The 144,179-nt window shown below is 39.8% G+C and overlaps 2 protein-coding genes and 1 pseudogene across 2 annotated transcripts; 1 reads left to right on the top strand and 2 right to left on the bottom strand.

Annotated features, from left to right (window-relative positions):
* Positions 1-50,290: 50,290 nt before the first annotated feature.
* GPALPP1 (GPALPP motifs containing 1) lies at positions 50,291-86,851 on the bottom strand. The gene is made up of 9 exons (XM_035003339.1): positions 86,684-86,851; positions 75,990-76,122; positions 75,087-75,191; positions 72,838-72,946; positions 65,657-65,788; positions 65,070-65,234; positions 60,047-60,145; positions 51,658-51,876; positions 50,291-50,902 (listed from the first exon to the last, which is right to left on the bottom strand). The coding sequence occupies exons 1-8, from the start codon at positions 86,796-86,798 to the stop codon at positions 51,658-51,660; spliced, it is 1,077 nt and encodes a 358-aa protein (XP_034859230.1). The 5' UTR covers positions 86,799-86,851; the 3' UTR covers positions 50,291-50,902.
* LOC118009411 lies at positions 57,737-59,520 on the bottom strand (annotated as a pseudogene).
* Positions 86,852-86,900: 49 nt separating the features above from the next.
* Positions 86,901-134,725, top strand: NUFIP1 (nuclear FMR1 interacting protein 1). Its single transcript, XM_035003338.1, has 10 exons — positions 86,901-87,386; positions 89,284-89,366; positions 91,642-91,740; positions 92,484-92,546; positions 93,355-93,431; positions 106,603-106,695; positions 116,016-116,209; positions 125,796-125,912; positions 132,794-133,011; positions 134,430-134,725. The coding sequence occupies exons 1-10, from the start codon at positions 86,981-86,983 to the stop codon at positions 134,544-134,546; spliced, it is 1,467 nt and encodes a 488-aa protein (XP_034859229.1). The 5' UTR covers positions 86,901-86,980; the 3' UTR covers positions 134,547-134,725.
* Positions 134,726-144,179: the final 9,454 nt, after the last annotated feature.

Raw genomic sequence — 144,179 nt, 5'->3', positions numbered from 1 at the left:
GATCAGCCAGTCAAAAGTCAATGGGCTATGAAACCTTATTGAAACCAGATGTCGGTTAAATACAGAAGTGTGGGAAGAGGAGCAGCATAGAGAGGACAGACTGCCTTCATAAATGGATTAGGATGAAATGCTGGCATTCAGGGCGCCTGGGTGGCTCAGTTGGTTAAGCGACTGCCTTCGGCTCAGGTCATGATCCTGGAGTCCTGGGATCGAGTCCCGCATCGGGCTCCCTGCTCAGCAGGGGGTCTGCCTCTCTCTCTGACCCTCACCCCTCTCATGCTCTCTATCTCATTCTCTCTCAAATAAGTAAAATCTTTAAAAAAAAAAAAAAAAAAAAAGAAATGCTGGCATTCAGAGAGCAGTCCAGCACAGTTAGAACATCTCACATAAAGTATGGCTTGTTCATGGCGCCTGGGTGGCTCAGTTGGTTAAGCAACTGCCTTCAGCTCAGGTCATGATCCTGGAGTCCCGGGATCGGGTCCCGCATCGGGCTCCCTGCTCAGCTGGGGGTCTGCTTCTCCCTCTGACCCTCTTCCCTCTCGTGCTCTCTCTCATTCTCTCTCTCTCAAATAAATAAATAAAATCTTTAAAAAAAAAAAAGTATGGCTTGTTCATATTGCTTACTTTCAGAGCATCTCCTACTCATAATCCATCAACCGGCTGCCTGGAATTCACAATATGCTGACTTCCCGGGGGACACAATGAACCTCTCTATGTAATCTTTATTTATAACGTCCTCCAACCATGCTGAGGGTGAAGGTGCGGTGTTTTGCCTTCTGTTCTGCAGGTGGTGAGGAGGAGGATTCTGTGAATAAACTGCATATTTACTGGCCTGGGTCAATAACTGCTTAACAATTTCTCTGATTTATCCTGGAGATATCTGCCAATACATAAACATGAAATTGAAAACCAGAATCAACTCAAGAAATAATTTCCATCGGCAACCACGATTGTTTTTAGGAGATTAGCATTGGGGGCAATGCTAATGCTTTGCCCTCCGCATTTATTTTTCTAAGCTGTAGATGACACATGACACTCCTGTGCTCTAGAACCTTCAGTGGCTCCCTCTATTTTCAAGAGAAAATTCAAAGCTGTGGCATACAAAGCTTTTCACAATCTAACACCACCTGCTCTGCCTGCTTGTCTTCCCCCATTTGGGATCTTGATATGAATCTGCAACAGCCACAACAGGGGCCCTGCCAGTCCTCATTTAGGATGTCCATTTCAGTGCCTCCTTGTTTCTAACGATGCTTCCTCTGTCGAAACGGCCCTACCACTCTGCCTGGAAAAGGTTTCTGGATCATTCCAAATAATGAATTGGTTGGGGCTGTAGACAAAATGATTCTGCTTGGAAACCCAGATTTTGGGAGTCAGAGCCAACCTCCCTGCCCTTTGACCTGTTCATGGATGTCATTGGTCATTTGCAAGTAGATACCTGCCTAGCTCACAAGGATTCCCCTCTTTTGGGAACTGCCACCCTGATCCATAGGTCTCAGGTGTAACAGGAGATGTTAAAATGGAACAGGCAAGCTTGCTAAGTGAGTTTCTTTTAGAAGAGGGTTAGGAGGCAATTATATGGTTTCACTTATTTGTGGAACATAAGGAATAGCATGGAGGACATTAGGAAAAGGGAAAAATGAAGGGGGGAAATCGGAGGGGGAGACAAACCATGAAAGACTATGGACTCTGAGAAACAAACAGGGTTCTAGAGGGGAAGGGGCGGGGGGATGGGTTAGCCTGGTGATGGGTATTAAGGAGGGCACGTACTGCATGGAGCACTGGGTGTTAAATGAAAACAATGAATCGTGGATCACTACATCAAAAACTAATGATGTATTATGACTAACATAACATAATAAAATTAAATTAAAAAAATAAAATAAGTGCTCGCTTCGGCAGCACATATACTAAAAAAATAAAATAAAATAGGGTTAGGAGGGGCACATGGTGGCTCAGTTGGTCAAGCGTCTGCCTTCGGCTCAGGTTGTGATCCCGGGGTCCTGGGATCCAGTCCTGCATCAGGGCTCCCTGCTCAGTGGGGAGCCTGCTTCTCCCTCTTCCTCTGCTCTCTCAAATGAATAAATAAAATCTTTAAATAAAATAAAATAGGGCTAGAGGCCATAAGCCAGGAGGAATTTATGCCCCCTCGGCAACCCGTCAGCCTGGGTTTAACTCCTTCCTCACCAGGACACCTGAATCCTTAACATTCTTCACTTCAAAAGGAGCCAACCGGATTTGACAAGTTTCAACCCCTTGTTTGCGTGCTAACTCAATCAATCCCAGTTCGGCTCCTTTCATTGGGTATTTGGCAGAGAGGACTTAAATGAGAGCTGCACTCATGAACGTTTGCCTTTATAACCCTGCCCCTCTTTGTCTTCCTCAGAGTCCGGTTTCTCCCTGAATCTTCGCCTCTAGGACTGCAGTTCTAACTGCCCCAGGAAATGCCTGTTTGATTAAATTTTCAGTGACTTTTTTCTTGGTCGATACAGGAGTGGGCTTCTGGCAGCTGTATTTGTATCAGAGGATCCACAGATTTTAGAGCTAGTGCTTGACACCCTGTAAAATTCTCTTTTCTGGAAATTTTTAATTGGGGTCCAGGAAGAATTAGGTCATCCTCATTATGTGTCTGGAAGTGCACCTTATAAATTTAACAACTGTGAGGCAGCCATCTTCCCTGTGAATCTTGCAGAGGATGCGGAGGAGATAAGTCCATGGAGCGAGAAGAGGATAACAAACCCACATGGAGAAGCAGAGATGACAGATGGAGAAAGACACCTGGAAGCTTCGCTGGCCTTAATTACATTCCTGTTCTTACAGCCCATGAAATAATACTATAGCCTCATAATAAATCCTTGCCTTTCACCTTATATTCTACTCAGTTGCAGATTACAGCACCCGAGGTTCATTCGATGGTGCAAACCCCCTCCTGGTTTTGTAACCAGACCACTGCCACATCTTTAGGCTTAGGTGTATGGCTTCTAGCAGCCTGTGGATTTCCTTGCCATGTTTAGTGTCTCTGTTCTCACTATTTAGCAGTCTTTCCTCTCCATATTGCTTCATGGGCATGAATTACAGAGAAGACATTTGTAGAATCGGTATAAATAGTTCACACCTTGTTTCACTCAGTTCTAATGCCCTGGGTAGTGCAATTGTTGATGTCTTTTGGGCTGAGGTGCCTGGGGCTGGTCTTTTAGCCTCTGTGAAAGCATTTAGGAATATCACTGCATACTCTGCCCTTCTTAGACCATTTCCCATAAAACTGTTGCCGTCCATCAACCAGATTTCCTCTGCACTGGACAGATGTTCTCTCTGGAGATCTTTGTTGTCAGAGTAAATTTGATCAGGTGCTTCATGATTGGGGGAATAGAACGGCAGCTGTATCTGGGAGTATCTGTCAACACGGACTGATGTTGTAACATTTTGTTTTGGATAGCCACAGATGTCCCTAGGTTTCCCAAAAACCCTTGAAACCTGTTGTGCGATCCAAACAGGCATAGGTTGGCTCATAGTTTTTGTTTGTTTGTTTGGGGGTTTTTTTGCTTCTTTTATCAAGAGGCATGTAGCTGCTACAGCTCCCCTTGGCCACTGTGTCCAATTGTTTAGAAAAATAAGCTGTCGTTCTCTTTAAGGGCCCTAGCATTTGGGTTAACACCACTACAGCTATTCCTTGCCTTTCATGTCCATACAAATAAAACAGCTTGTCAAAAATCAGGTAATGCTAAGGCTGGAGGCTTCCTAAGTAGGGTTTTATGTTACCTAGCTTCAATTTGCAGGGTTTCAGGAAGGAAGTGGTGGGGGGCAGTGTTAGTTCTCATTGATTCCAAGTCAAGAGAACAAAAGAAAATTGGAAACCTTAGTTTGGCAAGTCACAGTCAGAAATTCAAGGAAACTAGAATTCAGGATTCAGCCCAGTTTTATAGGCAAAGAACAAATACTAAGACAATCAGACCTAGAAGCTAACATCCACAAAGACATATTATTGAAACATAATTTTTCTCTAAAATCACCCTCATTTCCACCAAGGATGGCCAAATCAATTTGTTTGTAAAACAAGTCCAGTTTTAACAGCCTTGGCCTGATTATGTACATAAACTCAGCAAGAATAGTGACTGACCGTATAGATTTTTTTTAAAGATTTTATTTATTTATTCATGAGAGACAGAGACAGAGAGAGAGAGAAGCAGGCTCCCAAGGAGCAGGGAGCCCAATGCGGGACTCGATCCCAGGACCCTAGGATCATGACCCGAGCCGAAGGCAGACGCCCAACCATCTGAGCCACCCAGGCGCCCTGACCGTATAGATTTTTAAAACTTGCTTTACTAGAACTTTTCATAAGGAATTTCTAGATTCACTAGCCTCTTGAGGCCAGAAGCTAAGCCAAATACTTGCCATCAGACTTGCCTGCACTACCTATAGAAGTGGACGAATTCCTCTTCTCGAGGTCCCCAAAATATCCTGAGGTTCCTGCACCTGCCAGGAAGTAACATTCTTTACTCACCTGGTAAGGCTGCTGGGAACTCTGTAAGCAAGGTACCAGGCCAACATTTCCAAAGGGCTCCATTGTGTCCACAAAGTCAACCTTAATTCTTTAAGTCTCTTTGGACATATCTGAGTCTATGCATGTCTTTCTCAAATATGATATTCAAGTCAAAGCCTTGGTAAATAACCAATGTTTCCAATGGTGTCCTGTTACAAGCAGAACAGATTCTTACTGAAAGAAAATACTCATTGAGAGTTTCTGAATTCTGGAGGGCTTAGGTAGGGAGAAAAGTTAAATGCTTCAATTTGTTCACAAAGGAATAGTTTATCATATTTTTGTACATCATGGATATCTTTATTTTTTTAAGATTTTATTTTTAAGTGATCTCTACACCTAACGTAGGGCTCAAACTCACAACCCCAAGATCAAGAGTCACATGACCCGCCGATGGAGCCAGACATTGGTGCCCCTATCATGGATATCTTAAGAGAAAGTTTCCTTAAAGTTGGAAAAGCAAACATTAGAGAACCAGCAATGTTTCAAACAAGAGTCACAAAAACTATAATCATCTTCCTCAGTTCATTCAGTCCCATGTTATTAATTCATGTTTGTTTGAATGCAGCTTTTCCATGAGTTCCAGAAGTTTTTATTCAGCTTAGTTTTATGATCTTAAAGGTATCAAAAACATGTTTGTCAAAAAGCCCTTTTTATGAATCTCTTTGAAGATGAAACACATTTTGTAAGAGATCAGAACAATAACTATAAATGACCAAAAAACCCCCTCAAATATGGACATAATTAAAGATCTGATGAGAGTTCATTATAATGTAGTTGACAAAGAAATTCAGTTATTTCTATGACACAGAACATTTCGATAATTACAATGTCAAGTGACAACTTGACATATTAAAACTTTGGGGATTTCGTATAATTTCCAGAACAGTTATAGCATTTACCCAAACAACATAATCTAAGAAGGTTTACCATCATTTGTTTGACAATGCTTCCCATTTAATTTACCATATAAACAAGCCTAATTAGTCAAAAAGACTTAATTTAGAATTTGTATCTTAGGAATTTTGTTATAAATCTCAGAAGGTTTTGTTTATTTATTTATTTTAAAAGATTTTACTTAGAGAGAGAGAGCAGCAGAGTCCCCACTGAGCAGGGAGCCCGATGTGGGGCTTGATGTGGGGCTCGATCCTAGGACCCCAGGATCATGACCTGAGCCAAAGGCAGACATTTAACCAACTGAGCCACCCAGGTGCCCCAATCTCAGAGGGTTTTAAAGCAGATGCCTAAATTGGATTACAGATGATTATAAAACTTAATATTTAATGATCTATTTACCCAAGTTGGCAAAAGAGATTCTCCAGGTTATACAGTTGTTAGCGAAACTTAACTCCTTTAATATTAAGAAATTTTACCTTTTTAAGTAATCAAAGACCTGATAAAGACAAAGCATGAAAATTGGTTTTTTTGGTCAGGTAAAGAAAATTTATTTTTATTTATTTTTATTATTTATTTCAGAGAGAGAGAGAGAGTGCACACATGCCTCCTGGCAGGGGTGGGGGCGAAGGTGGGTAGAGAGAAAGAGAGAGAGAGAACGGGCTCAATCCCATGACCCAGAGATAACAACCAAGCCCAAATCAAGAGTCTGATGCTTAACCGACTGAGCCACCGAGGTGCCCCTGGGCAGATAAAGAACATTTTTAAAACTTTGTTTACAATTTCTTATCAAGAGCTGACCAACAATCCAAGAAAACTTTATCTTTTTAACAGAGAAAAAGCAGATTTTCAAACTTATACCAGTGTATTTTTAAAATTCATTCATTTCAGTCTTAGTCCTGATCACACATAAAATTCTTTTTCTTTTCTTCTCTTTTTTTTAAAGATTTTATTTATTTATTTGACAGAGAGAGAGAGACAGCGAGAGAGGGAACACAAGCAGGGGGAGTGGGGGAGGGAGAAGCAGGCTTCCCGCTGAGCGGGGAGCCTGATGCGGGGCTCGATCCCAGGACCCCGGGATCATGACCTCGGCCCAAGGCAGACGCTTAAGGACTGAGCCACCCAGGCGCCCCCACACATAAAATTCTTTCCCCAAGTTTCCCCTTACAAACATTCTACAAGTTTCTTTTTCATTCAGATTTTGTTCTAAGCCTTTTCTCTCTAAATAACCAGTCTCATTTTAGGACAAAAGTACTTTCTTTTTCCCTCAACAAAATATATTCCCATTCCTTATATCTTTCTTACCAAAAACACATCTTTTCTTGCAGAGTTGCTTTCCTTATCGTTTCTAGCAGTCTCAATTACATTGATCAGAATTTTTACTTTTAGAAACCTTAGTTTCTAGTGAAACTAAGTAGTAACCAATTGTGAACTATTACACTAGAATTCTTTAGATTGGCAAATTTATGAATATATCTTGCATTTCCAGAAACATGTTTTTTTAATAGCACAACTTTCAATAAAGCATAAATCATATTTACTAACAGACCCAAGTATCCTCAGTTTCTCTACAATAAGAAGCCAAAAAGTAACCTATATTCAGTAACCAATGCTGTAGTATTTTATCTTATTTGAAAAAAAAAAAACCCCAAACTTAAATATCTGATGAATTCAACCCAATGTATCATTTAACTTGGCAAAACTTCAAAGTTTCAGGTTACCAAAGATTTTGAAAGCTACTTATAAGTTTTACTTACAAAGCTTTTTATCTATTCAAACTACTTGTTCTTTTTATTTTTTATTTTATTTTATTTTATTTTATTTTATTTTATTTTATTTTATTTTGAGTAATCTCTACACCAAGGTAGGGCTTGAACTCAAAACCCCAACATCAGGAGTCACATGCTCTACTGACTGAGCCAGCCAGGTGCCCCCCAACCTACTTGTTCTTAACAATTACCCATGAAAATTTCATGAGACGACAAAAATCAACCATCGTTTTAAGTCATTTTTGCTGACAAATTGCAACAGATACAATATGAATTCAACTAATAAATTCAGGTAGATCAAAAGTTGGTTATCAATTATATTTGATATTGATAACTCCAAAAGACATGTCTATTTTTTTTTAAAGATTTTATTTATTTATTCATGAGAGACAGAGAGAGAGAGAGAGAGAGGCAGAGGGAGAAGCAGGCTTCCCATGGAGCAGGGAGCCCGATGCGGGACTCGATCCCAGGACCCTGGGATCATGACCTGAGCGGAAGGCAGACGCTTAACCATTTGAGCCACCCAGGTGCCCAAGACATGTCTATTTTAATTTACCCAAGATTATCCCAGATCACTGAACTTGAAAAACGTTTGGGTTAGTTTTTATCTTTCTGAGTTTTAGAATGCCCATTTTTAAAAAAGATTTTATTTATTTGAGAGAGCGCACGTGCAGGGGAAGGGGGAGGGGGAAGGGGAGGGGGAAGAGGAGGGAGCAAAGGAGAAGCAGACTCCCCACTGAACCAGGAGCCTGATGCCACTAGATCCCAGGACCTCAGGATCATGACCTGAGCGGAAGGCAGAGGCTTAACCAATTGAGCCACAGAGGCACCCAGAATGCCCAATTTTTGTAAGTGCTTATCTTTTAACCAATTAAATAGAGCTCTTACCTGTTCCCAGTGTGTGCTTTCAGGGACCCAAAGAGCTGTTGTCTCCTTCATCCAGGATTGTAAGGGAAGGAGGAGGTGCACAGAGCCAAACAGCCAGGGTGGAGATCTAAACAGGAACCAACCACAAACAGACCAAACCACTGGGTAGGGCAGAGATTTCTTTCAGTCTCCCAGACCCTAAACTCGTCTGTTAGGTCACTCCTGTTTCACCAGGCTGGAGCATGCAACCCTCTGAATGGCCGGGCTTGAGTGATCTTTTGTCACCTGGGGATGTCTAGCTGCTAGACCCCAATCAAGTGTTCAGTGCTCCAGGGTGTTTACCAGAGGCCCTGTTTACCCAGAGTACCTGTCTGTTAGGCTGTCTTGCCCAGACTTTGCGAGACAACTCTAGTTTTACCTCTAAAAGCTGTGCCACAGACCTGGCCTAATTTATACCAACGGACATCCTCTGAGTAAAAATAATCTGAGTCGGCCACTGGATTTCAAGTGAGGACAGAATGGCAGGCCGGTGGTCACAAGCACCAAGAAGGGAGAGTCCCCTCCGAGGAATCTGCCCCTGGTCCTTCTAGCTCGGATGGTTTAGCCCAAGAGAATTTCTGCTGCCTGCCACTCTGACTGTTGGAAACCAGGGAACCAGAGGGCAGAACCTCAGGACAGCAGTCCCATCTGGGTCACCAAATTTGGTTTGTTTTGTTTTTGTTTGTATGTTTTAGTTTCAGAGGTAGAGTTTAGTGATTCATCAGGTGCATATAACACCCGGTGCTCATTACATCAAGTGCCTTCCTTAATGCCCATCACCTGGTTACCCCATCCCCCCACCCACCTGGGTCGCCAAATTTGTTACTGAACCAACCTGAGTTGGTGAGTCACAGAAACACCACCGGGTGAGGTGTTGCACAAAGAAAACTTTATTTGGAAGCTGTGACTCCTTATTTGCTGCAAATAAAGTTTTCTTTGTATGACACCTCACCTGGTGCCTTTTCCGTGACTCACCAAGGAGCGAACTGCTGTTGGTTTGGTTATAGTTTTAATTACTTTTCTCTTTCATCTTCAATCCTTCCACCCTCACTTACTTACCTCCAACCCCATGCTGAATAGCAGGCTATTGTGTGATTATTACACAAGTTATTTATCCATTTTCCTATGGATAGACACTTAAGTTGCTTCCCCCTTTTTTCTTTCTTTCTTTTTTCAGTATTTCTTTTTTTTTAATTTAATTTCATTATGTTACGTTAGTCACCATACATTACATCATTAGTTTTCGATGTAGTGTTCCATGATTCATTGTTTGCGTACAACACCCAGTGCCCCATGCAGTACATGCCCTCCTTAATACCCATCACGAGGCTAACCCATCCCCCCGTCCCCTCCCCTCTAGAACCCTCAGTTTGTTTCTCATAGTCCATAGTTTCTCATGGTTTGTCTCCCCCTCTGATTTCCCCCCTTCATTTTTCCCTTCCTTCTCCTAATGTCCTCCATGCTATTCCTTATGTTCCACAAATAAGTGAAACCATATGGTAATTGACTTTCTCTGCTTGACTTATTTCACTTAGCATAATCTCCTCCAGTCCCATCCATGTTGATGTAAAAGTTGGGTATTCATCCTTTCTGATGGCTGAGTAATATTCCATTGCATATATGGACCACATCTTCTTTATCCATTCGTCTATTGAAGGGCATCTCGGCTCTTTCCACAGTTTGGCTATTGCGGACATTGCTGCTATGAACATTGGGGTACATATGGCCCTTCTTTTCACTACATCTGTGTCTTTGGGGTAAACACCCAGTAGTGCAATTGTAGGGTCATAGGGTGGCTCTGTTTTTAATTTTTTGAGGAAACTCCACACTGTTCTCCAAAGTGGCTGTACCAGCTTGCATTCCCACCAACAGTATAAGAGGGTTCCCCTTTCTCCACAACCTCTCCAACATTTGTTGTTTCTTGCTTTGTCAATTTTTGCCATTCTAACTGCTATAAGGTGGTATCTCAGTGTGGTTTTGATTTGAATTTCCCGGATGGCTAATGATGATGAACATTTTTTCATGTGTCTGTTAGTCATTTGTATGTCTTCTTTTAAGAAGTGTCTGTTCATGTCTTCTCATTTTTTGACTTGATTATTTGTTTTTTGGGTGTTGAGTTTGAGAAGGTCTTTACAGATCTTGGAAATCAGTGCTTTGTCTATAGTGTCATTTGCAAATATCTTCTCCCATTCTGTGTGTTGCCTCTTTGTTTTGTTGACTGTTTCCTTTGCTGTGCAGAAGTTTTTTTCTTGATGAAGTCCCAAAAGTTCATTTTTGCTTTTGTTTCACTAGCCTTTGGAGATGTATCTTTTTTTTTTTTTTTTTTAATTTGACAGAGAGAGACACAGCGAGAGAGGGAACACAAGCAGAGGGAGTGGGAGAGGGAGAAGCAGACTTCCCACGGAGCAGGGAGCCTGATGCGGGGGCTCGATCTCAGGACCCTGGGATCATGACCTGAGCTGAAGGCAGATGCTTAACGACTGAGCCACCCAGGCGCCCCTGGGGATGTATCTTGAAAGAATTTGCTGTGGCCAATGTTGAAGAGGTTACTGCCTAAATTCTCCTCTAGGATTTTGATGGATTCCTGTCTCACATTGAGGTCTTTCATCCATTTTGAGTTTATTTTTGTGTATGGTGTTAGAGAATGGTCGAGTTTCATTCTTCTGTATATAGCTGTCCAATTTTCCCAGCACCATTTATTGAAGAGACTGTCTTTTTTCCATTGCATATTTTTTCCTGCTTTGTCAAAGATTATTTGACCATAGAGTTGAGGGTCCATATCTGGGCTCTCTATTCTATTCCATTGGTCTATATGTCTGTTTTTGTGCCAGTACCATGCTGTCTTGGTGATCACTGCTTTGTAATATAGCTTGAAATCCGGGAACATGATGCCCCCAGCTTTGTTTTTCTTTTTCAACATTTCCTTGGCAATTCGGGGTCTTTTTTATTCCATACAAATTTTAGGATTGTTTATTCCAGCACTTTGAAAAATGTCATTGGAACTTTGATCGGGATGGTGTTGAAATGAATGTTGAACCACCCTTGCATCCCAGGGATAAATCCCACTTGGTTGAGGTGGATGATCCCTTTAATATATTGTTGGATCCTATTAGCTAGGATTTTGTTGAGGATTTTGGAATCCATATTCATCAGGGATATTGATCTGAAATTCTCCTTTTTGATGGGGTCTTTGCCTGGTTTGGCCTCATAGAATGAGTCTGGAAGCTTTCCTTCTGTTTCTCTTTTTTGAAACAGCTTCAGGAGGATAGGTATTATTTCTTCTTTGAATGTTTGGTAGAATTCCCCAGGGAATCCATCAGGCCCTGGACTCTTGTTTTTTGGGAGGTTTTGATCACTGCTTCAATCTCGTTACTGGTTATTGGCCTATTCAGGTTGTCAATTTCTTCCTGTTTCAGACTTGGCAGTTTATAGGTTTCCAGGAAGGCATCCATTTCTTCCAGGTTGCTTAATTTATTGGCATATAGTTGTTGATAATAATTTCTAATAATTGTTTCTATTTCCTTGGTGTTAGTCATGATCTCTCCCCTTTCATTCATAATTTTATTAATTTGGGTCCTTTCTCTTTTCTTTTGGATAAGTCTGGCCAGCGGTTTATTGATCTTATTAATGCTTTCAAAGAATCAGCTTCTAGTTTTGTTGATCTGATATAGTGTGTTTCTGGTTTCTAATTCATTGATCTCTGCTCTAATCTTAATTATTTCTCTTCTAATGTGTGGCTTAGGCATCACTTGTTGCTTTTTTTCTAGTTCTTTAAGGTGTAAATTTAGTTGGTGAATTCGGGACTTTTCTATTTTTTTTTTTAAGATTTTATTTATTTATTTGACAGAGAGAGACACAGCGAGAGTGGGAACACAAACAGGGGGAGTGGGAAAGGGAGAAGCAGGCCCCCCACAGAGCAGGGAGCCTGATGCAGGGCTCGATCCCAGGACCCTGGATCATGAACTGAGCTGAAGGCAGCTGCCCAACGACTGAGCCACCCAGGTGCCCCCGGATTTTTCTATTTTTTTGAGTGAGGCTTGGATGGCTATGTGTTTCCCCCTTAGGATCTCCTTTGCAGTATCCCATAGGTTTTGGACTGATGTGTTTTCAGTCTCATTGGTTTCCATGAATTGTTTAAGTTCTTCTTTGATTTCTTGGTTGACCCAAATGTTATTGAGCAGAGTGGTCTTTAGCTTCCAAGTGTTTGAATTTCTTCCAAATTTTTTCTTGTGATTGAGTTCCAGTTTTAAAGCATTATGGTCTGAGAATATGCAGGGAATAATCTCAATCTTTTGGTATTGGTTGAGACCTGATTTGTGACCCAGTATGTGGTCTATTCTGGAGAAAGTTCCATGTGCGCTCAAGAAGAATGAGTATTCTGTTGTTTTAGGGTGGAATGTTCTGTATATATCTATGAGGTCCATCTGGTCCAGTGTGTCATTCAAAGCTCTTGTTTCTTTGTTGATTTTTTGCTTAGATGACCTGTCTATTGCTGAGAGTGGAGTACTGAGGTCTCCTACAATTAAAATATTGTTATCAATATGACTATTTTGGTTAGCAGTTGGCTTATGTAGATGGCTGCTCCCATGTTGGGGGCGTAGATATTTACAATTGTTAGATCTTGTTGGATAGACCCTTTAAGAATGATATAGTGTCCTTCTGTGTCTCTAACTACAGTTTTTTAGCTTAAAATCTAACTTGTCTGATATAGGAATTGCTACCCCAGCTTTCTTTTGAGGTTCGTTGGCATGGAAGATGGATCTCCATCCCTTCACTTTCAGTCTGGATGTATCTTTAGGTTCAAACTGAGTCTCTTGTAGACAGCATATGGATGGGTCCTGTCTTTTTATCCAATCTACAACCCTGTGCCGTTTTATGGGAGCGTTTAGGCTGTTCACGTTGAGAGTGATTATTATTTTTTTTTTAAAGATTTTTTTATTTATTTGAGACAGAGAGAATGAGAGAGAGAGAGCACATGAGAGGGGGGAGGGTCAGAGGCAGAAGCAGGCTCCCTGCCGAGCAGGAAGCCCGATGCGGGACTCGATCCCAGGACTCCAGGATCATGACCTGAGCCGAAGGCAGTCACTTAACCAACTGAGCCACCCAGGCGCCCCGAGAGCGATTATTGAAAGATATGAATTTATTGTCATCATGTTGCCTGTGAAGGCCTTGTTTCTATAGATTGTCTCTGTCAATTTCTGTTCTATATCACTCTTGGGGGCTTTCTCCTTTCATAGAACCCCCCTTAATATTTCTTTTTTTTTTCCCCCCTTAATATTTCTTGCAGGGCCAGCTTAGTGGTCACATATTCTTTCAGTTTCTGCCAGTCTTGGAAGCTCTGCATCACTCCATCCATTCTAAATGACAGTCTTGCCAGATAAAGTATTCTTCAGTTTTGCCAGATAAAGTATTCTTGGCTGCATGTTCTTCTCATTTAGTACTCTGAATATGTCTTGCCAGCCCTTTCTGGCTTGCCACGTCTCTGTGGATGGGTCTGACGTTATTCTGATGTTCCTCCCTCTGTACGTAAGGAATCTCTTCCCCCTAACTGCCCTTAAGATGGTTTCCTTGGTTCTAAGATTTGTGAGTTTTACTATTACATGCTGCGGTAATAATACATTGGCCTGTTTTCCTTGATCTTGGGAGGAGTCCTCTCTGCCTCTAGGACACGAATGTTTGTTTCATTCCCCAGATTAGAGAAGTTCTCAGCTATGATTTGCTCAAATATATCTTCTAGTCTAGTCTAGGCAATGTGCCTAGTAAGAAGTTGCTCCAGCTGAGGTCAAAGAGGTTTCAACCTGAGTTCTTCTCTAGGATTTTCTAGGATAGTTTTCTGTCTCACATTTAGGTCTTCCATTCATTTTGAATTTATTTTTGTGTATGGTGTAAGAAAGTGGTCCAGTTTCATTCTTCTGCATGTGGCTGTCCAGTTTTCCCAACACCATTTATTGAAGAGACTCTCTTTTTCCATTGGATATTCTTTCCTGCTTTGTTGAAGATTAGTTGACCATAGAGTTGTGGATCCAGTTCTGAGTTCTCTATTCTGTTCCATTGATCTATGTGTCTGTTTTTGTGCCAGTCCCATACTGTCTTGATGACTATAGCTTTGTAAGATAGCCTGAAGTCTAGAATTGTGGTGCTTCCAGCTTTGTTTTTTGGTTTTAAGGTTGCTTTGGTTATCTGGGGTCTCTTGTGGTTCCATACAAATTTTAGGATTGTTTGTTCTATCTCTGAAAAATGTTGGTGGCATTTTGATAGGGATTGCATTAAATGTGTAGATTGCTTTGGGTAGTATAGACATTTCTTTTAAAGATTTTATTTATTTATTTGACAGAGAGAGACACAGCAAGAGAAGGAACATGAGCGGGGGGAGTGGGAGAGGGAGAAGCAGGCTTCCCCCGGAGCAGAGAACCCGATGCAGGGCTCCATCCCAGGACCCTCGGATCAAGACCTGAGCAAAAGGCACCCCTAGACATTTTAAAAATGTTTGTTCTTCCCATCCATGGGCCTGGAATGCTTTTCCATTTCTTATGTCCTCTTCAATTTCTTTCATAAGTGTTCTATAGTTTTCACAGTACAGGTTTTTACCTCTTTAGTTAAGTGTATTCCTAGGTATCTCACTGTTTTTGATGCAATTGCTAATGGGATCATTTCCTTGATTTCTTTTTCCACTGCTTCATTATTGGTGTATAGAAATGCAACAGATTTCAGCACATTGATTTTATATCCTGCAACTTTGCTGAATTCATGTATTAGTTCTAGCAATTTTTTGGTGGAGTCTTTTGGGTTTTTTACAGAGTATCAGGGAGAGAGAATTTCTATATTAAAAAGAGACTTAAAACCTGTATCAACCAATTGCACTGATTTAAAAAAAAAGTATACACATTTTTATGGCCAAATGAGGAAATTTTAACATTGACTTGATATTTGATGATGTTAAGAACTTGTTAATTTTTAAATACCTAATAATAACGTGGTTATTTTTTTTTAAAAGAGAATTCGCTTTTAGAAACATACACTAGAACATTTTAGGTAGGGGCGCCTGGGTGGCTCAGTCTGTTAAATATCTGTCTTTGGCTCGTGTCATGATCCCAGAATCCTGGGATCAAGCCCCACATCATACTCCCCAGTCAGCAGAGAGCCTGCTTCTCCCTCTCCTTCTGCCTGCCACTCCCCCTGCTGTGCTCTCTCTCTCTGTCAAATAAATAAAATCTTAAAAAAATAAAATAAAACATTTTAGGTGAACTATGATTATGATGTCTCTGATATGCTTCAAAAGAATCAGGGGAGAGGAGGGGCACCTGGGTGGCTCAGTTGATTAAGTGTCCGACTATTGATTTTGGCTCAGGTCATGATTTTGAGGTTGTGAGATCAAGCCCCACATTGGGCTCTGCACTCAGCGGGAGTCTGCTTGAGATTCTTTCCCTCTGCTCCTTCCCATCTGTCCGCTACCTCCCCTCACTTGCACAAAACACGTGCATACTCTCTCTCTCGCTCTCAAATAAATGAATAAATCTTTAAGAGAGAGAGAGAGAGAATCAGGGTCGGGGAGTGGGTGGGAGCATAAATGAAGAAAGAATGGTTATGACTTGATAATTATTGAATCTGCATGATGAGGAGGGTCATTATACTATTCCCTATACCTCTGTATATATTTAAAATTTTCTATTATAAAAGATTTTTAAAAAATTCTTTATAATTACTGACTTGGAGGTCTAAAAACATAAGTGAGAAAAGGAAACTACAAAAACTGTTATGTAAAGATTATACTACTTACTATCATGGTCTAGTAGGGGAGATAAGCAAGTAAACATGCAATTATGATACAATGCAATTAACTTCTATAATAGAAGTATCACAGGGTAGTAGGTGTGTAGGTGAAGGTCACTCCACCTAGTCTGGAGTATCCGGGAAAGAGAAAGATTTGGAGAATAGTACTCTGCCCAGGGTTGAAATGTAATATAGCTCTGTTTGGCTCCTATGATGACAGACCCAAGTGTACCTCCAACTGCTCCTACCACCGGCCTCTGTTTTAATCATTCTCTTTATGAGCTCTGAGGTATCTGTTCATTTGAAAATACAGTCTCATCCTGTACCCTCTGCACCTTCTTGCCTTAACAGAAGGCTGTCTCTCCCTGTGGACCTTCCAGATAGAGGCCATTTATTTTCCCACACCGTGGTCCCTGTGGCTGAGGGCAGACATGACACTGACTTTCTTCTTCTGGATACCATCCCATCTCCTGCCACCTCCTGTTCCTCTTTCTCCTCTTATGTCCTCAATGTCTCATCTCCATCGGTCCCTTATTGTTCAACAATGGTCAAGTTTTTGCATCCTAGGGTGCCTGGCTGGCTCAGTCAGTAGAACATTTGACTCTTGATCTCTGGTCTTGAGTTCAAGTCCCACATTGGGTGTGGAGCCTACTTAACATAAAAAAAAAAGTCTCTGCATCCTGAAAACAGAACCAGAAGAAAAGAAGAAGAAAAAGAAAAACAAACCCTAACTCTGTGGGCCACACCCCCACTAGTAACCACATCTCTGTCTTTCCCTTCATAGCCAGACTTCTTCAAAGAATAGTCTATGCACATCTGCCCTTCCTCACCTCCCAGGCACCCATTAGGCTTTTAGCCTCACTGCTAGTTCTTCTTGAGTCAATTTTGATAGTTTCTGTGTTTCTAGGAATTTGTCCATCTCTTCTCAGTTATCTACTTTGTTGAAATATAGTTGCTCATAGTATTCGCCTACAATCCTTCATTTCTGGAGGGTGAGTAGAAAAGTCCCCTCTTTCTTTTTTTTATTTTATTTTATTTATTTTTTTAAGATTTTATTTATTTATTAGACAGAGAGAGAGAGAGCGTGCACAAGTAGGCAGAGTGGCAGGCAGAGGAAGAGGGAGAAGCAGGCTGCTCTCTGAGCAGAAAGCCTGACATGGGACTCGATCCTCGGACCCTGGGATCATGACCCGAGCCGAAGGCAGACGTTTGACCGACTGAGCCACCCAGGCACCCCAAGTTCCCTCTTTCTTCTTCTTCTTCTTCTTTTTCTTCTTCTCCTCCTCCTCTTCATTTTAAATATGTCAGTCTTTATTTTTATTTATTTATTTTAAGTAAGTTCCATGCCCAACATTGGGCTTGAACTCATGACCCCGAGATCAAAAGGCACATGCTCTACCAACTGAGCCACCCAGGTGCTCCATAATATTCCCTCTTTCATTTCTGATTCTAGTACTTTGAATCTCTTTTCTTTTCCCTTGGCCACCCTCACTAAAGATTTGTCAACTATGTTGATCTTTTCAAAGAACCAATTTTTGAGTTGATTGATTTTCTCTATTGTTTTTCTTTGCTCTATTTAATTAATTTTTGTTCTACTTCTGATTATTTCCTTTCTCTGCTTGTGTTAGGTTTAATTTGCCTTTCTTTTTCCAATGTTATAAGTGAAAGCTTAGCTTAATAAGTTTCTTAATAAGGTTTCTTCTTTCAAAAAGGCGTTTAGAGCTATTAATTTCCCTTGCAGCAAATATGTGAGCTCAAATTTGTTATCATTTTCATTCATCTCAAAGTATTTTCTAATTTCCTTGCGATTTCTTCTTACTGAAAGTAGTACTGCAATTTCTTTTTTTTTTTTTTAAAGATTTTATTTATTTATTTGAGAGAGAGAATGAGATAGAGAGAGCATGAGAGTGGGGAGGGTCAGAGGGAGAAGCAGACTCCCTGCTGAGCAGGGAGCCTGATGCGGGACTCGATCCCAGGACTCCAGGATCATGACCTGAGCCGAAGGCAGTTGCTTAATCAACTGAGCCACCCAGGCGCCCAGTAGTGCTGCAATTTCTAAATGCAATGGCCACATTAGGTGTACTCAGTGCACATTAGACACTAATTACTCCCCCTTTAAGATTCTCTCTCCTCCTAAAGTTAAACAAAAAAAAATTTAACTGCTTTTCCTCTACCTATTTATTCTTGTTCAGGTACTTCCATGGATTCCTCTTCTTCCACTAATCCATTAAATATTAATGTTCTTTGTCATTTCTCAGCAGGACAAAAATAGACCGGTATCCCCAGAATCAGGATGAAGCTGAAGATGTCCACCTTGCTTCAGTCTATTGTGCTTTCTATGGGTTTAAACAAATGTATAATGACATATATCTATCATTATAAGATACAGAGCAGAGTATTTTTTTTTCTTTTTAAAGATTTTATTTATTTATTTGAGAGAATGAGATAGAGAGAGATAATGAGAGAGGGGAGGGTCAGAGGGAGAAGCAGACTCCCTGCTGAGCAAGGAGCCCAATGCAGGACTTGATCCTGGGACTCCAGGATCATGACCTGAGCCGAAGGCAGTCGCTTAACCAACTGAGCCACCCAGGCGCCCATAGAGCAGAGTATTTTAATTCCCAGAAAAATTCTCTGTGCTCTGATGTCATCAGATGTATATTCATCACTGCCCTCACTCTCAACTCTGGCACCACTGATCTTTTTACTGTCTCCACTATTTTGCCTTTTCCAGAGTGTCATATAGTTGGGATGGTACAGTATGTAGCCTTTTCAGATTGGCTTCTTTCACTGAGTGGTATACATTTAAGGTTCCTCTATGTCTTTTCATGGCTTGATAGCTCATTTATTTTTAGTGCTGACCAGTATTCCATTATCTGGGTGGACCATAATTTATTTGTCCATTCACCTACTGAAGGACCTCTTGGTTGCTTTGCAGTCTTGGCAATATAAATAAAGTTGCTATAAACATCCATGTACAGGTTTTTGTGTGGACATAGGTTCTCAACTGCTCTGGGTAGATGCTAGGAAATGCAACTGCTGGATTTGTATGGTAAAAAATATGTTTAGTTTTATAAGAAGCCGCCAAACTGTCTTCCAAAGCGGCTGTACCATTTTGCATTTCTACCAGCAATGAATGAGAGTTCCTGTTGCTGCAAATCCTTGCCAGTGTTTGGTGTTGTCCGTGTTCCAGATTTTGGCTGTTCTACTACATGTGTACATTTCATTTACTTTTCACAATATCCCCAGATGTTATCTAATTTATGGAATATCAAGCAACTTATAAGAGGTCATGATTTAAATGTGGTTATTTAGATTTCAAAACCTGAGCTCTTTATTATGCAACAATACAGACTCTTGCAGAATCTTCCACATTATCTGCACGTACAAATAGCTTTTTTTAAAAAAGATTATTTATTTATTTATTTATTTGAGAGCGAGAGAGAGTGTGTGTGTGTGAGCGGGGGGAGAGAGAATCCCAAGCAGACTCCTAGCTTCCTAGCTGCGCTCAGAGCCTGATGCAGGGCTTGATATCACGATCCTGAGATCCGTAATATATAAGGTGAAAGCGGAAACCAAGAGCCGCTCAGATGCCCTTTATCTGCACATATAGTATCTTGACATAGAGACAGATGTAGCTCCACATGTGATTCAGTAGCATGTCTGGCATGAAAGCTTTCTTGTATTATTATTATTCCCTTTAAATGCATGTAGTAGGGCTCCTGGGTGGCTCATTCAGTTAAGCATCTGCCTTCGGCTCAGGTCATGATCCCAGGGTCCTGGGATCAAGTCCTGCACCAGGCTCCCTGCTCAGTGGGGAGTCTGCTTCTCCTTTTCCCTCTGTCCCTCCCCACTCATGCTCTCTCTCATGCTCTTTCAAATAAATAAATAAAATCTTTTTTAAAAAATAAAGTAAATAAAAGAATTTTAAAAAATAAATGCATGTAGTAGTTTTCTATTGCTGTGTAACAAATTACCACAAACTTAGCAACTTAACCTTCATTTATGAGCTTAGAGTTGTATACTTACTGTTTGCTAGAATTTCCCCTGATATGGTCCAGAAAACACTCTTCTTGAAAGACAGTTTGTGAAGTAAGGGTTCTACAATTTAAGCTGTTGGAGAAATCTCACATTCATTTCCCCTCTGAAGCACTATATTCATAGTGTTGCATAGCAAATTGTAGGCTCTGAGAAATCCTGCAGTACAGAAACCTGCTTACCTTTTTTTTTTTTTTTTAAGATTTTCTTTATTTATTGGGAGAGAGTGTGCAGAGAGAGAGCGAGAGAGCGCAGGAGCTGGGGGGAGGGGTAGAGGGAGAAGCAGACTCCCCTCTGAGCAGGGAGCCCAATGTGGGGCTTGATCGCAAGACCCCGAGAGATCAGGACCTGAGCTGGAGGTAGATGCTTAACCAACTGAGCCACCCAGGAGCCCCGAAACCTGCTTACCTTTAAATCAGTTATTTATCAAATGTATTTGACCACACAACCATTCTGTGAAGAAACATACGTTATCATCTAGGAGAACAATTTCTGGGGGGTTTACTTTAAAAAACACAGATATGGACAATTTGCTCATTTCTCCAACAAACACAGGGCGGCCACTGTGCAGTACTCTGTTGGGCACTCATAGGAAGAGGCAGGACCAGAGTTTTTTTTCTTTCTTTTTTTATTTGCACATCTTTTTATTTTTAGAAGTAATTTTCTTATATTCTTATTATACTTATTTTATATATTATAAGTATATTATATACTTATATCTTATTTTCTTATTATACTTCTTATACTAAGAAGTATTTTCTTATTATCTCTAAATGAGCATTGTTGTCAAAATTTTATAAACTGTAGACCCTAAAAAAGAATATTAAAGTCATCCTCAGTCCCAAGACATCAACATTATTAATAATGATACGTATGTCTTTGTGGACATTTTTCTATGCATATATTGATTACTAAAAATTAGGATGGCATTATATTTTTTTGAATGACTTACTTAAAGTAACATTAACTCTAACAGCATACTATATTTGTGTTTATGATTGTAGGCATATGCCATCATTTACTTAACCATTATCTTATTGAAGGAAATGGGTCTTTTTTTTTCCTTTAAGTTTTTCGGTCCTCTTTAGCTCTCTGAATTCACCCCCCACGTCCCCAGATTCCATGTTTGTAAGCCTTGGCCACTGTTCGGCTGGCCTTCGTGGGAGAGCAGAGGCCGTGGACGTGAGAGTTCTCATCCCTGGCAGGGGGCGCAGCCTCAGGAGGGCAGAGGCGCACACAGCTCCTGTGCATACAGGTCTGTGACTGCAAGGACCATAATTTCTTGACACCTTCACACTAGATGGGGAGCCAGACAGGACATAAATCGTCATCAAACATGAATAAAAACTGTGATAAGCACTATCAAGAAGTGTAGGGAACAGGAGAGAATGTCATTTAGACTGGGAGAGGGTCAGGGAAAGCTCCTTGGACACAGTGACGTTTAAGCAGAAGTCTGCAAATCGGGTAGAAGCCAATCAGGGATTGAGGAGGGAGAAGCATTCTAGGTGAGGAGGACAGCATGTGTAAATGCCTCCCAGAGTCCGCAAGATATTGGGTGGGTGGGTGGATATTGACAATATTAATTTGGGGAGAAAGATCAAGAATTTTCAGTTTTGGGGGGGCGCCTGGCTGGCTCAGTCAGTAGAGTGTGTGACTCTTGATCTCAGAGTCGTGAGTTCAAGCCCCAGGTTGGGCAAGGAGCCCACTTAAAAAAAAAATTAACAGAAAAAAAGGATCTTCAGTTTTGGATATGACTCCTTTGAGATGTTGTGACATAAAAAAAAATACGCATTTGGTGTCTGCTCCCAGTTCCTGGCACAGAGCTTCTAAAACCCTTGTAACTTCCTGAGTGATAGGGTGAGAGGTTATTATTCATAAGAAGCCCCTTTCAGCCACACCTGGTTTTATGCTAATGAGGTGGCTCTTAGAGGATGGAGGCTGGTTGCCAGAGGGTTGGCACCTTTAAATCTCCGCTTACCCCCAGAAGGAGGAGAGGGGCTGAAGATTGACTTTATCACCATGGCCAGTGAATTAATCAATCATGCCAATGTAATGAAGCCCCCATAAAAACCTAAACAACAGGATTTGGAGAGTTTCTGAGTGGGCGAATACATGGAGATGCTGAGAGGGTGGCATACCCAGAGAGGGCGCGGAAGCTCCCTCATACACTCCTCCCCATACCGTGTCCTATGCATCTCTTCCATGCGGCTGTTCCTGACTTGTATCCCTCCATAACAAACCAGTAATAGTGAGTAAAATGTTTCTGAGTTCTGGGAGCCATTCTAGCAAGTCATCAAACCAGAAAAGAGGGTCATGAGAATCCCTCTGTCAGAAATACAGGTGGCATGGGGCTCCTGGGTGGCACAGTCGATTGATCATCCAACTCTTGGTTTCGGCTCAGGTCATGATCTCAGGGTCCTGAGATGGAGCCCCGCATCAGGCTCCCTACTCAGTGGAGAGTCTGCTTCAGGATCCTCTCTCCCTCTGCCCCTCCCCCTGCTCTCTCGCGTGCACTCTCTCTCTCTCAAATAAATAAAAAAGTCTTTTTAAAACATTTCTTAGTGTGGAAAAAACCCCACGCATTTGGTGTCAGAATCCTGAGTCTAGACAAATTTTTTTTTTTCCTTTTAGATGCCCATGAGATATTTAAGGGGAGATGTAATAGATAATTGGATATGAGTTTGGAGCTAGAAAATAGATTGAGACTAAACAGCTAAATTATAATTTGGCTATATTTCAATAGAAATTTACTAAAATTACAGTAACTGGAAAAAAAAATCACTGGTGAGTATATGAGAAATTAGTCACCAAATTTTGTGCCTTTTCTAACCAGGGGGAGAATATCTGAGTGTGCCTTTAATTTAGTCTTAACAGAACAAAGCTTTAGTCTGGTGATTAACACTCTTAACGCCCCGGGAGTCCCAGCTGGCAGCCATAGTAGCTGTTTCATATCCAAGGAGGAAACGTGTTTGTGTCTGCTTAAAAATGGAGTAATTAATGATGTGGGAAGAAATTTTTCCTTTATTTGCTTCTCGGCATGACGGTTTTGTATGAAAAGGGATAGAGTGTTAGGATGGAATATGAATATTGCTAGGGAAAACACATGTGAGCTGATATGTCTGTGTTACATGAAGAATGCTCAGATGTTCAGAAGATAAGCTGCAAAGATCAAGATGGCATCTTAAAATGACTAGAGAGTTCTAAATATAAAACTCCTAGAAAATGATAACATCCACATGGAGTTTTGGACACCTCAGCACATATTTTTTTTTTTTTTAAAGATTTTATTTATTTATTTGAGAGAGAGTGTGTGAAGGACAGAGAGAGAGAAGTAGCAGGGGTAGGGGCAGAGGGAGAAGCAGACTCCCCGCTGAGCAGGGAGCCAGACTCAGGGGCTCAATCACGGGACCCTGGGATCATGACCTGAGCCGAAGGCAGATGCTTAACTGACTGAGCCACCCAGGCGCCCCTGACACCTCAACATATTAATAAGAATTGGGAAAGTAGGGTTATTGCAAGGGGGAGTGCTGGACAAGTTTTCCTGGTAACAAAGCAATGGTGGGAATTGTTTCTTCAGGAAGAGGACATGGGAATGTTGTGGACTAGCAGCATTGAAGAGAAGATGCAACTTCTTTGCCCATTGCCTTCATGCAGTTGCTTCACGTTCATCCTTGATCTCAGCTCAAATTTAAGGAAGCCTAGCCTGCTCATCTGCCATCCCCTCCCCCCCCCCACCATCCAGATGAGGCCCCTGTCCTAGGCTCTCATAGAATCCATCCTTCTTTGACAGTATGTAACACCATTGTGGTTACATCATTCACTTTGTAGAGAAGTAAAGATCCTAGTCCACAGCTTAGGTGAGCAAGAAATGTAACTTAACTTATACTTCAAGATCCCCTTCAACCATGGTGGTAGAAATGATATTTGGGGTCCCAAAGGGTTCTACAGTTATGTAGGATTAAGTTTCTATAGTTGGAGGGAGGAAGAGGAGGAAAAGAAGGTATTGGGGGATGATCACTTTGTCTTTGGTGTTATCTGTCCATGAAGTTGTCTTGTTAAGATACTTAGAGCCCAATCTGGTTCTATTTCCTTAAATACCTAGCCATTGGACAACAGAAGCCAGAGAAACCCTTGGAAAAACTTTTTGCCTTGCCATACCTCCTCTGGAGCAATAAACACAGCTTCACTATTTGAATAGGGACAAAGCAAGGAAAGGAAAGCTAGAGAGGGAAAATACTGGTTAATATAAATATATTTTTATTTTAAAGATTTTATTTATATGTCAGGGAGAGCGAGCATAAGCAGGGGGAGTGGCAGGCAGAGGGAGAAGCAGGCTCCCTGTGGGACTCAATCCCAGGACCCTGGGATCATTACCTGAGCTGAAGGCAGATGCTTAACCTCCTGAGCCACCCAGGCATCCTTTTTTTTTTTTTTTAAGAGAGTTTATTTATTTGGTTAATATTTAAAATAGTAGTTCAAACACATATTTACTCTGTCTGGGGATGTGTAGTGAAATTTATGTGGAAGAAATAATTTGCCAGTCTTTACCAGTCTAGTGTGGAAGCTTATTTGAGTCTAGCGTGGAAGCTTAAACTTCTTTAAAAGAAAAGAAAGTTTAAAAATATTCAAAGGTGGAAGCAACCCAAGTGTCCACTGATGACTAGCTAAACACAATATGGTCTGCACATATGATAAGATTTGTTCAGCCTTAAAAAGAAAGGAAATTCTGTCACTTGCTCCAACATGGATGAACCTTGACAACATTATGATAAGTGAAAGAAGCCAGTCATGAAAAGACATACTGTATGATCCACTTACATGAGTGTCGTCTAATACATAGAGACAAAAAGCAGATTGGTGGCTGCCAAGGGCTGGGGGAGAATGGGGAGTTTGTGGTTAATGGGTACAGAGTTACGGTTTTGCAAGGTGAAAAGAGTTAAGGAGATGGAAGGTGGTGATGGTTGCGCAACCATGTAGATGTACTTACTGCCACTGAACTGTACACTTAAAAATGTTTAAATCTACATTCATTGGAATATAGGCAAATTTAATAAGAAACACAACATAGTGGCTTAACTAATTTTTATGTTGTATATATTTGATCACAATAAAAATATTATCCAGGGGGTGTACCCAGCTGGCTCAGTTGGAAGAGCATGTGACTCTTGATCTTGGGGTTGTGAGTTCAAGCCCCACGTTGGGTGTAGAGATTACCTAAATGAATAAATAAAAACTTAAAAAAATATTATGCAAATATATTTTTTGCATATAATATATGCAAAATATTATGTGTAGTTAGTTGTTTAATATCTTTCTCCTCAGCTAGAAGAGAAGCTCTGTAAGAGTGGGATCTCGTCCATCTTATTCACTGCTCTATGCCCATCATTCGGCACAGTGCCTAGAATGTAGCAGTAACTCCATAAATTTGCCAAATGAATAAATAGTCCTGGGAGTGGGATTTGGGGAGCAAGGTATACCTCAGGAAAGCAATACCCCATATAATGAATTACCTAAGAATCATTGGCAGGATATTGCATAATTTGCAACTGACAATATTTAGTTGCCATAGTGCTTGGGCATTTGTGAACATATATCTTGATTAAATACAGAAAGAGAGGAAAAATAAGTATCACATTACATACCTTTAGCCACACTTTTTTTTAATTTTTAGAAGATTTTATTTATTTATTTGAGAGAGAGACAGAGCATGAGCAGGGGGAGGGGCAGAGAGAGAGGGACAAGCAGACTTCCCACTGAGCAGGGAGCCCTATGTGGGGCTCGATCCCAGGACCTTAGATTATGACCTGAGCTGAAGTCAGATCCTTAACTGGCTGAGCCACCCAGGCACTTTTAAAAAAGATTTTATTTATAGGGCGCCTGGGTGGCTCAGTTGTTAAGCGTCTGCCTTCGGCTCAGGTCGTGATCCCAGCGTCCTGGGATTGAGCCCCGCATCGGGCTCCCTGCTCAGCGAGAAACCTGCTTCTCCCTTTCCCACCTCCCCTGCTTGTGTTCCTACTCTCACTATCTCTGTCAAATAAATAAATAAAATCTTAAAGAAAAAAGATTTTATTTATTTATTTGAGAGAGAGAGAGAGAGAGAGAGAGAGAGGAGATGTTGGGGGAGGGGCAGAGGAAGAGTATAGCCACATTCTTAATCACTCAATCCCTTGCCGAAGAGGGCTTCTTCCTGTTGAGGCTTTTAATATGATGATGATTCTTAAAATAATATTTATTGTATTTTCATAGATTAGCACAAATAGCTTACATCTTAGCCTATTAGATTAGACCTAAAATAAACATGCCAACTTTTTAATTAGGGAAGATAAAAGACAGGAAGAATATAACTGGGAAGTGAGGAAAGAGAAGAACTGTAGGGAGTGGAGGGGGGAGAAGGCTGGCTCTAGGGAAGCAAGCAACTGCAACTGAAAATAATATTTATTAAAATTAAAAATTCATCTCTCTTTTGAAAGCCTAAACCTGGGAATATCCCCCAGAGACAAAGCTACTCGTTCAAGAAGATACATGTACATGGATGCCATTGTAGCATTACTTGTTGTGACAAAAAGCTGGAAACAAAGCCCATGGCTGAATAATTTATAGTACACAACACCATAAGTTATTATTCAGGCATTAAAGAGACTGAATTAAATCTAAACCAGTTGAGTTGGAGAGATTTTCATGAGGTACTGTTCAGTGAGAAGAGAAAGATGCAGAAAACATTTATAATGTGATCCCACGTCCGTAAAGCAAAGAAAGAGATAAAAAGCCTCCAAATCTCTATACCCAAGTTTGGGGGCATGGAGGAGAAAATCTGGGAGAACGCACAGTTGGTTGGTGATCCGGTTTGTGTGTGGGTTGGTGTGGGAATGTCTGGTGCCAGAGGGGAGGAAGAAGAAGACGAAAGGAAGGAGGAAACCAAGTAGAAAAGAAAAAACATGTACCAAAATAATAAAAGCATATACGATTTGCACTTATGTAAAATTATATGTGGCATAGAAGAAAATTAAGTTAAAAATTATGTAGAAAAAGCTAAATTGTTTCCTCTTCAGGTAAAGGTTCAGAGCCATTCTTCAGCTCTGAGCCTTCATCTCTGAAATGCTTGGTTAATGGCAGAAAGACAAGATGGCTCTTTGGTGATGGAGACTCAAGTTCTTTTCATTTCTTCGTCCCTGCCAAGGCGAAGGCCATTCACTATTGTATTTGCCTTCCAGCCTGTTAGAGGAAGACAAAGGAAAGGGGAGGGCATGCTCTTTCCTTCAAAAGGCTACGCTCAGAAGGTGAACTCGGTCCCATTGGCTAGGCGCTAGTCCTATGGCCACACCTAGCTGCAAGGGATGCTAGGAAATATGGTCTCTGGCTGGTTTGTGTCCCGCTAAAACTTTCATTACTCAGGAAGACAGGGAGATAAGACATTTACCCCAAACTCTCAGAACTGTTTCCTAATAAACTGTGACAAAATGGTAGAGTGAACTCTGAAAGTATAAAGAGGAATCCTGATGCATTCGGGAGGATGGGGGGCTGGGGACAGAGAATTGACTTTTTCCTGAGGCAATGATTTTGAACAGAGGTCCAAGGGAGTTAACTACTTGAAGCAAGGACGAGGGCTCTAGGAGGGAATAGTGTGCACAGAGGCCTGGAAATGGGAGGGACAAGCATGTTTGAGGAACTGAAAAGAGGTTTAATTTAAGCAAATACATAAATCAGGTCTCTTCTCAAGGGCCAGAGGCTGGCTAGTGAAATATATTCTAACGTGCACATCAGCTCTCAAAGACGCTATTTATTTTCTGTGGCTTGGAACTATCCCAGTGTGGTGCAGCTGACAGCCCAGAGAAAGCTGACATTGGTTTGGGAAAGTCGAACTATTCCTTATGTAAGACCTGAGTAAATGAGTAAAGTCTTTGTGTGTGTTGCCTTAGAAGAATTCGGCAAAGTGTGCCCTGTTTGTGTTATTTATGATTTTAAGTAACATAACAAAATAGGCCTATAATTTTCTATAATACATTGAAATGTGGTAGCTTTGAAAATCATTTGCCTTTTCACATCAAAGGAACACATTGGCAGTTGGGTAATGGATCCACCTTGCCATGTGGGAGGTGAGAGCTACAGTAATCGTTGACTCAGAAACTCATTTCCATACACAGCACATGAAAATCCATTTCATTACTTTATCGTTTCACCTCCTATTAAAGCCCTGTTAAGTGTGAGTCATAATAAACTTGAGATCCTAGAATTCGAGAGAGCCCTGTATAAAAAATTCATGAAATCTTTCTGCACTGCTTACTCTACTTTTCCTTGTTGCTACTGGGTAATTGTTTTTAGTTTTTATTTTTATTTTTTTTTTAAAGATTTTATTTATTTGACAGAGAGAGACACAGTGGGAGAGGGAACACAAGCAGGCGGAGTGGGAGAGGGAGAAGCAGGCTTCCTGCGGAGCAGGGAGCCTGATGTGGGGCTTGATCCCAGGACCCTGGGTAATTGTTTTTAGAATATTAATGTGCTTCTCTCCTTCGCTTTCCCAAGGACATAATCTTCCCCTTAGTTGGTTCTAGGCATATATCTGATTTGGAGGAGATGAAACTCTGTTATGGGAGCAAAGCAAAGAGGAAGACTGGGTAATTTCCAATTTGGGCCATTTATAGCCAGGATTTGGCAATGATGCTCTTGTCTTGAAGATGGATTTTGCATGTTAGCGTTTTTAGTGAACTCAGTAACCAGGCCCTGGTATAGTACAGGAAAGTGTGGTATCATATAGAAAAGATAGCCCTAAGGAGGGTTGCTAGATAAAATGGAGGATGCCCTGTTAAATTTGAATTTCAGATAAACAATGAAAACTTTTAAAATATAAGTATGTTCATTATTGCATGGGACATACTTACACTAAGAAATTATTTGCTGTTTATCTGAAAATCAAATTTAACTGGGCATCTTGTATTTTTATTTGCTAAGTCTGGCCTAATCCTATCCCTAATTTCCAGGACAGCCAGGCAAGTAATACTATGTAGTAGGAAAATAAGATGTGAGGGAAGTCTAGGGCATGCCAGTCAGACCGGCCATACAAGCTTTGAAGCCCTTTTCCCTATTTGAGCAGAGCCTGCCCCTACTATAGAACTAGAAAATACCAGGAGCACCTGGGTGGCTCAGTCAGTTAAGCATCTGCCTTCAATTTAGGTCATGATCCCAGGGTCCTGGGATTGAGCCCCGCGTCGGGCTCCATGCTCAGTGGGGAGCCTGCTTCTCTCTCTCTTACCTGCTCATGCTCTATCTACTCTCTCCCTCTCAAATAAATAAATAAAATCTTAAAAAAAAAAAAGAATAAAAAAAAAGTCTGGCTAGACTCTCCACTGGTGTGGCTCCTCGTCCGAATGATGAGCTTTCTTCTTCCTTCCAATCTTTGACCCAAACTGAGTCCCCTGTCTGAAAGGAATGTGCCTGAGACCCTAAGGAGATTGGGGCCCTCTCAAAGATGTACTTTTGTAATTTATTTAGGGTGGCCCCCAGGGCCTGAAGCTGCTCCTTTATCCCTTTATCTCCAGCCTGATGCAAGTTTCCTGGAAGGCTTCCCAAGCATGGGGGAGGCCATCCATATATTAATTCGAATGGGGAGAAACCTGATGTCCCGGGTGTGCAGCGAGCACACAGGAGAGCTAGGGGGTAGCAGATCTGGCCATGGAAGTTAGTCTCCTGACAAAACTTTGCTAAGGTTCCCTTGAGGGTGTGAGTCATTCGCTCTACTGTTCAGAGACCCCGTCTCCTCTTGCCTTGGGTTCAATCGGAGGCTAGTGTGTCCAGTGGGCTCAAAGGTTATCTGAGCCCTAAGCTGGAGAGTATGTCTCAACCCAGGAGAGGGATGGGGCAATCACACAGATAAAGGAATTCATGTCAGACCTTGTGGCCCCCGAGTTCACACTGGTGAGCCTGGCAAAAGGGCTGTTGTATTGCCCGCATCCCAGTGGCCCCAAGGATGGTTGCAGTCCTTTTGCTGAAAGGGGCCACTGGGGAGGTGACAACAGAGTGCTTGGTCCCAGTATGAACCATAAAAGTCACTGGTTGGCCCCTCACCTTCATTCTGACCATGGGCTCAGGGGGGCCAAGGAGGAAAGAGCCTGGTCCCCCTCAGTCTGAGTCCATTCCCTCAAGGCCTAGGAGGTCCTCCTTTTGGGGTTCTTCCTTGTAGCGGCTGGGCATTTGTTTTTCCACTGCCCTTTCTCTTTACAGTAGGCACATTGATCCCTTGCCAAGGGGGTTCTGGGCTTCCCCCCTTTCGGTGGTTGGGGTCTCCCTGTCTTTGTGTTGTCCTTTTCTTTCAGGGTGGCGGTGAGGAAACTGGCTTTCCTTTTCATCTTTTTGTTGGCTTCCCGTTCGGCTGTGACCTCCCTGTTCATGTAGACCTTATTGGCAATCTCTATCAGTTGGGTGATGTTCATCCTGGCAAAATCCTCTAGTTTCTGAAGTTTTTTTCTGATGTCTGGGGCGGCCTGAGCCATGAAGGAGGTGTTTACCATCTGTTGGTTTTCCTGTGCCTCGGGGTCAAATGGAGTGTCTATCGTGTAGGCTTCACATAGTCTTTCGTAGTAGTCCCCGGGGGACTCCCCTGGTTGTTGAGTGACTGACGATACCTTAGTCACGTTCTGGGTTTCTTAGCTCCTACGCAGACCCCCCGGAGGAGGGCCTCCTGGTACTGGTGGATGTGGGCCTGTCTCTCGGTTGTGGTGAAGTCCCATGCTGGACGCTCTTCGGGTGCAGCTATATTAGCCCAGGTAGCAGGGTTGATGACTCCTGCTGGTGTGTGCTTTTCCAGGTACTGACATGCACCTTTCATTATTCTCCTCCTTTCCTCTGTGTTAAACAGGGTGCGGAGTAACTGTTGGCAGTCTTCCCAGGTTGGCCGGTGAGTCTGGAAGAGGGATTTTATGAGGTCTACCATGGCCTGTGGTTTCTCAGAGTAGGATGGGGTGTTATGTTTTCAGTTGAGGAGGTTGGTTGTGGAGAAGGGCTGATAATACATCATGGAACGGCTGGGTTGGACCATCCCATCTTCATCACGCCTCTCGGGTTCCCACGTCTCTTGTCAGCTAGGATTTGTGGAGACGAGCTTTTGCTGATTTTCTTTAGGTCACTTGGATGAGGCGATTAAGACCCTGGCCTGTCCCTGCCTATTGCAAGCAGATCGCACCCAGGGGGGAAGGGTCTGAGCAATTTCGTACAGGAATCAATATACGGAAACTGGTCAGGGTGTTCTGGTTCTCCTGTTACGACTTGCCATACTTGATGAATCGTTGGGACATCCAATGTCCCTTCTGAAGGCCACCTGACATCAAAGGTGGGCCATTCCAGTTCACGTAGGGTTCTCAACTTTCCGGGGTTCATCCTGACTCCATAGTCTCCTGAAAACCCCTTTCCCTGAACTTTGGGGCCAGTAAGCAGTGTGGTCTCCAGGTGATGTTGAGAGATTTGGTCAAGACCTGTACAATGTCTGCCACAAATGTGGGTCCATTGTCACTATGGATTGTTAATGGCAGGCCGAACCGGGGCACGATCTCCTGCAAGAGGACTTTAGCTACTTCCTGGCTTTGCTCCGTCCTGGTCAGGAAGGCTTCAACCCACCCAGAGTATGTGCATACTATTACTAGGAGATATCTGAACCCCCTGCTCGGCTGCACATCTGTGAAGTCTACCTCTAGATCTTCAAAGGGGGTTGCTCCCATCCTCTGGACACCTGGCGGGGGCCGTGGTGCAGACTGAGCATTATTTGTAGCACATGTTATGCATTGTTCACTTGTTGCTCAGCATAGTGCTGGCAGCTGACTGATGTAGTGCTTCTTGAGAAGGGCTCTCATGCAGTTTTTCCCAGCTAAGTGAGTCGGTGGTATTCCTTGACTAGATGCCCTCCAGTTGCTGTTGGAACAAAGATGCACCCATTTGGCATCATCCACCATCCCTTTTCAGTCTGGGTGGCCCCCTCAGCCATGGCCCATTCCTTTTCCTTTTTAGTGTAACTGGGCAGAGGAACTTCTTCTGGGGCTGTTAGGGCCATGATGAGGGGAAGGGGCTCTGTCCATGTCCTCACTGGCTGCAGTCTTGGCTGCCTCATCTGCCAGATGACTTTCCCATGCTATGGGGTCATCTCCTTTCTGGTGTCCCTTACAGTGCAGGATTGCTACTTCCTTTGGAAGCCAGACGGCTCCACGGAGTCTCAGTATCTTCTCTTTGTTCTTGATAGCTTTTCCTGCTGCTGTTAGGAGACCCCTTTCCTTGTAGATGTCTCCATGTATATGTATAGTAGTGAAGACGTACTGAGAGTCGGTATAGATGTTGACTCGCTTACCTTCACCGAGTGTGAGGGCTCAGACTAAGGCATATAATTCAGCCCGTTGAGCTGACCATCCAGCTGGTAATGCCTTAGCTTCTAGAACTTCAGCGGTTGTGGTTACTACATAACCTGCTGTCCGGGCACCCTCTTGTAGGTAACTGCTGCTATCGCTGAACAGCATGAGCTCTGGATTCTTTATGGCTTGATCCCACAGATCTGGACAGCTCGTGTAGACTTCATCAGTCACCTCGGAGCAGTCATGGTCTGGTTCCCCCTCTTCCGTGGGGAGAAAGGTTAATGTCCTTACTGTTTCGAGGGTGACCCGTGGGTTTTCACAGAGGAGTCCTTGGTATTGTGCTAGCCGAGAGCTGGAAGGGATCGGTGTCCCTGTGCGTTCATGAGGGACACAACTGCATGAGGGACCTTGACGTTAAGTTCTTGCCCCAGGGTAAGTTTGTCCGCCTCCTTGATGAGTACGACTGTGGCTGCCAGGGCCCTGAGGCACGGTGGCCATCCTGCTGCCATGGGGTCCAGCTTCTTTGACCTGTAAGCAACTGGCTGTTGCCAGGGTCCAACAGTCTGGGTGAGTACCCCAAGTGCTATTTTTTCCTTTTCAGTCCAGGCAGGGGGTTCTCGATCTGGTCCCACTAAGAGATCATAAAGGGGTCTTGCTATTGCCAAGAACCCAGGGATCCAGATATGGCAGAATCCTGCAGCCCCAAGGAATTCTCATAAGCCCCTTTTTGTCTGGGGCTGTGTCAGGGAGATGATGACCCTTTCCCTCTACAGCCCTAGTTCTCTTTTCCCTTGGGTGAGGAGAAAACCAAGGTATCAGACCTGTTGTTGGCAGATTTGTGCCTTCTTCCATGAGGCTCGGTATCCCGAGTCTGGCAGTTTTTTTCTGAGCCACTTAGGTGCCCCCAGGGGTTGCATTTTAAACACAGCTTCTGGGATATTCCCCCCATCCCACCCATTTTGATTCAGTGGGTTTGCATAGGCCGGACAGTATTATACCAGTGCTCATCACAAGACGTGCCCTCCGTAATACCCATCACCTGGCTACCCCATCCCCCAAATAGTTGCCTTTTTAACAAGGTCCTCCCAGGTGAAGGTTGTTTGGAAACAATGTCTAAGCCTTGCTGTTCAGAGTTCGGCCAGTGGACCAGCAGGATCTGTATCACCTTGGGTATCGTTTAAATTGTCAATGTCAGCCCTACCCCAGACAGACAACTGGAATCTGCCTTTGAACAGTGTAGTAGCTTGGCTTTTGATCTGACCTCTTCTCTGTTTTCATTTTAGTAGGGTTCCTCCGCCGACTTCCTTGCCCCAGTCCTCTCCAGAAGAGCCAGTGTCCCCTGCCTCTCCCTACCTGAGACCTTTCCCATCCCTGGGGGATGCTCGCCCCAACCTCCCACCACCCAGAGACAACAGGGAAATGTGCTCTGTGAAGCTAAAGAACCTAAACATCTGGAGATCTTGCCTTGTTAGAGAAGGCCGACTTAACTCCCAGGTCCTCCGACCTCTGCAAATTCCAGACCCCTGAGCCTGTCTCATGATCTCAATTTTGATTGCTCCGCTTTGTCTCCATCAAGTGTTCTGAAGCATTTCACACACGACTGGGCTTAGGCAATTTGGCCAGACCTTGAAATTTTTGATCATGGTCTCCAGAACTGTAGGTTTACTCTGCCCTGACCCCACGGTGATGTCCCCGTGTGTGGTGGCGCAGAGAAAGACAAAGGGGAGGGGGTCCCTCCTGAGGTGAGGAGACCAATCAGTTGCCTGTCTGGCCTTGTCCCAAAGGAGGTTAGGTGAGGCTTAGCCGTAGAGGTCTCAGCGTTGTGACTTATGATCGGAAACTATTCCGATGCCAGCATAGACCATATGCAGTTCACCACGGAATTGCAGATGGGCCCACTCAGACTCCGTGGGCTTCCGGGGACCTTAAGGGTGCCCGCCCGTGGAGTCACAGAATCAGTCCGCTTGAGCAAGCCAGGTGGGACTGCACATTCACTCACACATTCACACTCCAGGGGTTATTACATTCCCTCCCTGGGAATCCCTACCTGTGAGACCTCTAAGAGGTCTCTGGGAGGTGATCAGGCTCCCCTTCCATCCCAATGGGGGTGGGCCTGTCTGGGTCCTGGGGCCCCAGGCCTTACCAGAATCCGACGTCGGGACCAGGTCCTCACCTGCCAAGTCTCCTCGAGTCTGGCGGGAACAGTGGAGCAGGGCCAGCCCGAGGCGACCGGGGCAGAAGGCTGCTGAAAATTAGGCAGGGCATGCCTTCTCCCTTAAGATCCCTCGTTCCGTCACCGCCTTGCTGTTGCCCCCAAACCGGTGGCAACGATGGGCCAGTAAGGTTGGGTTTCCCAGTCAGGAAACTAAATGTCATGGAACCTGGGCTGGATCGCTGGACGGAAGAACCAAGCGGCACCCGGAGATCTTGGAGGACAGGAGGTTTATTTAACGCTGGCAGCTCAGGAAAGTGGTCTCCAAAGGTCTGAGCCCAAGCACAACAAAGGGGGAAATTTGTACACTTCTACTTCCGCACACTCGGCACTTCTGGCGCGTGCGCAAAGCGGGGCAGGGAGAAGACCCCGGATTGGCGCGGGAAGCAGAGCAGGGAGGAGAACCCGGAAGAGCCCCGGGGCCAGGACTGGGACTCTCTCGCTGCCTCGCTTGGCCATCTCAGGACACAGATTTTCCTTTTCACTCCCTCCTTGTAGTCCCTTTCTGTGTCTATATTCTGACTACTCTAGATACATCATATAAGTAGAATCATATAGTTTTTGTCCTTCTGCATTTGGCTTATTCGTGATACCCTAAAGGTTCGTTCATTGTGTAGCACATGACAGGATTTCCTTCCTTTTAAAGGCTGAATAACATGCCGTTGTATGTATATGTTACATTTTCTTTATTCATTCATCCATTCATCCATGGACACTTGGGTCACTTCCATGTCTTGGCTAGAGTGAAAAATGCTGCTATGAACATGGGAGTGCAGATATCTCTTCAAGGGCTTTTAAGTATTTTGAGTTGCTCCTGGGTGCATCCCAATTTTGAATTGCTCCTAACCATCCCATCTTGGTTAGGCAGAGGGAGTCTCTGAGGTTTAATGGCCAAAGGTGTCCTTGATTCCAGTATGGCACAGGTAAAATGTAGGGTTCAGCTGAGGAACTCAAGATGTGGTGAAGATATTGCTCTATAGCAAAGTTCTGTGCAGGGTAGAGCGCCCAAGCGAGGGTCGATAGGGAATCACAGACCTCAGAGTGTGGGGGACCCAATGAGGGCTCAGAGTCCAGGGAGTGCTGCTGGCTGGCTGGGTCCAGCTAAGTCAGACCAAAGTAACCATGGACGTTCAGCCTCAAATGCCAGCATAGTAGACAGCACCCAAAGGGAAAGAGGGCTGTCACAGCTTCTTAAGGCCCCAGTGCTTTCTGGACATCTTGAGGTTGTAAAAACCATAATCCTCAGCACTCTCTTGGGAAGAGAAACAGAGGGCAAGGTGAGCTATCTGAGAGACAAATGTCACCTACACGGATTGTGAAACTGCTCTATTAACTGTCTAGTTACTTCCGTTCTTGGCAAAGGTATGCGTAGGGCAGAGAAGGAAGACTAGAGCGGTGATAGATTAAATTAAAAATTATTTTTCCTTCTGCATATCCAAGAAATGTGTGTTCACTTGTTGGGACTCTGCTGTATTTCCCCACTTCCCAACCAACATCGTGTGCCCCAGCCACACAGGACCACACATCACCCCACTCGGGCCCCGGAAAAGCCCGTGGGGCTCTAAGCAAATCGCTCAGCTGTTGCTGTGCACGTCCTGGAGAAAATCAATGGTTTCCAAGGTGCCTCAGCTGCGAATTCTATGTGCTTCTTCTGTTCGTTCTGTTCTCTCGCTGTGGAACTCTCCCTTCCCCACTTGAAAAAAATCATTAGCCCTTCAAGAGCCATACCAAATGCCACTGGGAAATTTATTGAGGTCTGCGCTCCATCCTGTGTTCTCTAACCAGGCAGAATTAATCACATCGTTTTCCCCTCCTGCCTTTTGCATTTGATGGTTGTCTATCTGTCTGGCTCGCCAGGCCATGAACACATGAAGGACAGAGAGCACATGGTTTCAGCTGCTGACACAGGACCTGGCAGAGCTGGGCCCTACAAGTGTTAGCTGAACAAATTGAATGAGCTCTCTCCTTTGTCTTTCCCGTTTTAACCACCCCAATCTCACATCCAAATGGCCTTTATATTTATCTTTGATCTAAATACTGGCAAGTGTCTATTCCTACCCATTTATTATAGCATTTATTGAAAGAGCTTGCATATAACAGCTACTCATACAGTGGTTGATTTGACTGGATGTCTTGGTTTCATGCCTTTGCTCACAGAATGTCGGTATTGGAAGAGACCCCCAAAGCACCTAGTACAACCGCCACCTGGTGTTGGTGACGTCTGCATGCCCCTGCGTTTGTGTCATCCGTGTGGGTATCTATACTAACACATCCCTGTGGCTCTATGCTGCTGGATGGTCAACTCTTTTTGTTCAGTTATTAACAGCATTTGGTGGGTGCTTTCTTTTTTTAAAAAAATATTTTATTTATTTATTTGAGAGAGACAGAGATAGTGAGAGAGAGCTCGAGCAGGAAGGAGGGGGAGAAGCAGGCTTCCCGCGGAGCAGGGAGCCCGATGTGGGGCTCCATCCCAGGACCCCGGGATCATGACCTGAGCCGAAGGCAGAGGCTTAACCATCTGAGCCACCCAGGCGTCCCGTGGTGTGTGCTTTCTGATGTTGATGGCGGTGATGAACAAGTTGAGACAGCAGTTCTAGAAAGAAGGGATGGAAGGTGCTAAGCAAAGAAGTGTGAGCAAAATGCTTGGGGCCATTAGTACATCTGGAGTTCAGTATTGTAGCCGCAGAGCTAGAGAGGCAGAGGTTAGGGAGGTAGAGAGAGACAGCTGATGAGGCTGGAGAGAGACAGGGGTCAGGTCATGAAGGGCCTCCTCTCTTGTTATTCAAAGGAATTAGTTTTCTTTATGTTGGCATTGAGGATCTTTGAGGACTTTTGAGCAAAAGATTGATATGTATATTAGAAAGACCTTGCTGATACCATTATGCTTGATAGGGTTGAGGCGGAAGGTAAGGAGGTAATTTTAATATTGCAGAAAAGGACGAGGGCCTGGTCCAAGGCAGTGGTGGGGGGGATGGGACGAGGAGCAGGAAGAAGTGGTATTTAAGATACACACGTAAGGGGTCCTGGTGAGGTGGGTGAGAGGCAGAGACTGGAGGATGACTTCTGGTTTGGTGATGGGCTCCTGGGTGGAGGGCAGTGGTGAGCTGAAGAGGAGAAGGAGCCTGCGGACCCTCTAGGTCACAATGGTTAATCTTCATTTTCATCTACTGCTCTGAAACTCGGAAGAGAGTTGTGGCTAAACATACAGACACAACACTGACTGTCCCTAGGGAGAGGAGGCCCAGGTTAAGGACCTCCAGGGACACCCAGATGTAAGGAATAGGCAGCAAGGGAGGAGCCAGCAGAGGACATGGAGGAGGAGGAGCCAGAGAGTGGGAAGAACAGGAGGTCATGCCAAGGTGAACGTATTACAGGGTAGAATGCCATCAATGGAGTTAAGTGCTACAAAGAGGAGTAGGATCGGTACCTTAACAAGGTCATTTATTTTGTTTTGTTTTGTTTTGTTTTGTTTGTTTATTTATTTATTTAGGTACAGATGGAGAGACATGGAGGAAGGAGGAGAAGGTGAGAGAGGGAGAGAGAGAGAGGGAGAGGGAGAGAGAGAGAAGAAGGAGGAAGAGGAGGAGGGGGAGGTGAAGGGTGTTGGGAGGAAGAAAGGAAGGTAGGAGGAAGGAAGGAAGGGAGGGGAGGGAGGAAGGGAGGGCACAAGGTCATTTATTTTAGAATTTGGAGGGGCCACGGGGAGAATAGTTGCAGTAGAGTGTTGAGTCAGGAAGCCTGAAGGTGGAGGTAGAAAATGCTCTAGGACTTTGGCTATGAAAAGGAGAGAGAGGATGACAAGCAGAGAGAGTCACATTTTTTTTTTATTTTAATAAGATAGGAGAGACTTGGAGCTACTGACATGCTGAGAGGAAAGTGCAAATGAGAGGAAGGATTGAAGATCAGGAAAAAGGGAATCATTGGGGGAGCAGGGAACCTGACGTGGGGGTGGGGGGCGGATTGGAGGAAAGTTGATTCTTTCCTCAAAAGCCCCAAGGAAGGCTATTGGGACAGGTGCTGGGCAAGATGTTGGTTAGTGTGGCGAGTGCAGGGGTTGAACAGGAGACATTTGAGGGGGTCCATGCCCGGGGACTCCATGCCCGTGGACTCCGTGCCCGTGTGAAGTTATCCTTAGATAACCTAAAGGGATAGGCTTTGTTTCCCTTTTATAGAAGAGGAACCTTGAGATTTGGAGAATTCCAGTGACTTGCCTAGGGGCATGTGCTGGTCAGCAGCAGGGACCAGTGATTTGACTCCAGCGCCCAATCTTTTAACCACAATGGGGTACAAAACACACCACAAAGCAGCTCACAAACCAGACTGTCACCAGGCTTTTGAGGCGGCGGTTGCGGGGAGTGATGGGGTTGTGGCTTGCGCTGGGAAAGCACAGAACACGTGGGATAAACGGAATGGTCTGGCTTTGAGAAGCACTTCTAGGACATTGGCTAGGGGAAGTTGCCTTCCAAATGACAAAAGGCTCCTTCACATCTCACTGGAAACACAAAGCCAAATTCTGATGGATTCTGGTAAAGAAGCCTTTTGATAAATAGAACCTTTATTCAAGGACTTGGCTCAGCATTAAAGCTAATGGAACAGATAATGTGTATTATCTGGAAAACATATATGGCAGCATCCAGCAGAGTGCCCAGCACACCATGGTGATTAGCATGTGTTTACGGAATGAACGTCTGATTAAGTGATGGCTCTGTAGATGTGGTAAGGGGGTGGGGAAGAGATTTGGGGGATCCTTTAGAAATTAGTCTAACAGAGGAAGTCCTATTAAAAGCCTTTCTCTCGAACAGTTTAAAGTGTTGGCAGTACCTAGAAATTGCTTAAAATGTCTGTAAAATTCTCACCTAAACAATTGAAATCACTCAACCATATTAACTCTCCTAACAGCCAAGCCCCACCAGCTTCTAGGCGGTAATGGCCCAGCTGGTTTAAATGGGTCTCCATGGTTACAGGCATGCTCCGGTTTCCATGGTTACATTTCCCAGTCCCTTGCAGGAGTTAGATATATGTATTTGAAATTTCAAAGGATTTTTTCCCCTCTCTCGCCAGCCTACACAGAAATCCAGGGTTCGAAGGTCTGAGATGAAAGTGTCAGTGACCTCTGGGGAAGGAAAGGCGGAGATGGTAATAATACTCATGACAGTTGTCATCAATCATTGAACAAGGAAGGAAGGATCCCGTGGGGACCCATTGTGGCAGTAGAAAGATATCCCCATATTACGAGCTTCAGTATTTTGCTTAATTAGCAGAAGAGGAAACCTGGGGTCAGGGAGCAATATATTGTTGCCTGGATCTGGCTCCCCAGGGCAGAGGGGATGTTGTCCAGGGGAGGAGGAGGGAATTCTTCCATGTTAGAGTCCCTCTAGAGGGCCATCCATCTCTTTGCCACAGCGGCGCTGTAGCCTCCTTGCATTAATTTCCCCCACAGTCGTCCTTTCGAATCATCTCTCTTGGCCTATTTTGCCTCCACCAGGCACCAGCCCAGGTCGAGACACTCCGTTGGATCTGGCTTTTCTCGGCAGAGGGAGCCCCGGTGGAATTCTAGCGCCTCCTGGTGGTATCTCCGACGTTTCCAGTTCTACCTCACCCTCCAGGAAAAAAATCCCAAACCGAGGTGTTAACTGCTAGCATGTAGGAAGCAAAAATCCATCTTTCTCCATGCATTAAGGTATCCGTCCTTCTCTCCTTCCCTCCCACAAACTTTCCTGGGTATCCATTACATTTCAGCTAGGCCCTAGAAATAGTACTCCTAAAGAAGCGGGTATTGCCTTCACAGAGCTCACAATCCGGGTGCGGGGAAGGGACAGAGCAAGTGAACAGCTCCCAATAGTCATAGGAGCAAATGGGACAATGACAGCGGGAGGGCCCCACCTGCCGGGGAAGCCGTGTCAGCTACGAAAGTAGAAGGCTTTTTTGAGCTGGATGTTCAAAGTTGAAAGATGAAATAAAGACAATGATTTCATCGAGCAGGGGTTCTGTCATCAAAACGAAGCGGAGTCTACTACGCAGTAATACCCATCTTTATGTGGGTCCGTGTGCTTGCTCCTCTGCAGTCAGAAGCAGGTAGAGACGGGGCTGGTGGCAACACCCGAGAAGGTGTCGGTAGCAGACTGAATCCAACACAGCGCCACTGGCTGACAGTTATGGGCAGGGACGGTAGGCACCTCTTGGAAGGACCAGCTTGTTCACGGGGCAGAAGGTGGGGTGTGTGGGAGCCGAGAGGCATGCGTTCACATGCACAGGGGGAGGGACAGAGGGAGAGGGAGAGAAGCAGACCCCTGCTGAGCGTGGGGCTCCACGTGGGGCTCCACAGAGTGGGGAGGGGGGCTCAACCCCGGACTCAGTCTCATCATTGAGATCATGACCAGAGCCGAAATCAAGAGTCAGATGCTTAACTGACTGAGCCACCCAGGCGCCCCTTCACTTAATATATCTTGAAGATGGTTCCATATCGGGATATATACAATTGACTCATTCTTTTAAAGTGTTGCAATTTCTTTATAGCCAGTCCCCTATGATGGGCATTTATCTCTTGCTATTACAAACAATACTCAATTTGAAATGACATGTCATTTTATACTTGTGCGAGTATACTTGTAGGCTAAATTCGTAGCGGTGGAATTACTGTTCTGTTGTATGTAATTTTTATGAATATTCACAAATCACCAAGAAGTCCACACCAGTGTACAGTCCTTCTAACAATGGAAGAACACATTTCCTACCACCCTTGTGTTTTAATATTTTTTACTTTTCCTAACCTATTAATTAAAAAGTGATTTCTTATTGTAGTTTTAATTTGCATGTCTTTTTTATAAGCAAGGTTGAGTTTCTCTTCATATATTTAATCTTACACTATTTTGCTTCTATGAATCGTGCTCATACTCTTTGCCCATTTATCTTTTGGCTTGTTGATTTTTTTGTTGTTGAATTTTTTTTTTTTTTTTAATGTAGGCTCCACACCCAGCATAGAGCCCAACGCAGGGCTTGAACTCACAAACCTGAGATCAAGATCTGAGGTTGAGCTCAAGAGTCGGATGCTTAACTGAGCCACCCAGGTGCCCCTTGTTGTTGTTGAGTTTCTTATTGACTTTTATCAGTTATTCAAATGCTAAGAAAATCACACTTTTGTCTGTGATGTGAGTTACAAATACTCATTTGTCTTTTGACTGCTCTCTATGCAGAATTTTTCTTTAATATCATCCAGTTTATCAACTCTTTGTTTTAGGACTTCTAGGTGTTACGTTATCTTTTGGCAGTCCTTGCCCATTCTGAGATTATGAAATTAAGTTTTCTCACATTTTCTTCCAGTACTCTTATGGTTTCATTTTTTTACATTTATTTATTTATCAGAGAGAGAGAGAGAGCACACACAAGCAGGGGGAGCAGCAACCAGAGGGAGAAGCAGGATCCCTGCTGAGAAAGGAGCCCAATGTGGGACTCGATCCCAGAACTCTGAGATCATGACCTGAGTTGAAGGTAGACGCGTAACCGACTGAGCCACCCAGGCATCCCTCCTCTGTTCTGTCTTTTCTTAAGGTATAGAAGTTAGAACAAGAAACAGTTTTCTAGGTAGACACACCATAGGTTTGTCCAAATGTAGCACTACTTTTTTGCCTTGTATTTCTTTTCTCTCTTATGTAATAATCTATTAGCTTTAAAAAGATTATTATTATTACTATTATTATTATTATTTTGGCTATAGCTACACACTGCATTGGTCTAAATGACTCCTGAACCCTTTTCTGCATTATAACTAGGAATTCAAAGCTCATACTCTAATAAGTATCACTTGTATTTTTAATGCCTCAATTAATGTGATTACTGCTCACATTGAAGTGCAATTGCTTGGGAGGCAGTACAAACAAAGCTCATTTAAAAAGAGTTACCTAGGGCGCCTGGGTGGCTCAGTTGGTTAAGTGACTGCCTTCGGCTCAGGTCATGATCCTGGAGTCCCGGGATCGAGTCCCGCATCGGGCTCCCTGCTCAGCAGGGAGTCTGCTTCTCGCTCTTGTGCTCTTTCTCTCTCTCACTCTCTCTCTCAAATAAATAAATAAAATCTTAAAAAAAAAAAAGAGTTACCTATGTAAGAAAAAAAAAAACCCACCTTATTTTTTTTTTTAAGATTTTCTTTATTTGAGAGAGAGAGAGAGAGAGAGAGCATGAGCAGGGTGAGGGGCAGGGGGAGAAGCAGACTCCCTGCTGAGCAAGGAGCCCAATGCAGGACTTGATCCCAGGACTCTGGGATCATGACCTGAACCGAAGGCAGACGCTTAAACTGAGCCACCCAGGCACCCCCAAACCCCCAACTTATTATCTTTAGAAACATACATTCACAAATTATCTAATTGCAACGTATAGGAGGCTGGCAGCACTATGGTAAAAAATTTGATTGCTAATTTTAAACAACTATTAAAGAACTTCTTCCACTTGACAACACTTAAAAAAATCCATTTCTCGTTACTCCCTGTCAGGCTTTTTACTTACTGTTTTGTTTGTTTTCAAGATTTTACCTGCCTAGAATATATTCCCTTCTTTAGGTAAAAATACCTCCAGTTTCCTTTAAGGAAACGTTATGGCACAGAGACTAGAAACCAGCGGAGTACGTGATGAATCGGTGGCCCATCAGTGCCCTCAGTCAATGCCCACGGCCAGCTAGAAGTTGCTAACACGAGGCCGCCATCTTGGCCCTGAAGCAGCGAGGGTGACTTCAGTTCCTATTTGGTCATTGGTTTTTGCGGACTGCTGCAAAAAAACCTGCCACAACTTGGCAACTTAAAACAACAGAATTTATCTTTCACAGTTGTGGGGGCCACAAGTCCGAAATCAAGGTGTGTCAGCAGGGCCACACTTTCTCTGAAGGCTCCAGGGGAGAATCGTTCCTCCCTTCTTCCGGCTTCTGGTGGCTTGTAAAGTTCCTTGGCTTGTGGCAAATAGGAACTTTCTCTAGTAAGGATACCAGTCACTGGAGGTAAGGCCCACCCTCAGTCCAGGCTGATCTCATCTTGAGATCCTGAGTTTAATTACATCTGCAAAGACCCTTACTCCAAACAAGTCACATTGTGATGCTCTGGGTGGATATGTCTTTTTAAGGTTCTCTGCTGCCTCCTGCCCTTGGCAGTTCTCCGGACCTAACCTCCAGGTGCTCAGGAGGGAATTTGAGACTCTCCCATCTCCCTTCTTGCTGACACCTACTTTTATGACTTAGCGGGTTGTGGTCCCCACTCTGGCTCTCCCCTCTCAAGAGCTGCCTCAGACTTTGAACACCTTCTATCCGAGATACATGATTAATTGGCAAGGTCAGGCAAGCTTCTGTGCTATTGATTGGGTTGAAGCTGGCAATTTTTCATAATTTGTCATTTCCCTTTCCTTTTTCTTGTCTTGTTTATAAAAAGAAAGGCTAAATAAAGCATTTTGAATTGTACTGTGATTCATACATTGCGACAGATTGTATTGTGATTTGTCCATTGCAGTAGAATGTGGTGAATACGCTGTGATGCCTTCATTTGTCATCTACGTTGTGCTTCTTGATGTCAGAGGATTTGATGGAAGCCAAGAAATAGGAGACAAGCAGGACTGTCTTACTGGGTGGAACCTTACCTGGCTCAGGTATCTGTAAAGCACTTCAGTGTATGCATGCTCCCTCCCCACACCTCCCCACACACAGACTCATCACTGAGACCTGGACCAGAAGATACCTAATGGAAAGGAGATTCACCATGTGCAGGTAATAATAGTGATAACCTGGGGAGAACTGAGAGGCATGTGGGTGGTATCCCATTTTAGTAAACAATACTGGTATTCCGACTAGAAAATTGGTAGGATGAAAACTGGAATGGGGGCTAATGCAAGCCTCAGCTGTTTTGCCTTTGTAGCATGTGTTGTTTTGTTTCCAGATATAGCACTTTCATTTTCTATTAGGCAACTACCCTCCCAACTTTGAAGTCTGTGTGGTTGGGTAGGCTTTAGCTCCATAGAAAGGGGACGTGAACCAGCCTGGGATACCGGATGCTGGGTCTCCTGGCCATGATTGATTCAGGGATGAACAAATGACCAAAGCTTGTCCTTGGAGCCAATTAGCATTAGTCCTTGGGCTTTGGCTGGATTTAATGGGAAGAAGCAAAGCTGGTAGGATGTCGCTTTAGAGGTGCTGCTATCCATGTTTGTCACCAACTAGAAAGCCCATGTAACAATGAAGTCCACACAAAGGAAACCAGGCTGAGGGACAGGGACAGAATCCTGATGGCATAATTTGAGCATTTAGATCCAGTTGTACCTAAAGCCAGGGCTACCTCCTGGACTTTTCATAACATGAGGGGATAAATTATCTTTTTTTTGCTTAAGCCAGTATGAGTTAGGTTTATTATCACTTGCTGCCAAGAGCCCTGATAAATATAGGACTACTCTGAGATTCTAAGAAATGAGTGGATATGTCTACAAAAGTCTGAGAGGGTTCATCATCCAGGGGTCTACAATGATAACCATCATTTATTGTTGGATTTTGTGCTAATTGTTTACATGTGTCATCTCCGTAATCCTCATAACAGACTGTGAGGTATTACTGGTCTCATTTTAAGACAAATTATGGCTGAAATAGGTTAGGGAACTTTCTCAAGTCTACAGAGCCAGTAGCAGGGCCCGGATTCCGATCCAGGCTGCTCTTTCCAATGTTTCTGCTCTTAATTAGCATAGTGTAACACCCCTATGTTAGTGACGGCTCTTGTGCCCAGTGATAAAAGGAGCACATCCGTTTCCATCTCAGAGCATTGACTGTATGAAGAGAAAACTTCAGGACTAACTACCTTATCATATGGCCTGTTTGGCCAACATTACTCCATCCTAAGGAAACCAAATGGAAGGGCTGGACAGTAGAAAGGTGGTTATCAGAGAGACTTGAAATTAGTTTTGCAGTTCTTTTTAATATTCTAGCATGGGTCCTTGAAATTTTTCAGCCTTAACACCGACTGAACCACCCAGGCATCCCAAGATTCTTCCATTTTAAAAGGAGCCTAAGAGAAGGCAGTCTCATGAAACCAAATTATCATTGACAGGAGAATCTTGAAGCCTGTAGTAGCTGGCTGGTAAAAATGTTTGACAGAAATGACAATTCAGGCACCTGGGTGGCTCAGTCGTTGGGCATCTGCCTTCGGCTCAGGTCATGATCCCGGGGTCCTGGGATCGAGCCCCGCATCGGGCTCCCTGCTCGGCGGGGAGCCTGCTTCTCCCTCTCCTGCTCCCCCTGCTTGTGTTCCCTCTCTCGCTGTGTCTCTGTCAAATAAATAAATAAAATCTTAAAAAAAAAAAAAAGAAATGACAATTTTTCTCCACTCTTCATAATGCAAGTTATTGCTGGTACTAGTGATTGTAGCCATGCAACATAAAACGACTATGTAGATAACAAGTGCAGTGATTCTCAAACTTGTTTATAAAGACTGACCTGGGAAATTGTTAAAAACAGAGATTCCCGGACTCTAACCTCAAAGATTCCCATTCAAGAGAGGCGGGCCTGGGAACCTGCATTTAATCAATCATTTAATCAATCTCCTCAGGTGATTCTGATGGTGGTTCAAGGATCACGAATTAAGAAAAAGATAAATGAAAATATTCTTCCATGCCCTGGCATTCTAAAGATTAATTACTCAATTGATATCTGTTGCATTCATCTGGTGCTATTTAGCTCTTAAAAATAATGTATATAATCCTTAATAATTAGGCCTATGAGGAGGAAATGAGCAATAATTCATAACAAATTTTGAAAAATAGAAAAACGACCCCAGCTCTACTTAAGATAATTAGTTTTGGTGACAGGTATGGGCAGAAGTTCAATGTGCTAATTTTCTGCTGATGACATGAGTGGAGTACATGCTGTTTTCAGAGCAAGGGCCTAAAGGGTGAATTCAGACATGGTTGGGAAATTCTAGAAGGCCGGTAGGGTAGATCTTTGATTTAGGACCCATCTAGCTAACTCCTGGGTGATGTTTATGACTTGGCTAAAGTATACTCTCCTCTGGGAGGCTTCCTTTCATCTTCTAAAACTGGGTCAGATGCCCTTAGATGGGGTTCCTAGTATTAGTAGCAAGGACCAACCCTGAGACCCCGTATTTCTTATATACCGCCCACACTGGTGCAGTTCTTCAAACACTTCAGAACTAATGCTTCAAGCCTTTGCATGTGTGGTCAGTCACTGTTCACACTGCTAGCATCTTTTTCTTTTTTAATTTTATTATGTTATGTTAATCACCATACATTACATCATCAGTTTTGGATGTAGTGTTCCACGACTCATTGTTTGCGTATAACACCCAGTGCTCCATGCAGAATGTGCCCTCTTTAATACGCATCACCAGGCTCACCCATCCCCCCACCCCCTCCCCTCTAAAACCCTCTGTTTGTTTCTCAGAGTCCATAGTCTCTCATGGTTCATCTCCCCCTCCGAATTCCCCCCCTTCATTTTTCCCTTCCTACTATCTTTTTTTTTTTTTTTTAACATATAATGTATTATTTGTTTCAGAGGTACAGGTCTGTGATTCACCAGTCTTACACAACTCACGGCGCTCACCATAGCACATACCCTCCCCAGTGTCTATCACCCAGCTACCCTATCTCTCCACGTCTCTTCAGAAAGACTTTCCTTATCATTTTACCTAAAAAGTTTCTCATCCTCAACTAACCCTATATAATAAAAAATTAGGACTTTATAAAAAAGGGGGATAACTTCCCCACCCCAAATTATAAAAGAACACATGCTTTCTGAAAGAATTTGGGAAGTAGAGAGAAGAAAAAAAAAAAAAGCTGATAATCAAACACCCCTGAAAACACCTACCGTTATAAAACCTTATGATACATAGAACAATGGAATCTTGGTTATAAGCCTGTTCTAGTTCCTCTTGGGCCATGGTGCTCTTAAGAGCATTTCCAATTTGTTTTGCATGTCTAAAAAACAGTTACTAATTGTAGTTATATTGGGATAATGAAAACGTGGCAAGTGAGTTTTCTTCCTAAAATGATCTGATTGGCCAGAATATATTTTTGTGCAATACTCTCTTTGCCAATATTGCCTGCTTCAGAGGAGTTAATTATATTAAAACAGAACAAAAATAAAAGACCACAACTTCTTGGATAGAGATGAAACTTTATTTATACATAACAAATTATACATCAGGAATTCTTTTCTAAAAACAGTCTTTTCCTGTAAAGTTCAAAATGAAAAGATTCAAAGGGGCAGTGTATAGCTCTTTATAATACTTTACAAACTCGAGTCACAGTTAGACAATTTTTTAAGCTGCAAAAAAATATACCTCTCCTATAATAGGAAATGCATGGCCTCTGTAAGTGCAGACGTAAATCTCATGATGGTGTCAAAAGCCAAAGTAAAATAAATTAATACCATGAAACAAAAGACTTGGCACCGATGTTACAGTGGCCCCATCTCTAACCACTTCCCACCACGTTAATTCTTCCTCTTAGGTACATAACTCAACAGAAAACTGTTTTTTCTAATAATACTTATCATTACCATGGAAGGAGTACAAAAGAGACGTGATAGGACTCTTGTGGATAGTTTAACAACATATCTCCCATGATCATATGTTTCTTGAGTAATAATATTAACATTATCCTCCCTATATAAGAAATAAAAAGTGCCATCATGTTTGGGGACCAAATAATTTATAGAATAACTACTAATCTATTCTGGAGCATGTAAGCTTCAGTACCATGTCAATCTCAACCTCACTTCTAAAAAAAGTCATTAATTCAAAGAACTATTAAAAGTTCAAGAGATAAATTAAATGTCAAATGGTTGCTATATCCAAATACGATTAAAAACTCTTAGAAAGACCATGGCTTTTTTTTTTTTTTTTTAAGAGCAGGGCTTAATTTACAATATTTTGCCCAATATAAGAAGGCTTTAATTTACCTGATAATGACTGGGTGAAACCATCATCTCTCACCTTCTGTCCCCATTTCCAATTCCCTCACTTGCTAAAGCCACCATTTATTTATCAGTAATGTGGTTACTTTGTGGAAGTAATCTATCTGAGATGACGATTTATAGAGGTGGACAAAAATCATGTAATTTCAGGTACAATGAACTTAGATGTTACCTTCAACAGAAAAGAAAGCTTAAGTATCTGCTTGACCTTTTGAACTTAGTGTTGCTCTTTTTTCTTCTTCATTTTTAAGTGTCAAAGGAGGTCACAGTTCTATAAAACTTAGCCAAGACGTATAGGAAATTAAAAAGTTCTTATTAGAAGATGTCAACAATGCCAGTTTTCTGCCAGATGGATGGAGACTTGATTTAAGTAGGTTTTTTACCACTTTGGAAGAGGGGAGGGGCAGACATGGGCACCTTTCCATTCTGTGTAAACAACTCTGTTCTTTTATTATCAATGCTGTTATATTGGGCGTAGGCTCTCTGAGGGGCATAAAACCTCTGGTCTGGCCTTACATTTCATTAAAACTGTCCTGGGGTGGCATGAAAGAGCATTACATCCAAGCGAGCAGTAAGGTGGTAACTCATGGAAAGCATTAGGCAGAAAGAAGAGGTTTTTCTCCCTTTTGCTGAGGACAAAGACGCTTCAAGGCGAGGGGAAAAACAGCAAATATGTGATATGGAAATATCCTATCCCCTTAAGGTGAAGAAAACAAAAATAAGTAATGAAAGGTGACATTTTTACTTTAAAAAATTCCAAGTTTCTCAAAAATATATGTTAGAAATTTATATAAGGGTGAGGAACTTTTGAAAACATTTTTTCCTTTCATCGGGGAAAAATTATAACAAAATTAAATGAGCGCAATGGATGCTTTGCACAAAGTTTTGTGTTCAGAAAATATTACTCATTAAAAATGACACCTTAGGCAAACGGTGGTTCTGTTCAATTTTGCTTAGACAAGAAGCTTTTTCAGTTTGCTTAGGAGAATAATTCATCTTTTTAATAGCTACGCTCCTTGAGTAGGCTACTGTTTATGCTGGTATCATAAAAGCAAAGAATAATTTGTGCCATAATTTGAACAGTTCACTCAATTGTCATAAAGCCTAAATGAACTAGGAGTCAGAACGTTTTTCCATTAAAACCTCACACTTTCCACCTAGTCTCTCATTTTGTGTTCTTTTTTCCCCACAGAAAACAAAAAACAAAACCTCTCATGCTTTATCAAAACTACAACATAGAACTAGTGAACAGTTAGGATGGCTCTGTAAGAAAACATAACTTAGAGAATTTGAATTTAGGCTTTAACTGTTTAGAATGTTCTATTTAACATCTTATAGACTACCTCAAGCATTACAAACTTACATACTCTCATTAGGGTGGTTATGATTAGAGTTTCCATTTATATTTTTGTATTCAGGGATTATGAACTTGATTTTTTTAAAAGACTATTCATGACTGATATAAAAGATCAGTCCCCAATAAATGAGCTAAAATCTGTTAAATATAAATGGGTAAAATAAGATCATTGCACAGCAAAGTTTAAAGACTTAGAGAGCTTTGGCTGAGACCATGGAGACCAAGTCTTAGACTTCACACTGCTAATGCTTAATGGCATATTTTTTTAAAAAAGATTTTATTTATTTATTTGACAGAGAGAGACATAGTGGGAGAGGGAACACAAGCAGGGGGAGTGGGAGAGGGAGAAGCAGGCTTCCTGCTGAGCAGGGAGCCCGATGAGGGGCTTGATCCCAGGACCCTGGGATCATGACCCGAGCTGAAGGCAGCCACTTAACGACTCAGCCACCCAGGCGCCCCTTCATGGCATATTTTGTCCCTCAGATTGCCTCCCCTAGAAATACTTATTAAAGTTGGAAAAATCAAAATAGTTTTTCCTTAGCACATGAGATAATGCAGAGGCCCTTCTTTCTGACTTAAAAACCAACCAACCAACCAACCAAAACAAAAGCCCAAGCAACAAATAAAAAGCCCTGATTGTCCAAACAAGCAAAATGTGAACAAAACAGATGAAACCTCCAAGCCCTCTATTCGTAAATGTGTATTCAGAGGCTGCAGTTTAGAGGGAAACCCAAACAATTTCAAATTCATGGATTGACTACAAGGACCTGACACACTTACTCCAGGGCAGGCAAGTAATATTTGATGAGGAGGTCTAAGCTCTGGTGGAGATTCAGTGGATAGTCCTGACCAGATCTTATAGGATACTTGTGAGACACCACAGAAATTAAGGAATAGATGGGTCCTCCAAATAATTATTTGAAGAAAAGCCCACACTTCCTCAGAAGCCAAAGACACATAAAATTCTATTCCACATAAGAAATACTGACTTTAGGTTTTCACAGGACTTACAGGACGTACAGCACAAGGTAAGTTTGTATGCTTTTTAAGACTAAAGTCACCTCTAATCTTAAGGAACTCAAAACAAAGGGATAAAGATAGATAGACAGATAAAAAGAGTATTCTTCAACTTTTCTTCATTGCACAGGGAAATCCCCCTGAAGAATAAGAAAGTTCAGTAAGTTGGAAAATATTTCTAACTTTAACTGTATTTTCCTTTTAAGTTTTTTAGATTTTATTTTTAAGTAATCTCTACACCCAACATGGGGCTTGAACTCACAATCCCGAGATCAAAAGTCGCATGCTCCACCGACCGAACTAACCAGGTACCTCTGTATTTTCCTTTAAAGCCACATTTTAATATTGATGTAGGTTTCATACAGTTAAAAGTGATAAAGATTTTAAGAAGCAACCTTAGCTCTTAGGTAATTCCTTACTCACCTTTACGAACCCTTGTTAGATTGAGCTGTGGATGAAGGATATAAGGATTTTGAACCTTAATTTATAGAGAGGCTTTCAAAACAATGAACGTTTTCTAGCTGTGATCTTGTTTAACACACGGATTATAAACACATCTCCTTTCTCTGTTCTTTACGAAAGCTTGCATATTTACCCAAGCTTCAAACCACTCTTTCCTTTGCCATTTCTTATAAACTAAACTTTACTTTTAGTGTCCTTAATGGCAATGCCTGGAGACAAAAGCTACTCTTCTGGTAAAACTACATTTTTTATCCCACCAGGGCTGAATATTCAAAAAAAATCATGGTTGACTTATCAAAAAAGATTTTCAGGTTTATAATCTACTTTATTATAAAAGGAAATAGATTTTTACACACAATTATTTATGGATAACAGAGCACTCAGAAGAGTTTAAATTTATCAGTTTGAAAGTATACCTCACTGAAATACTTACTTATAAAAACATACTGCCTTTGCCATGGGAAAATCTGGTGTTTAGTTCTCTAGATTTCTTGATCAGAGCTTTTTTCTGAGCTTCGTCAAACCGATTAACCTTGAGATCTTTATCACGGTCAAATGGTATTCTTTCTTGGGGATTATTTTTCTCTTCAGCAGCCTTATTCTTTAATTTTTTATGATGAATGTCCATAAGAGATTCTGATCTTTTTGATTCCTGGGGGAAAGCAAGAGAGTAGAAATGAAAATCTTTCTTTGTATAGATTATGGACAGAATATGATCATGAAGCAAAATGATTAAGCAGTAATGATGAACATTAAGGAGGGCTTTTTACAAACCCTGTCAGGTTTTGCCAAATCCAAGACAGGATCTATGAAGAAGATCTGTATCAGAGGGAAATTCAATTCAACCAAAATGAAGACATCTACTAACTACCATTATTATATAATAGTAATAAAAAAAAAGCAAGACAGAGAGAAAATAAACTTTGAAATAACCATGTGTGGTGTGTCATAATTAGAGTCCAAGCCAAGAACATGGGTGAGAAGGAAGAGCAATTACATTGTCACCGAGGAGCCTGGGTAAAGTGTCATGGATGTGCTGGTCTGCGAAGCCTGAACAGGTGGATAGGAAGGAAAGGGCATGGCTAGGCTGAAGCAGAAACAAGGGCAAATGCAAAAAATAATGGCACAGGAGTGACAAAATTCACGGCCCGCTCAGGATATACTGGCATATTCCATAAGCTAAGAGATTTTTGTTCCTTTCAGTTTTCTGTTTTCTCCTACATCCCTCATTTTCTTTCTTCTTAGTTGGGACAGGTGCTCACGGTTTCAAATATACCTAGTAGGATGAGGTCTGAGCAAAGGCCATTGGTTTCATCAACTAGAGAGTCATTCTAGACCTTCCAGTATTGATTCAAGTACAAGAAAGAATGGCCCTGAGTTAAAGGAGCAGGGAGTGGAATGCAGCAGTGGTTCCAGGCAGTACAGACCGGCAGCCTTCAGAGGTGGGCAGACGTGGGCCTGCGGGCTACAGAGAGTGGGGTCCATGTGGTATGGAGGCGTGGATAATTTTAAGGTTATCCACCCACAACGCTCAACTTCTTCATGTACCCTCACTTAAAATTGATTTGCTCCATAAGGCATCTTGTTATCTTGATCTCTCCCCTTTTATTTTAGCCCTTTACCACTTCACAAAGGAGAGGCCTCTCAGATCCTTACTGTAAGAATACTGCCCAGGAGACCAAGTCTCCATGGTTTCAAACAAAAATGTGAAATACTGGCAAGAGGAAACTTCCTCTAACTGAGGTACTGTAAACCCAGGGAGGCTTTGTATTCTTCTATGTCTTTTTTTTTTTTTAAAAGACATTTATTTAGAGAGTAGGAGTGGGGGGGGGGGGGCAGAGGATCTTTTTTTAAAAAAAGACTTATTTATTTATTTGAGAGAGACAGAAAGGGAGAGAGAGCGAGCCTGAGCAGAGGGAGAGAATCTCAGGTAGACTCCCCACTTACTGGGGAGCATGAAGTGGGGCTTGATTTCACAACCCAGAGAGTGTGACCTCAGGGGAAATCAAGTCAGATGCTTAACTGACTGAGCCACCCAGGCACCCTGTTCTGTATCTTAAACATATTTCTCCTTTTTTTTTTTTTTAAAGATTTTATTTATTTATTTGAGAGAGAGAGAATGAGAGAGAGCACGAGAGGGAAGAGGGTCAGAGGGAGAAGCAGACTCCCTGCTGAGCGGGGAGCCTGAGGCGGGACTCAACCCCGGGACTCCAGGATCATGACCTGAGCCGAAGGCAGTCGCTTAACCAACTGAGCCACCCAGGCGCCCATACATATTTCTCCTAAGTGTGTGGTATCCCTCAGAAATTGGTGTTTGGTTTTTGTTCGAATGTTCTGTGCTCAGACTGAATAGAAGGGCAGTGGAAGAAAGGGTCATTTTTGCTTAGCAACCACATCACTTCCAGGCCCTACCCTGTTAATGAATGTGTTTGAGAGCAAAGAAGTTAAAGAGAACTTAGTGAAAGCAACATAAGAAGGCACTGGTAAGAAATGCTGAAAATGTAGCATCCTATTTCATCCAAGAGACAAACTATCATGCCTACCTCTCTACTTTAGAATTCAGAAGTGTCACTGGAATAATCATCAACACATCTATCTGAATGGAAAAACGAAGCGAGATTTTCTGACAGAAAGTAAGTCTTACTTTGGCTGATCTGACAACCAGAACCGACTTTGTCAATTAGGTTATATGGTAGTTATTCTCAATCAACTGAATAAGCTCAATCTGGAGCTATGGGGTTTAGCAGAATGTACAAAAGATACTATGTTGGGATGCCTGGGTGGCTCAGTCGGTTGAGGGTCTGCCTTCAGCTCAGGTCATTATCCCAGGGCCCTGGGATCAAGCCCTACATTGGGCTCCCTGCTCCATGGGAAGCCTGCTTCTCCCTCTGCCTGCCACTCCTCCTGCTTTTTACTCTTGCTCTCTCTCTCCCCCCCAAGCTCTCTCTCTGGCAAAAAAAAGAAAAATTTTTTAATCTTAAAAAAAAAAGATACTATATTAGTTAGGTATGTATTTGAATTACCACTACTTCCATTTTCCTAATCCCTCTTATTCATTTCATAAATCTTGGTAAAATCTTTTAGAAACAAATTGATTTGCAAGTCAAGTGCTTTCCAATTCTTTTTTTTTTTTTTAAAGATTTTATTTATTTATTAGACAGAGAGAAACACAGCGAGAGAGGGAACACAAGCAGGGGGAGTGGGAGAGGGAGAAGCAGGCTTCCCGCTGAGCAGGGAGCCTGATGCGGGGCTCAATCCCAGGACCCTGGGATCATGACCTGAGCTGAAGGCAGATGCCCAACGACTGAGCCACAGAGGCGCCCCTCCAATTCTTTTTTTTTTTTTTAAAAGATTTATTTATTTATTTTAAAGAGTGAGCGAGCGTGAGGTGGGGAGGGGCAGAAGGAGAGGGAGAGACACTTGTCAATATAATCATAAAAGATTTTCAAGCGTAAGAGACTTTCATTATGATAAAATTCTGTGGCAGAAGAGAAATAAAATTATGAATTCAAGGAGAAAAAGGGATGAAATAAAATTTCCAAATGTTATGAAAGTGCTTGTTCACGTATATATATATATATTTTAAAGATTTTATTTATTTATTTGAGAGAGAGAGAATGAGAGAGAGGAGGGTCAGAGGGAGAGGCAGACTCCCTGCCGAGCAGGGAGCCCGATGTGGGACTCGATCCTGGGACTCCAGGATCATGACCTGAGCCGAAGGCAGTCGCTTAACCAACTGAGCCACCCAGGCACCCTTGTTCATGTATATTTTTAATGGATAATAACTGATATTGAATTGTTATGGCACTTAGATTCCATTTGAAACATTTAACAGAGTAATGCCCTATAAAATACATTCTTGGTAACTATTGAAACTTACAATAAAAATTTTTAGATGTGAAGGATAAAGGTTTCTTTTAGCGGTTACCAAGCAAAAACACCTGAAGACTGCTGGTCTCCACTCCTGACTGACTGAAAAGAAATAGATTCCTGAGCCCCATTGTAGATTTCATCAATCTAAATTGCCAACTGTGAGTCTCAGAAACCCGTGCTTTTAAAAATCACCCAGGTTCTCAGACAGGTGACCCACCAGATGTGGAACCTGCTATGTAGATCATTCTTTCTGGTGACTGGCTATTAATAGAGAGGAGAGGGAAAGCAACACAAAGGACATGAAGAGCAGGGTTAATTGTATGATGGAGGAACTATAATGTAACAGAATTATATATGAATGTATAAATGTAAGAAAGCCATACTAGAAAACCTTAATCTTTTAGCATCATTTCTCCACATTTTCCCTCCCTTTCTCATGAATGAGAAAATACCTCATTAATGGGGTAATAAGGATGAAGGTAGACAGGCTATCAAGAATTGGAAGGGGAAAGGCGTGAAGATCTAAGAAGGTGCTAGAGAAAACAGAGAACAAGGTTTGGAGGAGATGCATGGAGATGTGAGAAAGAATGAAGCCGTAGAGGCCCTACTTCACCTAGAGGAACAGGATTGATACTGATGATCAAAGCTGCACAAAAGGATGGGGGCGCCTGGGTGGTGTAGTCAGTTAAGTGTCCGACTCTTGATTTCAGCTCAGGTCATGATTTCAGGGTCGTGAGATCAAGCCCCCAGTCAACTTGCTCTTCCTCTCCCTCTGCTCCCCCATCCCTCTCTTAAAAACAAACAAACAAACGTACTGTACAAAAGGTAACAAAAGCAAACAAAAATGGAGAAATAAAGATAGCAGGTTTCAATTTACTGATCCCCTATATTAGTAAACTAAACATCAATAAAAAGAGGAATACATTAAACCACTGGACTACTACAATCAATTCCAACAATTCAAGTGCTCAAATTTGTTATGATAAATGAACTGTTCTTCCTGCAGCTTCAGGGATACTGTTTCTGCATAATTTGCACATTGTGACACCCATGACCAAACCAATGCTGGAGCTATAAAAAAAATAACGAAAACAACCAGAAACAGTTCACTAAAAATCACCCTGAGGACAATTCATGTACAGAGTAATTTGCTAAATGGCCAATTTCTGATTTACCAAATTTAATCATTTAACAAAATGTGTGTTTTATAACAATTTATAAAAGCCAGTGCAATTTATTTAGAATGAGATAATTTTTTAGCTGCTTTTGAAAATTCATGCTAAGAGTCTAGTTCTTTGGTTTTTTTTTGTCTTCATGTCTTAATGTCTTAATACTTTAAAGAGTGTTTGATTAATCCAAACCAAGAGTTAGACGGTAGTTTTTAAGACTATTACTATTTTGAAAAGTAAATCTTGTGAATAAAATTTCAGCATAAGATTATAATTCTAATCTTTTTGGCATATTTTTAAAATTTATTTTATTTTATTTTAGAGAGAGCGAGACAGAGTGTGCGAGGGGAGCTGGGGGAGGGGCAAAGAGAGAATCTTAAACAGGCTCTATGCCCAGCACAGAACCCAACTTGGGGCTTGATCTCAGGACCCTGAGACCAGACCTAAGCCGAAATCAAGAGTTGGATGCTTAACTGACTGCACCACCCAGGCACCCTTTGATGCATTTAAAAGTAAACTGCAGACATCATTACACATATCCCTAAGTACTTCAGCCTTCATTTCATTAGCTAGAATTCAATATTTATTCATAATTTTTTCCTTTAAGGTAAATTTACATATAATGAAATGCACAAATCTTAACTGTTACATTCACTGAGTTTTATAATACAAAATCTTATCAAAATCTGGAACATTTCTATCACTGAGAACACTTTGCCCCTTCCTGGTCAATGCCCACACCCCCCTCCAACAGCCAGTATTCTGATTTTTTTCAACCACAGACTCATTCTGCTTAATGTAGAGCATCACATAAATGGAGTGGTGCAGTATGTATTTCCTTGTACATACTTCCTTGTACTCAGTATAATGACTTTGAGACTCATCCAAGTTGTTCCATTTATTTGTAATTTGTTCCTTTTTTTTTTTTTTTAAAGATTTATTTATTTATTTGACAGAGAGAGACACAGCGAGAGAGGGAACACAAGCAGGGGGAGGGGGAGAGGGAGAAGCAGGCTTCCCGCAGAGCAGGGAGCCCGATGTGGGACTCGATCCCGGGACTCCAGGATCATGACCTGAGCCGAAGGCAGTCGCTTAACCGACTGAGCCACCCAGGCGCCCTGTTCCTTTTTATTGCTGAGTAGTATTTCACTGTATTCAGTTTTTCTTTCTCTTACTGATGAACATCTGAGCTGTCCACAGAATGTTGCTAATATGAATAAAGCTTCAATGAACATTCTTGTAGAAGTCTTTTTTCCAATGTGCAAATCTTTTTTGTTAATTTAAATTCAGTTAATTAACATATAGTGTATTATTAGTTTCAGAGATAGAGTTTCCTTTTTTTTTTTTTTTTAAGATTTTATTTATTTGTCAGAGACACAGAGAGAGAGAGAGAGCACAAGCAGGGGGAGTGGCAGGCAGAGGGAGAGGGAGAAGCAGGCTTCCCGCAGAGCAGGGAGCCTGATGCGGGACTCGATCCCAGGACCCCGGGATCATGACCTGAGCTGAAGGCAGACGCTTAACTGACTGAGCCACCCAGGCATCCCGAGGTAGAGTTTCTTGTAGAAGTCTTTTTGAGAACATTAAAAATAAAGCATATTCAAGTCTTTGTGTGGACAGGTTTTCATTTGCTTTAAGTAGATAGATGCCCAAGGATGAAACTGTAGGGTCACGGGGTAGATATATGTTTACTATAGGAAATGCCTATTTGGAAAAAGGCCCAGCTTATTGATTTTTAGCTCTTCTTTTCTAACAGAACTCACTAGAGCTATAATTTTGCCTCTAAGTACCACCTGATAGTGCAGTGCACATATTTTTGATATTTGGTATTTTTGTGTTATTCACATCTACGTATTTTCTAACTTCCATTATCATGTTGTCTTTCATGGAAAATTTAAATTCTGAATTTTTCTAATTTCCAGTTGTACAAGGCTTTTAAATTCTTCTGAATTTTAACTTAAATTCCTTGTGGTCAGAGAACATGGTTTTAATGACAGTAATTCTTTCAGTTGTGTTGAGATTTGACTCTTAAGCTGGTCAGTTTTCATAAATGTTCCACTGTGGTTTGAGTTTTGGTCAGTTTCAAAAAATGTTTCATGTATGCTTCACTGTTTGTGTACTGGTCTACATATGTCCAATTAATCATGCTAATTATATTTTTAATGCTTATGGAACTTTTCATTAACTAATACATTGGGAACAGAGGTAATTTTCCTTAAACACCTGAACACTGCAGGGGCCAAAGGGTTTAGTGATTTACATTTAGCTGGACCACTCATCAGTTTTTGTTTTTTTAATGCAAGAGCATATAATGAAATAACAAAATGTCAAATGAATACTGTTTATAAATTTAGACTGAACTGTATCTTAAAAACCATTTTTGTCCCATATTTAAATCCTCACATTGAACATTCCAAATCTGCTTATAATTTAAAATATGAACTGAGGATCTCTAGGAGTTAGTAGGGCTCTTGCTTTCTTTTGTTGCTGTTGTTTAGTTTTTATGCCATAATCATAAACTTAACTCTGCAATCCAGCTGGACTTGGGAGGGGAGCAAGGAAAACATGGAACCCATAGCACTGCAGCAAGAGCACAAAGATTACTGGATATTTCAAGCAGATCGAGTAAAACGGGGCTCTCTTGAGCTACAGAAGGAATGGTGTGGTAGTTAAGGTAAAATACAAGTCAAATTTATTAGATTTGTCTACAGTCAGCAATAGTGATCTTAGTGATCTTGCTGGTCTTGCCGTTCCTGGGCCCAAACTGCTCCACGGCTTGCACAGAATTCCTGCCCTCTCTCACCTTGCCCGAGACCACCGGCCTGCCATCCAACTACTCAGTGTTGGCAGTGCTGATGAAAACCTGGGAAGTGTTTGTGTGGGGTCCAGCCTCTGCCATGGACAAGATGCCAGGACCCGTGTTCTTCAGGATGAAATTCTCATCGCCAATTTCTCCTCATGGATGGACCGGCCGCCAGTGCCAGTACGGCGTGTGAAGTCCCCAGCCTGGCATGTAAGTGCCGGAATGATCCTGCGAAAGCGGGCACCTTTATCACCAAATCCTTTCTCCCCAGCGCTCAGAGCACGAAAGTTCTCTGCAGTCTCTTTGGAACTTGATCTGCAAACAGCTTGAAGGTGATGTGGCCTGAGGGCTCCCCGTCCACCACAACCTCAGAGAAAGTGGTGGGACTGACCATGGCCGGGCGGTGCAGGCAGCTTGGGGGGGGGGGGGGGGGGAGTACATGGCTGCAAGACCAGGGCTCTTGCTTTCTGATCATCTGTTACTAATCTCTACAAATTAAATTTCTAATTTATGACTGAAGTAAATAAAATACAAACTGAAAAGATTACATGAATATAAATCCTATAAAAAGGATTTTATATAAATATATATAACACAACAGAGTGGAATATTTCTCAGGGCAGATGTACAGAAAAAAACTGAGGTAAAAAGGAAAACATATAAAAGAAAGAGAAAAAATATGGGAAGAATACTGTAGGGAAAAAAAAAAAGCTTACGGGCTCCTGGGTGGCACAGTCGGTTAAGTATCTGACTCTTGGTTTTGGCTTAGGTTGTGATCTCAGGGTTGTGGGATCGAGGCCCAAGTTGGGCTCCGCACTCAGTGCGGGGTCTGCTTGGGATTCTCTCTCTCCCTCTCTCTCTGCCTCTCCCCCCATCATGCATGCTCTCTCTCTAATAAATAAATCTTTAAAAAACAACAACAAAACTTATGACCACTCTGTTAAAAAAAAGAAAAGCTTATATATTTTATTCTTACTTACATTGTATGAGGATATCTGCTCAGCCAATCTCTTTTCCCTTCCTGACAGTATATGTTCTTCATCCTTCTTATTGAATGACTTCTTTGCTTCTTGTGTTTCCTGAAAATGAACATAGGTAACACATTACTGAACCATATAGTTAAGAAAAACTAAAAAAGAAATACTATTATTTTTACTCATACTGAGTAATAAGAGACTAAACTAAGATTGTTGAATCTTTTCCCACTAAGAATATATATACATATAGTTGATAAGGGATCCGTTCGTGTTTTACTTCATGATTTTCTTGAAAACAAGAAAAAAACCTATACAATCAACTAACTGGAAGAAATCACTTACTTATCAAACTCACAAAGGAGTATGACAAACAATGATGAAATGTAGGAGAGAAAATTAGGCTTTAAAAGAAATCTTACAGGGGTGGCTAGCTGGTTCAGTCAGTAGAGCATGTGACTCTTGATTTTGGGGTTTTAAGTTTGAGCCCCACGGTGGGTACAGAGATTACTTAAAAATAAAATCTTAAATAAAAAAAAAAAAAGAAATCCTACATTATCTGTTTTTAAAACTAGTAAAATCACTTTTAAGGGAAAAAATAAAGAGAAAAGGTTTAAAAAGTTTGGAAAAAAAATAATAAAACTATCTTTATTCACAGATGACATGATTGTTTATATAGAAAACTCCAAAGCATCTACAAAAATACTCCTGGAACTAATAAGCAAGTACACCTATAACAAAGCTGCAGGACACAAGGTAAATATACAAAATATACTGGCAATGAACAACTGGAATTTGAACTTAAAAAATTAACAATAGTGCATATACAAGATGAAGTACTGAGGTAAATTTCCAACAAATATCAAAGCATTTTTTTTTTTTTTTTAGATTTTATTTTATTTATTTGAGAGAGAGAGAATGAGAGACAGAGAGCACGAGAGGGAAGAGGGCAGAGGGAGAAGCAGACCCCCTGCTGAGCAGGGAGCCCGATGCGGGACTCGATCCCGGGACTCCAGGATCATGACCTGAGCCGAAGGCAGTCGCTTAACCAACTGAGCCACCCAGGCACCCTCAAAGCATATTTTTATACTGTTGTTATCTGCTTAAGAAAACCAAGGAGGTCATGTACAATTTTTATCTTAATAATGTACAAAACAGGGGTGCCTGGCTCGCTCAGTCAGTAGAGCACGTGACTCTCAATCTCAGGGTTGTGAGTTCAAGCCCCATATTGGGCGTGGAGCCTACTTAAAAAAAATTATACAAAACAATGCTGTCTTTAATAAAGTACTGTTAAAAACGCAGGAATAGCTCAGCTCTTATTTTCTCATAAAAATTTTCCTAGAAAACAGATGCTTTCATTTACAAATCTTAAGGAAAAAATAATGTTATGGTAAGATAGAGATAAAAACCTGACCATTTAATATTAATTTTTTTTTTTTTTTTTTTTAATTTGCGAGAGAGAGAATGAGAGACAGAGAGCATGAGAGGGAGGAGGGTCAGAGGGAGAAGCAGACTCCCTGCTGAGCAGGGAACCTGATGTGGGACTCGATGCCGGGACTCCAGGATCATGACCTGAGCCGAAGGCAGTCGCTTAACCAACTGAGCCACCCAGGCGCCCTGACCATTTAATATTAAGAGTTAATCTAGTCAAGACTGGGAGGTGAGGACATGATAGATGTCAGTCAATTTATATCGAACACTTCCATTTTTTTCTAAAGAGCAATCTTACTTCTTTTAGGCCATGTTGGCTAAGTGAATGTGAGAACTTAGTAGCATGGGAGATTATGCTGGGAAGTCAAATATTAAAAAAGAAAGATGAGTAGAAGAAAAAAAATACATGGAAATAAATGCAAATGAAAACACAATGGTCCAAAACCTTTGGAATGAAGCAAAAACAGTCCTCATAGGGAAGTGTCTAGCAATACAGGTCTACCTCAAGAAGCAAGAAAAATCTCAAATAACCTAATCTTACACCTAAAGGAGCTAGAAAAAGAACAAAAAATGAAGCCTAAAGCTAGCAGGAATAGTAAAGATTAGAGCAGAAATAAATGACAGAAACTAAAAAATAGTAGAACAGATCAATGAAACCAGGAGCTAGTTTTTCAGAAAAAAAAAAAAAATTAATAAAATTAATAAACCTCTAGCCACACTTATCAAAAGAAAACAGGAAGGACCCAAATAAATAAAATCATGAGAGGAGAAATAACAACCAACACCCCAGAAATATAAACAATCATAAGAGAATATTATGAAAAACTATATGCCAACAAATGTAGACAATCTAGAAGAAATGGATAAATTCCTAGAAACATATAAAATACTAAAACCGAAGCAGAAAGAAATAGAAAAGATGAACAGACTGATAACCAGCAAAGAAATTCGATCAGTAATCAGAAACTCCCAACAAACAAAAGTTCAGGGCCAGGTAGATGGTTTCACAGAGAATTCTACCAAACATTTAAAGAAGAGCTAAGACCTATTCTCAAAAAAATAGGAAAAAAACTTTCAAATTCATTCTATGAGGCCGGCATTACCCTAATACTAAAACCAGATAAAGATACCACTAAAAAAGAGATGGTACAGGGGTGCCTGGGTGGCTCAGTCAGTTAAACATCCAACACTTGATTTCAGTTCAGGTCTTGATCTCAGGGTCGTGAGTTCAAAGCCCTGCACTGGGCTCTGCGCTGGGCATGAAGCCTACTTAAAATAAGTTAAAAAATAAAAAAAGGTGAGAACTACAGGCCAATATCCCTGTTGAACATAGATGTAGAAATTCTCAATAAAATACTAGTAAACCAAATCAAACAATACGTTAAAAAAATCACTCACTATGATCAAGTGGGATTTATTCCTGGGTTGCAAGGGTGGTTCAATATTGCAAATCAATCAATGTGAGACAAGACATTAATAAAAGAAAGGATAAGAACCATATGATCATTTCAATAGATGCAGAAAAAGCATTTGACAAAGTACAACATCCATTCATGATAAAAATCCTCAAAAAAGTAGCTTTAAAGGGAACATAACCTCAACATAATAAAGGCCGTATATGAAAAAAACCACAGCTAAGATCATCCGAAATGGGGAAAAACTGAGAGCTGTTCCTCTAAAGTCAGGAACACCACAGGGATGTCCACTCTCACCACTTTTATTTAACATAGTACTGGAAGTCCCAGCCATAGGAAGCAGACAACAAAAAGAAATAAAAGGCATCCAAATTGGCAAGGAAGAAGTGAAACTTCCACTATTTGCAGACGACATGATACTCTATATAGAAAACCCAAAAGACTCTACCAAAACACTGCTGAACTGATAAATGAATTCAGTAAAGTCACATAGAACAAAAATCAATGTACAGGAATCTGTTGCATTTTTATACACCAATAATGAAGCAAAAGAAAGAGAAATTAAGGAATCAATTCCATTTACAACTGTACCAAAACCAGTAAGATACCTACTAATAAACCTAACTAAAGTACTCTGGAAACTATAAAACATTGATGAAAGAAATTCAAGATGACACAAAGAAACAGAAAGACATTCCAGGCTCATGGGCTGGAGTAACAAATATTGTTAAAATGTTCATACTACCCAAAGCAATCTACACATTTAATGCAACCCTTATCAAAATACCAACAGCATTTTTCACAGTGCTAGAACCAGTAATCCTAAAATTTGTATGGAACCACAAAAGACCCCAAATAGCCAAAGCAACCTCAAAGCAGAAAAAGCTGGAGACATCACAATTCTGGACTTCAAGCTCTATTAAAAGCTGTAGTTATCAAAACAGTATGGTACTGGCACAAAAATAGATACATAGATCAACTGAACAGAATAGAGAGCCCAGAAGTGAACCCACAAGTATATGGTCAATTAATCTTCAACAAAGCAGGGAAAGAATATCCACTGGGAAAAAGAACGTTTCTTCAACAAATGGTGTTGGGAAAACCGGACAACAACATGCAAAAGAATGAAACTGGACCACTTTCTCACACCACACACAAAAATAAAATCAAAATGGATTCAAGACCTAAATGTGAGGCCTGAAACCATAAAAATCCTAGAAGAGAACACAAGTAGTAACTTCTTTGACATTGGCCTTAGCAACGTCTTCTAGGTATGTCTCCTGAGGCAAGGGAAACAAAATAAAAAATAAACTACTGGGACTACCTCAAAAATGAATAGCTCTCTGATACTGATACTATATAGTTTATGCCACAAATAAAGTCTGTGGTACTATATGCTTAATACAGTATAGCATAAAATTTAAGGAGTATTAATAATCCCTTTATGAGTTCACTATAAAACTGAGCAAAACACTTTCCGTACTGAAAAGGATCGAAAGAACTAAAACACAGGGCCTAAAATCACTGTGTTGTCTAATTTCCATTTGCTCCATTTTCTGTGATATTGTCCTCTGAAGAAGACTCCCTGCATATCTGGCTGTAGGCTAGACATCTATTTTCCTGTAATGAGGAACAGAAGGACAGAGAAAAGCACAACTAAATGTAGGCATGATTAGATCCACGTAAACAAGGGAATGTCTTTTTTGAAACAATCTTAAAGGCTAACTTATAAAAATGCCAGTATGTTATTTTTATAAAACACCAGTTAAGAAAGAGTAGACAGGCATTCCAACACGAGTCATCCGAAGTGTGCAGCTCACTTCCACATCTCCTCTTTTGTGGCCTCCTCTGCTGTTACAGAAAGGTCTAGAATAGAATTCTTGTTCATTACTTACCAGTCCTCTAATTCCAGAAAAGTTGACCTCATAAAAGTTAGTTTCTCCCTCTAGAAAATGAAGTCAGTAAGTCCATGTCTCTGGGTTTTCTTGAGATTTAAATGAGACAGTTCACTGGGACATAGTAAGCAACTGGTGTCACTTCCGTTATTTTCTTTCAGGGGGAAATCTATATTTTCCCTTTGGAATCATAATTTTAAAAATAGTACCCTGAAATAATTATGCTTTATCTCCTTTCAAAATAGAGCGGACATGGGCAGAAATACATGAACAAACAAACCCTCTCACCTTGGCTTGCTTCTCCCTGTCTGCTGGGGTGTCTGTCCAGACTGATCGATCTCCAGATCTGTCATCGGCTCTTCTCTTAAAAGTTCTGGGCCCAAGACCAAAGTCTTTCATTTCTGGAGGAAGCTCAGTCATCCATGATTCTCTTGTCATTGGTTTAGATGAATCCTTTAGGAGAAATAAAAAGCCAGAAAAAAGATAAAAAAATCGGTAGCCTGGACTCTGGTGTGTGTGTGTGTGTGTGTGTGTAAAATATTCTATAAGTGGCCATGTTTCTCAGTTGAGGCTTTAAGGTTAAAAAATACACTTTAAGAGAAAGAATTTAATATAAAGGATTGATATTTTGTCATATATGTTACAAATACCTTCATCTAATTTATTATTTTTTTGACTCTGTTATGTTTTGCCATACAGAAATTTTTAGATAGGCAAATCTGCCAGTCTTTTCCTTTTCCAGCTTCTGGGTTACCTTGCTCCTAAATTTTCTTTATATACATTCGTGCATATACTTTCTTTCATGTCTATTTTTAAAATTTAGATTTTTAATCCATTTAGCTTAGCTCTCAGAGTATAGTCTCTTTAAAACTTACATTGTCTCCTTTGGTCAGTTTTTCTTTCATTCGCTGGGCCCTTTTCTCAAACTCTGTCGTGACGCTATAGTTAACTGGTCCTTTTGCAGGCATTGGTCCAACAATGTCCTCATCTTCACTGCTATCTGTTTCCTTTTGAAATAAGACATTACCTTTAAACCAGGAACAGAGCCACAGGTTATAGAAAATGATCCTAAATTACTTAAAATTTCACCGAAACTGATTACCTAGAGACACTAAAACAAAAATGCAAACAACGCACTGCTGGCTAATCACTGAGCAATGAGGACTTTTTCCTCGCCTTCCTAAAGTACACAGTACTTCCTCGTACTTCCTAAAGTACAGAGATGACAAATACACGTAATGTGGATTGCCTCCACCCTCCCATTTCCACAGCAGACCTCATTAAATTATTTCAGTTCTCTTCCTGATGGGCACAGATGTGGCTTCACAATTCCTCTCAATGTAATAGTCTAGGTAATTATTACTAGTTAGTTAGAGATGACAAAAGTTGAAACCATTTTCATTCCTGGTACAGAAAAAGCTCTTTGGAATAAGACACACACAAGTAAGACATTCTTGGAAGCTCTATGAGCCTTCATGACTCAGCACAGTGCACGGAAATACAAATGCTTTCAACAGCCCACAAATACTGGCCCAAACGAGTTAACTTTGTTCCCAAAGCACCCCCTTTATCCTAAAGACCTAACAGTATTGTAATAAGTGAATTCAATTTGTTCTCAAGCAATCGTTTGAATAAAGGGTTTGTATGTAAGACTGTTAAATGCTATATACTCTAGGGCTTCAAGCAGTCCTTGTTCTCAAGGAGGAGACAGGTTAAGATAAACAACAATAAGACATTTGTCCTCCAGCTCTGATGGGCAGCTTCTTGCTTGTCTTTTTTCAAACTATCAGGATCAAGTTCATTTGTGTTGTTTACATTTTCCCCACTAGCTACTCAGTGTTAACGTTCTATCTGCGGTTTCTTCTCTGCACCCTTAATGCAATTGCTATTGGTACAAATAATTACATAACTACATGTTATCTCTTGGCTTACTCTAAATCACTCACACATACACATACACCCACTTTCTCTAACTATGGACTTTGGTATACAATGCATCATTTGATCCTTATAACAACTGTGAAAAGGCATTATTATTCCTATTTTCTTTTCCAGGAAACTTAGGTTTGGAGAAGTATATTTAGAAAGGTTAAACAACTTGTTCAAGGTTATTATTATTTTTTTTTAAAGATTTTTTATTTATTTATTTGACAGAGAGAGACACAGCAAGAGAGGGAACACAGGCAGGGGGAGTGGGAGAGGGAGAAGCAGGCTTCCCACAGAGCAGGGAGCCCGATGTGGGGCTTGATCCCAGGACCCTGAGATCATGACCTGAGCCAAAGGCAGACGCTTAACGACTGAGCCACCCAGGTGCCCCTGTTCAAGGTTATTTAAGATGAAAATATTCTAAGATTAAGGACAGTATGTTTTCAACTTACACTAGAGAATCCCCTCTATTTTTTTTTTTACTTCAACTGTTAATGTTTAACCTTAAGTGTTTATAGCTCATCTCTACAAAGGTAAGCTCTTTGATGTCAAAGATATTATCTTAAACATATTTATAGCCCTTACAAAATAATACTTGGTGACAGAAAATGAGGAAATATAAAAGATACAATGAACTTTTACAACTATGAGAGGCATGACATTAATATAGTATTAAAGCATAAGATGATGGGATAAGCAAATGTTGTTTTTACTTCCATCTAACATGAGATGATTTTATAAAGATAGAATTCGGCACATCTTGCACGTCTTGGTAGGATGATGCGTGGAATTTTTAGGAATAGAGATCACAGAGTGTTGGGAGTTATAAACTAAGGGAGCAAAATGAAAATCAGGCTCAACACACTAAACTGAAAAAGAGAAACTGGGATCATAATCCAAATCCAATCTAGCTATCTAATTATTTTGGTGTCCTGGTTGAGTTAAAATTTTTTTTTTTGAAGATTTTATTTATTTGACAGAGAGAGAAACAGGAAGAGAGGGAACACAAGCAGGGGGAGTGGGAGAGGGAGAAGCAGGCTCCCCACTGAGCAGGGAGCCCGATGTGGGACTCGATCCCAGGACCCTGGGATAGTGACCTGAGCCGAAGGCAGATGCTTAACAACCGAGCCACCCAGGCGCCCCGAATTAAATTTTTTTTTTAAAGGTGAGCTATTTTATACAGAAATACAGTAGAAATTATATATCTTACTGACTTATACTGTGGACTGCAGTTAGAACTAGTTTCAAGGCCTCAATTTGCTATCGTATTAGCATGTGGCTTCGGACGTGCTATTTAGCCTTTTTAGTAAAGGTCTTGGTTTTTTGTCTTTTATTTGTTTATGTATTTTAAGATTTATTTATTTGAGAGAGAGAGAGATGGGGGGGGGGAGGGAGAGGGAGAGAGAATCCTCAAGCAGACTCCCTGCTGAGCATGGAGCCTGACGCGGGGCTTGATTCTGGGACCCTGAGATCATGGCCTGAGCCGAAATCAAGAGCTGGCTGCTTCACTGACTGAGCCACCCAGGTGTTCTGGTTTTTGGACTTTTAGATCGGGATTATAACAGCTCCAACCAGTAACTGTAACTCCTCTATTTTTAAGAGAACCCATGTTTTGTTCATCCTCTTTGGAGCCATGTCTTTCTCAGGAACCTGGGGACTTCTCTAACTCCTGCGGAAAAATGTTGGTAATTCTGAGCCAATCAATTTGGTTGAATTCCTCTTGCCCAACTGACTAGCCAAGGCGTGGGCATGTGATCCAATTCCGGCCGAGGAGACCTGAGGAGAGGCCTATAGGAAACCTGGAAAGGTGTTCCTTCCTCTACAAAAGGGGCACAGGGTAGGATCATTCCCTCCTCTGTCTGGACATTGGCATGTGTGTGGGAATCTTAGAACTTTGACAGGCTTCCTGGTATAACGAAGGGTCACCCTAAGAGGAATTAACATACTGTAGATGACAGAAAAGACAGAAAGAGGTGCAGGCCTGGATATCATTTAGGCTGTTCAATCAACCAACCTAGAATGACCCTAGTTCTATACCTTTTATTACATATGAAACACATTTTCCTTATTTTGGGAATATAGATTATAGATCACCCAGGCAATTACGTAAACAGCCCATTTGCTAACTAAGTAGGTTAAGACAAAGTTCCATTTTGAGTAGGATTTTCTGTTATTTGCTGCTAAAAGCTTTCTGGCTGACACACCATTTCCCAGGATTGCTGTTTCGATTAAATTAAGTTTATGCGGCCTGGGAATATAATTAAGTCATGCAAATATATGTTTATGTTGTGCTTTGCAGTGTCAGGCTTATGGCAATCGCTCCACAAATGCTAACAATTAGTATTATTGTGTGTGTCTTAATTTAGGGGTATATGTTGTGAATGAGAGACTAAAAGAAGTCCCTCTTTGAAAAAGTAAAATATGAAACAAAAAAAGTATTTTTTTGAAAAGGGTTTAGTTAGAGGGAAATTATAAAGTAAATGATTCAGAACCAAGAGTACAACCAAGTACAACAGGTATACAATGGTGTAAGCCCTGCCCTACCCTTACCCCTCACCTTTTGCTAAGAGAAGTAGAAAATATAGAAGAGATACCACCAGGGAATTATATAAACTATCCACCTGCTGTCTAGGTGAATTAGGACAAAATTCCAAGCATGAATAAAGCTGAATTATGCTACAATTTAACAATTTTTTTGGAAAATGTAGTTCACAACTAACACCCATGTATCCTCACCCAAATTCATCAGCTGCTAACATTTCACCATATTTATCTTTCTTTCCCCATTCCCCTGCCCCTCTGTGTGTGAGGCAGACAGACAGACATATTGGGAATCATCTGAGAGTAGGTTATGGAGAGCATGGAACTTCCTTCCCACTTTCGATGGGCCGCAGGTTATATTTCTCCAGGACTCTTTTTGCAGACAGAGTGGAACTATGAGGCTGTGGGTTTTATTCAGAGACTCAATTCCCCCTCCTCTGCCTGCACAGCTGAAGCTACAGCTCTGTTCCCCAAGCCCAACTCTAGGGCTATGGCTGGCTTCCCTAAAGCCACCCTGGTCCTCTGCTGTGTTTCCTGCCCTAGCTTTGAATTCTCTCAATGTCACTAGCACCTGCAGACTTCCCTTTCTTTCTTTTGAGCTTTGCTGTGTATTAACTTTGTTGCTATTTCGCCCCTGCATTTCTTTGTGTTTTTGGCAGGGAGACCCGAGCATGACCTGCCAGCTCAGTCTTCCATATGCCTGAAGGTACTTCCTCTGGGAATTTATTCTTGTATTTAGCAACCTTGCTAGAAGGATTCCTTATACTTAGACTAAATTTTTCGAAGATACTCTCATGACATCAGTAGTGAAGATGGTAAGAATAATGACAATGATGAGAGCTACTGTAAGTTGAATACCTACTGTTCTGACTTAATCCTTGCAACAACCCTCTAAGATAAGGATAACAACCAGCATGATACTGACATGAAACTAAACTCACCCAGGATTTGAAGCTCCAGGGGCTCTTGCCTTCTCCTTCTTTCCACGCTAACCACGCTGGACTTCTTAAACCCTAACTCTCCCTCCCCACACTCTTTTGCCTTCAAAGAAGCTATCTGTACTTTCTGGAACAATCTTTCCTGCCCTCTTTGCTGAGATATCTCCAACTCATCAATCTTTAGACATTTTCTCAGAGACAAAGACTTTTTCTCATTTCTTCAGATTAGTTTAAAGTCGTCTGTCATGCTTCCACTATGTTTTGTCTTGCCTTCTGAAGCACTCATAATGTTGGATGTTTGTTTAATGGCTGGATTCCCCACTACACTGCAGGTGTGATTAGCTGGGACTATGTCTAACTTATTCATTCATTCAACAAACACTTCTGAATATATACTAGAGAGAAGACAAAAATCTCTGTCCTCAATGGACTCATATTCTAGGGGGAGAGGTCAACAATAAACAAAAAGGAGCAGTAAAATAAATGGTATCTGAGGTGGTGATAGATGCTCTGGAGAAAATTAGAGGAGGGAAGGAGACAGGAGTGAGGGGAAGAGGAGTTAGCAATTCTGAATTAGGAGGTCAGAAACTACCTCATTAAGGTGACATTGCAGCCAAAACTGAAGTTCTGGTAGGCAAGCCACACAGATATCTAGGGAAGACCATTTTGGAGAGAATTACAGGCATCAATACTCAGGGGTAGGAGCCTGCCCAGCATATGTGAGGAGGTAGAGCAAGGAGCACAGTGTGGTCAGATTAAAGTAAGAGAGAAAATCAGGGAGCTAAAGGAGACTAGGTTGTAGAGGTTCCTGTAAGGGCTTTTTTTATTTTTCATTTTTTTTTTTTTTTAAAGTAATCCCTACACCCAAGGTGGGGCTCAAACTTATGGCCCTGAGATCAAGAGCTGCGTGCTCTACTGACTGAGCCAGCCAGGCACCCTGGGCTTTGGCTTTTATGCACAGACAGGAGGAGCAATCCGATGGTTTTGAGTGTGAGTGACATGATCTGACTTCATTTTATCCGAGCCACTCTAGCTGCTGTGTTGAGAAGAGGTAGCAGAAAAACAAGGGCTAAAGTATCAAGACCAATAAAACAGGTGAAATATGATATTGACTTAGACAAGGGTGGTCACAGAAATGGCTGGATTGTGGGTATCTTTTGAAGGTAGAAACAACAGGATCTGCTCACAGACTCATTTCTTTGACTATGTGCCTGATACATTGTAGGTGCTCTATAAATATCTGTTGAAGTAATGAATAAATGACTCTGAAGTTCATGGTCTTAATCACTGCGTTACATTTTCCTTAGTAACAACCTCAGTGTAACTGCTGAATTCTCAGTAGAGATGAATGTACAGGAAGCTACTGTAGAATAATAGACTGAACAGGTGATCTAAAGTCTTAAGAACTGAGTTTAAGGGCGCCTGGGTGGCTCAGATGGTTAAGCGTCTGCCTTCAGCTCAGGTCATGATCCCAGGGTCCTGGGATCGAGTCCCACATCGGGCTCCCGGCTCAGCGGGGAGCCTGCTTCTCCCTCTGACCCTCTCCCCTCTCATGCTGTTTCTCTCTCGCTCTCTAAAAAAAATAAATAAAATCTTTAAAAAAAAAAAAAAGAACTGAGTTTAAGGGGCGCCTGGCTGGTTCAGTTGGTAGAGCGAGTGCCTCTTGATTTTGGGGTTGTGGATTCAAGCCAGAGTTGAGTGTAGAGATTACTTAAAAATAAATCTTAAAAAAAAGAACTGGGTTTAAGCCTTGGCTTTGATAAGTATAAACTGCAATCTTGGGATCTTGGGTAAGTTAACTAATTTCTGTTTTTTTTTTTTTTTTTTTAAGCATCTGTAAGATGGCGGATCATATCCAGCGCATACAGTTGAAGAGAAGATAAAAATAATATCCATCCACAGATAGGGAAAAAGCATTACAAGTTATAAAGGACTCTATAATTCTCAGCTATTGTTAAGGACTAGGCCCCTAGGGGCGCCTGGGTAGCTCAGTTGGTTAAGCAACTGCCTTAGGCTCAGGTCATGATCCTGGAGTCCCAGGATCCAGTCCCCCATTGGGCTCCCTGCTCAGCAGGGAGTCAGCTTCTCCCTCTGACCCTCCTCCCTCTCATGCTCTCTCTCTATCATTCTCTCTCTCAGTAAATAAATAAAAATCTTAAAAAAAAAAAGAAAAAGAAAAAGAACTAGGCCTCTGACAAGAAAACAGCTTTTATACTTGACTCTCATATCATTTGACCTATCTTTTCATAAAATCACTTAACTCCCAGCTTTGTTATATACAGACACCAGAGCTGTATAGGTAAGAGCTGATTTCAAGGCAAAGATCATTGTCAACAAATTCCTCAGCTTTCTCTTTTTCAGATCAACTCAATGATTCTTTAAACTTTTCATCATGTTCTATTCCCTAGCACTTTAAAGCTTCCCTCTAAAGGTAAGGCCTTTAGGTAACGCCCTTGTCACCATGTAACTGCCTTATTCTTCTTCTAACATTTCGATTCTGGGAGAAGCTTTTGATTTCATCTATCTACCTTACAATCCTAGATTAATGGGAATAGGACTGCGTATTTGTTACATTTGAGCCAAATGATTACATTACTCTGTAGAATCTTGAGTTTGCTACATCTTATTCTTTAATCAAAAATTTTCCAAACCTCAGAGTTGAAATATGATGATACTTGTTGTCCTGGATCATCTCTGCTTTTGTCACTTTTCTGTGTAGATTTAATAAAACCAGGTGGTAGTGCAGGACCTATTATAGGCCTGAAAAATAAAATGTACCTTTAACATTCTCCCTAACTTCAAAAAAAGCAGTTTTTAGAATCAAAGATCACAAATATAAAGCCAAATAATAGCAAATGTTGAAAATGAGAACTTTAACATATTATTTTTATTTTATAACCTAGTATTTTCCCATTTAGTAGTATCTTTAAAAAAATCTAATTTTATCATTTTTACTTTCTATTTGTTAGTCAATGCTAAGATACTAAACCAGTAATTCTCAAATCTTTGTGGCAGTGGTGTATACCCACTTCCTAAAATAACTACATTAAAGAAAAATAACAATTTCTTAAAAGTCCTTATTAAGAATTAAAGCCTGTGAAGATCTTTTTCTATTTTGTGCTTTGGCTTTCACTTTTGATCGTCACTGTCCATTGACACATTCTTCAGGGGCAATCTAACTATAGTCAGAACTCCTTAAGTAGAAATTGAGTTCTAAGAATGTAAACAGCACATGCACACAGCAGATGTTGGCAATTTATGGCTACGTGTGCCAAGGTAGTATAAAAATCTAACATCGTCCTCGCTAATGATCTAATAAATACGTGGAGGTCTACAAGAATGAATGTAAGTCACGTGAGACCTCCAGACAAGGGAAAAGGTGCTGTGCTAACCACATGTCAACCAGAGCACCTTTCTGTTTCCTTCAAACAACCCTGGTTGGTATAAGTCACTCCATCTTCTAGGTGAGCAAAATCATGCCCAAGGACATCACAAATTAGTAAGTGGCTGAGCTAGAGTTTGAACCCTGGTCTCCTTGATGCCAAAGTTCATTTTCTTTCAAGCTGCCCCACTGCCACATTTCTGAGGGAACAGACATCAGTCCAGATGGGAGAAGTGCCTAAAATCTGGGTCTTAAAAAGAGAAAGCCTTACGTCAGGGAAAAAAATAACAGAGACAAGATATTTTCTCCTTTCTTTTGTGCTTTTCAGTTTCTTCATCCTTTCTTTCATACCAGTGTTTTTCCCAGAGATGTCACTGTGCCAGGATTACCAACCAGCATGGCACTGAAGTCCTAAGCTGAATTTTCCAGGTTGCACTGTGTTCAACTAGAGCCTCAGAGATAAGCTTCTTGGCAGAGAAAAAAATACTACCCAGAGTCAGCAGGTCTGGGTTCTGATCCTGGCCATTTAATAGCCAAAATATAACTCTCAAGAAAGAATTTGCTGTACATCTAATAATGTGTTTTCTTGAAAGGAATGTTATGCCCCAGTGGTCAGCAAATTTTCTGTAAAAGGCCAAATAGGACATTTAAGGCTTTGAGGGCCATCTATAGGGCTCTTAGGCATGCCTGTCTTTGTTCTTTAAATGATCCTTTAAAGATTATTCTTGGCTTGGGGGCCATATAAAATCAGTGGAGAGTCTATCCCTATTAATCTAAAAGGACCAAAGTAATATGAAAATTGGAGCTGACGAATGTGATTACAAAGTTTGAATGTAAAAAGTACAATGTACTTTTCTATTTGCTCTTGCGTATTAGTAATAGTGTTCTGGTATAAACAATTTGGTGTGCAACTTCATATCCAGCATTTAAAAATTTTTAATTCTGAGAAGAAGATAGGAATCAATACTTACTATATACTTACTTGGGGCCAGGCATCACGTAAGAGACATACACACACACGTGTATATGTATGTAAATATGAAATCTCAATCATCACAACAGTTTTGAAAGGTACTTGTTGTTATCCTATTTTTCAGATGGCAAATTTGAGGTACAGGGAAGTTAGTCAACGTGGCATACAGGAATTATTTCTTCTGTCACCAAATAACTAAGAAAGCATCTGATTTTAAAGTCAAATACCAGGATTCCAGCCCCAGGCCAGATAGGATATTAACTATGTGTGCAACCTTATCTATTTAAAAAAAGGGGGGAAGAAGGATAATGTTCCAGTCTACTATAAAACACTCTTATGAGCACTAACTAAGAGATGTGGAAGTTTTTTTATAAACTACAATTAAATAATCATTTTTGTTATAGGAAACAACTATTTTTCCCTATGCATTTCAAATGTTATATAAATCTCTAAGTTAACAACAATTTCGGACAACTCTTCAGTGAATTAACAAACACTAATTGAAATATTTAAAAAGACAGGCTTGAACTATCACACATTATTACCTTGGAGGAGAATCATCCTGCTTTTTAAATCCAGGAGGAAGAGCTGGTCCAAAAAACCCTTCATCATCATCGTCGTCGTCGTCATCTTGATTTCTCCTCTGTTTTCTAAAAACACAGTAGCGCAACTTTATGCAATTTTTTTTCATAGAGAAATTTTAAGTTTTAAAGGAAGCACTAACTCCCAACTAGTTGTATAAATACTGAAACAATAAATTACTCTTGCCCAGTAAGAACAAATGGATACCACAGTAGATCTTGTACTAACCTTTTCCTGGAATTTATTTTTTGGTTGATTCTCTACAGCAGGAATACTTTATCAGTTTTCTGTATTTTCTACAGTGTTAATTAAAGATTCCACTTGCTGAGGTTTTGAACCTCAGTCTACATGCTGAAAGTTTTTGAGCAAAAAGTTCATGACTCTTGATTTTAATCTCATTCAGCAAGGGTTTTAAGTTGCTATTTCTGTCTCATAATCTTTAAAATGCATCAAAAAAAATCTTGCACCCAATACTAAACAAAGATTCCACTTCTTATGTTCATGGACCTATAGTAAGTAAGATTGTTAGAGGGAAATCATTCATTTACTTAAGCAAAAACCATCCACTGCATAAATAATTTTTAAAAGAAATGCTATGGCTTATTTAGAATATTTAGTCACTTCAGTAATCCCTTCGGAAAAAATCCTTTTTATAAGAATTTAATTGAAATCCTAGGAATCTCCACAGCTATCTGCTACTAGAATACACTTCTTTCTCAAAAGTATAGTTCATGAGGCAATACCATATGAAAGGATTTCTTTTTGTGCTGTAAAAATACAGATACGGTGTTCTCTGACTAGCTTCTGTTCCAGCCAATGTATACTAGGTTTGAAGCTTGGTTTATCATTTAATTTAAGTGACTGACCTTGCCACTGGACTGGTGTCATCTTCTTCAGATTCTTGATTTTCTTCTTCATATAATGAACTACTGTCCTCATCGCTGTCTGAGGACTCCGAGCTACTGCTTTTATAATTAGGGGGCAGAGCTGGCCCTGCAACTAAAGAAAATTTCATGTGTAAGTCCTAGCTAGCCACAACTGTTTCAATGAACCCCTTAGCTGACATCTTATATTTTCTTTTCTGAAATTCACAGCACTCGCTGACTATCACTTATTACGAACTTTAATTTCATTTGTTCCTATTTTGTGTGCGGTGGTTTTGTCTTTCCAACTCCAGGAGGGCAGAAATCATGTCTTATGTAGTATGAGATTCACAAAAAAATTAATATCCAAACTTGTAACTATAACAATGGCACATAACTTCCCTGACATCTTACAATTTTTGCATTGGTTGCCATTTTGGTTGGTACAACTGCCAAAATAGTTTCATGAGTTTTTGTTCTTACAGACAGCATCTGGTAGACAGTATTTATGGAATGGTGCTAACCAAGCAACAAATTTGCCATTGCATACTCTAATGTATCAATCATCAAAACTATCCATTCTGGTTTCTGATTAAGAACCACCGCTTTAAAAAGTATCTTTTCTGGCATCACCATACTTCTCAGTTTTTTTAAGATTTTTATTTATCTGAGAGTGAGTGAGAGAGAGAGTGAGAGAGAGAGAGCACGCACAAGCAGGGGCAGAGGGAGAGGGAGAGGGAGAAGCAGATTCCCCTGCTGAACAGGGAGCCTGACTCGGGGCTTGATCCCAGAACCCCAGAATCATGACCTGAGCTGAAGGCAGATGCTTAACTGACTGAGCCACCCGGGTGCCCCTCAGTTTTCTTTTTGAGATGATTTTTCAAGCAGAAATAAAAATTAGAGTCACTCTAAGCTTTACTGCTTACTAGTAGAGACACAGAGAAGAGAATGAGGCTACACCAGGAAGGGGATGCCAGGGAGGGGGGTGGGAGTTTTCTGGACCCATTCACCACAACGACTTACGCTCACTTTACAACTTAGCAAAATTATAAATTACTGCATGATGGCAATGCATGATGTCATGATGTCACACATGTCTATGTAGAACCTGAGTAGTGATGCTAAAACTCTACTGCCACAGTTCCCAAGCTTGGAGGTTTATCACATTGCCAAAATATTAAAAAAAAAAAAAGATTCCTGGGCCCTTTCCACAGAGATTCTGATTCAGCTGGAGTAGGGCATGAAAATATGATTTTCCAAAGAGCTTCCTTGATATGCTATTAATAAGAGCAAAAACCTGAAAATAATAAATATAAGACAAATAACATGTCTTGAGTTCTGATATGCTATGCACTTTTAAAAAAAAGTAATCTCTACACCCAGCACAGGGCTTGAACTCACAGCCCTGAGATCAAGAGTTGTATGCTACACTGACTGAGCCAGCCGGGCACCCCTTCTACACCCTGTTTTAAGAGAGTCACATGCAGGGGTGCTTGGGTGGCTCAGTTGGTTAAGTGTCTGATTCTTTTTTTTTTTTTTTAAGATTTTATTTATTTGTCAGAGAGAGAGAGCACAAACAGGTGGAGCGGCAGACGGAGAAGCCGGGAGATGTGGGACTCGATCCCAAGACCCTGGGATCATGACCTGTGCTGAAGGCAGACACTTAACTGATTGAGCCACCCAGGCATCCCTAAGTGTTTGATTCTTGATCTCAGCTCAGGTCTTGATCTCAGGGTCATGAATTAAAGCCCTGCACTGGGCTCCATGCATTAACCATTAACTTATTTAATTCTAAGGGTAGTAGTATTATTTTTATTTTTCAGATGAGGAAACTGAGGCAGAAAACAACTTTCCCAACTTCACACAATTCAACAAGGGAGTTGGGATATGAACCCAGGAGTCTGATTTCAGAGCCCATACCCTTAATCACTATTACTGGACAACATTCAACAAAGAGTCAACATCCATCCATCCAACAAATATTTACTGAGTAAATACTTCTACAAAAACAACATAAAAAGGAAACAAATATAAAGAGTGACTGTGAATATGTGGGAAAGTAATTTTAAAGAGGTCAGGGAAGGCCTCTCAGAGAAAACAACATCTGAATGGAGACTTAAATGATGAGATGACAGTGGCCATCCAACTGAGGAAAGAACATTCTAGATGGAGAAATAGCGAGTGCAAAAGTCCTATGGAGAAAACAAGCTTGATATGCTTGAGGGACAAAAAGACTTGTGTAGCTAAAGCCAAGTCAGTAAAATGACAAGATGAGGCTGGGATAGTTTAAAGGGGCCAGACTGTATTCTTTGGAGTCAGACTCTTTGGCTTTGAATTCCAGCTTAGCTGCTAACTAGCTGTGTGATTTGAATGTTATTTATTTATTAAAGATTTATTTATTTATTTGAGAGAGACAAAGCACGTGCAAGCAGAGAGAGGGAGACTCTCAAGCAGACACCCCCCACTCCCCAAGTGGGAGTCTGACATGGGGCTTGATCTCACAACCCTAAGATCACGACCTGAGCTGAAACCAAGAGCCAGTTGTTCAACCGACTGAGTCACCGGGGTGCCCCTGGATCTTATTTAACCATCCTGTGTTATACTCTTGATCTGTAAAATGAGGTTAATAATATTTCCAATCTCACTAGGCTGTTGTGAAGATCACATCAGTTAACACATGCAAAGCATCTAACACAGTAGCTGGCATACAGAAAGCACTCAATACATACTAATATGAGATGTGGTAAGGAGTTTGGATTTTAATAATAGGCAGTCACTGAGAGGTTTTAAGTCTGGAGAGATCATTGGAATTACTTTTTCTTTTTTTTTTTTTAACATGTCTGCTTATGGACAATAGACTGGGAGATTGGGAGCAAGGGAGACAAGTTAGAAAGCTGCCAAGAAATGGTTTGATTTCCAACATAATGTGAAGGAAAGGCAAAGAGGATTTGCTAATGGTCTGGATGAGAGAAGTGACGGGGGGGAAAAAGAACTTGAGGATGAGTCTTAGGTTTCTGGCCTGACTGGCTAGCTAGGAGGATGGTAATGCTATTCTCTAATAGGGGGAAGACTAAGAGGGAAGCAGGTTTGGGGGAAGTGTCAAGAGTTTGTTTTCCACATCTTTTTTTAAGATTATTTATTTAAGTAATCTCTGCACTCAACATGGGATTTGAACTCATGACCCCAACATCGAGAGTTGCAACTCTTCTGACTGAGCCAGTCAGGTGCCCCAAGAGTTTGCTTTTCACATTGTAAGTTGAACATGACCACTAAACATGTCAGTGGCACTACCAGTGGTACTTGGGTATACTTGGTATAAGTATATATACTTATACTTGGGAAAATTTAGGGCTGGTTTTGGAACATTTGGTCAATTTCTGAACATTCTTTTCCTATCCCCTCTTGATGTACTTTTATAGACAAATACTCAATATACAATAAGTTAACTTGAAAATCCAAACTTTTACCTTAAAAATTTTGATGGATTTTTTCCAATATTCTTCTATATGTCATTAAATAAAGGCAGGTATTTTAGAACACACTAAACTAGTAATATAGCATGCCTAGAAAAGAACAATCAAGCAGCAAAAAGAGGAAAATATTAAGAATTAAGGGATAGGATCCATGTCTCCAACTCCTGTTCAAGAATGAGTGAAGTGAGCATGTGAGTGTTTCCCAACTATACATGGAGATCATATCTGACTTGTAACCTTAATGAATAATGTCTTTGCTAATTTCTAATGATCTCTTTATGTATATTAATTCCTAGAGAAAATACCTTTTCGACTATAGCAAGAAGGGGAGGATACCACCTTCCATAAATACCCTTCTTCAAAACTCTGGAGGTCACAGCTTGACCACAAAGACTAGAGGATTACATTTCCCTTTCATAGTGATTGTCTCTTACATCTTCCTCTTCATTCTGCATATTAAAGAGAAGATTTTTTTCTCTTTTGCTTCCATCTTTTCTTATATGAGAGTGTTACCAATGTAATTTGTCAATTTGACATTAACTGGCTAATTTTGGATTGGTTTGGATCAAGAAGAGATTTTACGGGGCGCCTGACTGACTCAGTCTGTAGAGCATGTCTCTTGATCTCAGGGTTGTAGGTTCAAGCTCCACGCTGGGTGTAGAGATTATTTAAAAATGAAATCTTAAAAAGAAAAAAAGAGATTTTACTATTCTTTTATACAGTTCAAATGATTAAAAGACTAAATGGTCTAAATATGTGCTGTCCTTGGTTTTATAACTAACAGATAAACTTGCCTTAAATTTTTATGTTTTGTTTTGTTTTCTGCCTTAAATTTTTAAAGAAACAAATGTGGTATATAAAAAAGAAAATAGTTAAATAGATGAAGATAAAAACTCATCTGAGAAGAACGCAAAGCCTTATGTCTTAAAATGATCACAGGAAAAATAATGTAAAAGAGTGAGATTCTACTTGGGTTGTATCAAAGGAAATAACTATTATATAATGAAGTAACAGAATATTAAGAGACAGTGACCTAAAAAGGAAAAAGAATATTGAAAAAGAAGTTGGTATAAGGCACACTATAGACTTTCTAATAAAATTAAGGACACACCTGGCTTCACTTTTTTATAGTTATCCTTCTTTAGAACTGTATAAATTGTCTCAAAATTATTTTAGGCACTTGTAATGAACTAGTTCATCTCTGTCCTAAAACAATAATGCTATATTATAATTATTAAGATAGCTCTCCCACTGCAATGGTAATTTTACAAATAGGTAATAAATTCCATGAGAATAGGGGTTATGCCTTATATTTCATTATTTTTCCCTTGTAACATCTGTAACATGAAATTATGCACAGAAAAAAATATATTCAGTATGGTAAATAAAACCTCATTATAGGGGCACCTGGGTGGCTCAGTTGGTTAAACATCCAACTCTTGATTTCTGCTTGGGTCATGATTGTAGGGTCATGAGACGGAGCCCTGTATCGGGCCCACACTGGGCTTGAAGCCTGCTTGCGATTCTCTCTCTCCCTCTCCATCTGCTCCCCCACCCTCAACCCCCATGTACACACGTGTTCTCTTTCTCTTAAAGAAATGACCTTCATTACAGATCAGCTATGGATTCTGATTATAGGGAACACTAACTTAGAACCCCAGTTAAATGAAATTATATTCCCACCAAAAGCAATCTCATTCTTGTTAGTAGACTTATATACTACAATAAAATTGTACTCCTTTATGTTTTGAATTTCAACAAAAATTTATGAAAATTTGTTTTCTCTCTTATTGTATACATACTTTCACACTAATCTTGATTTTGCCTGTTAACCTGCAAAGCCTAAAATGTTTACTATCTGGTCCTTTATAGGAAAAGAATGCTGATCCTGTGACAAGATTAAGCACAGAAATATCAGTAAGGAGAACCCAACTCAGTCTTTTGTAGGGAATAGATAGTTACGTCAGAGAATGTTTCCTAGAGAAAGTGATGGTTGGGGTGGGGCTGAAGGATTCAAGTGACTAGCTGGTGAGGACTGGAGGAAGGGCAGTCCAGGCAGAGGCAAAGCATCTCCAAAGAACTGGAAGCATAAGGCCTACCACATTTAGAAAAACTGAAATGTGATCAGGGGGCTGGAACCAAGAATGGATAGAAAGGAGGGATCCATGGGGTTAAATGTTGCTGTGGGGTCAAGCAAGGTCAGGACTAAAAAAGAGTGCTTTAGATTTTAGCAAAACGTGCTGAAAAACAATTGGTGGGTGGTCCTTATTTATTTTCACAGTGGATTTAGTGACAGCATTTTCAGCAGACTGCCAAGAACAGAAGCCAGAATGTAGTGGGTTAAGAAGCTACAATGCAGGGGGTAAGGAGAAAATGGAGAGGATTCAGAGAGAAAGAATACTAGCTACAGGGGGATGTAGAGTAGAATTTTCATAAAGATGGGAAAGACTGGAATACTTTGGTCAAATGCTACAGGCAAGGAACCCTGAGAACAAATAAGGGAAGGGATTCAGAGTAAAAATGGAAGGCTTAGCCTTAAAAGAAAGTAGTGTACCTTTTCTACTGTAATCAAAGGGAAGACAAAAACGCGGGGCATACATTCAGGGAAGTTTTAAGCATAGTGACAGAAAACTGAGGAAGATCTTTTAAGATGGCATTTATTCCTAAGCAAAGTAGAGGGAGAGACAGTCTCAGAAAGGAAAAGAGGCTTTTAAAAAACCATGGTTGATAATGGGAAAGAGAGCTGCACGGGGAAGCCTCTGAGGATTGCTGGGCAGAGCTGAGAACCCAACTGGGGAGGAGACTAATTTTTAGTAACATTAGCCTGTAGAGATCTGAGGTTTTTTCTAGCAGCATTTGGAAGGCTGGAGGTAGGCTCACGAGAGGTCAACATTTGGATTCATCTAGAGCTGGGTTTTTGCCAGATGGGTTTAACAGAATCCTGAATGGGTAAGGCAGTTAAAAATACTACAAGAGAGGGGATGAAGTGATGGATCGTGAAGTCTAGGTCAAGCAGGGGCAGAAGAAATTAAATGAAGGAGGCCAAAAAGGACAGAGGGCAGAGAGAGACTGCATAGCTTAATGAGGTTTTAAAACAAAAATGAAAAAACAAGTATAACAGGAAATAACTGAATGAGAATGATGGCTGAATAAGGGATTCTTGCTCTGAATGAAATTTGAATTGAAGTTTTCAGAGATGGACGAGTCCAGTGTGTGATTACAAATACAGCTGAAATTAGTGGAAGTGAAGGTCATTGCACATGAGGAATCTGGAGTTGGAGTCAAAATAGCCAAGGCTCCACTTAGCTTCCACAAAGCAGCATCTGGAGGATATGGCCTGGTCTTGAGAAAACATTTCCCCCTCCAGTTTTTCTAATGACATGATCTGAGGGGACATTTCCCAGCATTCAATATTCTAGGATATTTGAATAAAGTTAATTTGTTCCATCTCAGACCTGTGTGCTCACTCCCTCCTCCAAATTCTGTCAGTGATCTCTTTCAGGGACGTAGCTGAGTATGAGGGACACAGGGCAGGTATCTGACTGGGTTTCTGGTGCATGCTACAACAACTGATGAACCCGAAGACATTACGGTAAGTGAAATAAGCCAGTCACAAAAAGATACTGTATGATGCCACTTATTTTTTTTTTTTAAGATTTTTATTTATTTATTTATATGAGAGAGAGAGAGAGAGAGAGAGAGTAAAAGCACGCTGAGCAGGGAGCCTGACACGGGGCTCGATCCCAGGACCCCAGGGATCATGACCTGAGTTGAAGCAGACTTTTAACTGAGTGAGCCACCCAGGTGCCCCTGTATGATTCCACTTGTATGAGAGACCTAGAGTAGTTAAATTCATGGAGACAGAAGGTAAAATGGTGATTGCCAGCGGCTGGGGGAAGTGGGAATGGGGACTCACTGTTTAATGGGTACAGAGTTTCAGTTTTGCAAGAAGAAAAGTGTTCTGGAAATGGACAGTGGTGATGGTTGCACAATGTGAATGTACTTAATGATGAATGATACATTTAAAAATGGTTAGCATGGGGCGCCTCGGTGGCTCAGTCGTCAAGCATCTGCCTTCAGCTCAGGTCATGGTCCCAGGGTCCTGGGATCGAGCCCCCCACATCGGGCTCCCTGCTCCGCGGGAAGCCTGCTTCTCCCTCTCCCACCCCCCTGCTTGTGTTCCCTCTCTCGCTGTATCTCTCTCTGTCAAATAAATAAATAAAATCTTTAAAAAAAAAATGGTTAGCATGGTAAATGTTATGTACATTTTATCCAGAATGAAAAAGAAAAAAAACTAGATGCACATATATGGTCACATGATATATAAAGAAGGTGACATTACAGTATCATAGAGAAGGGAGGGTGATGGGCCAATTAGATACCTGTGAAGAAAAAAATAAATCTTCACCCCTATCTCACACCATACACAAATACCAATTCCAGAACTGCAAATATAAATGTGAAAGCCTAAAACAATAAAGCTTGTAGGATAAAATGAAGAACAACTCTGTAACCTTAGAGGAGGAAAGGACTACTTCAATAGGGTACAAAAAGCTCTAACCATAAAAGAAAAAAATACCTTAAAAACCAGAATATGTTAAAATTAAAAACTTCTGTTCATCGAAACATACTAATGAGAGAAGGGAAGCCAGAGAATTAGAGAAGATATCTGCAACCACATAACTGAAAAATGACTTGTCAAAACTATATAAAGAACTCAATAGATCAGTTAAGGAAAGGCAGACAAATCAATGGAAAAATGAACAAAAGACTGACACACATCCGCATTTCCAAAAAAAAATATGAAAAGGTAGTGAACTTCATTTGTTATCAGAGAACTGCAAATTAAAACTACCATGAGATACTGCTACAAACCATCAGATTAAAAAGACAGAAACAACTAAGTGAGAGCATGGAATCATGAGAATTCTCATCCAGGCTGGTGGGCATGTAAATTGGTACTACACTGGAATGTGTTTGGCAGTATCCACTAAAGCTGAACAGATGCATATCCAATGATCCAAAAATTTCAAAAGGAATGCAACATGTGTTCACTAAAAGACATGTACTATAATGCATAGCAGGACTTTATTAACTGCCAAAAAAGGGAAACTATTCAAATGTCCATTGAGAGTAAAATGGGTAAGGAAACTGCAGAACATTCACATAATAGACTGCTAGACAGCAGTGACAATAAACAATCTGTAGTAACACCCACAATGATTCGATATGATGAATCTCACAAAATGTTATGCCAAAATATAAAGCCAGTTACAAAAAAAGTTCATATTGTATTTTTCCATTTACATACAGCACACAAAACCAATCTATGATAAGTCAAGATAGTAGTTCCCCTTTGGCTGAAAGAGGGATGGGGAGGCAGGTAGTGACTGGAAGATGGCACTAAGGAAGGTCTATGGTGTGACCGAGTGTGTTTCAAGGATACTGGTACTGATAAATTTCTTAAGAAACCAGACAGAAGAATAACGAGATAAAAAATATCTCAAGATGTTTTGGCAACAGTTTTAGGATCAGCCATCTAGGAGGTTATGAGGGGAACAGAATTATAGTAGGGGGGATTTTGTGTTAAAAATGACATGCTGTGTGCAAGAGGTTGTCCGTGGTGAAGGAGTGGCCAGCAAAATCTACCATGGATCTTCTCTGCTCCAGGCAGGAGTAAAACTTGGTCAAGACAGAGGGGGGTACATACACACACAGTGTTAAGTGCTGAGAGTGGGGGTGAGAGGAGAAGGAATACACAAAAGAAACAAACATAAGAGAGTGGACGGAGAAAGGAGTACCTGAAATAAATGCTGCAGAATGATGGAAGTAAATCATAATAAAAGTACCTGTTTGGGAGATAGTGGTTATTTATCTGCAAATCCTGCCTTGGTTTAAAATCAGGGAATATGGTAAACCAAAAAACAACATACATGTAGGAACCCAACTAAAAAACCTGGTTAACCCCACTTTTCTTCAACTGTAGTTGAACGGATCCTTCCTTGCTAAAAATAAAAACATGACTTGTTAGCCGTTATAACAGAAAGGAAATCTGGAAGAAAATCTCTAGGTGGAAACATGCCACCCCCCCCCCCAGTCAAAGAATGAAAATTAGATTAAGAAATCGGAGGGTTAGGGGCGCCTGGGTGGCTCAGTTCCTTAAGCGTCTGCCTTCCGCTGGGGTCGTGATCTCTGGGTCCTGGGATCCAGCCCTACATTGGGTTCCCTACTCAGCGGGGCGTCTGCTTCTCCCTCTCCCTCTGCCTCTCCTCCCGGCTTGTGCTCTCTCTCCCTCTCACTCACTCTCTACTCTTTCTCAAATAAATACATAAAATCTTAAAAAATAAATGGGAGGGTTAGTTTTCCAGCTTTACTCTTTTCAACTTTGGTGTCAATCCCAATTAGAGAAAACATTAAGGGGGAGAGATAGGAAGCATTTATTTGGTAAGTGCCCACTCTATTAAGGGGAGATCATACTGTCATGGTGAGGCAGATATGTCACAGGTTATTTTTTTTAAAAAGTGTATTAAATATGTTACGTAATTAAGTAGAAGAAAACCTCGTGGGGGAAAAAAGTAAGGCGTAACAATTCCTGGGAGAGTTTGGAAACGCTTCACTGACATTTAAGTTGGGCCTTGGAGAATGGAGTAGGAGCTTGTCGGGTATGTCAAGAAGTGGAGTGAGGCCAGAAAGAGCCTAGAGAATTGAGGAACGGCGCAGAAACTCGGGCTGGTTTCTGCACTGGGCTGTGTGTGTCGGATACAATGAGAGAAAGAGGGGCTAGGAAGGCAGGTCGGGGACTAGGGAGCAAAGCATCTTCTTCAAGAGCCAAGAGCATCACACGTCAGAAAGCAATATGGTACAGAGGTCAGGAGCACTGGCTGTGTTCTAAATCGGGCTCCACCGTTTACCCGCTGTGTGATCTGGGCAACAGCCTGGGCCTCAGTATTCGCGTTTGTAACGTGGAAATAATCTTTACCTTATACAGTTGCTAGATCGTTTAGCACAGGGTCCAGCCCATTCAGCGCTAAATGAGAAAACATCATCGTTGTATGATTACCAGCCCTCTCACCTCCCCGCGACAGCTAAAGAAGCAAAGTTAGCTCCGGTCGGCCGCGCCCACTTGCCACTGCTCCGCCCTTTCAGGCCTTAGACCTCTATTCAGAGAGTGGGGCCGGGCCAGAGAAGGGGCGGGCGGGCCTGGCGGGCAACGCCGCCGCTTACCAGGGCTGGGGTCTCGCTCCTCGTCCTCCGCTGTCCCGCGGGCCTTGAAGCCGGGCGGTAGCGCCGGCCCGATCAGATCCCTCGCCATCCGCGGTGGCGGACACGGGTCAAGCATACAACTCTAACCACGCAGAGTCAAGTCCACCCCCGGATCCGTCGCAAACGCAGGAGGTTTTTCCAGCCCCTACCAATGACGTCGAAGCCCCTGGTTGGCAGAGTCGGGTAATCGCGAGAACGGAAGTGACGCCTAAGGCTTGTTCCACGTTCGCACGCTAGGTTCCCTACCTGGCGGGAGGCATGGCTGAGCAGGCTAGTGGTTTCGTGACTTCGGCGAGGTGGTTTCCAGCGTCCGAACGGACCCCCACGGTGGGGCCTCTGAGCGACACTGCCGCGCCGCGGGACAACTGGATGCTCTGGGCAATGCTGCCGCCGCCACCACCACCGCCTTCGTCGTCGCCTCCCGTAGCAGGGTCACAGCCTTCCTCAGAGGAGCAGCCCCTCCAGGAGGCCCAGGCTCTCCCCGAGGCGCCTCCTCCCTTCGACGCCCAGATTCTTCCCGGGGCACAGCCTCCCTTCGACGCCCAGTCTCCCCTTGATTCTCAGCCTCACCTCAACGGCCAGCCTTCCTGGAATTTCCAGGCTTCGACATCATGGTACTGGAGACAGTCTCCTGGTGTTTTTCCTGGGCACCAGAACGCTCCGGGTAGGCTGTTATCCTCTCCTTACCACCCCTTTACTTTTCCTCTCCCCTTCTTCTCTCTCCCACTTTCCCCCTTTTCCTCTCTCTATTTCTGATTCTGCCCTGCACTCTTGGAGTCTGTTCATTAACGTCCACAGTTTGTCCCACAGTAGTGTTTTCCCCGCCTATTCAGTCGGTTCAGCAGTTATAACAGAATAAAGCGGTGTGTATTAGAAGGCAATGGGTGCTACGGAGAGAGACAAAGCAAAGAAGAATGATAGGTAGTGCAGTTTTAAATGTCAGTGTAGTCATAAACAAGGTGACATTCGAGCAAAGACTTCAGGGAGGTGAGGGATCAGAGCTGTGGGGAATAGGGATGAACTGCAAGTGCAAAGACCTTGAGGCAGGAGCTATAGATCAGAACCAAAGCCCGTGTGGCTAGAGAGGAAGGAGCCTGGGGTGGAATTGTAGATTGGGGAAGAGGGCAGACCTGCTAGGGCCTTGTAGATGATGGGACTTTGACTTTTTACAACTCTGATAGGGGTAGTGCAGGGGAGTGACATGATTTGATTTATATTTTAGAAGGATTAATGTAGCTACTGATGGGAATCCACTTAAAGGGAAACGAATTGAGAAGCTTTTGCAAGTTATCCGAGTGAGAGATACAGGATGGAGCTCAGGAGGTGATGAGAAGTGTTGGATTCTAGATCTGTTTTGAAGGTAGGGTAGGGCCAACACGATTTGCTGAAGGATCAGATATAAGGTGTGAGGTAAAAATGAGACAAGAATAACTTAAAGTTTTTTGCCAAACAAGCAGAAAGGATGGGAGTGGAACAGATTTGGAAGGAAGACCAGGAGTTGAATTTGTGTCAAATAGAGATATTGAATAATAGGCTGTTAGTTTGTACTTTCCAGGGGAGATTTGTGGCTGGAGCTGTGAATTTGGGTGTCATCAGCATATAGATCATATTTAAAGCCACGAGATTGTTAACTTAAAACCGTTCTCTAACTGCATAAGATTTAATTTACATTAACTTTAATCCAAATCACTGTTTATTGTGTGCCAAATGCTGGGAATAGGAATGTGCCTAAAACAGTTCTAAGTCAGATGAGATGGGCTCATAAATGTAAATCAACGCATCGTGACTGGTGATGGAGGCATATGAAAGGTGATTTCAGAGTTTAGAGGAAGTTGGGGAAAGCTTTTGGAAGAAGTGTCTTGGGAGATGTTTAGGATTTAGGAAGAGATCCTTTTTAGATGGGGCAAAGAGGTGTGAGTACAAGGTGAGTTCTGAGAATTGCACTGTTCTGGTGTGACTGAAGCAAAGTAACTGGAGGTATGGGGGGAAGAGTAGGATGAGAAAATAAACCGGGTTCTCATTAAAGGACTCTGGGAATCATTTATAGATTTTCCAGCAGGATTGTGACCAGTGGAGGATTATTTTTGTGGTGTCAGTGTGCAGGGTCTGTTGGAAGAGAGGGCTTAGGAACTGGAAGACAATGGGGGAGGCTGTCAGAGTAATCAAGGTGAAAGATAAGGGTTTCAGAGTTGGGTCATGGCAGTAATATTTCACAAGGCTCAGTTTTCCTGGTATAAAATTGATGCTGAAAGCACTATATTGGGATTTTATTGTTTACATTTCTAATGTTTGAAATAACTACAAGAAATTTCATCAGGTTAGAGTGGCTATTCCTTTCTTTACTTTGACACCTAAAGCATGTATGGACATGTAATCTTACCAATTATTCATTTGAAAAATATTTATTTGGTAGACTAGTCTTAATCTTTGTTAATTTGTTTGAACTACTTTTCTTCTTAGAAGAGGTAGTTTTTACTCAAGTATTTGTGACATGTTAGGGTAAATAAAAATTTAAAAGTTGTGTAGTTGCAAATATTTATGGATTTCTTTTTGTTTTTTAGTTAAACATCCTTATTTTCCACGAAAATATGATCCAAAGTTCACTGATGTCAACTTCCCTCCCAGTAGAAAACAGAAAAAAAAGGTATTTTTAAAGATATTCTTGAATGTGACACTTGGGTCCCTATGTCACTGTTTCATGCCTTTTGTTTCTATTACAACGGTCTCAGTGTTTTGCATCCATTTTTGACACAGTGAGGCCTTGCTATAATAGGATCTTTAAGGATCTTAGCTTAAGTAAAAACTTTAAGCAAAATCTTTTTGAGAAATAAATGGAGAAATTGTAGAAAAAGAAAGCATTCAGTCCATTTCAGTATATTTTCATGAATAAATATAATTGAGAACTATGATTACTAGTAAATGTAAATGTTATTAAACCTTAGTGAACAAAAAAAATATATATGTATATATATATGTACATGTACATTAGCAAATTGGGATAGGAAGGATGGAATTTAGGGAGAAGAATGGAAATCCAAACTCTTCTCTTGTAAAATTGAAAGTATGGAGTTAAGAACAAATTACAATGACACAAACCTTTTATTTTTTACGATTTTTCTTTATGACATGGATCTTTTAGGAACAAATATTTCTGTGATTAAAAAAAACATTTGCGGGGCGCCTGGGTGGCTCAGTTGGTTAAGCGACTGCCTTCGGCTCAGGTCATGATCCTGGAGTCCCTGGATCGAGTCCCGCATCGGGCTCCCTGCTCAGCAAGGAGCCTGCTTCTCCCTCTAACCCTCCCCCCTCTCATGTACTCTCTCTCTCTCATTCTCGCTCTCTCAAATAAATAAATAAATCTTTAAAAAAAAAAAAAAAAGCATTTGCAGGAGTTTTTCTTGAGTCAAATTCAATTAAAATTAAATTTAATGTTAATTTAAAATAGTTTAGTTTATCTTCTATGCCTGAAGTAATGTCTGAAATTATTCAGAGTTTTTTTGTGTTATTATTGTTATTTATTATTTATCTTAACTCATTGTAATGCTTCGATTCTTTTCGGTAGTGGATATTTATCATTTTTATGAAAAAAGTTGTTATTTATTTATTGTTTTGAAGATTTTATTTATTTATTTGACAAAGAGAGACACAGCGAGAGAGGGAACACAAGCAGGGGGAGTGGGAGAGGGAGAAGCAGGCCTCCCGCGGAGCAGGGAGCCCGATGTGGGGCTCGATCCCAGGACCCTGAGATCATGACCTGAGCTGAAGGCAGACGCTCAATGACTGAGCCACCCAGGTGCCCCAAAAAAGTTGTTATTTTTTTAAAATCAGGATCAACTCTTGGTTATGCTTTAGAGACCAAATCTTAAAATAGGCTTCTTTTATTCTTTTTTTTTTTTTTTAAGATTTATTTATTTACTTTAGAGAGGGAGAAAGAGAGAGAGAGAGCTTGCGCACATGTGTGCACAGGGGGAAGGGACAGAGGGAGAGAGAATCTCAAGCCGACTCCCCACTGAGCACTGAGCAGACCAGGGCGCGATCTCAAGACCCTGAGATCATGACCTGAGCTGAGATCAAGAGTCCTGGACACTGAGCTACCCAGGTGTCCCAGGCTTCTTTTATTCTGATGAAGCTTATAAATGTGGTCTGTTTTAAGGTGTATAAATGTCAGGGTGCCTGGCTGGCTCAGTTGGTAGAGCATGTGACTCTTGATCTTGGGGTTGTAAGTTTGAGCCCCACGTTGGGTGTAGAGATTACTTAAAATCTTAAAAAAAAAGTAATGTCATTATTTTAGAATGAGTTGAATAAAGTCTATAGCATGAAATTAGTATCGTTCATTTTGGCATGGCAACTGTGTAGCTAATACTAAGAAAATACTGTGCATATCTAATGTATTAACATAATCCCAACATTAAACAATGGGAGGCCATTTTCTATATACTCTATCATTGTAGTAATCTTTTTTGTTTTATGTTTAAGCATAAAAATAGCAAATTTGGAATAAATAACTGACCTTTACTAAATGATTCTTTTTTTCCTTTTTGGAGTTTAAAAAAATGTGATATATTTGTTTTTCCTAAAAGTTGAAATGCTGTTTTTACCATGAATATTGACTATTAGATCATTTGACATATGCTATACTTTTAATTAGATTACCAATTTGAAATCTACTCACAGATTATATTAGCTGTACTCAGATTTAAAATTTCTTTATCATGCCTGGCTTTTCCTAATATACTTCCTAAAAATAAAATAAAAGAAACAGAATTATCCCTTCATTAGAAATGTATTCAGAAGTTTCTCCCACATATAGGGGTTATGTGAAAAATCAAAGTACATACCACTGGAAGGATAGTTATATTTTTATCATTGATTAAACATTTTTTATCAAAAGCCTAACGTCTCTCTGTTTTTGTTTGCAGAAAAGAAAGGAACCAGTTTTTCATTGTTTTTGTGATACCTGTGATCGTGGTTTTAAAAATCAAGAAAAGTATGATAAACACATGTCTGAACATATGAAAGTAGGTTTTTCTTGGTTGCCCTGAAATTTATAGAAAAATGGGTATATTTGGTAGAAATTCTGAGCTTTTTTCCTTAAAAGTTTATAGTTTTCGTAGAAAAGTTGTTTGATTACTTGACAAATTGAGACCGAGGCCCTGGGATGTGCGGTTTGAGGGTGGGGAGCCCACTGCTTCAGGAAGAGGCAAGATGGCAGCAAAGAAGGGAGGTCTGACAGCTGTGTGTGTGCACCTCCCCTGCTTTGTAAGAGTGTTGGGCCTCACCTCCAGCTCCTCTATGCACCTTTGTGTGTTTTTTCCCCTTTAAGGCTGCCCTTGACCATTTAATCACACCGTAATTTGCATGGCCCATCACTCTCTAAGGATGGTCTGGACCTTATTAAGTACTTTTAAGAAATTTTTAATCAGAATGTTCTTAATTTGGAAAGGTTCTTTTCAGTTAATAGGAATGCCCCTTCAACTTTAGGAATTAAGAAAATTTTATAATGTTGCTGATGTCATGGATTTACTAAGTAGAGAAGTAATTGATATATATTACTGTTCTGTATGCTTTGAGGATGTCATTCCTTTTTAAATACAATCCTATTTTGGAGTGCTGTTTGTTTTGCTATGGACGTAAGTATGGGATGATAACACGACGTAGATGGGATAACTATGTAATTCAACCAGATTATGTCTGAATATGTAGTAGTTGGGTAAATTTAATATGGAAAACATTGAATGATCTTTTTTTTAAACTCTTGCAGTGTCCTGAAGTAGATTGTTCTTTTAGTGCCCATGAGAAGATTGTCCAATTCCATTGGAGAAATGTAAGTTCTTGTGTGGGTTTGTTTTTTTTTTTTTTAATTCATGCTCTTTTTATTTCATTGATTTGCTATCTTCACAGCTCTTCATTTACATAGCCTAATAATAAGTAACATTCAAGGAGTACTTTGTACTTTGTATTATTCAATTTTATCCTCACAAACCACTATGTGAAGTAGATAAATATTGGCCAGAGTTGATCGATTAAAAAAAATGACTGCCCAGGGCCTTAGCACTAACTCTTGCACTTGAGTTTCTTGACCACACATTCCATACTTGTTTTGCTACACTGTGCTGCTTCATATCGTTCTGTGTATTCATTATTTCTTTAGCTACCTCAGTCACTTTGGGCTGGTAGGTCATTCATTTGGGTATCTGATGTCAGTTGGGAAATGGGGGCATACCTGCTTTGTAACCAGAGTTATGTTACTCCTTTTTTTCTTTATCAGTAGCACTAATCTAAATAAGAAATTGCTCTTTTCCTTTAAAGGAGAAGTCATAATAATGGATAGATAAAACCTGCTCACTTTGTTTTAAAATTGTCTCTGCTAGGAAATTTAATGTTGAGTACAGAGTCTCCATTATCCCCCGTGATACTGGAAATTTAGTCAGAAACATACAATATGAGGGCGCCTGGCTGGTTCAGTCTGTGTAGCATGTGACTGTTGATCTCAGGGTTGTGAGTTCAAGCCCCATGTGGACATGGAGCCTACTTTAAAAAACAAAAAGTTACAACAACAACAACAACAACAACAAAAAACGACCAACACATACAATATGCTTCCTGTTGTTCAGCAGGCTTTTTCTCCCTAGATGCATGCTCCTGGTATGAAGAAGATCAAGTTAGACACTCCAGAGGAGATTGCAAGATGGAGGGAAGAAAGAAGGAAGTGAGTCAAGAGTTCAGAAATGTGAAATAACTTTCTTGTACTGTGGCAAGGCTGAATTCTTCCAAATAATGCCCATTCTGGCCCTAATGAGCAATGTGAAAAAGGAAATGATGGTGTTTTTTAACATTGCAAATATTCCCCTGAAAATGACTAGTACTAATTTTGCTGTTCTTCAGAGTTGGTATATAGTGAATTTGAGATTGTTACTTGATGTTTTAAAAATAAGCATACAATTTTTACTAGGGTAGTTTTGATTCATTGAGTTCCCTTACAATGTTGGTACTAGGGAATGTGGCTGTGAGCTATATTATATGAGGTTATTATTGAATCAGTTTTGAGAGGACCTAATACGAACTCTTTGTAAATAACTGGTGTCATAATGGGACTGTACCCTACTCTTTGAGGGGAGCTACTACATGCCAGCTATGTTAGATGTTCAGTGCTCAATCATGAGTGGGTGCTATTATTTAAAAAAATACATAATACTTTGCTATGTTTTTCTTTTGATTTTTTTTTCCCCAACAAAAATCTGTTGAATGACTGCAGTATGCTAGGTAGAGGAAGTATAGCAATGATACGTGGGTTTATCCTTAATTAAAAAAAGACCAGGAATTCTTTCCTATGAGTAATGGCTAAGAAAATTGAGCCACAATGTGACTTGTGGCTTTATGCTTATCAGGGAGGAAAGTTTCATAGAGGTCTAGCGAGAATATACTCATGAAAAATCCCAGGAGGACATTCTTTTACTGTCTTCTCAGAAGGGAATATGACAGCTCACCCTGAAGCCAAAACTAGGCAAAATTATTAGAATGGTCAGATGCATTTTTAAGTCAGGTGATGTTTTTCTGGAATTAAAAAATGAGGAGAGCCTGAGATGAGAAAGGGGATAGTTATCTTCTGAGGTCAAGAAAAATACTTAAAACTCTTTGGACCGGCAGGTCAAATTTTTGCTTTGTTCCACTTAATTTTTTAGTTTATTTTTAAATTCAACATTTTTATTTATAACGAATAATTTGAGACCGTGTTGACGTTATGAAAAGAGGATGTTAGTAAAATTATGGGTATTTATTACCACCACTGTCATCATCCTCAAAGTCTTGGGTATGTGAGTAAGATAAGCTTGATCAGATGCCCAGCAAACAATAAAACATGACATGGCGTGTTTTATTAGTTTGTTAATATGTGCTGTGGGTACAGTGTGAGGTGAGTAAATGTATCAATGAAATACACTCCAGGGTATCTTAATGCTTTTATATAGCACTCACTGTCTCACTTTTAAACCTCTTAAAATACATGTTTTTTTTTTTTTTAATATTTGAGTATAGTTGGCACATAATGTCATATTGGTTTCAGGTATACAGTGTAGTAATTCAACAAGTCTGTGCGTTATGCTGTGCTCACAAGTGTAGCTACCGTCTGTCACCATACAACACTATTATAATACCATTGACTACATTCCTATGCTGTACCTTTTATCCCAGTGACTTACTCATTCCATAACTGGAAGCCTGTGTCTCCCACTCCCCTTCACCCATTTTGCCCATCCCTCCACTCACCTCCCCTCCAGCAACCATGAGTTTGTTCTCTGTATCTATAGGTTTGACTCTGCTTTTTGTTTATTATTTAATTTGTATTATTTTTCAGATTCCACATATAAATGAGATCATGTGGTATTTGTCTTTCTCTTTCTGACTTATTCCACTTACCATCATTCCCTCTAGGTCCATCCATGGTATCTTAAATTTTTAGTTTAGATCCATTTACATATGTGGTGTTGTGGCAGATATTATACTGTTAGGTGAAAAAGTTAGTGACTGTCCTTTAAAACTCTAGAGGTAATTCTGTGGGAAGCCAGCATAAACATAAAGATTTAGAACCAACTGAGAACAAATAGAATTTAGTCAATGTGTATATAAGTATCAGTTATGAATACTGTAAAATGCAGGATGGATGAGGGTGAAGGGACAATCAGAAGAATTTAATTTTTAAGCGATTAGAGTCTAGCCAGTCAGCATGGACTTGGTGGATTTAATAGAATTTTAGTCACATCTTTGGCTAACAAATGAAGGAGCTTAGGCCACCAGGAGTAGAGTATACTAGAATGCCTTTTTCTCTTTATCTCCTTGGCAGAATCTTATTATCTTGAAAGACCTATTTCAAATGTCCCCTGATTATCACACTCTTCTTAATCTTCATTTTCTTTATCTCGGTGCTGCCAGGGTGCTAGTCTGTAATAAGATGAGGAACTTGTATCAGAATGTAAATTGATACATTACTTTTTTTACTGAGAGAAAATCTTTGTAGGAAAAGATGTCAGCTGATTAAATATTTTACTTTGTAACATTGTTGGTTTATATTCTGGCATCAGCATGTGGATTGGCTGCCAGTCCTTGGACCACCCTACCCTAAGGCACTATTTACTACCTCATTTGTGACTAGGTAGCTTATGAATACAACCACAGTAGCGTCTGTTGCATTAATCAGTTATCCCTAGTCTTGGAGATCTTTGGTTCTGTTGCACTTCGGGCTGTTCCTGGAATTTAGTATGTGGAGAATAAATATTTGTGGATTGACTTTCTGTTAAATGGTGCAGGGTAGTAAGACCCAGTCTCAGCATGAAGGGAGCCTAGCCAATTGCATGATCAGACTTAGAAGTTAGAGTAGTTAGGCCCATGACGTGGTTTGACTTAGTGAAGAATTCTGAAGCATGGCATATTGAAGCACCCTGCTCCATTTAGCTGGCTTCTTTATATATACAATTTTTTTCTCCTCACAACTCCCTAAGTATATGGTTATTTTGTTTTGTTTTTTGCTTTGCTTCTTTGTTTTTATCAATAGGTTATATCTTTTTATCACTTTACACAGAAAAATAATAAAACAAGAAGAATTAACTCCATTTCCTGTTTGATACTTAGTTTGAAGAGCAGATGCTGACGGTGTTGAAGATTGTATCCTGCTAGATGGGGTGGAAGTGACCTAAGTGCTAAAACAGTAGGCTGTTCCCCTTGCAACTTAGCCCTGACTTTGATCAGTTGGAAGTTAGTGCAGCTTAGTGGTGCTAGGCCCTTTTATAAATGTTTAATTCTTTTGAAGAGGATGACAATGGCTGCTAGTCAGCATAGATTATAAAGCAGTTAGGAAGTTAACTAAACTTAGTTGTTGAATCTTGCAAGTTTTGAGTCCACTTAAGTCAGTAGGAAAGGTCTGAGATGAGTTTCTAATTTGCCAGCTTTGGTTCTTTTATCTCTAGTGGCTGTGTAAATTGGATCATGAACTCTGAGAAAATTAGACCACTATTAATAATGGTCACCACTTTCAATGACTCTGTTCTACAAGTCCAACTATTTCACTCCCTCACAGTCCTTCCCTCCTCAGCATGTAGTCTGGAGGAATGCAGTGTTTCTTGGCAAAGGTAGGTTGAGCTGAACTCAGATCTAACTAGGAAAAGATGAGGGGAGGCAGGGATAGTATCCAGATGGATTGGCATGTTCAAGGAACTTGAGTATAGGTAAGAGATGATAGAAGTTTTTGGAAGATGGCAGTGATACGGACAGAAAGAACTAGGTGGATATAGAACATTTGGGAGGTAAATGGGCACTGTTTGGAGATTGAATGATAAGAAGTTGAGGAGGAAAGGTTTTGAGGAAACTTCTGGGTTCCTGATGTGAGCCCCTCTGAATAGTGAATCCTGGAAGAGGGTTTGGATGTATTGATTTTGGACATTGTTGAGTATGAGGAGATTCTGAGATATTTATTTGAACATGTTGCATAGACGTTGGGTCTTGGACCAGACTGGGCTGGAGATATATATTTTAAATCATAAGGTTATAAATGTAAAGACATAGAGTGAAAGAAGACAGCCTAACAGAGTAAAAATCAGTAAGACTGCCAAGTGAGAGCTGGAGAGGTAGAAGAAAACTAGGAATATGACATGTCATGGAAGCCAGCAGAGGGGAGGATTTCAAGAAGGAAGATGTGATTAATAGTAGCAGCGTAGTTTGCTGTGGAAAGGTGAAATAAAACAAGAAAAGTGACTGATTTTGTGACATGTAGGGCCTACTTGATGTGGATGCAGATGATTGGTTCTTCACCCTTCTTTGAATTTCCTGCCATCTGTCTACACAGCTCTCTGCGGTTCTAACACCCTCCCCAGTGATTCGTAACAAGATGGGTTGCAGTGGGTTGCAGTTACCTTTGCCACCTGCTGTTGGCATATTAGATGCTCCAACAGAAGCGTGTATACTTTGAATTCCCCTGACTTTTTGAGACTCATAGCTTATAATAAATAGTTCATTAGGGCCTTTTTATATTCAGATTTCCTTCACCTTCATGCAATTTTAGCCACTCACTTCCATGATCACAGTCTGGATTTTATACTCTGGATTTTTGCCTTGGAAATTCTAAAGCTAGGCATACTTGTCTTTCTATAAATTAAAAAAAAATTTTTTTTTTGTTTTGTTTTTAAGTAATTTCTACACCCAATGTGGGGCTTGAACTCACAACCTTGATCGAGAGTCACATGCTCTACTGACTGAGCCAGCCAGGTGCCCTTGGGCATATTCCTCTTTGATCATAACTTCCATTCTATCCAGCTCTCACTGTCACCTCTACCTAGTCTCGCACTAGTTGAGACCTCGCATCCCTTACCCCCTTTACTTTCTTCTGTCATCCCCTCTGTGTTCACCTCCCTACCCAGTTTGTTTGTTTATTTATTTAAAAGATTTATTTACTTATTTATTTATTTGTCAGAGAGAGAGTGAGCACAAGGAGGGGGAGTGGCAGGCAGAGGGAGAAGCAGGCTTCCTGCTGAGCATGGAGCCTGATTTGGGACTCGATCCCAGGATACTGGGATATGATCTGAGCCAAAGGCAGATGCTTAAGCGACTGAGCCACCCAGGCATCCCTTTATTTATTTTTTAAAAAGATTAATTTATTTTAGAGAAAACGCACGCATGCATGCATGAGTTGGGGGAGGGGCAGAGGGAGAGAATCTTCAAGCAGACTCCCCACTGACTGTGGAGCCCCACTTGGGGCTTGATCTCATGACCCAGGAGATCATGACCTGAGCCAAAACCAAGAGTCTTACACTCAACCGACTGTGCCACCCAGGCACCTCTCCCTGCCCAGTTTAACTCACTTCAGCTACTCTGGTCAGTATCCCAGCTCCCTTATTCCTTTATCCTTCATTGCACCTACCTGGCAAAATCTCAGCTCTGGCTCAGTTGCTAAGTGCTGTTCAAGAAAATCACACAATTGAAGTGTTCTCTGCAAGCGAATACTCAGCAGTGCTATCACGCTTAAGGAACTGACTTGACTGATGAGAAGGTTATGTTGTTTTCTTTGTACTTGTGCAAAATTATATGTTCAGTAGGCATATATTTCTTAGTTATATAGGTGTAGAATAAAATATAAAAATAAAGTCGTTAAACTCATTTTATTTGTTTTCGCCAACTAAAATGCCAGTGAAGACAAAGCTCCTTGAAACTGGCAGGCAGGATTCTGTAATGTGGGCTTAGCATGTCTTTTCTGATTATTCCTACATTACTTGCTCATAAGAGCTCTTTCTCCTAGCCAGACTCGTTATTTAGCATATCCCAAACAGGGTTTTTGACCTTTCAGCCTCAGTCTTGCTCATGCTCTTGCTTCTAGAATGTCTTACCTTCTCCATCTTTGAGTTTTGCCCTTAGACCAGCTGAAATCCTGATGCTTGAGGGTTTTTTTTTTCACCCAATCTGGCTAGAGGAATATCTTGTCCTTTTCCATCTGCCACTTTGGTATAGATGTCCTTTATGATCCTGTTAATGAACTTCTTTGCATATGTGTCTTTAAAAAAAAAACTAAATTATAGTCTTTAGAAATATAAGAATTATTTTTTATGTGACTGTTTATATTCCCTGGTGCCATAGATGTAAGGGATGGTTGTAAATGTTGGTATATGTAAATGTGGCTTTGATAATGTTTTTATTATGGGTGTAATTCTATTTTGGTATAACCAAGTAAGTGGTTGTGGGTATCTTGCTGAGACTTATGTTTTTAATTCATGTTTCAAACTATACCTTTGTCATTTTAATTTTTAATTTTTTTACCTTTGTTGTTTTTAGTTTTTACTTTTTTAAGATTTTATTTATTTATTTATTTGTCAGAGAGAGAGAGAGAGAGAGCGTGTGCGTGCACAAGCAGGGGGAGCAGCAGGCAGAAGGAGAAGCAGGCTCCCTGCTAAGCAAGGAGCCTGATGCGGGTCGATCCAGGACCCTGGGATCATGATCTGAGCCGAGGGCAGACGCTTAACCGACTGAGCTGCCCAGGCATCCTACCTTTGTTGTTTTTAAAGAAGTTGGGTAAAAGTGTGTTGATCTGATTAATAATTGTTGTTGGAAATCAGTAATAATAGCTAATGATACTTAAACTGCTGTGGTTTTGAACATTAAATTCTCACCACATAGGACAGAGCATCACTAGACAAACCAAATTAATCTATGTTTGAATGCATTACTTTCTAGAGTAGCTTTCCCTGTGTGAATATGAACTATGCCCCCTTGTGGTTTTGTGTAAAAAGTGCTTTAAAGGAAAAAAATTACACAGGCTAAAGAAACTTAAGGTCTATTAATATTTGAAGACAAAAACCAGCTTAGGTAGCAAGTGTAAAGGCTCTGGTAGAAGGCTAGTTTGATTTTCTAATGTTAGCGAGAAATCTTAGTAACCTTTGAATTTATATTATGTTAATGTAAATTATGATATGTTCGGATACTTTATGTTAATGTATGTTAGGATACCTTTGGCTAACTTCTTGACAGTCGTTTAGCTTAAAAATTAGAGGTAAACATTCAGTATTTGAAAAGGCAAGGATTTTATTATATATGGCTGAGGTCACCAAAAACATATAGGAGTAGATACTGCCTTGCCTTTAAGATTCTTACTCTAATATGAGATATAAGATAAATATATGTGAGATGGCCATGAGACCACAGGCAACTGAAGCAATAATTTTAACCATGTAGGGATAATAATGTCTGGTCAAGGGGTACTTGGAATCTTTGGAAGGCAGGGCTACTAATTTGTTTTGCAAGACTTCTTGTAGGAGGTATGGTGCCTGCCCACCCATCTTCCCCATTTATTTTAAGGTATGTTACACATACAGTGAAATTCATCTTTTTTAATATGTAGTTCTGACAGATGTATATCATCATGTAATCACGGCCACAATCAAGGCATAGGACTATTCTATTAACCCCCCAAAATTCCCTCATGCCCTTTGTGGTCAGCTTCTACCCCCAGCTCTAGCCCCTGATAACCACTGATCTTTTTCCTGCTCCTATATTCATATCTTTGCAGAACATGATGTAAATGGAATCATACAGTGTATGGCTTTTTGAGTCTGACTCTGACTTAGCTATAGTGCATTCGAGATTCATTTATGTTGTTGCATGTAGCAGTAGTCTGTTCCTATTCTGTTCCATTATATGGATGTACCACAGTTTGTTCATTTATTTCCCAGTTGAGGGACATTTGGGATGTTACCCGTATTTGGCGAATGTGAGTGAAGCCTTTGTAAACATTATATACAGGCTTTTGTTTTGTTTATACTTTTTTTTTTTGACTTGGGTAAATAGCTGGGAGTGGGATTGTTTTGTCATATAATAAGTATAACTTTATAAGAAGCATATGGTTAACTTCATAAGAAACTGCTTTTAGGAGGCAAGTTTTTAAATCAAGATATGCCTAGTAGGGCTTGGACAGCATTCTGATTAAAGAGGATGGCTAGGATGCAGTGGTGCTTGCATCAGTTAGGATCCTGTTTCAGTAAATGGAACAGCGACCTTTACTACCTTAGCTTAGCACAAAGAGGGCTATTTTTCCCAGATAGAAAAAAGTCCTGGGCTACTGTATCAGGCACATTTTCTTGCTTGTTGCTTGTTAGTAGGTGGCTTTCATCTTCATGTCCACCAGGAGGTTCCTGCATATCCAAATATTAAGCCCTCATTCTAGGCAGGACGATGAGAAAAAGGCAAAAGGCACACAAAGCTGAAATCGCCTCTTTTCATTGGGACAACAATAGCTTTATTTTTTATATCCAATCGGGAGACTTCCATGTAGCTCTCATTGGCTACAAGTGGGTTGCTTGACCACCTTTAGTGACAACAGAGTTGATGGAATATCCGCAAACAAAATTGGTTTTTTTTTTTTTTTTTAAGATTTTATTTATATATTTGAGAGAGAGAGAATGAGAGACAGAGAGCACATGAGAGGGGGGAGGTCAGAGGGAGAAGCAGACTCCCTGCTGAGCAGGGAGCCCGACGCAGGACTCGATCCAGGGACTCCAGGATCATGACCTGAGCCGAAGGCAGTCGCCCAGGTGCCCCGCAAACAAAATTGTTAAGGAAAGGGGGGATAACAGGCAGTTAGTAGTTTGCCTCAGTGCTTGGTGGCAGAGTTTAAAGCTCATTGTATTTCAAAACTCTTTTAAAAAGATTTTTTTTTTTAAGATTTTATTTATTTATTTGACAGAGAGATAGAGCCAGAGAGCACAAGTGGAGAGAATGGCAGAGGGAGAGGAGAAGCAGGCTTCCCGAGGAGCAGGGAGCCCGATGCGGGGCTCAGTCCCAGGACCCTGGGATCATGACCTGAGCCAAAGGCAGACGCTCAACGACTGAGCCACCCAGGCGCCCCTGTATTTCAAAACTCTTTAAGTGGTATTTGGAAGCAGGTCTGTCTTGAAAAAGGAATAAACTTGAGCAAGTGTTTAATATGCTTATTGGTGATGATTTTTATGTAAGATAGGTGAGGACACAAGGGATAGGATAGAGTGTAGTTCAAGTTTCTAGAATGTAGACTGAAGGTATACTGTGATAGTGGACAGAAATGTCTCGGAAGAGGAATGGGCAAAACCTTTGAAGTGAATAAATGAAATTACAGTTTTGTGAAATTTAGAGATGGTTAGAGAGAATGAGGAAATTGTGTGAGGATGACTATTTGGGATGAAGTGTATTGGTCCCTGTGATATAGCCTTGTTAATACGGTGTTCTGAAATTATCGCTTGGCGCTTGCTGATTCATCTGAGGTTATTCCATATCTTGTTTCTGAAGTTCTTTTGCTGTAACATGCTCATACATTATTTCTATAAATGTACTTTGTTAATAAAAGTATGGGAAACGTTTCTCTTGGCACATTTGATACATTTCTCAAGAATACATTAACATTCTCTCCACTAGCAGTTTCTAAAAAACCTATTATAAAAATATATTTACTTTATAAATTTCTATCGTTCTGAATTTAAAAAAAAATGTTCTTTGAAGGCCTGAAAAGAACAAATTTAATGTTGATGTGGCAGAATAGTCCTTATGTCTTGAATTTTCTTTTGAGGGCCACATTCTTTCTGAGGAAGGCACTGTATTCTTTAATATGCAGGAAAGATAAGATCTTTATGTAATTGTTATGTTAGAAAACCTTGTAAAAGACTTTAATACAGCAAGAATTTTAGAGTTGGAAGAAAATGCTAAAGATTTACTTGGTATATTGTCCTTTAAGGAAGGCACATCTTTGCTCTTATTCCTTTATCTAGCCAAACCCAGAGATGCCCACTGTGTTTAATTAAAAACTTTAAGGCTTTCTAATAAGAACTTTCAACCCACCCCTCACCCCTCACTCCACCTCACCCTGCCAAAAGTGATTCTTTCTTTTTTTTTTTTTTAAGATTTGATTTATTTATTTGAGAGAGAGAATGAGAGACAGAGAGCATGAGAGGGAGGAAGGTCAGAGGGAGAAGCAGGCTCCCCGCGGAGCAGGGAGCCCGATGCGGGACTCGATCCCGGGACTCCAGGATCATGACCTGAGCCGAAGGCAGTCGCTTAACCAACTGAGACACCCAGGCACCCGAGAAGTGATTCTTTCTTAATTCCAGATCTGTGAGGTACAAATGCTGTATGATTGGGCATTATAGAAAATACTGGTAGAAGTTTGCTAGAAACATTGAAACATATTTTACATAGATTGTGAGTCCACTAGGTGGAGTAGTTTTGTGATCTATATTTCAATGGTTACTGTGGTGCTGAGGAAATCCTTCTAAACTGTATCTCCATTTCTTTCAGAATTCCGACAGAGGGGGTTGGCTTCTAAAAAATGCTATGTCTTTTTGAAGTTCAGAAAGACTTTGAAATAAAAATACAGTGGTATGGCTTGTGTTGAAGCAGTTGTGGGTCAGTGCCAGTAAAGAGGAATTGTGTTTTTATAGCGAATAGGCTTAGGGGAAAAGTCAATAAGTGGGTGGTGATTTGAGAGGGAGAGTCGATAATGTAACCAAAATGATATGTGCAAGGGTCAGATTTGGCACAGTTTTGCCTATTTATTGATGGTAGTGCTTAAGGATTGTCACTGCAGACTTAAGGCTTAGGCAAGGGGAGGGCAAAGAGTAGGGAAGACATGAAAGGAGGAGAAGGAGAAGAGACATACAGTTTCAGGGCCAGTTCCTCGTGGAGTATTGGGGAAAGACGGAAGTATAGGGAAAAAAGTGATTTTAGCAGGTAAAAGCAGAGAAACCAACTGTGAAAATAGCACTTGTCACAGGCTTTATAAGTTCATAATACCCATTCTCTAACAGGAGACACTGGACTAAGTTTCATCTGTACGGAATTGTGTAACGTAAGACAGTTTGTGATTTTTTTCTCAGCAGTCTTTGGATTCATTTCACGTGTACTTTAGGAACTTTAACTGCGTTTCATTTTTTTGTTTATCAAAGCTCCAGACTTTCCCTTATTCTTGTATTTCAGTATCATGTTGCTGGAGGGGGCTTTCTGATTTTTTTTTTTTTTTTTTTTTTTAATGTGTAACAAGGTTTTGTGTTTCTGGTTTCCTTTTTTTTTGGATCATTTTTTTTCTAGTACCTTTGTTTTTCCTAGTTTTTAGTCTCTAGGTTCTGTGTAAATAAGAATGGTATACATTTTGGAAGAGGGTTTTATTTTAAGCACTGAAAAATGGCATCTTCTAGCTTTGCAAGGGATATTGAAAGATCCCTTACCTTTCAGGAAGTGTTACTTTGATCTGCCAGAAAGAGAAAGTGAGCTGTTTGAAAAAACTTCCACCAAAGGAGATTGCACAACATCTTTGATATCTTATTTAAGGAATTCTTTCTCAGATCTCATGTAAAATCTACTTGCTATGACAAACATTGACATTTTTTACCTTTGGGACACACTTAGGTAGCATCTGCTCGCTTGTACATGGTACACTCTAGTACCACATCTTTATTGTTCAGTATATGGCTCAACATGTTAAGGGTCTGCAATACTCAGAAGAAAAATGTTGAAGAGACCCAGTAGTAAGAATATGTGCATTTCAGAGATGTGAAGGGTATTTGAGTAGCTGTGAGTTATATGCCTAGACAGCGCGGGGCCTGTGAAAGTCATCACTGATTTTCTCACCATTTCTGCTCCTGCATATTTCTGTCTTCAGATTGAGACCAGCTGGCTACCATCCTTTCTGTAAGAGCATTTACTGTCACTTCTCTTCCTCTTTTAGAGGCTGCAAATAGTTCCAGTTCCTTTCATCTTTCCTCAGAGGTTTTAGTTTTCAGCCTGTTAATCATCTTTGAGTCTCTTCTGAATCCCATCCAAGTTTTATTTTTCCTTAACATTCCTTTTCAGTTTAGAAGCACAAAACTGAACACAGTGCCCTGAGAGTTTCTGACCCCTTTCGAGTACTACCAGAGGAAGATTTCACACTTGTACATGGGCCAGACTCCATTTCACATAACCTTAGATGATGTTTGCTTTCCAGAAGTCCAGTCATATGGTGCTGACTGGCTGTCAGATTTTTATCTCTTATGACCTTGATCTTTCCCTCTTATGTTTATTTATAGCTTGTACATTCATCATCTTTTATTTATGGAGTTTACTTTTCTTGGCTGGATAGATCTTGGCTAGATTGCTTTGCACTGTCCTCATTGAAATTCATTGCCTCTTTTTCTAATTACTTCACCTCTTACTCAGTGTCATTTCCATGCTTATCTTCCAGTGTGGCCAACCCAAAGGCTTCATATTGTCTGTGCTATTCAAGTCATTGATGCAGATGTTAAAAAAAGAAAAAAAAAAAGAAGGGAGGGGGGAACAATGTCCTAGAAACAATGGCAGAACACAATTTGCTGGTGTTTCTTAAAATTTACTCTGATGACTAGCCGAGCTTAGTGGTAGAGGGCTGCCTATGTTTCCCCTCCGTTTGTACTTTCATACTCCTAGGATCTCTTCCCCTTACCGCCAGTTTGGTGCTCACATCTCCATACATCTGTGCCAAGGAACAAAGAAAGCTTTGTCAGAGCAGTTCACCTTGCACACTGTTGTCAGATTTAATCTTAATCACTGCCTTGTACGTATCTCTCCCTGTTCATAACTTTCAGTGGCTCCCAATTGTCACTGAATTAAATATAAAATTTCTAATCTGGTATTCAAAGCACATTATTTAATGGCCTTAGCCTCCCTTTCTGTCTGATTGCTTGTAACTATACAAAACGAACCACTTGCCATTCCCTGGATATCTTGCACACCTTCTGAGGCCTTGGTTTGTTTGCGTTGTTTGCTCTACTTAGAACCCTGAAGCTTTAACATCTAATTTCTGTTTATTAACACCATGTAAGATCACCTTCTTTCATCTTTCTTTTTGGATTTCTGGACTTCTCCAGCTAGATATGATCTTTTCTTCCCACCTCATCTTTATACTCTATAGTTATTTGTGTGCTTTTCTCATTCTTCTACTAGACTACCTTTTTTGAGAACTTTTTCTTCCTCATTTTGGTAACTTTGGGTGTACCTAGTATGTATTTGCATAAGTATTTGCATAGACTTACTTTTTTTAAATAGTATTTATGGGTATATGGCAAATAAATGAACTATATCGGTTTGAGCACATTTTATGATATTTGATTCAAATTCTAGTGTAAGCTCCTTACCTACTCATAGACTGGTGGCAAAGTTTGCAGACTGACAGCTGGTCTACATTTTGAGTAGTATTGGCACAGTCAACTTTTTTCCCCTTAAAAAAATTCTAGAAAGTATTAAAGTTTTAAAATGATTTATTGTATTAGTCATTAATTAAACAAAAGTTGCTAAATGCAGTAATTGCTTGATTGCATAATTAAATTTGTATTCTAAAAGCCCTTTTATAATTGACTTTTATTGTTTCCTAGAAACTACCCAACTCTGGCCAATATCGAAAGAAAGAAAAAGTTAAAACTTGAAAAGGAAAAGAGAGGAGCAGTTTTGACAACGACACAGTATGGGTAAGTTCCTTAAAATTGCTTGCATTCTTCATGCTTATTTCAAACAAGTATTCTTACAGATAATAAACAAGAACATGTACCAAACAAAATCTTAAAATTTCTGCACTCCTAATTCTAAAATCTTTGCTTGTATAATGTTTTTTACTTCAAAATTTCTTTAAATTATATTTTTAAATAAGTAGTACCCTATATTCATGTGGTTTTCAAAAAGATACAATAAATCTTTTGTCTTTGTCTCCTAACTAAACAGTTCTCCTCCCCAGAGACAACCCATTTTATCCTTCCAGAGATACTTCATTTGTATATAGCACATAAGATAATAGTCTTTTTTTTCCTTTTTGACACTATTCTATACTTTGCTCTTTTTAGCCAAATGATATACTTAGAGATAGTAATGCATAACTAGCCTTCTCATTCTTCAAGGATATGTAGAACCCTAAGGGTGTCCCACAGGGTTGGTTGGTTTTTTTTTTTAACCAATTTCCTATTGACAGATACTTAAGTTCTTACCAGTCTTTTACTAATAAAAATTTGCCATTACTGACCTGTACATACATTTTACACATATGCAAGTATTCCTGAGGTTGGATTTCGAGAAGTGGATTTGCTGAGTCAAAAGATAATATGTATATTTGTTTTGTTTTTTTAAAAATAAATTTAAATTTATTTTTTGATTTTTAAATTTATTTTATTTTTTTAATTTATTTATTTGACAGGGCACCTGGGTGGCTCAGTTGGTTAAGCGACTGCCTTCGGCTCAGGTCATGATCCTGGAGTCCCGGGATCGAGTCCCGCATCGAGCTTCCTGCTCAGCAGGGAGTCTGCTTCTCCTCTGACCCTCCTCCCTCTCATGCTCTCTATCTCTCATTCTCTCTCTCAAATAAATAAATAAAATCTTTAAAAAAAAAATTTATTTATTTGACAGAGAGAGACACAGCGAGAGAGGGAACACAAGCAGGGGGAGTGGGAGAGGGAGAAGCAGGCTTCCCGCAGAGCAGGGAGCCCGATGTGGGGCTCAACACTGAGCCGAAGGCAGATGCTTAACGACTGAGGCACCCAGGGGCCCCTGTTTTTTTGTTTTTGTTTTTTAAATATTTATTTATTTATTAGAGAGGGAGAGAGAGCATGGCAGGGAGGGGCAAAGGGAGGGGGAGAGGAAGAGAATCCCAAGCAGACTCCCCACTGAGCGTGGAGTCTGACTTGAGGCTCGGTCCCACGACCCTGAGACCATGACCTGAGCTGCAGTCAAGAGTTGGAAGCTTAACTGACTGAGCCATCTGGGCACCCCATATATATTTGTATTTGTAATATTAATGGCTAATTGCCAAATATCTATCATAGTTAACTCTCCCACCAGCAGTGTGTGAGACACCCTATTTTCCCCAATCCCTCACCTTCATAGAATTTTTTTCAGAATTTTTTCCATTTTTTTCCTGAAGTTTATTTTTAATATAAATGAAAGATACAAATCTCAAATGTACAATTCAAATTTATACACATATACACACCTACACACCCATGTAACCTCCACACAGATTAATAACATTCAAAACATCTTCACCTTATAAATTTTTCTTAAGCTCTCCCTAGTTCATTGCCTCCCCACAAAGATGACCTCTTTTCTGATTTCTGTAATCATAGATTTATCTTTCGTGCTTTTGGAACCATATATAAATAGAATCATATGATGTGTATTCTTTGGTGTGTGATTTCTATGGTTTGGAATTGTTTTGTGGTATTCACCCATATTGTGTGTAGCTCTAAACTGTTCATTCTTATTGTTGTGTAGAACTCATTTGTGAGGATATCCATTCTATTGTTGGACATTTGGGTTGTTTCCAGTTTGGGTTATTATGAATAAAGCTGCAATGGACAATTTTTTACATGTCTTTTGGGGACATAAGTACTCGTTTTCACTGGTCATATATATATGCTGAATCATTGGCCTCTATATATTTAGTTCTAATAGATAAAGCCAAACGATTTTCCGTAAAGGTTGTACCAGTTTATGCTTCTACTGATTGTGCATCTAATTGCTCTGTCTTTGGTTCATGCTTGGTTACACCTTTTCCTTATGTCCTCCCATTTCCCTCTTGACTAATGATGTTGGACACCTTTTTATTTTTTATTTTTTAATTTTTTAAAAGATTTTATTTATTTATTTATTTGAGAGAGAGAATGAGATAGAGAGAGCATGAGGGGGGGAGGGTCAGAGGGAGAAGCAGACTCCCCGCCCAGCAGGGAGCCCGACGATCCCTGGACTCCAGGATCATGACCTGAGCTGAAGGCACTCGCTCAACCAACTGAGCCACCCAGGCGCCCAGTTGGACACCTTTTTATATGCTTATCAGCCATTTTGATATTTCCTTGTGAAGTGCCAGTTCAAGTTTTTGACCAGTTTTTAATTGGGTTGCTTTTCTTGATTTGTAGGAGTGATTTACTTAGACACAAATCCTTTCTTGAGTAGATAGATATATTGCAAATATACCCTCACAGTTTGTGACTTGCCTCTTTACTCTTAATGGGTGTCCTTCCCCCCCCCATATAGTAGTAAGTATTAATTGTTCCGACATCTGGGGTCATGTGGGGTTCAGTTAGACATATCTGCTGATCTTGACAAGGCTCAGTCACAGCTGGGGGTTGGTTAGCTGATGGCTAATCTAGCCTGGCTGAAGGCTGAGATACTTACAGTTACCATTTCTGGTACACTTCATTCTTTAGTGTTGATCCACCATCTGATAGCATTTTCCTTTTGCCTAAAAGGAAAGTTTTTCTTTGGCATTTCTTGTAGTGAGGATCTGCTGGAGGTCTAAAAAGACCGTCTTTTTTCTTTTTGAAAGATATTTTTGCTGGTTATGCAATTCTACACTAACAGGTTGTTTTGTTTAGTTTTAGTTTAGTTTTTTTTTTTTTTTAATTTAAGGATTTTGCTCCATTGTGTTTTCACTTGCATTGTTTCCAGAGAAATCTGCTGTTATCATTATTTTGTTCCTATATATAAAATGCTTTTTTTCACTAGCTCCTTTTAATACTTCTTTATTGCTGGCTTAAACAATTTTATAATGTGCCTTTGTATTATTTTCTTCATCTTTCTTGTGCTTGGGATTTGTTGAAATTCTTGGTTTATGGGTTTATAGTTTTTATCAATTTTGGAAAAACTTTGACCATTATTTCTTAAAATATTTTTTTCTTTCTCTGTCCTTCAGAGACTCCATTTAAATGCATATTAGGCTGCTTGAAGTTGTTCCTTAGCTTCCTGATGCTCTTTTCACTTTTTAAAATTCTTTTTTCTCTTTGTCTCATTTTGGATAGTTTCTGTTGCTATGCCTTTATGTTCATTAATCTTTTCTTAGGCAGTATCTAATCTTCCATTAATGTCTTGGTGTATATTTTGCATCTTTTACCACAAACATTGTGGTTTTCATCTTAAGTTTGACTTGGATCTTTTAAAAATATCTTCCATGTCTCTATTTTAAATCTTTTGAACATTTTGGAGTATAGTTATAATAGCTTTTAATGTCTTTTTTTGCTAATTCTAATACTTGTGTCAGTTCTAGATTCATTTTGATTGATTTTTCTCTTCACCATGGGTCATATTTTCCTGCCTTTTTTGCATGCCTGGTAATTTTTTATTGGGTAGTAGACATTAGGAACTTTATCTTGTTGGGTATTTTCATATTTCAATAAATATTCTTGAACTTTTTCCTAGGAACACAGCTAAATTACTTAAAAACAGTGGTATCTTGGTTTCTCTAGGATCTTAACTCTGTTTTCTCAATTCAGGGAGTCTGCCAGATGCAAGGTTCTCTTGCTGCACTGCGATCTGAAACCTTCTAAGGCAGTAGGATAGGGTAGTCATAGGGCTCACTGCTCATTTATTTCTTATTTTCCCCACATTCACTGCTCTTGTTACCTGATGTCCAGTGTCTTAAAAACTGTTGTTTCTGTGTTTTGCCTAGATTTTTGGTTGTTTGAGGTGGGAGAATAAATCTAGTCCCTGTTACTTTATTTTGGCCTTAAACAGAGGTCCCTAATGGTGTCTTTTGATAATAAAAGTTCTTAATTTTCATGAAGTCCAATTCATAACCAGTGCTGTTTATGTTCTGCTTAAGAAATCTTTGCTTACAGCAAGGTCATGAAGCTATTCTTCTGTGTTTTCTTTTAGATTTATTTCTTTACTATTCACATTTGTGTCTTGAATTAATTTTTATATACAACATAGGGATTAAGGTTCTTCTCCCCTCCCCATATGAACTGTGGTTAATCCAGCACCAATTTTGCTATACCATGCAAACAAAAGTAACCTGATACATGGTATTAATATCAGACAAAGTAGATGTTAAAGAAAGAAGTGTTACTGGAGTTACATATGAATATTTTATTTAAGGTTTTATTTATTTCACAGAGAGAGGGGCAGCGAGAGAGGGAACACAAGCAGGGGGAGTGGGAGAGGGAGAAGCAGGCTTCCCGTTGAGCAGGAAGCCTGACACGGGGCTCTATTCCAGGACGCTGGGATCATGACTTGAGCTGAAGGCAGATGCTTAATGACTGAGCCACCCAGGCGCCCCCATATGGATATTTTGTAATATTAAAAGGAACAGGAAGCAACAGGAAGACAGAATAAGCTGTAAATCTATGTGCAGCTGATAACATAACTTTAAAATACATAAAGCAAAAATTATTGACTGCCTCAAAGGAGAACTAGATAAATTCACAGAGTTGAAGATTTTTAACACACCTTTCCCTGTATTTATTAGAAAGTGATCTATAGGATTTTAGAAGATTTGAATACAACCAGTCTAATCTAGAATATTTATATTCCCAACAACTTTTTGTTTACACAAAGAATATACATTGTATCAAGCAGATCACAAAACAAATATCAATAAATTCCAAAGGATTGAAACAATACAAAACAATTTTATTTTGACCAATATAAAAATAAGCTAAAAATCAATAATAAAAAGATAGCTAAAAAAACTCCAATGCTTAGAAATTAGACATTTATTTACTTATTTTATTTTAAGCAGTACATTTAAAATGTAACTTATTAAAACTGACTCCAAAAATCAGAATAGTTTTATATTTGTTAGCAAAACTAAATCCGTAATTAAAAACTTTTTTACAAAAAATTCTGTACATTTATAAAGAACAAATGTCAGTCTTACAAAAAGTTTTCCAGCAAGTAGAAAATAAGGGAACACTTTCCAACTCATTTTAAATTTAAAAAATTTTTTCTTTTGAGAGAGAAAGAGCGGGGGCGGGGGAGGGATGGGACAGAGGGAGAGGGAGAATCTCAAGCAGGCTCCACACCCAATGCAGAGCCCGACCTGGGGCTCGATCTCACAACCCCAAGATCATGACCTGAGCTGAAATCAAGATTTGGAAGCTTAACCAACTGAGCCACCCAGGCGCCCCTCCAACACATTTTAAGAGTCCAGTATAGTCTAGATAACAAAACCTGACATTACAATAAGGGAAAATCAGAAGCAAATATCTGTTGAGCAGAGACACAAAAGTCCTAAACAAAATGTTAGCAAATCAGTCTGGAAGTAGGAAAAAAGTATATATACATCATTACCAAGTGGGATTTATTCCAGGAGCAAGGTTAGTTTGGTATTTGAAAATCAAAAGTTATTCATCACGTGAACAAAATAGAGTAAAATGATATGGTTATCTTAATAAATAACAAAAAATTTTTGATGAAATTCAATATACAGTTGTGAAAAAAACTTTTGACAAACTAGGAATAAAAGATAATTCCCTTAATCTAATAAAAGATATCTACAAACAACCTATAGCCAGATTATACTTAGTAGTGAAATACTGATTGTTTTCCCCCCTGAGATTGAGAATAAGACAGAGATGGCCACTATTACCACTTTTATTCAACATTATAATGGAGGTCTTGGACAGTATAATAAAGCCAAAAAAAAAAAATTGGACATATAAAATCTGAAAAGGAAGAAGTAACGGTCAGTTGTTAAAAGTTGACATGATTGTGTGTATAAAAACATATCCAAACAAATCTATAATGAGAGTTAATAAAGTGAACTTAGTGAGGGTGCTGAATACATATAAAATCAATATTTTAAAAAATTAGTTGTATTTTTACATGCTAACAGTAATTAGGAAATGAAAATTCAGGAGATACTATTTTTGATAGCATCAAAACATCAAATACCTAGGATACATCTAATGAAAGACTTGTAAGACCTCTATACTAAAAATTGTGAAATGTTGCTCAAAAATAAAGGCCTAAATAAGTGGAGCTTATTGTTCATGGCTAGAAGACACTATATGATTTTCTCTCCAAATTTATCCCAATCAAAATGCCAGTAAGTTTTGTTTTGTAGGGTGGTGGAAGCAGTTAGTATTGATAAGCTTTAAAATTTATATGAGAATCCAAAGGATCTAGACAGCTAAGAAAGAGATGAAGGTAGTGTAGCATTGCCCAAGGATAGGTAAACAGAACAGAATACAGTCCACAAAAGATCCTCTGGTAAACAGTCACCTGACTTATGGCTGGTGGCAATATGGTGCAGTGGGGAAAGGAAAGCATTTTCAACCCTTTCCTTTTATATCTTCGTATCCATATATTTAAAAGTATTTCTTAAAGAATATATAATTTGGTCTTATTTTTTATTATCTAGGCCAACAATCTTTATCTTTTAATTACATTTAAAGTAATTACTAATATAGTTGGGTTTCAGTCTACCATTGTCCTATTTGCTTTTTTTTAATATGTCCTTTTTGTTATTTTGTTGTTTGTTCCTTGCCTTTTGTTTGTTTGTTTTTTGTTGTTGTTGTTGTAGCCTCCATGCCCAGCCCCAAGAAGGGGCTTGAACTCACGACCCTGAGATCAAGACCTGAGTGGAGATCAAGAGTTGGACACTTAACTGACTGAGCCACTCAGGCGCCCCCTCTTCCTTCTTTTGGATTAATTGAATAATTTTTTAATATTCTATTTCTCCTCTGTTAGCTTTTTAGTTATAATTATTCCTTAATCTCTCTACTCCATGTGTAGCTACATCTTTACTTACATTATACCTTGTGTAAGTATTTTTCAATGTTGATTAAATAAGCTTTTTCTTTTAAATGATTGTCAACAGTGTAAAGGAACTACTTCCTCAAAGGTAGGGTAGTATAAATACCAGATATATCACTTTCAATGAAGTCTTATTGATCTGATCAGGTAAATGTCATTCTAGGGGCATCTGGCTGGCTTAGTTGGTAGAGCATGAGACTTGATCTTGGGTTTGTGAGTATCTAGCCCCATGTTGAGTGTAGAGATTACCTAGAAAAAATAAAATCTTAGGGCACCTGTGTGGCTCAGTCGGTTAAGCATCAGCCTTTGGCTCAGGTCATGGTCCCAGGGTTCTGGGGTTGAGTCCCACATCAGACTTCCTGCTTAGCAGGGAGTCTACTTCTTCCTCTCCCTCTTCACCTCTCCCCGATTTGTTCCGTCTCTCTCTAATAAAAAAATTAAATCTTTAAAAGAAATAAAATCTCAAAAAAAAAAAAGTCATTCTGACCCATCACTAATGTGAATACCTTAAGATGATCATTTAAAAGCCATCTGTGTGGGCGCCTGGGTGGCTTAGTTGGTTAAGCGACTGCCTTCGGCTCAGGTCATGATCCTGGAGTCCCTGGATCGAGTCCCGCATCGGGCTCCCTGCTCGGCAGGGAGTCTGCTTCTCCCTCTCCCATTTCCCCCCTGCTTGTGTTCCCTCTCTCACTGTGTCTTTCTCTGTCAAATAAATAAATAAAATCTTTAAAATAAAAAAAAATAAATAAATAAAAGCCATCTGTGGTCAGGTGCTATAGGAGCAGGATATAGGGAAGGCATCTGTGAATGGGAGCCTAAGGAACGTGGCATCTCTTCATTATCCTCATGGGGCTGATGGGCCAGAGGCAGAAACTACCTGTTTTGCCTGTGATGACACTGTCGAGGCCTGACTTCTGTGGTTGCACATTGGAAATTGATCCATGGTTTTCTGCAAAATTTGGAGTATATATATGATTTTTTGGAACGAGACTCTGTAAGGATCATGGCGACCCTAAGAGGATTAAGAACCTTTGGATTGCAGAAATATTAACCGAATATGTTGGTTTAGAAAATTATTTAGAAATTGTTATGGGGCGCCTGGGTGGCTCAAATGGTTGAGCGTCTGCCTTCGGCTCAGGTCATGATCCCAGGGTCCTGGGATTGAGTCCCGCATTGGGCTCCCTGCTCGGTGCAGAGCCTGCTTCTCCCTCTCCCTCTGCCATTCCCTCTGCTTGTGCTCTTCTGTCTCTCTGTCAAATAAATAAATAAAATCTTTAAAAAAAAAAAAGATTGTTATGATAATAACTACCATTTATTAAGGGCTCAATGTGGCACTTTATATTAACTCTATGTCTCTATGATTCCCTTTCTACAAATGAGGGAGTAAACAGACGCAGGGATATCAGTATTGTCCAAGAGGCACAGCTAGTAAGTGCAAAATTGGGATTTGAACCCAGATTCCTAATTTCTGTATTCCTAACTGTATCCTCCATTATTAATGAAAAAAAAAAAAAGAATTCTGCCAATAAATGACAAGTTAGGAAAAACATGTATTTTTGTGAAAACTCAGCCCTACCAAAGGATGCCTTGTATTGTTGTCTATTGAGAATGTATAATGAACCTTTTTTTGAAAATTTGTTCCTACACAGTTTACCTTAGAATATACTCATACCAGCATTTGTTTTCCTTCTAAGAGGAGTAATTATAGTTGTTAAGAGGGTACTTGATTTGAGGTAGCTGTGAAATTGTGCTCAGTTTATGATCTTTAAGTTTATCCTATAAAGTGAAGAGAATAGTACCTGTCTAATCTACTTTCAAAGAGTTAGCGTGAAGATCAAACAAGGCAGTATATTTGTAAATGCATCAGAAACTTGAAGGCTCCTGGAGAATGAAGAGACAACAGTTAACACACTTTAAAATCTAAGAAACACTTATTTTATGTACAATCAGAATGAAAGAATTCTGGTTAAATTGACCTGCTGTTGATCATACAACATAGACCATTTTCAGAGGGGTTAAAATATGGGAGGAAATAGGCATCTCAGAATTGATAAGGTATAGTATATTGTGGTATATTATTCTTTTAAATATCTACCATAAAGTTGTCTGTCTTTGGAAGCCATTGAGTTTATTTATTTTGATTTCTTTAATATACTAGGCTACAAATAATTGATAGGGCAGCTAAGTTTCTTTTGCATTCAGTACTCTCCTTTCGATTTTTCTTGAGAGGTCAGTGCCTTTTATATATAGAATTGCATTTTTCTCACTCCAGCAAGATGAAGGGGATGTCCAGACATTCACAGATGGCAAAGATCAGAAGTCCTGGCAGGCATCACAAGTGGAAAAATGACCGTGTTGGACAGAAAGCAGCCATTGGATCTGGCAATTGCTTGCGTGATTCGAAGCCTGAAGATCCACCTGAGGCAAATGCAGACCCTCTGGGTGTTTTGGTAAACACTGATTCTGGTAAGTTAAAAGGAAAGTAGCATGTTTATAAGTGTATAGATCGTGATGCTGAAGTTGATTCTTCACAGCATTGTTTGTGGAGAATTTAATGGCAAATACGTTAAAAAGAAAAAAAAAAGAACAATGCTTTTTTTTTTTTTTTTTCTTTTAAAGATTTTATTTATTTATTTGAGAGAGAGAATGAGACAGAGAGCATGAGAGAGGGGAGGGTCAGAGGGAGAAGCAGACTCCCCGCCGAGCAGGGAGCCCGATGCGGGACTTGATCCAGGGACTCCAGGATCATGACCTGAGCCGAAGGTAGTCGCTTAACCAACTGAGCCACGCAGGCGCCCAATGCTTTTGTTTTTATTCCTAGGAGGAGTGTCTTGTCAAAACCCTCATTTCAGGACATCTTTTCTGAATCTTGGGGAGTGGGTGCATGAGGCAGGCAGGATGTGGAAGAAAGATGATATTGGGTAATTTTCATAGTATGGTGTAATCTTGGAAATGTTCTTAAGATTGTTCTGTACGGGGGCCCCTGGGTGACTCAGTTGGTTAAACCTCTGACTCTTGATTTTCGGCTCAGGTCATGATCTCAGGGTCATGAGATGGAGCCTCATGTCGGGGTCTGCATTCAGAGGGGAGTCTGCTTGGGATTCTCTCTCTCTCTCCCTCTGCTGCTCCCCCTCCCCCCACGCTCTCACTCTCTCTCTAAAATAAATCTTAAAAAAAAAAAAGATTGTTTTGCATGTATTGATGCTGTAGATTCAAATTTGCTCAATTATGTTAATTTTTCCCCACCTATGAGGTGGGTAATTTCAGTGAAAGCCAGTATTATTTATGCTGCTGAGCATTAATATGATCTCTTTGGGTAAATAATAATATTTCATTGTATTTGATACTATTCTTCCTCAGCACATAGAATATATTTATATTAGCTTTGAATTCCCTGACTCTTGCTTAATAAGTTGAAAAATTAAAGGACCAGAATGCTGCTAACCACACAGAGATATTATCCAGCCTCTGAGATTCCATTTTCCCTTCTGAAAAATGAAAATGTGGATGTAAATATTTCTACCATCTTTCCTTCAAATAACATCATGAGGCTTTATCTTACTGTATGTATTTTCTCTTCTGCAGAGGAGTAGTATTAGTGGTGAACTGATGCTGGTAGGCTCTGTTTAGCTTGGAAGACAATGACTTCTATGATAAGCACATGGCAAATAATTAAACTTATGGGTGGCAAGAAATGGGATAACTAATTCAATGACTGAATTAGGAGGGAAAGGATCTTGGCATAGGGAGTGTTAGGCTAAGAATAATAAGATATAATTTAGTTAGAATAATAGTAATTATTTTAACACCAGCTAACACTTAATTGAGTAAGGTTCTTAAGGTGCTCTATATGCTTTATACGTGTTAACTCTTTTCCTTCTACAATGCAAATGTACTGTTGCTACTTGCATTTTAGAACTGGGAAACACAGGGTAAGTAATTTACCTTAGCCCGGCTGTTAGTTGGCAGCAGTGCCAGAGTTTGAATTTAAGAATCGAATTCCACTAGACACTGCTGCTTTTTTTTTTTTTTAAAGATGTTATTTATGTATTTGACAGAGAGAGACACAGCGAGAGAGGGAACACAAGCAGGGGGACTGGGAGACGGAGAAGCAGGCTTCCAGCAGAGCAGGGATCCCGATGTGGGGCTCGATCCCAGGACCCTGGGATCATGACCTGAACCGAAGGCAGCCGCTTAACGACTGAGTCACCCAGGCGCCCCTAGATTAACTGCTTCTTCTAAATGCGAAGTCTGAATTTATCTAAAAAAAAATATTGTATGAGCCTAGGATAGTTGAGATGTGGAAGAGAGTTTAGAAAAGGCATCTTTTTATCCTTGCTGATAGCAAGGAAAAGGCAGATGACATTTGGGGACAGCACTGAGTTTACTCTTGGGCACTGATTTTTTTCCTTCAAAAGATGTTAGAGCCCACACACTTCTTCAGATTTAAAATGACCTTGATAAAAACCGTCTGTATCCAAATATAAACTTTCATGTCATTAAAATACTTGAAACACAAATACAAACACTACTGTTATAATTAGTAAGTTACTAATCTGAAAATTATGTAATTCTTCACTTCATGCCATTCTCTAAATGAGCATTCAAGGGACTCTGTAATGTTGAATAGTCTTCATTCTGTTAGCTTGAGAGGTCAGTGCCTTTGGTAGATGGGTAATTCTGTTCTCTTTCTCTCTTTCTTCTTTTTTTTTTTTTTTTTGTTAAAGTAATCTCTACACTCAACATGGGGCTTGAACTCATGAACCTGAGATTGAGAGTTGCATGCTCTATGGGCTGAGCCAGCCAGGCCCCCCTCTGTTTTCTCATTTTTATTTTTATTTTTTTAAGATTTTATTTAGAGAGAGAAGGGGGTGGGGAGAGAGGGAGAGCACAGAGGGAGAGGGAGATGCAGGCTCCCTGCTGAGCAGGGAGTCTATTGCGGGATTTGATCCCAGGACCCCGAGATCATGCCCTGAGCTGAAGGCAGATGATTAACTGAGTGAACCACCCAGGCGCCGCTGTTTTCTCTTACTTACTTACTTACTTAATTTATTTATTTATTTTTAAGATTTTATTTATTTATTTGACAGAGAGAGACACAACGAGAGAGGGAACACAAGTAGGGGGAGTGGGAGAGGGAGAAGCAGGCTCTCCCCTGAGCGGGGAGCCCGATGCGGGACTCGATCCCAGGACCCTGAGATCATGACCTGAGCTGAAGGCAGACACTTAAGGACTGAGCCACCCAAGCGCCCCTGTTTTCTCATTTTTAAAGAAGTATTTCAGTATGTGATAATCTGGTGAAATACCAACAAAAAGATGATTATTTTGCTCTATTTAAGCCTGTATCTAGTTCTTCAGGAGATGCTTTAGATGTGAGAAACAGTATCTTTCATCCTCATGGTAGAAAGCGTTTAGTCAGATTCCTAGGTGCAATTGTATGAGAGACCTCAAGTAATTTTGTTTTGGTATAAATGTGGAAACCTTTACCTATACGGAGGGTCAAAGATAGGAATGTACCTATATTGAGGGTCAAAGATGATTATGTAAGTCTTGAATATAAAAATCTTACAAGTAAGTTATAAATTCATAATACCATTCTTTAAGGAAGTCAACCAGTGATCAAGTTAGGGTAACTAAATTTTGTAGGAAGGATTTCATTTAAATTTATGTTATCCTTTACCTGGGATTTCTTTTGGACGTTTACATTTTCCAAATCAATGTTTAGACCATTGGTTCTTCAACTTTTCACTCCAGGTATAGCTACAAAAAACTATGTGGACCATTTTTTCACATGCTCATTTCACATTTCTCAGCATGTCTACTCTCTAATCTGTCCGTCTTACACTTGTTTGGAGGCAGCTTCCTTCTACCTGGGCCAGAGTGAGCCAACCTTAAGATCAGTTGTTGTGCTCATTATTCAGCTTGTCATTGGTGGGGTAGCACTGCAGTGATGTGGCCCTGTTTGTGTTCTCAGGTGGCAGTTAATACTTTTCATCACTAATTTCACTTTTAAAATGAAAATCTCCCGATGCCTTACATTTTCTTCCCCCTTTTTTTTTTTTCTTTTTGGCTTGGAGCCTTATCTAGATAACAGCATTCATATTTTAAACAAGACAGCAGTTCTTGAGCATCTTTACAGACTTCAGATCATGCTTAGAAAATCAGTATTTTTTGTGATAGTTGGTACTGTGTGAACTCTCAGTAATTGTATAGGTGCTTTAAACTGGGGATTAGTATTGTTTCAAAGGGAAAGCCGGTCATTTGGAGTCTCCCAATTTATCAGTTTTGAATATGGCCTGTTTTCACTAGATGCCTTTAATGGCGCCATGTTTTTTTTTTAGTTCCTTGTATGTTCTGCTACCTAGTGTCCTCAAGATGTTGTTGTTGTTTGGGGCACCTGGGTGGCTCAGTCGTTAGGCGTCTGCCTTCGGCTCAGGTCATGATCCCGGGGTCCTGGGGTCGAGCCCCGCATAGGGCTCCCTGCTCTGCGGGAAGCCTGCTTCTCCTCCTCCCACTCCCCCTGCTTGTGTTCCCTCTCGCTGTTTCTCTCTGTCAAATAAATAAATAAAATCTTAAAAAAAAAAAAAAAATGTTGTTGTTTTAAATCTTTTTTTGGTATTTCAGTAGTTAGCACCATATTTATTTCGTGGCTGTTGTTTAAGTGTATCTACAACATGTTTTATGACTTTCCTGACCTGTGGTTTTAATAAGTGTCGCCTGAGCTAGAAAGAGGAGCTGGTCAGTAATGTGCATCAGGCATCACTGACTGAAGTGCCTCAGCATCCACAAAATGAAGAATATCCAATTTGTTAGTCATTCGTTATAGTATAAATACAGCTGTTGTCATAGAACACTGGGGGAACATCCTGTATGCACTGACATTGAGCTAGGTGGGCTTCTGGTGTTTAAAAGGTAGATGTTAAAATAAGAATATAAACTAGCACATCAGCTGTCATGAATGCTTGTTGTTAATGTTTGTTTTTGAGACTTGGATACCATAAAGCAAGGTTTCCATTTTTTAGAGTGACTTTTTCAACATACTGCATTTTCTTTAGGGTACTTAATCTATCTGTAGATCTTTTTGGGGCTAGAGCATGTAATTGTGTTTCACTTCATAAAGGCAATAAGAAATAGGGGGATGAAGAGGGAGAGACAAGTAAAGAAATAAGTTGTAGAAAGAATCCAGATGGGAAGCTTTTACAACTAGTGTTTATACTTATGCAAGACTTACAAAGGGCAGGTTTTTTTTCTTTTTTCATTTCAGTAGGGATTTACTTGAGGTCCTATATTCTCTTTGTCCATCATTGTAATTCAGAGAAGTTTCTCCCTGACTTCAAGAAATTCATAGTCCAATGATAAATTGTAGATTTATATATATTTACATATATATATATATATTCAGAGGGCACATGGTGTGTATGTATGAGAGAGAGAGGTGAGATTTACTCTAAGAGAAGTATTGCTAGGGTTTTAACAGTAAGAGAAATTATTTGAGCTGGTATTTTATAATCATTTTAAAGTTTGATTTTATCATCTTCATTGCTCCTATCTTTATACTGGCATTTTTAGTTGAGAGAGGTGTTTTGGCTGTTTTTGTTAAAAAGTGAGTGAATTTTCTTCAGTATTATTTTGTCAGCCAGTACAGTGCCGTCAACATAATCTTTCCAACTGCTGAAAATGCCTATATTCGAACTGCTAGTAGATCCAAGGGACTTTGGGAACAGGCTCCCCCCACCCCACCCGTTTTTCAGATGAAAAGTCACTATAGAGGGTGTTTTAACAGGGCCAAAAGGACGATACCTCTTTTCAAAGTATTATTACATGTCATAGATTCCTGAAACATAACTGAGGGAGAACGACCTAGGGGAGCAATTGTTCATTTGTGTGAACTCCTAACTCTTACCCATGGGGAGACATTCAAGTATAGTGAACTTTGTGACATTTCTGGTAATGAGTACACCAAGCATCCAGATTGTGGTTTTACCATTCTCCAATTGAAGAGACCAGGGCCTTTTGGAGAAATGATTGATTGTAGAGCTGGGACAGAGAAAATACAAAGTGAACCTAGAGCATCTTAATAGTGCCAGAAGGTTAGAAAGTGCTCAGAAAACAATCAGGATTGTGGGCTTGTCAGAAGGATACAGGGACCAACTGGAAAATGCCCCGAATAGCCAAAGTTGGAACAATTCGAGCCACAAAATAAATAATAATAGATTATAACCCAAAGAATAAAATAAATATTCACAAGTCCATACTGATACAAATAGGAAATGGGGAAGGAGGGACAAATCTTTCGGAAAAACTCTAATTAATAAATGTAGAAGACATGAAGGAAATAAAAAGTCACCATTAAAATACCACAGTAATAATTGTTTCAGGCAAGACCCACTGATGAATGGTAAAATTAGTGACAAAACTTTAAAACAGGCTATTATGTAGTTTCAGAATATCTCCCCCTAAATATTAGTTACTGTGGTAGTTTTAACATGTCTAAATTTCTTTTATATTCCTTACTCTTAAGAGGGGGGAGCTTAATTCCCTTCCCCTTGAATGTGGGCTAGACTTAATGAATCATTAAAAAAAAAAAAGAACAATGGAAGAGAAAAATCATAACTTTATGGCAAAGAAACCAGGCCGACTACCAAGAGCTTAAGGTTAACATCACTAGTAGTAAGTCATGTTGATGTCATGGACTCCTGGTATGATGCGTGAGAAGGGCACTACCTAAAATCCATAGCCTCTGTGTAATCATCAAAAAATATCAGAGAGACGCTAGCCTAAGAGCCATTCTACAATAACTGACCAGTAGTCTTCAAAAGTGTCAAGTTCATTAAAGACAAGGAAATACTGACAGATTGTCACAGATTTAGAGAAGATGCAGATAAGGCATCATGATGAGTAAATGTATAATGTAATGTGATGGTTTGGATCCTGAAGCAAGAAAAGGGTATTAGTGGAAAAACTAGTGAAATCATAATAGAGTCTGTAGTTTCGGTAGTATTGTACCAATGTTAATTTGGTAGCTATGTTAATGTGCCCTGGTTATGTAAGGGGGAAGCTAGATGGTAGGGTATATGGAAGTTCTCTGTACTATCTTTGCAACATTTGTATAAATCTAAAATCGTTTCAAATATAAAGTTTTTAAAAAAGGGAAGGCAGGAAAAGGGGCGATATGTAGGTCTATTAAAGCCTTGCCCTCCACTTCTTGAATTGAATTGTGAGGAAATAACTTTCCTCACAATTTTTTTTGTGATTTTCCTATGTTTTTCTATTATATTCTGATTATAAAAACAGAAAAAACTGAAGATCATTTTAAAAACCTCCACTTAACTTACAGAGACAGCCACTGCTCACATTTTGTTATATATCCTTTTAATATTTTTCATATCACATGTATATGATTTTTAAAAATAAAATGGAATCATGTTATTAAAGAAAAGAAAGAAAGAAAGAAAAAGGAGCTTTAAATCCAGACAGAACTAGGTTTGTGTTGTGGCTTCACCTTTTCCTAGCCCTGTCGTTCTGTACCAGTTAGCCTTTTTGTTTGTTTGTTTGTTTTTAGATTTTATTTATTTATTTGTTTGAGAGAGAGAATGAGACAGAGAGAGCATGAGAGGGGAGAGGATCAGAGGGAGAAGCAGACTACCTGCTGAGCAGGGAGTCTGATGCGGGACTCGATCCTGGGACTCCAGGATCATGACCTGAGCCGAAGGCAGTTGCTTAACCAACTGAGCCACCCAGGCGCCCCCAGTTAGCCTTTTTGAACTCGTCTTTACTCATTCATGCAGCAGTTTGTTCTTCAAATATTTGTTCAGCACTTATGTACTGTTCTAGGCTCGGAGGTTACAGTACCGAACAAAGCCAAACCCTTTCCCTCCTGTAGCTTGTACTTGTTTACGTTTGAGTACATCAGATAGTTGTTTAGAGTTTTGCTATAACAGGGAACAGAGAAATGGAACCATAGCTGGAAGAAGACATTTATTAGCATTATTACTGACCATAGAGACATTTTGGTAGGATGGCTTCATCTTAATAAAAGGACTTTATGTATCTGTAGGAGAGATTCTAGCCCATTAGTTAAGAAATTGGGATTTGGATTCAGAGTTTTGCTGTAACAGGGAACAGAGAAACGGAACTATAGATGGAAGAAGACATTTATTAGCATTATTATTGACCATAGAGACATTTTGGTAGGATGGCTTCATTTTAATATGAGGACTTTATGTATCTGTAGGAGAGATTCTAGCCCATTAGTTAAGAATTGGGATTTGGAGTCAAATAGCCCAGATTTAACTTTGTCCAACTGTTGTATAATTTTGTTACCTGAAGGAAAAGTTACTCAGATTCTCTGAATTTTGGTTTCATTATCTGTAATTAATAGTGAAAATGATGCCTCCTAAGGATTAAATAAGATCGTAGTTTTAAAGAGCATTATAGTCAACTGTATTATGCTTTTTAGTATCTCTCTTTGGGTCTTCGAAGGAAATAATAGTTTGGCTTATCATCATTCAGTGAGATGAACAGTCTCCATATTAATACTGTTGTAGATTTCTGTTTAGTCCATTTTCTTTCCCCTTATCAGTTCATGAGAAAAGATACTAAGTTAGCTTAAAATAGACAAGGAGCAGTTTTCAGAGGGCGTGGTGCTGGGTAGCGTGGATGGGTGGAGGAGAGGGGATTTAACTTCATCTACCACCAGGTGGTAGGTCTATATTCACATGGAAGTACCCCCATTCCTACTGGCCTGTTTTGTTTTCCCCTGGACTGACTTGGTGAATGTTTTTTTTTTTTTTTTTTAAAGATTTATTTTTCAACAGAGGGAGAGAGACAGCGAGAGAGGGAACACAAGCAGGGGGAGTGGGAGAGGGAGAAGCAGGCTCCCCACTGAGCAGGGAGCCCGATGTGGGACTCGATCCCAGGACCCTGGGATCATGACCTGAGCCGAAGGCAGACGCTTAACTACTGAGCCACCCAGGCGCCCCTGACTTGGTGAATGTTAAATGCTGTCTTGAAACGTTTCATATTGGTTGTGGGTTGAGCTGGTACATTACATAGACAGGTTACTTCCTGTCTTCATTCTTCAGTGAGGCTCTGTTTTTTATTGGTTGTTTAGACTAGATTTAATACATTTTTAGGGCTGCCAAAAACAAATGTAATAGGTGGTATCCTGAGGCTACAACTAGGCTCACTGGGCTCTGATCAAACACTACCTTTGGCAGGCTCTTTGATTCTTGCCAAATTCTCTGGCTTGGCTTGTTTACTTAAGTTCTTAGAAGTTCTAAATGATAAAAACTTTGGGTGAATTCATTTCAGCATAACTCTTTGACTAAACCTTTATATATGGAATGGTTTAAATATTATTTGTGTCCTCAACACCAGTCTTAAAAACAAAAAAGGTAGGGTGCCTGGGTGGCTCAGTCAGTTAAGTGTCTGCCTTTGGCTCAGGTCATGATCCCAGGGTCCTGGGATCGAGTCCCACGTTGGGTTCCCTGCTCCGCAGGGAGTCTACTTCTCCCTCTGCCCCTCCTCCCATTCATTCTCCCAATCTCTCTCTTTCTCTCTCTCAAATAAATAAAATAAAATAAAAACAAAAAAGGTAGATATTTTTATATTATTTATTCCTAAATCTAATTTTTATAGTCAATCATCCTAATCCAGTGAAGTTAAATGAATTTCTGGCCTTGGCCTTTCTACTACCTTAATAAAATTAATAGCACAATAGCCTAAATAAAAGTAGTAGCAAAGACTGTATAATTAATTTAGAGAAGGCGCAAATTCCATAACCTGTGAAGCATGGTAAGTAACTGAGCTGTGTTATAGCTTCCATTGGCCTCTGTCTTCTCTTTGGGGCAAGTAGCTTCTCTGACCACGGTGGTTTAAACCAAGGGAAAATGTTCAGGTTTCCTGAATTTTGTTTTTGGGGAAGATTAAGGAAATGATCAAAAGTGACTTTTCACTAACATATGAAGGACCTGGGGGGCTGTCAGCTTTCTTTTTTATGGTGGTGGATATGTTTGGTATACTGTATTACTTCTTTCCTGTTCTGTTTCAGAGTCTGATAAAGAGGAGAAACCACCACGTACTGTTATACCCAAGGAAGTGACACCAGCCCTGTGCTCACTAATGAGCAGCTATGGCAACCTCTCAGGGTCAGAGAGTGAGCCAGAAGGTGAGTCATAGCCTCAGTCGTTACAAGTGGGTTTGTTTTGTTTTGTTGCTTTTTGAATTTGATGTATACTGTGCCTCAGGAGCATCCTTTCATGTGTGTCTTTCTGAGGACAAGATGTGTCAAGCACATTCTTTAATCTTCACATTTTTCATTTGATGTTAGCATGGGATAAAGGAAAACTTGAGAAATGAGGAAATGTGTTGCTCAGTTGTGGGAGAAAAAGGCAAAATACTATAAATAATACAATGACAGAATAGAAAGGGGAAGAGATAATATTCCATTAATGGAATCAAAGAAAATTCTAATAGATACAGGAAAGAAAGTTAATGTCTTTTTTCTACTCTCAAGAGCCCTTGTCTTAACATGTTTATGGCACCTTTGGTGGGTGAAGAGAGGTCCTTTGTGACAAAGTGGATGACAGAATTCCTTACATGTATATAGAGCATTGTTTTTTTTTTTATGGAGCACATTTACGTAAATTACCTCATTTGGAGAACACAGTAACCCTCTACTTGTGTCGAATCAGCCTGTGTGATTTAAAGACTGGATGAAATGGAATCCTTTCAAGGTTCTTTCTGAGTAGCCAGTGATGTACAGTTCAGGATATCTGTCTAACCTTTAAAGATGACAACAAACCAGCTTAATCTAGCATCTTTTTTTAGGGTCACCTAAAAGTTGTGAGTATGTTATTGATCTGTTGTAGCATGGCAATTCTAAACCGAGCGTTCATATAGATAATCAGCATATGTTTAGTGAATAAGTCTTTGCTCTTCTGTTATGGAAACCTGGCTCTGCATGGTCAATTTATTTGGGCTTTACCAGCCAGGAGAGAATTCATGTGTCTATGTCTCTGGACAAGATGTGTAATCACAATAAGAGCTGTACTGAAGGTAAGAATACAGGGTCTACAAGTGAGTGTGTAGAAAGAAGGGAAGATTTGAGTGTAATTGGATGAAGATGGCGGCACTTTTAATGTTGATTAAGCTAGAGATAATCACTGTTTGTATAGTTGGAAGATATTGAAGGAGAAGGAGTTGGGATTTAATATGAAGGATAATGTTTAGATGTATACGTAACATAGGGGTTTTTTTCTTCTTTTTTAATGGACCATGGTTTACTATGGTAGCTGGTTAAAAGCAACTGGAATTTTGAAATATAAACTACTTTGGTTTTATCAGAGTATTTCTTAACAGATGGTTGCCTCCTCTTGTTTTTATTTTGACTTTAAGAAAAACAGTATTTATTTCTTTACTCTTGTTTCCAGTACACTGATATGAAGATGGAGTTATTCTTTAAACACATATTACATTTCCTGCTTATCGCTTGTATTTATGACAGGTGATAGCAATGAAAGCTATTACCAGATTACTACTGAATCTTTTAAGAACAAGCTACACTAATGCTCTCTTCTCTCTCTTAAGATAAAACATTTAATACTTTCATTCTCATGTCTTTATTTGCGTGCACACAAGCAGGGGGGGTGGCAGGCAGGCAGAGAAGCAGGCTCCCTGCTGAGCAAGGAGCATATGAGGGACTTGATCCCAGGACACTGGGATCATGACCTGAGCTGAAGGCAGACGCTTAACCAGCTGAGCCACCCAGGCGCCCCTCATGTCTTCATTTTGAGGCAGCCACCATTTTTAAATTAGAAGGAAGAAAGGAAACTGAGAGGCATCTTTGAGGTCCCACTGCTTCATTTGTAGAAACTTAAGCTTAAAGAAGACAAGTTTACAAAGCTAGTATGTGGGAGAGCTGATGTAAAGCCTAGGTTTAGGGACTTAAAAATCTAAAAAAAGCCAACTGTATTGCCTTTCATTATAGTTGTTCTCTGTGTTATATTTGCTGTCTTCCTGCACAGAAATGCATAGCCTTTTCTTGTAGAGAAGATAGTATCTATTAAAAGATAAATTTTATCGTATATGAAGTTTTTACTAATTGTTTAAAATGCCTTGCCTGAAGGGAAAAGCCCTTGCTTTACATTCCTAAGGCTTAAGAATTATTGTATGCAGTTTGAATTCAGCTTTATTAAGCCATCCAGGTCTCTAGCAAGTTTCCAACTTCCATTGTAAATTCTGGCTATAGGATAGGCTATTGACACATAGGGACTTTGGAAGAAATAAACCAAAGAAATAAAGTGGGCTTTCTCTGAACCATGGATAGTATCTAGAAGACTGCTTATTTAAGTGGATTCTAAATGGAGAGGAGCAGTTTTATTCCTCACAGATTTTAACAGTTGTATCATCATAGTTATGATCTGTCTCAACTTAGGAAGTAATACAAAGGTGTATAGAGGATCTTAAACATGACTAGTGCTTTTCCAGAAAGAGTTTTAAACAAGGAGGGGGTCCCTCAAGAAAGACTGAAGCAAAACAAGAGGCTGTGCTTGGCTCTGCGGACATCAGAATCATTAAGGTATACATAGGAAAGAAAATTTCAATGAGTAATATTTCCAAGTATTAGTTTGATATCTGTTCCGGATTTTGCATGTTAGTTTTTTGTTTTTGTTTTGCCATGTTAGAAGTTAAGCATAGTTTTGTAGCTCTCCAAAATTGTTTTTTTCAAACTGGTTTGGGCTATGACTGGGGGTCCTCCAAATTGAAAACTCATTTTAAAAGGCCACAAACCTAAAGGGTGATTTATAGGTTTGAAAAAATTCAGTGGTTTGATAAATATTGCATTAAAATATGATACTAAGCTGGGAAATGTTGTGAGCCTCAAGAAAAATATAAAAAGTCCCAGTTCCTCATTCCTTAGCAGAAAATTGACAATGTAAGCTCTGATTCATTTGACTTTTGTATTTCTGGATTGGAAGATCAGTACTTTTTTTTTTTTTTTTAAGATTTTATTTATTTTTTAGAGAGCGAGCGAGAGAGAAACAGCATGAGAGGGGAGAGGGTCAGAGGGAGAAACAGGCTCCCCACTGAGCCCGGAGCCTGATGTGGGACTCGATCCCAGGACCCTGGGATCATGACCTGAGCCGAAGGCAGACGCTTAACCATCTGAGCCACCCAGGCGCCCCCTTTTTTTTTTTTTTTAAGATTTTATTTATCTGAGAGAGAGAGAGAAACCATGAGCAGGGGGAGGGGCAGAGGGTGAAGCAGACTCCCGACTGAGCAGGGAGCCCATCGCAGGGCTCTGTCCCGGGACTCCAGGATTGCGACCTGAGCCGAAGGCAGACGCTTAACCAACTGAGCCACCCAGGTGCACTGAAGATTAATACTTGAAGGGGAAGGAAATAATAGAAAGTAGTACCCTGGTTTTTCCTTTTGCCTTTTGTTATTATTCCCATAGTTTTGAACTCTACAAACCACTTTGAATTCTTTGCTCCATTCTTACATGGTTACGTTTCTCTAATTTTCTTTTTTCCATCACTTTGAAGGCACATCAAAACCACTGTCATCACAGCAAATTTTTTTTGTTTGTTTTTGAGATAGAAAGCATGCACACTCATGTGCACTCGAATGGGGTGGAGGGGGAGAGAGGATCTCAAGCAGGCTCCATGCTCAGCGCAGAGCCCAGCCTGGGGACTCAGTCTCACAACCCCAAGATCATGACCTGAGCTGAAATCAAGAGTTGGATGCTTAACCAACTGAGCCACCCAGGTGCCCCCATCATAGCAAATTCATATATAGTGCTTATTCTGTGTCAGGCCCTGTTTTATGTGCTTTACTCATCTAATTATTGCAATAACCTCATGAAGCAGGTGCCATTATTTATAAGAATATTTAGGCAGAGATAAGTAGCTTGGAAGATCACAAGTAGTATGTGATGGAACTAGAACTTGAACTTAACAGTTTGGGACCAGGGTTTGTGCTTCTAACACTTACTCTGTACTTCCCTTCAAACATAATTAACACATTTGGTCCTATGTAACACTTGGGTGTAAAGGTTTTGAGGGATATGATTAGACTCCTACACTCTTGTCCAGGCAACTGAACCCAGTCTCCAAACTTCTGGAATAGAACTCTTTATATCACATCAGCTTGTCAAAAATACAGAGTAACCATTTTAGGATTGATAGGAGGGGATCCTTAAAACTTGTGCGTTTTCAATTAATCATACAGTTTTTCTTCTTTATTCTGTTAATATGGTGAAGTACGTTGATTTTCAAGTATCAAACCAATCTTGTATCCTTGGAATAAAATCTACTTACTCATGGTGTATTACCTTTTTAATACATTGCTGGATTTGATTTGCTAATAATTTATTAAAGATTTTTACCTCCATGTTCATGAAGGATTATTGATCTGCGTTTTTCTTTTCTTGTAATGGCTTTGTCTGGATTGGGTATGAGTTGGGATCTGTTTCCTCTTCCTCTTTTTTAAGGGTTTGTGTAGGATTACTACCATTTTTTCTTGTTTGTAGAATTCAATAGTGGAGTCATCTGTACCTGGCATTTGGGGGAGGTAGATTTTAAATTATGAATTAAATTTCCTTAATAGGTATAGGATTATTCAGATTTTCTGTTTTTTCTTGTTCAGCTTTGGTAATTTGTTTTTCAAAAAAATTTGTTTCATCTAAGTTGTTAAATTTATTGGCATAAGGTTGCTTACAATATTTTCTTGTGATATTTGTAGGATCTATAGTGATGTCCTCTCTTTGATTCCTCATAATATTAAATGGTATTTTTTTCTTTTTTTCTTGATCAATCTTGCTAGCTGTTTATTTTTTTTTATTTTTATTTTTTTAATTTTATTTATTTATTCATTAGAGACAGAGAGAGAGAGAGGCAGAGGGAGAAGCAGGCTCCCAAGGAGCAGGGAGCCCAATGCGGGACTCAATCCCAGGACCCTGAGATCATGACCTGAGCCGAAGGCAGACGCTTAACCATCTGAGCCACCCAGGCGCCTGCTAGCTGTTTATTAATTATGTTAATCTTTTCAGAGTATACCAACTTCTGGCTTTATTGATTTTTTTTCTCTATTGGCTGTTTCTAATTCATTGATTTTCACTCTGTTATTTCTTCCCTTCTCACTCTCTACCTCCTATAGTGGAATTTCAGATAATTGATTTTAGGCTTATCTTCATTTCTTTTTTTTTTTTTAATTTTAAATTTTAGATTTTTTTCTCTTTTTTCTTAATTTCTAATAAAAGCAATCAAAGCTATAAATTTGCCTCCATGCATTGCTTTAGCTGCATCCTACAAATTTATGTTATGTTTTCATTTTTATTGTTTTAAAAATATTTTTCTAATGTCTCTTGTGATTTGTTCTTTAATACATGGGTTATTTAGATGCATATTGTATAGTTTCCAGAGATTTGGAGGTTTTCTACATAGTTTTCTGTTAATGATTTTGCTTTAATTCTGTTATGGTCAGAGAGCATACTTTTTACACTTTCAGGGTCTTTTTGTTTTTTGTTTTTCCAGTTTATTGAGACTTGTTTTGTAGCCTAACACAAGTGAGTGTTTATGTGAACTTGACAAAAATGTGTATTGGGTTGAGTGTCAGTTGGAGTTGTTAGTGGTACTCAGGTCTTCTATATCCCTCCTCATTTTCTTTCCTTTTTTTTTTTTTTTTTTTTAAGATTTTATTCATTTATTTGACCGAGAGAGGCACAGTGAGAGAGGGAACACAAGCAGGGGGAGTGGCAGAGGGAGAAGCAGGCTTCCCGCTAAGCAGGGAACCTGATGCGGTGCTCAATCCCAGGACCCTGGGACCATGACCTGAGCCAAAGACAGACGCTTAATGACTCAGCCACCCAGGCGCCCCTCCCTGCTCATTTTCTATTTAATTGTTCTTCAGTTACTGAGAGCAGAGTGTTAAAAGTCTCCAACCTTAATAATGGATTTGTCTATTTCTTGTTTCAGCTCTGTGAGCTTTTGCTACATGTATAGTGAAACTCTGTTATTAGGTGTTACTGTTTTGCTTTCTTGATGAATTGATTTCTTTATTATTATGAACTGTCCTTCTTTGTCCCTGGTGATAGTCCCTGTTCTGAAGTCTCCTTTGTATAGCCAATCCAGCTTTTTTATGATTGCTGTGTGCATGGTATTTTCTTTCCTCCTTTTACTTTTAACCTGTGACTGGTCACAGGCAGTCCTTGCTTTGTACTTCCTTGGTAACTGAGATTTAATCTCAGTTCTGTTTGTGAAAGCAAGAACTGCCTACAATTTAAAGTTGGTTTCTTGTAGACATTATGTAGTTGGTATGTAGTTGGTCTTGTTGTTCCCCACCACCCTACCCCAGTCTGACCACTCACCCTTTTAAGTGGGATGTTTAAACTATTTATATATATTGTAATTATTTATAAGGATTGTTTCTTTTTGTCTCACCTTTTTGTTCTGTTTTCCTTCTTTTCCTGCCTTTGGATTTGTGCTGCCTTATTATTAGGGCAGTGCAAATATGGAGATTGATTGAATCTCTTTGTTTTACTTTTTAGGAGTTGGTCTATCTAGAGTTTATAGTATGCAACTTCAGCTTTTCACAGTATACTTTCAGTGATATTATACCACTTTGTATAGGATTTAAGAATTTTATAGCAATATACTTACACTCTCCTCTTCCCTTCCTTTGTGCTATTGTTCCCAGGTTTTCTTACAGATGTTATGAATCCCACATACATTGTTACTATTTTTGCTTAGACTAGTCAGAAAAAGTGTCTTTTGTATTTATCCACATATTGACTATTTCTGACACTCTTCATTCCTTTGTGAAGTTTCCGTCTGGTATTATTTCCTTCATAGAGATCAGTTTCTGTAACTCTTTGTGGTAATCTCTTCAGTTCTTGGCAGTTATATTTCCGATTTGAAAAATATCATACTACGTTGAAAATGCCTAGTTTTTATTAATAAGTAGCCAGTATTATGGCTTTTTTGGTTATTTTTAGAAGTTTACCTGTTTTTTGTTGTTATCTTTGTATTTGTTTCTCATTACATTTAGAAACTCCCATTAAGACTGAAGCAGACCTTCTGGTGGAGGATGAGGTTCTTCATAGCAATACTCCTAAGAGACCAAGTCCCAGTGTTAAAGTGACTGCTAGAAAGTATGAGAGCAAAAAGAAAAGTTTTAAAAAGACAAACCCTAAGAGAAAAAAAGATTATCACAACTATCAAACGTTATTTGAACCAAGGACACACCATCCATATCTCCTGGAAATGGTAAATGATTTTTCTTTACATTCTAATCTTTGTGTTCTTCTCAGATGATGAAGATAGAGCCACTGGGTTTCTGCATGGGTTTATACATGCAGGTTTTTAAAGTTTACCAGAGACATTTGCTCCTTGAAGACTCATTTGTGTATCTTAATTTTGAAGCTGCATTTGGAATACAGCTGATGTTCAATAAATGTGGAATAGTTACACTTTTCAAAACTGCTGAAAATGAATCTATAGATTTAACTGATTGGTAAGGAAATATGTATTGAGGTGTACTGACGTTTTTAAAGTTTCCATTGAAATCACAACTAAATACAAAGGCAGACTGAAGGGAGAAAGAGGTTTTTATGTGTTTATTTTGTGCATTATTGGCTTTATTCTTAGCATGATGTGCTGAAAACTCTGTTTCTTCAAGTTTTAAAAGAGGAAGCAGCACATCTTTTGATTCTAGGTAATGGACATGAGGCTGTTCAAAGATCCAGTTCTTTCATGCTAAAAGTAATAGAAAATATTCCAAAATTTTTACTAGAGTTGTAGAACTATTGACAATGTGTGTGAAAGTTGTTTTTGCCCTGTCAGCTAAGTGTTTATGCTATAGCTAAAGTATTCTGTGGCTACACTCTTTGAGGTCTTACATGCAGACACAGTTGCTTCTTGTTTAAATTGATCTGAAATGGACTATTTTGTAAATTTCAGTGCTTATATAAAGTAAATTGCATTTTTAAAATACTTGTAAGTGGTAAATTAAATTATCTCTTCACTGAACGTTCATTCCTTTGTAATGTTTCTAAACTACACTAATGACATCAGAAAATAAATTGAGTGATCTTATCCTTTTTGGCAAATCACGTATGATTCCTTGGTTGTGTATTTCTTCTAAATACCAGGGATTTTTAGATTTCCTTCAATTACAATAAGCACAAAAATGAGAAGTTGTGAAAGTCCAGGAATGTTGAGATTTTTTTACTGCTGGTTTCATCATTATTATATTTACTACATCTGCTTATCAGTTTCTGTACTGTTTGTAGGTTTGGGTTTAGGAGGGTCCTCTTTGACATGATTTATAGATTAAAGAATTGCAGACTTTTAAACCTATATTTCCTGTCCTTTGTTAGATACTCCTAGAGAGGACCCCAAATGTGAACATTTGTGCTGTTTAAAAAGCTAGATAGTCTTGGTATAAGTTAAAAGGAAATGTTCTTACATTATTTTTTTAACAAAATAATTTAAATATAGTATCTATTTAAATAGGTATTATATTACAAATTTATTATAAATTATATTATAAGTATATAAATATATATATATATATCTTTATTGTTTTGTGTTCTTTATATGGGGAAGACACATATAATATTTTAGATTGTGTTTTTTGGATATATTTTATTTACCAGCTAATCATTTTATTTATTATTTTTTAGCTTTTAGCTCCAGACATTCGACATGAAAGAAATGTGATTCTGCAGTGTGTTCGGTACATCATCAAAAAGGACTTTTTTGGACTTAATACTAATTCTCCAAAAACTAAAGATGTATAAGTATTTGATGTTTCAGCACTCATGTGAAATAGTCCCATCTTAACGTTAGTGGAGGAAAACCTTTTTAAAAAACAAAAAACTGGATTAGTAATTAAATTGTAGACCTCATGGGATATTATGTTGGATTTTTAATTCTTTCCTTTGAATCTATGCAAATAAATACATAACTGATTTTTTAAGACTGTGTCTGTATTGTTGAGGTTGTGCATAGTATTTGCTGGCAGAATTATATTTTTTATTTATATTTAATTGTATGTATTGCTGTCAGGTAAGGAAATCTGCTCTGGGGACAGTTAAGAATTGAAGATTCTGGTTTAGTAGTAAAGAAAAAAGTTTTAAAAAAATGTTACATTCAGCTGAGCAAAAGTGTAGGTTAGGGAGAGAAGTACAGTCATTTTGTTTTTAATGCAGGAGAGCAAGAATCATTCTTTAACTGTAGCAAGGGGGATTATTATTTTTTTTTTAATTTAAAGATTTTTATTCATTTATTTAAGAGAGAGAGAGAGAGCACAAGTAAGCAGAGCAGCAGCCGGAGGGAGAGGGAGAATCAGGCTCTCCCCTGAGCAGGGAGCCCGATGAGGGGCTCGATCCCAGGACCCTGGGATCATGACCTGAGCTGAAGGCAGCCGCTTAACTGACTGAGCCACCCAGGTGCCCTGGGATTATTTTAAAAATAAACCATATCAAATTAATATACTCAGAAGGTCTTGAAATTTAAAATTTAAATTTTAAAACTTCCCTGTTTATTTCAAAGGACATTTTGAAATTCACCTATTGGCACTAAATAAGTATTTCAAATATTGAATGTTTGGAATATTAATATAGATAGGCCTTTGTGTATGTTTAGATTCACTGAAAGTGCTTCTTTTTGGTATGGTTCAGAATTGGACCTTTTTAATTTTTCTGTTGAAAACTATATAAAGCATGTTACTTGGACTTGATGAAGTCCATCTAATTTATAGTCAAAACAGTAGTTTGTGAAATAATATAAAACCTTAAAACCAGTTTTAAGATTTAATTAAAATTCATCCTATGAGCATATTAATTGAACCCTTTTTAAATGTTTTAAATAAATAGATCTTTTTGAGTCCTTTAATACCAGAGATTTTGATCTTATGTTCTAGTCACTTGTGCTAGCTAGAGCTGGAGCCCTCCCCTTTTGATGGGGTTTTTAAAAATTAGTCTCTTGTAGTTGAAAAATTGACTTTATCTGACATTGTGATTATTGAAGTCCATGAATCTTGCCTGCAAGAAAAAGGCAAGAAAGCTGATGGTGGCCCTGAGGAAAGACCTCTTGCTCCTGTATGTTTGTAAGATCCTATCCAGAATCCTAGAGCACCTGGCATGTAACACTATGATACTACAGACCTGAGATCAAAATTCATATTTAGGTCAGTGTTTCCCAACTTTGTAACCACCATACAGACCTTCTTACTCTGTTTCATTTTCCGTCTCCAGTGAATCCCATGTTTTAGAAAATTATCTGTGCAGCATATTACTTAATTCAGTTTATATAACACTGTTGAGTGCTTACTTATGTGCCGCCATTGTAAGCATGGATTGAAAATATAAAAATGAATGAGGCCTTGCCTGACTTTAAGGAACTCCGTTTAATTTTTATATTATTCATAGCTGTGACTCTTACACCAATTCATCTCATCAGGATGAAGTAACCAGTGTTACAAAACTGGGTTGGTACTCTAAAATATAATTTAGTCTGTAGTTTTATCGTAGGTTGGCATGCAAATTCCATAGACTTTAAATACATAAAGGAATTCAGACTCCTAGGCTGCTTTCACAGACCCCTGTAACTCCAGGAATGTTCACAATCACTGCTTTAAAGTGCATTGTGCAAAAAGTTTTATTTTCAGTTTCTCTTGCTTTCTAATAAATGTATTTAAGACTGAAAATGCTCTTCTGAGTACTGCCTTGGCTATGTCTGGCAGTCTTGAGCTCTGGTGACTGTTTTTTAATTTTTTTATTTATTTCATATTTTTAAATATGTTTATATGTATTTTATATTTTAGAATTATATAATATTATATGATAATATATAATTCTACATTATATAATATAAATTATATTTTATATTTTATTTATATATAAATATATATTTATATATTTTAATATTTTAATATTTTAATTTATTTTTTGTTTCTAAGTGGATAATTTCAGATTCAGTTGCCTTTATATTTAACCCAGGAATTTTTCAAGTGTGTTTAAAATTTCTAAGCACCTAGAATACAGCCCATGTGGTTTCTACTTTATGGAATACATGGTCAATATTTGTAAATACTCTGTGAGTGTTTTTGGGGGGAGGGGTGCCTATTCTTGGATACAAAGTTTTTTAAATTTAGCTTGTTAATTGTTCATATAGTCTACATTCCTGTCTTACTGTTCATATAATGGATTGATTTCTGAATGTGAAAGAGCATTATATGATGACTCATGGTGAGTTGTGCCTTTTATAACTGTGAAATACTCTTATTTGTCCTCAGTACTCTCTGCATTGACCTATTTCCCCCAGTTAATGTAGTCAAAACAGCTTTTTGGGAGTTCAGTGTAGTAGTCTCTGGGGAATTTAATCCATTTATATTAATTGAAATTGTTGAAATGTTTGGACTGTCCCTGCCATCTTATTTTGTATCTTACTTCAGCATTTCAGCAGCATGATTGAGTATTGTTTTTTCTCTTAGTTTTTCTTCCTAGTGCTTTGGAAAGAATTAAACCTATTGCTCTTCCTTTAGTGGTTATTCTTTTCTCTGAGTTTGCAGATACAGTGGCTGTATCTTCCACTCTTCTCCGTTAGCATTCTTGCACTTACCCACCCAGACTTCTCCTTCTGGTGTAATCGTGTGAGATTTGTTTCAGATTAATCTCTGCTATCTTGGTGTATATGTTTGTGTGTGTTTTAACAGTATGTGTAGTTATTTAGACAACTGTAAGTTTTAACTGTTTCCTTCTCACTGCTTTTTCTTTCAAGGTTAGTTTTTTGGTTTACTGCAGCATATCATCAATTAATCATCAAGTTGAATCCTCCACTTGAATTTTTTTTAAATTGAGTTTAGGGTGTTAGGTTCAAAATCCTTTCCCTTCAGAATTTTGAAACCCTAACATGATGGTTTGCTAGCATCCAGTATTGCTGATTTAAAAACCAGACACCAATCTGATTCTCTCACCTTCTCTTTTTATTTATTGATAAAACCCTGTTTTTTCAGGTTTATTGAAAAACTTCTGGGTTTTCTTTTTATGCTTTGAGTCCTAAAAGTTTTACCATTGTGTGTGTAGGTATGTGGGAATTTGTCATACCCCATGGTCCTTTCACTCTGAAGAATTGTACCATTCTTGGATGAAGGACAGTTTCTAAAATGATTTCTTTAATGACTTTCCATTTTATCGGTTTCATTTTTCTGGAACTCTTAGTGAGTGTAGGACCTCTTGCCTTGATCCTCTGTCACTGGACATTTATATTTTTTCTTGGTCTTTTTGCTCTATTCTGGAAGACTTTTTCAGATGTTATTGTCCAGATCACTGATTCCCTCTTCAGGCATGTCCATTACATTAGTATTTTAGCTTTTCTGTTTCATTTTAAGTTTAGTAATTTGTTTTTAAATGTTCAAGATTGCTTTCTTGGTCTCGTTGCTTTATTCATAGATGTGGTACCCTTACATTTCTGGGGATATCAATTGGAATTTTCACATTATTTTCTATTCCTTCAATTACTCATGTTCTGTATTGCCAACTGTTTTAATTTGTTCAATTTACTAATTATCTTTACCACTATTTGTTGTCTTTAAAGGATCATTCTTCTACATGAAAGAGATTCACTTCATTAATGTATTGGTATTGTGGATGTGGATTTTCCCCACATTGGTATCAGCCTTCTTTTCTCTAAAAGACTTTTACCTTGACTGAGAAAAGGGGGCTTGTTCACTCAGTCTTTTTAGAATACATGGATATGGACTGGGCAAGAGATCCAGGCTCTTGTCCCATCCTCACCCCCATCACTGGAGAGTCACCGTGTCTCTCTTTGCCAAAATACAGAGACGGCCTGATTCTGAGGATAGAGCTCTTCTCTCCAGGGCAGAACTCTCCCACTCCCACCAACCACTTGGTTTTGGAGGTGGGCAAGGTTAAGACTTGACAGTTGCAGCTGGAGGCCCCCACCTTTCTGTCACTTGTTGATTCAGGGTATCCTTGGGTTTGCTTTTACCTTTTTGATTGTTGTCTCCTGGGCTGGTTGGGGCTGAGGCTCTCCAGTCTTGTTTTTTGTCAGTCTGATCAGCTTTGCAGTGGTTCCCCAACTTCAGTGGACATCAGAATCACCTGAAGGGCTTGTTAAATCCAGATTGCAGGGCCCTACCCCTAAAGATTATAAATAAGGAGGTTGGGCTGTGGCCTGTGAATTTCCATTTCTAACAAGTTTACAGGTGATGCTGATGAGGTTTGTCTGGAGGACCACATTTTAAGAACCACTGTGAGGAACTTAAGAATTTCTCAAAACCACTGACAGCCCAATATTACCCTTTATTTAGTACTCCCTCCCTGTAGTAAATCTCCAGTTCTTTTTAAAAAAATACCATTTCAAGGAATTTGGAGCATAAGGAGAGGGGTAGTCCACTGTTTTAATCTAGACTTTTAATTTCTTCATTCGTCATATTCCTCAGTTTTAGAGTAAGCCTCTAAAAAAATTTCTCCTTTTCATGGCTTTTCCTTTTTTAAAGATCTTATTTATTTGTGAGAGAGAGAGAAAGGGAGAGCAGGAGCAGGGGGAGAGGTAGAAGCAGACTCTCTGCTGAGCAGAGAGCCCAATGTGGGTCTCAGACGCTTAACTGACTGAGCTACCCAAGCACCCCATTTCCTGTTTATGGCTTTTTAAAAAGCATTTCATTTTGGAAAATGTCAAATCTATGTAAAAGTGTAGAGAGTAATGCAGTGACACCCGTCTTCCCAACTGTCATGCAGCTTCAATACTTTATCATCTGATAGTGGCCAGTCTTATTTTCATCCACACCTCACCTATCCCTCCCCACCCCATCTGAGATTATTTTGAAGCAAATACCCAGGCATCCTTTTTTTTTTTTTTCAAGATTTTATTTATTTATTTGACAGAGACACAGCGAGAGAGGGAACACAAGCAGGGGGAGGGGCAGAGGGAGAAGCAGGCTTCCCGCCGAGCAGGGAGCCCGATGTGGGTCTCGATCCCAGGGCCCTGGGTTATCATGACCTGAGCCAAAGGCAGACGCTTAACGACTGAGCCACCCAGGCATCCCTCAGGCATCCTATTATTTTATTCCTATATATTTCATTATATATCTCTAGAAGGTAAGGACTTAAAAAAATGCCCACCATATCTTTAAAATTAATAATTCCTTAAGCCCATCTACTGTCCAATCAGACAGAGGAAGTTTCTGTCACTTATTAAGATAACATAGTTGAGATCATTCTGTGTATTTCATTTTGTACCTTGTTTATATATCACAAGTGCCAGATTGGAGAAATATATTTTGGACAGATTTAAAATTTGCTCAATTTGCTTATTGTATTTACTACTATTGTCACCTTCCTCTTTTCCATGAAAAAGCAGACATTTAAATTCTGAAATGGACTACGTATCTTCATTTTAAATGCGAAAATGGCAGTGTCAGGCACAGTAGAGCTCACCACTGCTACGGTTTTGAGGCAGAGGAAGATAGGAAAGCCCTGCTGAAGGCATAGACCAGGGCCGGGGCTTTTGCCACATATTTAGTAAGCATTTGAAAGTTGCCCTGCTGACTTTGCCCAGTAACGATTTGCCTGATACACAAGGCTGAAATGGACTGAATGGTCACTCTGGGAGAGGAGAAGCCACTTCGACTATAGTGGAAGCAGGAGCTTCGGAGGACAGACTTGTTCCAGAACAGTCTCCTGTTAGCATAGCTGTGGACTTCTTGGGAGTGGCATAGGAAACGATGATTATTTCAAAACTGGGAGAAGAGAAAACCAGTAAATGTGAGTACATGGAGTAATAGAGAAGACAGATATTCAGAACATACCTGAGTTGAAATTTCCTTTCTTGATCACTGTTGCCTTAGACTGTGTCCCGCAGTGCAGTGCACCCTATGAAACCCTGTGGCTACGGTTTGCAACCCTTTCGGGGTCTTCTGTTGATCTTTTGTACCATTTGACTGGAATGTGTCTTTGTGCACCCCCAGGACAACCTATAATGTCTTCACTTCGGAACTTTTCATAGGTTGAGTGAGGGTTTCCATATTGTGGTTTCCGGCTGTCTTTATCTGACTATTCGAGGGCAATACCACCATTTCCTGGGTCTAGTATTTGCAAACATATAGCATCTATATGTTTTTCTGGTTATTTTTCTGTTTTTATTGAATTTGTAAAGCTAAACTGTAGGCTTTATTTGTGTTTCTCCAGTCCTCCATCATGTCCTTTTTGATGATTGAGTTCAGGATACCACATTGCATGTCTCTCAGTTACCTTGTTGTTCATTTTGTTGTTGTTTTTTTATGACGAGAGTAATACGCTCATTGTAAAAATTCAAATAATCCAGTAGTATATAAAATAAAAAAGTGAGGGGCGCCTGGGTGGCTCAGTCGTTAAGCGTCTGCCTTCGGCTCAGGTCATGATCCCAGGGTCCTGGGATCGAGTCCCACATCAGGCTCCCTGCTCAACAGGAAGCCTGCTTCTCCCTCTCCCACTCCCCCTGCTTGTGTTTCTGCTCTCGCTATCTCTCTCTCTGTCAAATAAATAAATAAAATAAATAAATAAATAAATAAAATAAAAATAAAAAAGTGAGGTTTGTTTTGCCTTATCCTCTTCTCATCAGATTACCCAGAGATACCACTGTTAACAGTTTGGTGTGTATTTCCAGACTTTTAAGATACATATATTTACAAATATCTAAATATGCTCATATAAATTTTGTTTTTAAATAGAAAAATTATCATAGATAATTTTTAATTATGATTTATTTAATTATGATTAATGATATCATAGATATAGATATTGCTTTGCAAATTTTTCACTTGACAGTATGTCATGAATATTTATGTATATATGTAAATGTATGCATGTATGCATATATATGCTTTCACTTTTTAAATCATTCCCCTATGGGGAAATTTGTTTCCAATTTTTCTCTATTGTTAATGAGACTACTGCTTAATTTACAATGATATACACTCTGTGTGTGTGTATGTTTATCTATGAAAATTTCTGCAGGAGTCTTGGGCTCAAAGGTCAAATGGCCTTTAAAAGGCTATATCAAATTACATTCTTATTAAAAATATGTTTAGAAGGGGGTGCCTGGGTGGCTCAGTTGGTTAAGCCACTGCCTTCAGCTCAGGTCACGATCCTGGAATCCCAGGATCGAGCCCCCGCATCATCGGGCTCCCTGCTCAGTAGGGAGTCTGCTTCTCCCTCTTCTCCCTGTGACCCTCCTCCCTCTCATGCTCTGTCTCTCATTCTCTCTCTCTCAAATAAATAAATAATAAAATAAAATAAAAAATAAAAATACATTTAGAAAACATACTGAAACTTGAAATAAGGAAAATAGATTCCTGTATGCCCTTTCAGGGTCACACAAGAACAGTGGTTCTCAAAGTGTGTCCCAGGACCCTTCAGGGGACCTGTGAAATTCAAACTATTTTCATAATTCTAGGACATTATTTGCCTTTTTCACACTCATTCTTTTATGAATGGATAGTTTTCCAGAAGCTATATGATATGTGATGCTGTCATCACTATGACAGCTCATGAGAAGTGTCCATGGCTTTTCTTGTGTTGTCTAGAATTTTCTAAAGTGGTAGGTTGAGGATAAACATACATGAGGTTTTAGAGCTTAACTCAGGTTGTTCTCAGTACTCTTACTAGCTATCTTTGGTTTTGCCTGTTACAGTCTTTGTAACCTTGTAATTATTGAATTAATGTCATCAGTAAATTATTATTTTGAAATGCCAGTGATCTGGAAAACTTTAAAATGATGCCACTCAGCTCACTACTATTTTTTTGTGTTAGAAAATAGAAATTAAAAAAATGTTATTTATGTTAATATGTAAATGGTTTGTTGTTTTTAAGTGCATCAGTATGCTTAAATTTTGTTTTAATTTCTAATGCTATGTATATTAATAAATATAACCCACATAAACAAAAGCTCTTGGAGATCTCAGTAATTTTTAAGAGTGTGAAGGAGTCCTAAGACCAAAATGTTCGGAAAGTCACTGTACTAGAGCAAGTATCTAACAAATCCACCTAATGGTTAACTAACCCTTTTTGTTTGACTGACTGATTAGGGCCCAGACTCTGTAAGGCTGATGTTAACTTGTACAATACTGATAAGCTGCAAATGATTTTTTATTTGGTAGTGTGACCTGTTCATTTTCTCTAGGAGAAAGGAGGTCATAGTTGTTTAGCTTTGTAGGACATTAATCATTTGACTTTGTAATCTTACTCCTGCATTCTCTTCCAGTATCGTCTTTTATCATCCTTTGGGATCCTTTGGTAATAAGTTAAAGAAATCTTTTGACCTGTGTTTACTGTGTTGTTTCCAACTTTTGAAAATTATTCTTTGACAAGTTCACAAGAGTTTCTTTTTATCCATGTCCTTACGAACGTATCACAGATCTTTTTACTGGTTTTGCTGATGCATGAAATGTGCCAGGGTGTTGTAAGACTTAAGGACTTAAAAGTTAAAAAAAATTTTTTTAAACATTTCCTCAGAGTTCAATGGGTCTGTTGTCTGTTCAGGGGCCTGAAGAGGATTCGAGACTCTAAGAGAAGGACTAGGTGATCCCACGTGGCGTGGGCTGGGGAGGTGTGCCTTTCCTTCGAATACTCCTACCCCGGAAGGCGGTCCTGTCAGCAGCTGTCAGTCCAGAGCAGTAGTAGTAGGTCCTAAGTGTTGGACCTTTCACATGGAACACGCGTTATGTTTAGAAAACCTTGTTGAGGGACAAGAACGTCCCCAAACAGCAAATACAGTAATTTTGTTATTTTGGTCGGGTGAGAGAATGGCATCTTTTTTTGCATTTTCCTGACACTAGTTGATGTGGGAAACAAAGAAGAAAAATTATTAAATTTCCTTACTACCTACAGCCCACTGACAAGTCCTTGAAACAGGCAGAATGACCTTCCTGTAGGGACTCAACTGCCTCAATGTTAACACTTTGCTAAAAGGGCCAAAGGCAATCCTAACCCGACCCCCCCTCCCCCGCCAAGATCCTGTAAGTCTATTTTAATATATAAAAATTCCTTTAGAAATTTCCTTTATCTCTAAACCCCCCAAGATACGTGTTGGCAATCACCCCCCAAGCATGTGGCCCATCGATATACATCTGAAGGGTCTCATGACGAAGGTTTTATTAGACAGTAATAAGTGAACCTTTCCCCAACAATAGCTAGTCTCCTCAAGGTCCTGGAAACCTTGCTTCCAAATTCCTTAGAGACCTATGCTATCCCTAACCCCCTCCCAACTTGAAAGTATATAACGGGCCGCTCCTCATGACCCCAGTGCAGCTCTTCCTGCCCACGGGTCCTGTCCCCATGCTTTCATAAAATCACCTTTTTGCACCAAAGATGTCTCAAGAATTCTTTCTTGGCCTCAGCTGTGAACCGTAATGTCTTTCCTACATCACT

Source organism: Mirounga leonina, unplaced genomic scaffold (genome assembly GCF_011800145.1).
Source record: "Mirounga leonina isolate KUSES-001 unplaced genomic scaffold, KU_Mleo_1.0 Mir_127, whole genome shotgun sequence".
NCBI classification, from domain to species: Eukaryota; Metazoa; Chordata; class Mammalia; order Carnivora; family Phocidae; genus Mirounga; species Mirounga leonina.
The sequence above is the reverse complement of the archived record's forward strand: the minus strand, read 5'-3'. Positions and strand labels throughout refer to the sequence as shown.

Coding starts and splice junctions, on each gene's coding strand:
- GPALPP1 (XM_035003339.1), bottom strand. CDS start 86,798: ATGCTTGACCCGTGTCCGCCACCGCGGATGGCGAGGGATCTGATCGGG. Junction 72,947..75,086: donor CAGGATGATTCTCCTCCAAG/GTAATAATGTGT, acceptor TTTATTTTTCAG/GCCTATAATAGGTCCTGCAC. Junction 60,146..65,069: donor ACAGGGAGAAGCAAGCCAAG/GTGAGAGGGTTT, acceptor GTTCATTTTCAG/GAAACACAAGAAGCAAAGAA.
- NUFIP1 (XM_035003338.1), top strand. CDS start 86,981: ATGGCTGAGCAGGCTAGTGGTTTCGTGACTTCGGCGAGGTGGTTTCCA. Junction 106,696..116,015: donor TTGACAACGACACAGTATGG/GTAAGTTCCTTA, acceptor TTCTCACTCCAG/CAAGATGAAGGGGATGTCCA. Junction 116,210..125,795: donor TTTGGTAAACACTGATTCTG/GTAAGTTAAAAG, acceptor GTTCTGTTTCAG/AGTCTGATAAAGAGGAGAAA.